This window comes from Phaseolus vulgaris, chromosome 7, assembly GCF_000499845.2.
Source record: "Phaseolus vulgaris cultivar G19833 chromosome 7, P. vulgaris v2.0, whole genome shotgun sequence".
NCBI lineage: Eukaryota > Viridiplantae > Streptophyta > Magnoliopsida > Fabales > Fabaceae > Phaseolus > Phaseolus vulgaris.
Genome location: NC_023753.2, coordinates 39,170,874 through 39,315,052, shown reverse-complemented (window position 1 = coordinate 39,315,052; position 144,179 = coordinate 39,170,874). Strand labels below are relative to the sequence as shown.

The 144,179-nt window shown below is 29.5% G+C and overlaps 14 protein-coding genes and 2 long non-coding RNA genes across 21 annotated transcripts; 7 read left to right on the top strand and 9 right to left on the bottom strand.

Annotated features, from left to right (window-relative positions):
* Positions 1–4,436: 4,436 nt before the first annotated feature.
* Positions 4,437–6,728, top strand: LOC137827486 (AT-hook motif nuclear-localized protein 20-like). The gene has a single exon (XM_068633645.1). The coding sequence runs from the start codon at positions 5,499–5,501 to the stop codon at positions 6,303–6,305; it is 807 nt and encodes a 268-aa protein (XP_068489746.1). The 5' UTR covers positions 4,437–5,498; the 3' UTR covers positions 6,306–6,728.
* A 16,460-nt stretch (positions 6,729–23,188) lies between these two features.
* LOC137827479 (ethylene receptor 2-like) lies at positions 23,189–27,886 on the bottom strand. Its single transcript, XM_068633638.1, has 3 exons — positions 27,243–27,886; positions 24,764–26,577; positions 23,189–23,926 (listed from the first exon to the last, which is right to left on the bottom strand). Exons 2-3 carry the CDS (start codon positions 26,471–26,473, stop codon positions 23,387–23,389), a joined length of 2,250 nt encoding a protein of 749 aa, XP_068489739.1. The 5' UTR covers positions 26,474–26,577; positions 27,243–27,886; the 3' UTR covers positions 23,189–23,386.
* Positions 27,887–35,885: 7,999 nt separating this feature from the next.
* On the top strand, positions 35,886–36,473 carry LOC137828602 (pectinesterase inhibitor 1-like). The gene has a single exon (XM_068635243.1). The coding sequence runs from the start codon at positions 35,890–35,892 to the stop codon at positions 36,418–36,420; it is 531 nt and encodes a 176-aa protein (XP_068491344.1). The 5' UTR covers positions 35,886–35,889; the 3' UTR covers positions 36,421–36,473.
* Positions 36,474–39,761: 3,288 nt separating this feature from the next.
* LOC137828701 (pectinesterase inhibitor 1-like) lies at positions 39,762–40,307 on the top strand. The gene has a single exon (XM_068635382.1). The coding sequence runs from the start codon at positions 39,762–39,764 to the stop codon at positions 40,290–40,292; it is 531 nt and encodes a 176-aa protein (XP_068491483.1). The 3' UTR covers positions 40,293–40,307.
* Positions 40,308–42,983: 2,676 nt separating this feature from the next.
* LOC137827485 (TNF receptor-associated factor homolog 1a-like) lies at positions 42,984–59,313 on the bottom strand. 2 transcript variants are annotated; one of them, XM_068633644.1, is made up of 13 exons: positions 59,158–59,313; positions 58,125–58,345; positions 57,937–58,048; positions 57,245–57,333; positions 57,061–57,129; positions 56,844–56,976; positions 53,908–54,066; positions 53,108–53,456; positions 50,651–50,763; positions 49,556–49,703; positions 48,475–48,947; positions 48,186–48,384; positions 42,984–44,666 (listed from the first exon to the last, which is right to left on the bottom strand). In XM_068633644.1, exons 2-13 carry the CDS (start codon positions 58,300–58,302, stop codon positions 43,260–43,262), a joined length of 3,429 nt encoding a protein of 1,142 aa, XP_068489745.1. In that variant the 5' UTR covers positions 58,303–58,345; positions 59,158–59,313; the 3' UTR covers positions 42,984–43,259. The 2 variants fall into 2 exon arrangements, 1 of the variants encoding a protein (XP_068489745.1); XR_011083757.1 differs by having other exon boundaries at positions 43,012–44,666; positions 47,482–48,384; positions 59,158–59,302.
* A 4,938-nt stretch (positions 59,314–64,251) lies between these two features.
* On the bottom strand, positions 64,252–70,253 carry LOC137827477 (protein unc-13 homolog). The gene is made up of 5 exons (XM_068633637.1): positions 69,517–70,253; positions 67,076–67,960; positions 66,536–66,985; positions 66,234–66,420; positions 64,252–65,608 (listed from the first exon to the last, which is right to left on the bottom strand). Exons 1-5 carry the CDS (start codon positions 70,075–70,077, stop codon positions 64,665–64,667), a joined length of 3,027 nt encoding a protein of 1,008 aa, XP_068489738.1. The 5' UTR covers positions 70,078–70,253; the 3' UTR covers positions 64,252–64,664.
* LOC137827478 (uncharacterized) lies at positions 65,509–68,208 on the top strand. Its single transcript, XR_011083756.1, has 2 exons — positions 65,509–65,643; positions 66,605–68,208. It is a non-coding gene; the product is annotated as an uncharacterized lncRNA (long non-coding RNA).
* Positions 70,254–74,543: 4,290 nt separating the features above from the next.
* LOC137827484 (uncharacterized) lies at positions 74,544–79,714 on the bottom strand. 2 transcript variants are annotated; one of them, XM_068633643.1, is made up of 2 exons: positions 79,009–79,594; positions 74,544–74,882 (listed from the first exon to the last, which is right to left on the bottom strand). In XM_068633643.1, the coding sequence occupies exons 1-2, from the start codon at positions 79,248–79,250 to the stop codon at positions 74,837–74,839; spliced, it is 288 nt and encodes a 95-aa protein (XP_068489744.1). In that variant the 5' UTR covers positions 79,251–79,594; the 3' UTR covers positions 74,544–74,836. The 2 variants fall into 2 exon arrangements, with proteins under 2 accessions (XP_068489744.1, XP_068489743.1); XM_068633642.1 differs by lacking the exon at positions 74,544–74,882 and adding an exon at positions 75,550–76,137 and having other exon boundaries at positions 79,009–79,714.
* Positions 79,715–81,886: 2,172 nt separating this feature from the next.
* LOC137827475 (actin-related protein 2/3 complex subunit 2B) lies at positions 81,887–88,455 on the top strand. Of its 2 annotated transcripts, XM_068633633.1 has the most exons (10): positions 81,887–82,084; positions 83,200–83,266; positions 83,386–83,590; positions 84,110–84,276; positions 84,815–84,892; positions 84,979–85,111; positions 85,287–85,378; positions 85,472–85,528; positions 85,746–85,797; positions 86,057–88,455. In XM_068633633.1, the coding sequence occupies exons 1-10, from the start codon at positions 82,020–82,022 to the stop codon at positions 86,239–86,241; spliced, it is 1,101 nt and encodes a 366-aa protein (XP_068489734.1). In that variant the 5' UTR covers positions 81,887–82,019; the 3' UTR covers positions 86,242–88,455. The 2 variants fall into 2 exon arrangements, with proteins under 2 accessions (XP_068489734.1, XP_068489736.1); XM_068633635.1 differs by lacking the exon at positions 85,746–85,797 and having other exon boundaries at positions 81,894–82,084; positions 86,057–86,575.
* LOC137827476 (uncharacterized) lies at positions 83,896–88,441 on the bottom strand. The gene is made up of 2 exons (XM_068633636.1): positions 87,419–88,441; positions 83,896–84,305 (listed from the first exon to the last, which is right to left on the bottom strand). The coding sequence occupies exon 1, from the start codon at positions 88,358–88,360 to the stop codon at positions 87,491–87,493; it is 870 nt and encodes a 289-aa protein (XP_068489737.1). The 5' UTR covers positions 88,361–88,441; the 3' UTR covers positions 83,896–84,305; positions 87,419–87,490.
* A 4,063-nt stretch (positions 88,456–92,518) lies between the features above and the next one.
* LOC137827474 (protein PROTON GRADIENT REGULATION 5, chloroplastic) lies at positions 92,519–94,693 on the top strand. The gene is made up of 2 exons (XM_068633632.1): positions 92,519–93,098; positions 94,365–94,693. The coding sequence occupies exons 1-2, from the start codon at positions 92,823–92,825 to the stop codon at positions 94,467–94,469; spliced, it is 381 nt and encodes a 126-aa protein (XP_068489733.1). The 5' UTR covers positions 92,519–92,822; the 3' UTR covers positions 94,470–94,693.
* A 2,674-nt stretch (positions 94,694–97,367) lies between these two features.
* LOC137827473 (eukaryotic translation initiation factor) lies at positions 97,368–102,516 on the bottom strand. Its single transcript, XM_068633631.1, has 5 exons — positions 102,236–102,516; positions 101,432–101,606; positions 101,208–101,333; positions 97,838–97,903; positions 97,368–97,757 (listed from the first exon to the last, which is right to left on the bottom strand). The coding sequence occupies exons 1-5, from the start codon at positions 102,418–102,420 to the stop codon at positions 97,710–97,712; spliced, it is 600 nt and encodes a 199-aa protein (XP_068489732.1). The 5' UTR covers positions 102,421–102,516; the 3' UTR covers positions 97,368–97,709.
* A 1,205-nt stretch (positions 102,517–103,721) lies between these two features.
* LOC137827472 (acid phosphatase 1-like) lies at positions 103,722–105,834 on the bottom strand. Its single transcript, XM_068633630.1, has 3 exons — positions 105,301–105,834; positions 104,770–104,979; positions 103,722–104,004 (listed from the first exon to the last, which is right to left on the bottom strand). The coding sequence occupies exons 1-3, from the start codon at positions 105,816–105,818 to the stop codon at positions 103,827–103,829; spliced, it is 906 nt and encodes a 301-aa protein (XP_068489731.1). The 5' UTR covers positions 105,819–105,834; the 3' UTR covers positions 103,722–103,826.
* A 6,427-nt stretch (positions 105,835–112,261) lies between these two features.
* On the top strand, positions 112,262–115,957 carry LOC137827471 (uncharacterized). 3 transcript variants are annotated; one of them, XR_011083755.1, is made up of 4 exons: positions 112,285–112,386; positions 114,466–114,606; positions 115,416–115,596; positions 115,819–115,957. It is a non-coding gene; the product is annotated as an uncharacterized lncRNA (long non-coding RNA). The 3 variants fall into 3 exon arrangements; XR_011083754.1 differs by lacking the exon at positions 114,466–114,606 and having other exon boundaries at positions 112,262–112,386; XR_011083753.1 differs by lacking the exon at positions 112,285–112,386 and having other exon boundaries at positions 112,393–114,606.
* A 3,206-nt stretch (positions 115,958–119,163) lies between these two features.
* Positions 119,164–123,221, bottom strand: LOC137827470 (uncharacterized). Its single transcript, XM_068633628.1, has 3 exons — positions 122,630–123,221; positions 120,155–121,918; positions 119,164–119,696 (listed from the first exon to the last, which is right to left on the bottom strand). The coding sequence occupies exons 2-3, from the start codon at positions 121,817–121,819 to the stop codon at positions 119,544–119,546; spliced, it is 1,818 nt and encodes a 605-aa protein (XP_068489729.1). The 5' UTR covers positions 121,820–121,918; positions 122,630–123,221; the 3' UTR covers positions 119,164–119,543.
* A 4,081-nt stretch (positions 123,222–127,302) lies between these two features.
* Positions 127,303–132,313, bottom strand: LOC137827469 (uncharacterized). The gene is made up of 5 exons (XM_068633627.1): positions 131,845–132,313; positions 129,373–130,173; positions 128,357–128,542; positions 128,076–128,198; positions 127,303–127,731 (listed from the first exon to the last, which is right to left on the bottom strand). The coding sequence occupies exons 1-5, from the start codon at positions 131,893–131,895 to the stop codon at positions 127,624–127,626; spliced, it is 1,269 nt and encodes a 422-aa protein (XP_068489728.1). The 5' UTR covers positions 131,896–132,313; the 3' UTR covers positions 127,303–127,623.
* Between the last annotated feature and the right edge of the window lie 11,866 nt (positions 132,314–144,179).

The window sequence follows — 144,179 nt, the reverse complement described above, 5'->3', positions numbered from 1 at the left end:
TAAAATTGACTTATAAGGTGAAATTTGCACTCACTTATACACTATGAAATATCCTAATCTTTGAACGGTGTGAGATCTTCAAACACTTTTTTCTTTTAATATATATATATGAAGCAATTCATTTTTTATAGATGTAAATATAAAATTAGTAATATTGTGACCAAAATAGAGAGCAGAAATTACGTTTCTTAACATATGAAGCGATTTATCTAACTTGCTTCCATTAGAGATTATTGTATAGTCTATTATAACTGTAATTTTATATTAACTATTTGAATTTTATCACCTTATTTATCGTTGTAATTATTTTAACATATTCAAGTTAATAACCATTTATAAAAATGAACAAGAAAAATCCTTCACGTTTTTTTACAACCATACCTAGAATCTCAATTATAATTTTTTTTTCTTTTAACAAATAATTAATATAATTAAACGATACCTCTTTAATATTTAGGATTTAGGATTTATTATTAAGCTTAATATTTAAAATATTATTAAATAATTTTATATTTCACTTGTGACCAAATCAATAAAAAAGATGCCAATAAAAAAATAAAAACAAGTTATGTATTTAACCTAATATTATATTATTTGGCAAGCTACTCTTAATTCCTCTATATTATACTCATTAATTCAACCTTACTTCTTTAGCACTACCAGAAAATCATTAAATAAAAACTAATTTTGGAGATTAAAATAATTAGTTGTTATATTGATTAAATTAGAGACTATTTTAAAGATTAAAAAATTATTGGTTTCTCAATTAGTTTCTATTATTGATAAGTAGTTTCTAATTGGTATTTAATTAACTACCAAGATTTTTCTATCAAATTTAAAATCAAAATAGTTAGTAGTTAAAATTTTAGTAGCTAATCAGATATCAATTTAGAAACTATTTATCAATATTGGAAACTATTTATCAATAATAGAAACTAATACATTTTTTAGTCTTTAAAATAGTATCTAATTTAATTTATATAGCAACTAATTATTTTTATTCTCTAAAATTAGTTTCTATTTCATAATTTTTTAGTAGTGTATATTTTATTTTTTAATTAGGAGAAGGAGTTGAGAATATTCTAATTCTAATTTAGTACATTTACAAAATAGACATAAATTTTAATTAATCAAAATATTCCTTACAAGATGCATGCATGCACCTGTCTGAGAACATAAAAGCTTCTGTTTTATAGATTAATACTAATGTCACTCGAATAATATTTTTTAATGTTCTGTTTATGATTGAATGAAAGTTAATTGAAAATCACTAATTTTAGCTGATATAACTTCTTATTTAGCATCATCTTTCCTAATTTGGACCACCAAATTTAATATTTTTTAATAAATTTCATTCCATAATAAAAAAGAATATGAGAAAAAGTATCTTGTTTTTTTAGTCGAATATAGAATACTCACTACACACCACTGAGAGATCAATATTCTTCCTGTTTAAATCACTATTATCACTTATCAGAGTTATTATTAACATCTTCATTTTTTGTTACCAAATTTGTGTGTTCAACAAGATTTTTAAGTCATTTCTAATTTATTTAACTTAGAAGTTAGTTTGACAAAATTAGATTTATTAGTAAAATAAATAGTTTTTAATTTCTTTCAAGTTACTTCATTTTGATCTTAGAATTTTTAGAATACTTCTTTTATGTCATTTTAAATTTATTACCATGATTTCTACAAACACCCATTTAAAAAAAAAATACTTAATTAATATTTACAATTTCTCTCTTTTCTCTCTGTCTCTTTTTCTATCACACTGTATCTATAAATACTTATATTGTTTTACTCTCTTATTAAATGTTTAATGGCATTTTTTTTTATTGACAAAAATAATTAAATTAAATGATGGGATCCACCAACCTATATACAAATTTCTAATGACATAATTTGATATCCGAATATTATATATTTTCCTATTCTATATCTCTAATATTTTCCTAAACACTGAATTAATTAACTAATTTATTATTAATATATCTCTTATATGCTGATAAAAAAAACTTATTATTATAGCTTTCAACTCCATTCGACCTTCCATCCCACCAAAGTGTATATATATATAATATAGATATTTTAGAAATATTTCAAACTTTATACAGACAGAACAACCTAAAACATCGATCACAGACACATAAAACAGAGATTCTAAACAAAAAAACTAGCAAATTTTAACACTATATACCTAATATTTATTGATAGATTTCATACAAACTAGCGATTTCATATACTAATTAAAATAAAAAAAACTAAATAAACGAATTTTCGAGAAAACTCATGACCATATCTTCAACTGCACCAATATGGATATATCTTGTTTCTCCATCATCACCTTAGCCAACCACACCAGCTAAATTGTCATCAATTGTTGAAGCTCCTCCATATCTTCTTAGACTCAAGTATGTCATGAAATTCATCAATTTTCCTTTGAAGTTCTTAACTGCACACTCTATCCACAAGGAAATGGGAAAGTTTCTACACTTCTCATGCTTCCAAATATATAGAATGTGTAGAAGCACCTTCCCAAATTCTCTTTATCCCCCCAAAAAAATGAAACTGCTGATGGTTTCATCAAGACCAAGAGATTCATATGTGTGATTATTTCAATTCAATGATAAACTGCAAGTTTTGTAGCTCTAAAACATCACAGACATCATTTTGTTCTAGAAAGAATAAATTGAAATTGAGCATAAGGAGCTTTAGTGCATAGGCCACTAGTACTGCCACATTAACACATCTGATCTTGTTAATGCTTTGATTTTTTCTGTTAAGTATTGGCACTATTTTTCGAGTGTAAATTTGTTATCTAAGACGAGTTTTATTTTTATATTCTGTATAAGAATTAGATATTTTTAAAGTGGTTCTATTTATTTATTTTACTGATAAAAAAATTTAACACATTTGATTGTGATGATGATAGGCCATGTCGACTCAGGTTTAAGATCAGTGTTTGGTTGAATTTCTGGTCAGAGTTTGTGGCCAAAGATCTGGTAGCAGCAGAAAGCGAAAGTGTTCATAAATATATTAAAACCATTTTTTTAAAATTATATACAATTTCAAATTGACAATTTGTTTATTTAAATACTACCGCATGCTAAAGTTTTTTTTTTATATAAGTTAGTCAAATGTTAATATATTATGAGATTTTTTTTATATAGACGTATCTCTTATGAAAAAAAGTTAGAAATTAATATTTATTAACAGATATTTATTTAAAGTTTGACTTGTTTTTAGAGATGTCATATATATTAACAAACAAAATCGAGAATCAAATTTTATATATATATACACGCTAATACAAGAAAATCACTAAATAAAAACTAATTTTAAAGATAAAAAATAAATAATTACTATATTAATTAAATTAAATACTATTTTAGAAACTAAAAAAATTATTAGTATCTAAACTAATTTATATTATTCATAAAATTTATAAATGTTTCTAAATTTGTATTTGATTAACTACTAAAAAATTTAATTACTAATTACTTTAGATTCTGATAGCTAAAATCTTAATATCTAATTAGATACCAATTAAAAAACTAGTTTATAATTTTTATTAATAATAGAAACTAATTTAGATACAAATAGTTTTTTTAGTCTCTTAGTGACTAATTATTTTTTTTTCTAAAATTAGTTTTTATTTAATAATTTTCTTATAGTGATAAGAGATATAAATTAATTAAAAAAAATATATTTATCTAAATCTTTAACTTATTTTATTTTTCAACAAATAATAACTAAATATGAAATATATGAGGAGTGTTCTAATGTTATTACAAAGAAAAGTTTCAATAAAAAGAATTTCTTACTAAACTTACATCTAAGATAATTACATATTTTACAGCTCTGATAAAAAAAAAATACTCTTGTGTTACAAAATTAAGAGTATTACAAAATCAACATTATTAAGTTTCTTTAAAACCCTACTTCATTAATAACTACTTAAAAAATTAGGTGTTATATGTTTGAATCTGAGGAATTGGAGAATCAATTTTTGTTGATGTATATAATTTCTGTAAATCATACAACTTTGTGTTTAACTATTTGACTGATTCTTTATCACTTCTATCTTCCACTCTTATTATATTTATTTTATCATAACTTGACCAAACAAATAAGGAAAGTCCCTACAATTTACTAGATACTCACCTCTTTATTACTTTAAAATTTAACCTAACAAATGTGTTTAAGTGTATTTTAGATTGAGTTGATAAGAATTTCTCTTGAAATGGAACTTTGATGTGTAAAAATATTGGGGCCCTAGACAAGGACGCTCTCCCCACCTGGCCACTTGCACAAGACCCCACAAAACCCTAATTTCCAAGACCCTCCAAAAGCAGACCTAGTTGTTGCCATTCTAGTGCCACCCACAACAAAGAACAAACATTAAATTAAATAAACAAACAGTGTTAGAGTCTAACAAAAAAAATTAATTATTGTAGCTCCCCAAATCACAACATGGTTCACCCCAACAAAACAATTAATACATGTTTTTTTTACAACAAAACAGTTTTTGTTGTGTTGTTCTTCTATAGATAAATATACATATCTGCACTAAGCATTTTTACTTATGATATAATTATTACCTATATTCAAGTGTTTTTGCTTTTGTTTACTCTTTTCTCTAAGATCTCTCACAATTATCATTGTGCTTGATTCTGTGAAGCTTTCTTTATCCCTTCCATGTTATGTCTACTCCTCTTACAAATAGTCAAATAAAAAATAAAACACATTTATTAAAGAGAATAATTCTTTTTTTTTATCAATAAATAAATAAAAAAACACTTCAGAAAATCCCTTACCAGTTAGGCTTCTTAGGTCTATGGGAGAACAATTAATTTCTGATCGTCTGATGTATAGAAACAAACCCAACTCTTTTATTTAATTAAATAATCAATTGGTTGATGAATTAATTAATTAATTAATCTCTTTCATTAGACCCTTTACTTTGATTCCCTTGAGTCATTGAATCTAATTCCTCTCCTCTAACTTCTAAGCACCACACCACACCACATCTCTTTCCTTTTTCTCTCTCTCTCTTTCTCTCTTTCTCTCTCTACCCTTCCATCCATTAGAGAGTAGAAAGAGCATCCATGTATTCATACTATGTTAGGTCATGGATAAAAGAGACACCTTCTCTCTGTTAATTTCTCCTTAAGACCTAAAGGGTTTGACTTTTCTTGTCCCATGAATTCAGAAAACACAAACCAAATCAATCTCTGTTGTTGCAAGTTGGCTTTAAATTGCCCTGTGAGTCATGATGCTTAATCTTCTTGTTGCTTTATCAAAATATTCTAGGGTAACAAAATAGTGTGTCTCAAAAAACTTGTTCAGATCTTCTTCTTATATTCTTTCCTTGGAAGAACACACTCTGAACAGCAATTCTGGCTAATCCTTGGTGGAGTGGTCATCAGGTGGGGTTGGGTGCAGGGGTAGACCCTGCACCCAATTCACCATCTTCCACCCTAAACAAACGTCACATGGAACTTTCCATCAACGAAAGAAGCTTCGGCAGAGAAAGAGAGGACGAAGAGGAAGAAGACAGAGACAACGGTGATGAGCCCAAAGAGGGTGCAGTCGAGGTGGGCACTCGCAGGCCCAGAGGGAGACCACCGGGCTCCAAGAACAAGCCCAAACCGCCCATCTTTGTCACCAGGGACAGCCCAAACTCCCTCAGAAGCCATGTCATGGAGGTTGCCGGCGGCGCCGACGTGGCCGAAAGCGTCGCCCAGTTCGCGCGCCGTCGCCAGCGCGGGGTGTGCGTCCTCAGCGGGAGCGGCTCCGTGGCCAACGTCACTCTCCGGCAACCGGCAGCGCCCGGAGCGGTTGTGGCGCTGCATGGAAGGTTTGAGATTTTATCCCTGACGGGAGCGTTTCTACCTGGCCCTGCTCCGCCAGGTGCTACAGGACTCACTGTGTATCTGGCGGGTGGGCAGGGTCAGGTAGTAGGAGGAAGCGTTGTAGGCCCTCTTGTGGCAGCTGGACCGGTGATGATCATAGCTGCCACTTTTGCTAATGCTACATATGAGAGGCTGCCACTTGAAGAAGAGGATGAAGATGGTGGTGGTGGCAGTGTTCAAGGAGGAAGCACTCTGGGAGGGTCTCCTCCTGGAATTGGTGGTGGCGGTGGTGGTGATGGTGGTGGGAGCCACTTGCCCGGTGGGATTCCTGATCCTTCTTCTTTGCCTTTGTATAACCTCCCACCAAATCTTCTATCCAATGGAGGAGGCCAAGTGGGGCATGAGGCTTTTGCTTGGGCTCATGGCCATGGAAGACCACCTTACTGAGCTCATATCAAGGCTTTAGATTCACAACTTTTATGGTGTTGCTCACAGTTGATAATTGGATGTGGTAGTTTAAGAACTTCATGTACATCATATGTGTGGCTGCTTCAAGATCTAATGGAACTCTGATGAATATTAATTGAGGTATTTCAGAGAGATACATCAATCCTTATTCAAATTCAAATACATAGATGATGATGGTGTTTTCTTCTAGTTTGAGAGGTTAGGAATGGAGGAAAAGAATGGCAAAGATTTAGAAAAGTGGAGTATGTTTTACTACTTAGCTCAGTGTATATGTATAAGGAGTAAGAACTTTGATTTCTGTGTTTTTCTTTCCCTTTTGCTTTATGTGTTTGGAATAATGATGATGGGAGTATTTTTAATGGATAAATTTCTCAATAGTTTAATTGAGTACATTTTAATTCATCATCTCTCTATTATGTTTCTTTTTATCCTTGATATTTTTGTTCTTATCAGATATTATATTGATGTAAAAAATATCTATATTTTACTTAGATGATATTGCATTTTAAGTATAAAAAATAAAAGAAATGTGGTATAAAATAATAGTTGTCTTTCCTTATTTGGGTTCTTTAGATTGTTATTATTTTAGTAGCCACTTACTTCTTGGGTATTAAATAGATGATGGGATCATTGATTAGACTTGCAGATGTGAAGAAGTTTGTGCTTGTTGTTTCTGGGGAGGGAAATTCTGCTCTTCTTCTCATGCCATTGGATTTCCTTATCGTCTTTTTCTTTCATTCTTTAACTCTCCTTTTTTCTACTGCTCAGAAGAAACTCCATCACTGTTTCGAATAGTTTCATATAACATAGCCAAATGAGATAGACACATAGAAGATTCATGTATATGTATAATTCTAGTTCAAAATTACAAAATAAGAAATAATCCCTTTTAATAAAAACATATTTATAATTAAAATTAGGTTAAATATAATTTTTGTGTTTATCCTATAACACGAAATTGATATTTCTCTTTGGTCTAAACTTTAAATCTGCTTGTGGATTGTATAAAAATGATTAAAATATATTTTCTGTGGAATTAATTCAATTTAATGTTCTACTATTAATGTGCAATCAATCCAATAATAAATTTTGAAAAAACTAATAATCTTAAAAAAAAACTAATAGTGATTTTCTATAAAACAAATGACTCGTTCCAATCATTTCCAGATTACACATGCTTAAATAAAACGAAAACTAATTTTATGTTACAATACATATATTTAATCCTTAAAAATTTAAATAAATACACACAAATAATTTAATATTTTTAGACAAAAGTTTTCCTTTTCAAATATTCAACAAAAGGATTATTAGTCATATAATTTTTATGAAAAAAATTAAATACTCTTATAATACAAAACTAATTAAGAAACTTATAAAGTTATGGTGAAAACATTTATACAGTCACTTGATAACCAATATTTCTTAAAAATAATACCTTACAAATTTGTTTTTTAATTTAATTTTCAAGGCATACCATACTGATTCTTAATTACTATTTTTATATTAATGAGAGAACACTTTGGATATGCACTTTCCCTGTTAAATGCACATATGGATATCTTTTAAGGTGAAAACACCCAACTTATATTAACTCATTGTAAATTTTTATTTATGGAAACAAAAATAGAAAAAAAAATATTTTCTCTCGATTTTTCAATGAAGAAAAGGTTATAAAAATTATATATAAAAAGAGAAGTTGGAGTAGATGTAATATAAAAGATTTAAAATAATAGAAGATGGCTTGCCTTTTTCTGTCTTCTCAATTATTGTTTGGGTAACATTATTCATATACTTCATTTTAATTAATGCATGTTTAGTAAAGTCTATCTACAACTACTTTAATTTTGCTTACATATTAAAATATTTCTCTTAATAAATTTTAGGTCAATATTTTTTTTTTATCTTGTCTCCAATTAAATGAATCGAAGTTTATGTTGTATTTTGTTTAGATGATAAATATTTTTCATAATTTAAAATCAGCAAAAGGATGTTTTCCAAGTATATCCAGAAGTTAAACATCTTTTATATGAGTTCTTGATATATAAATTATAACAAATTTAACTAAGAATTAAATATATACTGGGCAAGAGGAAGTGAATCGTGTCTGAATATTTTATTGTCAAAGAATAAAAATATATATTTATATAGAAGGATTGTAATCCAAATACTATTTTAATTAAAAAATTGTTTTATGATAAAAAAAATAAAATTGTGAGCCTTGATCAAGTTAATGTGTATGCCAATCCTTTGAGTTGGATAATTATAAAGTTTATAGATAACAAAATGACTTATATAATTAGTAGTTTAGCAATCTTTGTTAACTAACTTTTTTATTGAGCAATAAATAAATGAATTAAATCTTTAAAAATTAGTAAATGAGATAATATTAGTTAATCAAGGCTTAATCAAAACATGTACATAGTAATCAACATTTGAGGAAGAATATTCTTGCGTATACGCATTTGTTTCAGATTGTTATAAACATTTTTAGACTCTCAAATGAGTTAAATTCTAAGTTTAACTGTACTTATACAACAATATATATCTTTGAAGAAGATGCCTTTGGATAATTTTTTTTAGACATTTTAGGAGAAGACAATAAAAACATGAAACAGGTTGTTTTATTAACTAAAATTAATTAAGTTATAAAAATACTATATTAGTTTATTAAAAATTATTTTATATACAAGTTAATTTAATTCGTGAAAAAAATATATTTTATTTCTAATGTTTAATCTGAATTTGGAAAAGAAGAGGTTTGATTGATTGATTTCAATTTGTCGCATGTGCAACAGTAGTGCACAAATTAAGTGTTGAACTGTGTGTATAATGGGTTAATTAAACATTAATTAATTAAACATCCTTTGCAATTTGTTCAAAGTAGAAGCTGCTACTGTTTTGAGCATGCTTCTCTTCTTTGTTTGCACATCGATTAGATCAAATTGCAGAAACTTTTGCCATCACAAAAAGAAGTAGTCAAAATTATGGAGTCCCAAGAAACTTCATGTAAAGTTCATTTGGGCAGAATGGAGGATTTCAGTTCATGCCAATATAATTTAAAAAAAATGCTTAAATATATTCTTCTTATAGTATGAAATTTATTTTTGTTTTTATTCTAAATTTTAAATTTATTGGATATTTATAGTTCAAATAAATTTATATTGTTTTTAACATGAATTATATCTTCTTTGTTTCTAATAATATGAGATTTGAGAAGTCAACCAATTATAGTTAGGATAAAATATATTAAGAAATAGATTTTAAATTTAACTCAGTGGGAGATCTCACCTCAACTAGAATGAAAACATTCATTGTATATAAGTGGGTGTAAACCTCAATCTCATAAGTCGATGTCTAAAATTTCGATTAGACACAAAAATTAATGTTAAGTGAAAATGCTAATTGTGTAAAAAATATATAATTAGCTTAGATTAATGGAAACATTGGTTGTTCCAAAAAGAAAATAGGCAGAGAGAGATAAGTGTTTGGCTGTATGTGGGTTGTGCAAAGTCCCTAGTTGTGGCATTAAAATAAGGTTGCAATTATTTTGGTAGATGATTTTAATAGTATTATTGTGATTGCTGCTTTTGTCCTTCTTATCTGTTGGAGCACATTAAGGGTCATTACAAACTAATACAACTATTAATAATAATAAAAAGGGTGGACATGGCAGATCGATGTACTTTGGTGTGACATACAAACCTTCAATACATTGACCCTTGTTTTCCTTTTCTTCACATTGGGTTTTCAGATTAAAAAAATGCAAATTCATCACATTTTTCTACTTTTTTTAATATGTTATTTAGAATTTTTTTTTGGAATATAGACTAATATTTTGTTTGTGTTGTATTGTTTTTTTTTAAATATTAGATTTGCAGGTTGTATTAAGGGTAGTAGTAGTTTTTTTCGATTTATGACGTGTTGTATAAAAATTGAAATATTTCTGAAATACTTTCTATTATTTTTTTTTACGGATAAAAAAATAAAATTATTTATTAATCATATTACAATTTATAAAATGACTAAATTTTATTAATATAATATTTGGATATTCAATTAGCACGTGAAAGATTTATTATATTGTGAAGAATCTAATTGACACAAGTGTGATTTAAGAGATTAAAATTAAACAATTTAGGTATCTAGAAGATTAAAATATATTTAATTCTTAGTTTTCATGGTTAAACACTTGCTATAAAAGAGAAGTTAAAGTCTATATATTAAATAATTGTTGTTACAATATATAGTATTATAAACACTACATTCGATCCACTTTCTGCAAGTCATCGAAGATTAAACCTTTAAACAATTATTTTATAAGGATGATAACCTAATTTGCTTTAAAATAAGTTAAAGCAAATAGCAAGTGCTGTTCATGCTCCATATAAAAAAATAATTGTAAATTACAAGTATTATAAACTCTAAATTTGATTTAGTATTTGGAAGTGATGGAAGGTGTTTATGGTGTGAGATCTTATACCTTACAATGGTGTTTGAAAAGGTTTGGAAGGCACATGGAAATGGAGGACAAGTATTCTATAGTGTTCTATAAGATGTGTTTGAAGGAAGGAAAGAGCAAGTTTACATGTTGAAGAAAGTGGTGTATGGATTCAATCAACTAAAAGTGTGGTAAAAAAAGATATCTTATGCAATACGGTTTTCAAAATTTCACTTTTCACCATGTTTTATATATTTTTTTATAAACATTAATTTGTACTATTTGATGATAGTTAGAGTTAAATACCAATTTAAAAACTAGTTTACAAATTTTGATTAATAATATAAATCATTTTAGATACCAATCATTTTTAGTTTGTAAAATAATATCTAACTTATTTTGTTTTGATTTCTAAACTTAATTGTTATTTAATTATCTTCTTGAGTGTAACAATATTAGTATAAGTATTATTATAAATGATAGAGAGGTCTCTTATATATTAAATTAATTTTAATTGATGTAATTAATTAAAGTGTTGAGTTAGATGAGGGATTGAAGTTGGTAGTACTTCCTCTTGTATGTGTGGGGAAGAAGAGGAGACAACAAGACATCTATTTTTTGAATGTAGAATTGTTTGGTTAGTTTGGAACCAGTGTTATGAATGGCTTGAGGTGACGTCAATTGATCATAGTTATTCTATTTCACATTTTCTGCATTTTAAATTGTGCCATTTGTAAATGTTGTTTGTGGAAGTGTTTGGATTAATTGGAGGCATATGAATAAACACATATTTAAAGGAGGAGTAATTGACCATTATGAGATCTTTTCCTTGGCTCAACTAAATATTTGATATTGGTTAACATCTAAATGTGTTTATGCTTGTTTGTTTTTTTTCTGATTGGTGTTTTGATCCGTGGACTTGTTTGTTTTTTATCCATAGCCTTTGATTGTTTTGAGTAAGTGGTTTTTGTGGTGTTTTCTTTAGCTGTCCATGTTGATTTTGAATTGACAGCTTTTGGTGAGTTTTAGGGTCTCTCTTTTGAAATGAGTTGTTTTGTAAAAAGGTTGGATCATCCCTGAAGTGATTCATATTTATTTATTTTTTCATCCTGATAAAAAAAAAAAACTTAAAGTGTTGAGTATGTTTTTCTTCTACGTCACGCACGAAATTAGTGTTTTGGTCTCTAGTCCAAACTTTAGACATACTAGATACTTGTAGTAATAAACTATTGAAATGACATTTTCATTTTACCTAGCAAACAGATTTCCCGTATGAATTATGATGTTAAATATTTTATGATGACTAATAACTGACATAAATGTTATAATATTATAATATAATTCATATTAAAAATTTGTTTGTTAAGTAAAAAAAATCTTATTCTAATAATTTCTTTTTTATATAAGTATACAAAATATCTAAAATTTATGCTTGAGACAATAATTAATTTTACGTTATATTATAAAAAAAAATATTTAACCTTAAATTAAATAATCATCTAATTGATTAGTTTTATTTTAAAAATTTATGAGAAACTCATATGAATGAATATGTAATTTTCTTTTTATGTAATAGGTTGACTCTGTTGTAACTGGTTACGGTTACAGCATATAAAATGCAGTTTGTAATTCATTGCAATTCTATTGTAATTGGTTTGAATATACACTTTGTTTTTTAAAAAACGACAAAAGATTGAAGTGACATGGGAAAACTAAATTATGATGAATTATTGAATTCACCCCATCCACAACTTTAACCTTTCACAATCTTTCAAGACAAAAGAAACTTGAAAAAGGATCTTGTCTTTTTCCTCATTCTAGTTTTTGTCCCACAAAGAACCCTAGATTAAGATACCAAGACCTTACTAAACACACACAATTTTTTCCTACACACCTTTTCATACACGACAACATAAATATCTATAAAAAATTCTTCTGATCTTCTGTTTTTAAAATCATTTTATATATGCAGAGACTGTGATTGCATGCTTTAAGAAATAAAATTATATTTGTCATTTATATCATGTTATCATAATTAAAAACTTGTTTATTTACTACAATACAACTTTATGAATTCCATATATGTATATATAACAACATTTGTGAATACCCGAATGAGGGATACTTAATTAAAATAAAATAAACTATCTTCTTCCATTCTAGTTCTAGATGTTAGTTATGGATTTTGATTGATTATACAAATATGCTACCTTAACTTACTTATTCTCAACATTTAAATAAAGTTGAACAATATTTAATAGGTTATATATTTAATATTCTTATTATATACTGGTGATATTTGAAAGTTTATATAATAAGTAAGTGTTCAATATTCAACTATTGTATCAATGATGTAACTTTGTTTTGTCTTATGTATTTAATTATACGGTTTGTGATAGATTATATTATCATGAGTTATATTTAGTGTATATAATCATAAAAATAAAAATACCTAATTTATTATATTTTTTTTTATCTTGAAATTTTTATCCTTAATTAGTTAGACAGTTTTCGATACTCAATGTTACAAGTCTGGTCCGACCAATACAAATATAGATAGTCTTCTTTCAACATTTTTCATATTAAAAGTGATATGTTATTATTTGAATTATGATTCACTTTATTAAAATATAAACATGCATAATGTTTTACTACTTTAATTACATATATATATATATATATTGACTAACACACATGTTTCAAACAATAAATTTGCATTATTTTTGGCTGCTTAAAGATAGATTTAATAATACCTTACATATATGACCTTTTAACTTGTGCCTATAATGTTAGTTTCTGAGTATTTTAATTATGTGATTTTAATATTTCAATTTCTTAGAATGAATTTAAATATAAATATTTTAGTTATATGATTTTAGCCATTGTCAATTTTTAATAAAATATTAAATATATTTGGTCATGGTAAAACATGTGGCATAGTCAAACACACATAGTTAACATGTCACTAAAGTACTCATGTAATATTAATGTGACACGCTAAACCTAGAAAATAAATCATTCCTTCGTTTAGTCAACACTACTAACCTTGTTTAATATTTAATTGCATGATTATAAAAATCTAAAGTTATATAATTATTATTTTTAAAAGTCCGAGTATTTAAAATAGAACACTTTTAACTACAAAGAATGTATACAGACAAAAAATCAAATCTTTAATTTTGAAACATATTGTAAAAGTTTAAGACCACTCATAAAAGAATGAAAAAGAAAATCTTCATTTTTGTAATTAAATCAACATTACTAACTTAACTTTATAAGATCTATCACACTGTACTTTTTCATTTTTTTTATAAAAATTTTTATGTTATGACTATGAAACTTGACATCTCAACTAAGCTGACACCCCAAGTAACAATAATCATATATCACTACATGAAAAAAATAGTATTAAAAAAAAGAAAGAAAATACAATTCTAAGAAAAGACTAGATGAAAGCCTATTATACCAATGAAAATGTTCTCTATGAATAAAGCATAAATTAACAAATTTATCAGCACATGCATTCCATTTACAAAAAATGTGAGAAACGTTAAACCTGATTTTTCTACAGTAATTAAGGCATGTGTTCCATCTATTACAAAATATTCAAGAAACATTAGTCATAGCGGTAAATACAATACAAACCAAGACAAAATCACTTTCAAATTATAAACTAGTAATATTCATCTTTTGAACTTGTTTAATAACATGTATAACTCACCGTACAAATTATCCTTTTTTTTCTTCTTTTCGAATAAAGCATAACAATAATGCACAAAACGAAGACTATTTAGGTAATAAATTAAAAGTGGAGCTAAAGTTATAACTTTCTACTTATGACCATTCATAGTTATCCTCATAGCAAAATCACCACTGATCAAACTATTATTTTCCTTAACTTTTATTTTCTTTATGAAATCATCACCCATAGATGGATGCAATATAAACAGCACTCATCAATCACCTTACAAATAGGATCACAAATGAACCCAGTTATCAAATTAATTAATTTTAATAAAGAATCATTGTATTTATCAGATATAGGTACAATATTTATTCAATAATATTTTAAACATGAACGTAGAAATGGAAAATAATTATATATTATTAAGAGGTGTGACTAGGTGGTACCATATGTCTCCATTGGTGGGTAACTCATCTACTTATGCCTTTGAAGAAAAAAAAAAAAACTTTAAAAAAAGCATAAGCATTCTTATGATGAAACTTGGAAAAAAAAGGAAGAAGAAAACGAGATTGGAGCATCCAATATTTAATATTTTTAATTGAATAAAAAATTTAGCAAATACCACGTTGATTTTAGTAGCTCAATTTTTTAATAAGCCTAATAGATACTCAACCATTCAAAATTTCCTAAAATTGTAATAAAAAACTACACGAGTCATGTGTTGTTATTTTATATATCATGCTGGGAAAATGAACTATTTTAAGCAAGTTTTTCCATTTGAAATATCATAAAAAATATAGAGCAATTGATGGTCAATGATGACCTTTTCTCTTTATCACGTTAATTAATAGAAAGATTGTCATATTTATGAAACTCATTAAGTACTTATCCAAAAGTTCATGTGATTTGCAGAACTAACTTTTCTTTTAACTACAAAACAAAACATTGAACATGTCAAACTTTTCTTTATCCTAGTCAAAACTAAAACAATTTTTTATAACTAAGTTATTGATATGGATTTTTAATCACTAATATATGTTAAAGATTATATTGATTGGGTGAAATATCTTATAATACTCAGTATCGCTATTCTAAACATTAAGATAAAAAAAAATACATAATTTTATTTTTATGATTATATACATGTTCATTAACACTAAAAAAAAAAAATCGTAAAATAAAAATCAATTTTATAAAAAAAATAATTAGTTGGTATAGTGACTAAATTAGAAACCATTTTAGAGATTAAAATTTTTTTTGATTTCTAAATTAGTTTCTATTATTGTTAAATGATTTCTAAATTGGTATCTAATTAGCAACCAAGGTTTTTGCCACCAAATTTAGAATATAAAACCTTGGTAGCTAATTAGGTACTAATTCAGAAACCATTTAACAATAATAGAAACTAATTTAGAAACCAATTTTTTTTTTTAGTTTCTAAAATGGTCTCTAATTTAGTTATAATTATTTTTTGTCTCTAAAATTTGTTTTATTTCATGTTTTTTTTTTTTGTAGTGTAATGATAGAGTCTGTTAGCATTTTAGACAAAACAAATGTGCGTTTTTATAACAACAATAATAACACCAAAATATTGAATAGTCACTTGGACGTCAAAAGTTATGCACTTCGGACTAAGAGTTGAAGTAGCTTGAAAACGGAAAAAGATAAAAAAGAAAGCACGACCAAGAGAGAGGAATCAATAGTTTAACAAAAAATAGATACTATCTTAGTCCTTTACCACTCTGATGACCATTTTTATCGAGTCTAATATTTCATTTATATACTTTAAACTAAAAAATATCATTAATAAACTTAAAAATTGACTTATTAAAGTTTAGCAAAAGTTTAGCAAGTTGTTTAATTGATGAGTCCCATTAAAAAGAAGTTGAAGTATAGTGGTGAAAGCATCCTAGAGGCATAGCAATGGAGGACCCATATTTCACATGGAATCACGTGTCTTAGTTCCTAATCCACAATTATTAAATTCCAATATTGTTAGCAACTTGAATGCAACATTCCAAAGCAAAAGTTGGAAATTTGATGGACCCCATTATTTGTTAATCCAATAATTACGAGCTCTTGAATATTATAATCACCCCCATGAATGCCCATTATTAAACAAATATATTCTCTCCATCTAACCCAATCAACTAATTATATTGAAAGGAACCCACTAACCTTGCATTAATGAAATTTCGACCGCCCATTAATCTTTTTTTATTTCTAAAAGTGATAGTGAGAATTAATCAACTAAATAACTTGCTATGGTGGGGTAGATTCAAACATCATCAAGAAAAATCATGGAAAATCTTGGCTTTACTCTCTAAGTCCTTCTCCTTTTCTTTATTCTTCTCATGGAGTACACATCATCTTTTACCCAATGCATAGAGTTTAACCTAATTTTTAAAAGTGTGGAATAGTGTATTTGTGTGTTGAAAGGCAAATATTGGTGTGGATGTATTGGGCTTTGTTAGATCTTTAGTGGTGTCAACAAAAACATGTCTTAAATGTCTTTGCCATGCTTCTTCTTTATTATGTTGGAGACTTGGAGACTTTTCACATGCCAATAATGGAAACTCTCCATGCTCATAAATCGGTTTAATATATATCAAAGCAAGACAGCAAGGGAGTTTTTTTATAATTTAAATTTAGAATTTAACTCAATCTATAATAACCCTAATAAATTTTTAATCACTTAATGATGTATTCGAATAGACTTTAATATCATTTTAAAATTTGAGTTTAGATTCAATACAATTCTATACAAATTTGATTTCAAAATCAGAATCTCAAGCTTTGGCATAGGTGTGTTATAGGTCAACTTTTGTTGACAATACTAATTCTTTGGAAAGAAGTTAAAAAACCATAGGAGAAGATCTCATGACACTTGTTAAAAAAAAAACTTTCTAAAAGGTATAATCATGATTTAAGATGACATGGTTATGATTTTTTTGGATTGTTTCAATTACCAAAAGTTTCAAATATGTGAATTTATAAATTTATGTGGTAAATATAATATTGATTGATTGATGTAAAATAAATGTAAAAATAAATATAATAATATTGTAAATATTAGGTCCTAATTTAATATTGGTTATGAAGTCAACTAATTACAAAGAGAATGAAGGAGCGAGACAAAGTTTTTTGAAAGAAGCTAGGAAGAGGACAATATTTTATGGGATAGTTGTTGTGGTGGAGTTGACGCCATGTACTGAACAATAAGTCTAAAGATTTTCTTTTCGCTCATCTCGTGTTTATAGTACATGGTGTTTTAATATGGTTTACAAAATATCTTGATCGTCATGATGTTATTTATGTGGTTCAGCTTTATTTTGTATTATAGCTTAATTGATATATTTTGAACCTTTTTGATGTATTTAGTTTGTTTATGTCTTTTTTGGCTCATAAATATAGTATGTGGAGGAGTCCGTACTTGATACCGGTGGTAGAATTTTGTTAGGTTTTTGTAAAAGGGTTGAAGTACCTGAAGTACTCTCATTTATTCTACTCTTTTTGCTGATAAAAAAAACAAAGAGAATCGATGTAGAATGTCCTTTGACTAGATTGATTATGAAGTCAATTTATTACAAAAAGAATCATTGTAGAATGTCCTTTGTTTATGGTGCTAACTCACCCTCTCACTATAAATTTTGTCATGAACTTTCTTTCTCTTTTCTATCGCTCTCATTTCCTTTATGCATTTTCAAACTTTCACACACCCTCTTTTTCCTCAACCGACATACTCTTTAATTATCATCTTCACATTTTCTATGTTTTTACATACTACTCCATTTTTTTACTTTAAGCAACACTAAACTAAGTAGGGATGGCAAAACGGGTCAACCCAACCTATTTTGACTTAACCCGTCAAGGCTATTACGGGCTGAAAATAATGATTCATCTCGTCACAAGGTGGGTTAGCAAACTGACCCACTATTTTTTTTTTATCTATTTACTTGATTGTAGTTATTGATATCCCTTTTTGGATAATAAAAATGCAAGGAATAAAAAAAAATTGAATCAAACTTTAATATTCTAATAAAAAATATTTAATGCCTAACAAAATAAAGTAAATATCAACAATACTTCAATGAATCAAATTTTGTATAAAAAAATTAATGTAAATTAAGTTTTATATAAAATATTGACCATCAACAATTTTAATTTCAAAAGCACGAGATTTCTCTTTAAATTTTTTTTAAAAAAAAAATAGGTTAGCAGGTTAGGCGGGTTAAGCGTAGTTCAAAAAATTGACTTGTCCTGCCTAACGACGACGGACTGACAGACATACCCATTTTGCTATCCTATATTAAATACTAGAAACCATAGCAATTTGAAAAGATGAAGGGATTTGACTCAAGAGTTTAGAATAAACAATAAAAAGAAAATTAAAAAAAAAAATAGTAAACTCTTTATTCTTTTATCATTTCATTTAAAATTATTTTTTGTTTTTATTACAAGAATATATAAGAACTATCAATATATACTCACATGGACATTTAAATCGACCCAATTAGAACAAGGTTGGTTTGATTCAATAACTGTTTTCATGATTGAATTCTTCCACTATTACAATCTTTTATATTTTGTGAGACTTCTCTATAAACATACTCATAAAAAAATTCAAATTTTTATAAAAGTAGTTTAGAAATTTTTTCACAAAATGTTAACAAACGCAGGAACGAATCTTTTTACTTGTCTGAGAAGAAAGAAGAAAAGAAGTCCCCACAAATTGGCACCTTAACGATGTTGAAAATGTAGTGTTTTGGAACAGTTTTCAACATTTGAACATACCACTTGATGTAATCAATATTTCTTGCAAGCTTAGTTTGCTTAATATTCTTTATCTGTTTAATTATTTTATATATATTCATAACTGCTACCATGTTTGGGCATAATGTATGAATAAATTATTGCAATTTGTGTGCATATGAGATTAGAAACCCAGTTTGGCACTTACTTGACATTGTACGCAATTAATTTAAAACATAGACCAAGAACATGTTTTGTCTATTGCGTGATGTGTACAATGGTATCACTTTATCACTTCATTATTGTATAAATTCTTTGACTCTACAATTATTATATATTATAATTTTTACTGCTCAATAACCTTACTATCAATACTAATACTAAAATTGTACTATTATATTTTTTTAAGAGGAATATTAAAATTGAACTATTATATTTTTAAGTTTAATTCAATATCATAAAATTTATTATATTTTTTAAGAAGTGAACTTTAAGTTTAACGCAATATCATAAAATTTGTTATATTTCTTAATAAATGAACTTTAAGTTTAACTCAATATCATAAAATTGGTTTATAAAGTAAGGTTTATAATTATTTATATACTATGAAAAGGTTCTAATCTTAATCGATATGAGATCTTCAGCACATCTCTCGTGCGTGAGAGTATGTATTATGAGTGGTCCGATAACGGATAGTCTAATAAACCCAACAAACAATCACTAGGATAAACCTGAAATGACTCTGATACCATATTAAAAAATGAACTTTAAATCTAATTCATCCTCAAAACCAACTTATAAAGTGAGATTTTTGTAAGAAATTCCAAATTAAGATTACATAGTTTGTTAGAAGTTGGTTCTTATGTGATATTTTATTATATAACGTATGGTATGGTGTAATAATTCTTAGAAATAAGAATAATTTCTCATTACCAGGCAGAAATATGCTTTCTAAAAGTATATATAGAAGAAAATGTCAATAAATAAGATATAGAACTCTTTAAATTTTATAATTTTTAGTAAATTTGAAATCATAAGAAAGCGTGTTACAAAAAATATTCAGAAAATATGTGCCTTTGACATTTTTCATTACATAAATACTTAGTGACCTGCTTACTTGATTCAAAATCGTCATAGTTGTTGTTCAGTACTAATCAGTCAGAAAATTATCACATTATCTTACAAATATTTTTTTTAATTGAAAAAAGGTACTTTTATGCTTGTGTAAATATGGTGAGGACATCAATGGCACTCTATGGGATAACTGCTTCCCCAAATTACAATTAATTATCCAGTAAAATAAACTAGATAAACGTGAAATAAAGATTTTAAAATGAGTTTTGTAAAATAAAGATGTTAAAATGAGTTTCATTGCGAATAATTAACTTAGAATTTAAAGAGACTCATTTCTTTAGTATACTAAGTTTCTATATAGTTTATACTAAGTTTCTATATAGTTTATTCTTAGTTTATTTCATTAGTATAATAAGTTTTTATGTAGTTTATCTTTAGAGTTCTTTATAAATAAGTATAAATTATTTATATATTGTTTTTGTCAACATATGAGTTTTGATCTAATTTTTTCATATTTTTTTTATTTTTTTCTTTTATTAATATTTTTTTTTCATGTAATAGCAGATGATTGTTATTACTTGTGAGTATCAACTGAGATTTCAAATTGTATAATAATTCCTAACATTAACCTTTATAAAAGAAATGTTAAAATGAATTAACTTTTGAATTGAGTTTTATGGGTAAGACATAAATTTTGTAACTTAATTGAAATTAATGATTAGGACAGTTGACTAAATTAAACTATTTTTGTTTTTTCTACTTATTTTATATATTTATTTTAATATAATTAAATTTATTGTAGTATAATTAATTATTTTATTGAATATTTAGATGTTATTTGTCATGTATTATTAGAGAAGGAGGAATTATAGAAATAGTGAAAAATGAAAGAAAAAAGTCTCCAATATTTGGAGTAAGTTATTTTATCTACTTTTATTTTCTAGACTATAGACAACATATTATTCATTGAGGGCATGTGATTCACATATTACCATTTGAAGTATAAGTATAATGTAAATAATTACTCAACAATTTCAATAACAAATAGATAAGTCCTCTTAATTTTCTAACCTTAAACATGAAATATTGGTAAAATTTTAAAGATGTATTACATCTTTGTGCCTCTTTACCATATATTAATATTAATTAGCTTTTTAAAAATTTAGAAACATTCATGTAAAATCATAGATTTATCCCATAGTGTGTTTCAAATTTCAACTTTACCTAATTTTTTTTTCCATGACTAAGAATGTGATGCACTTTATTTATTATCTCAATATTTTTCTCAAACTATTGGGTAATTGCAACAAAAGGGCTCTAATAAGAACTGGGCCATGCTGAAAACCATGGGCCATGAGAAAAATATGGGCCATGAATGAAAACATGGGCCATGTAGTCATGCCATTGTTCCTACATATGCACCCATATATTTTATAAAAAAAAGGGGTTAACAACTATCTTTAAAAAAATTAAAAATATAAATGTCTAATAAAGATATATTTTTTTTCGAAACATACTTTAATTAATTATTATTTTAATATTCTGAAGATTATTTTCAATATTGACGTTTCAATTCAACTCTGGTTGGATTAATAGAAAATTTGTTATAGTTTTTATTAAAATTGAATATATTTAGAATAGAATAGAATAATGAAACGAAAAAAATAATAATATTAAGAGCATTTAATTATCGTCATAATACTCTGAATAGAGAAATAATTCCCAAAGTATATGTCATATTGAAAGACAATAATTAAAAAAAATGATATATAGCTATAACATCATAAACTTCAGGGGAATATTATATCCAGGTTCCAACAAATAAATAAGAATAACACATTTTTCCTTTATGGAATGATAAAACAAATGTGCATTGAATTAATATGAGATTATGAATATGGTTTGTTTCCTTTTTATATTTAAATTTTTGTTATTTTGTGAGTGCAGGGTCAATATTTGACAATGAAAGAAACAATAAATGAAGAAACAGAACTACCAAATAGACAAAGATTGAGCAACCAAAAGGTTAAGAGGTGATTCTTCTTTTTCTTTTTGGTTTAGAATCCAGTACAATTGTTAATAATAAGTGATATTGAAATTAATTATTCCATCTAAGATGAACATTTGATCACAAAATATGAATCTTCCAAACAATAATATTTTATATATCTTTATTGATGTAGGGAAATTTATAGCTCGACATATATCTTTATTTCATAAAAGATAATAGATTGAATAACACATTATTATAAAGAATTTCACTTTTTATTGTTTCATTTTTTATGCTTGAAAAAACATAATAAAATTCACTCCAATATAATATGCACATTTCAAAAGGGTTAATGTACTTATAGAGTCTTAGAAATCATTAATATTCTTCTTCTCTTTTCGGTATCTTGAGCTTTCACTGTTATCTTAGATTTTCAATTGCAAGGTCCACTGATTTGGGCTTAGGTTGGTTCTCGAATATAGGTTCTCACTCGTCTTGTTTGGTTAGGTTCAACTTTCGACTTCTGAACTTAGGATCAACTCTCGGGTAAGTGTATTGTAAGGGACTCCGATGATAAAATCAGAATCAATCTGCTTAATTATCAGATAAAATTCACTTTACTTACCTATGAAGCAGATCACCTAATTATGGCATTCACTTATTAGCCTTTTAACTTAATTAGACTTTTACTCTTTACAACCTTGCCATTACTAAATATAATGTAGATGTTTTGGACCTATCTTTTAGACTTTGGTATAGTATTTCCTGATTTTATTATTTATTTATTTTAATTTAACTTTTCATTGTACTAATGACTTCTAGATCTTTCGGCCATTACAGTTAATGTTTGGAATGGATTGCAAAATATTATGCATGCATCCGAATTGGAACATCATACATAACACTAAAAATGAAACAGATTGAGAGAAATAAAGAAACTAATTTGTATACCATATAAATTTGTAATGAAACTTGAGTATAGTAACTCATCATCTCTAAAAGATGAAACATTGCTGCAAAAAGGTAGCCAAAAACCTGCCAAGAATATGACTAAAAATATTATATGAATTAGTTTTTTACATGTTGAAAGGGCTTACACTTGCAGCATGAATGAATCCTCACATGACAGTATTTCCCTGCAACAGGATTCTTCTGAGTTCAGTGGCAATTCCATGCAACAAAACTGGCTTTCTTATGACTCCATTTATGCCTACTTGCATGCATTTTTCCCACAAATCTTCTGTGCTTGCAGTCAATGCAACAATCACTGGCCAGTTTCGGCTTCCGAACTTGCGAATCCTTGAAGCAACTTCAAATCCATCAAGCTCAGGCATGTGAAGATCCAACACAATGACTTGAAAGGAGCATCCACCAGTGCCAATCACACTGAGGCATTCAAATCCTGAAGACACAGAGGTCACAGAGCAGCCTAGTTTCTGAAGCAACTTCTGACTCACTGCTCTATTTACATCATCGTTGTCCACCAACAACACTTGCAGACCTCTGAAAAAAGAGTTGGAACTTGATGGCTCAGAACTTTCCCCAGTTTCAGAGATGGATACAGCAATAGATCGCTGCAGTTGAAACCGTAGAGAAATGGCCATGACCTGAGGATGACCTTGAGAGTTTGGTACATACCATATGTTCCCTTGCATCAACTGTAATAATAATAGTAATAGAAACAAAGCAGAAAATCATTAGAGAGAACATAGAAACTAGTGTTATAACAATATAACAGTTTCAACTATACATATAACATTGCTTAGTATTAAGAAGTGAACTTTAAGCCTAACTCAACCTCATAAAACCGGTTTATGAGATTGAGTTAGGCTTAAAGTTCACTTCTTAATATGATATCAGAGTCATTTTCAAGTTTATCCTAACGATTTTTTGTTAGACTAATCAGGTCACCCGCTATCAAACTGTTATCGGACCACTTATAATATATAGTCTCACGCACGAGTTGGTATTCTCGACGTGAATGTCGACTAGATATTAAGACATTTTATAGTATATAAGTGAGTGCAAACCTCACCTTATAAGCCGGTTTTATAAGGTTGAGTTAGGTCTAAAGCTCACTTCTTAATACTTAGTACTGTAAATATACATGGAACTAGTGCTATAACAGTATTCCTTGCAGATTGATACATTACAAAATGATTAACCAAATAAGCTAATAAAAACTATGAAGAGAACCTATCTAGATTCAACACTATTATGTCTAACAATGGTAATCCACAAGTTATGTATAGAAGTTCACACCATGTGCTAGTGGAGGTAAGAAAACATACTCCAAGGTCAAGTCCTAAACAAAGGATCAACTAAGCCCCCTAAGAATTCAAAGATTTTTCTTATACATGCATCAAATAACAGATGCAAATGTCTATTTAAGTGAATCATTTGGTGCTAGCTTTGGTGTATTACGTATAATGTGTTAATGCCAATTAAAAACAGTATCATAATGAACTTGGTACAAACCAAATCAATAAACACACCTGGATTATTCTCTTGCAAATGCTGAAGCTCAATCTTTCCTCAACCCTATCACTAAAACGCATTGGAAGCTGCCCTGAAGGAACTGAATTTTCCATTTCAGAATCACCAATATTGATCCCTATCTCAAATCTGATATTTACATCCCCACTTGAAGAGCTTGGTCTCCAATTTGTCCATCCCTGCTCATTCCTCCCTTGACTACCAGTTTCTGCATAAACTCGGAACACAAGAACCCCTCCTCCTTGGTTACCATTTATTGCACTCCCAACTATATGCAAAAGCACTTGGAACACCCTCTTTTCATCACCTATAACATTCTCTGGCAAAGACTTATCAGCATCAACAACAAAGGCAAGGCCCCTATAAACACACATGAACCTGGCAAAGCAAGCTGCATCCTTCACCATAGCATGCAGTCCAAAAGGCTTCATCTCCAAAGGGAATCTTCCATCATCATTTAGCAGGTTTGACATCACAGTGCTGGTTCTGAACATACAATCCACAATGAGTTTCTGTTCACGCTTTAACTTCTCTTCTTGCATCACTGAAAGCAGCCCCAGAATTGAGTGCATAGGCTTTCCCATTCCACTACTCATCACCTTCTGAAATGCTGCTCTAGCCTGGTTGGCCCTCATAGCATTGATCTTTTCCACTTGCAATGCTCGATTCTGTTCCTCCAACTTCTCCCTCATCAGATGAGACTCCTCAAGAATTGCAGCATGAGACAAGGCCACAGCCACCTGATCAGCAACCACCTTAATGATCTCAAGCTCTTGAGTGCTCCATGATTTAGGCTCCGTGACAGGAAGAATCAAAACCAATACAGCATAACATGTCTGCCTCAGCTCTGGAGTTCCCCCTTTGAAATTGCTAACCCGAAGCATCGGCATTCGAATTGCAGCAACTGGTCCTGCCACACCAGAATCTCCTCTGCTCGCAGTGGCAAGTGCTGAATCAGAATCAATCACGTTTACTTCATCACTCTCCTTGATTCTCGCCACATCTGGATCGGTTATGACAATAGAACAGTTGGCATTCCTCCCATTCAATTCATGAGTAAGGTTCATCTCAGTTTTCTCATCATTTGGCATCCAAATTGCACAGTTTTGCAAACCAAGTGTCTTAGAGAGCTCAACCAAGGTGGTGTAGAGAATCTTGTGCCTGTCCAAGGACTTTCGAATCTCTTGAGTAAGCATTCTTACATGCACTGAAGCCTCCTTCTGTTTCATTATGAACCCAACCTCCCTCCCAAGATCCCAGGTCTTTTTCTTCAACATGAATTCCCTGACCTTCACTTTCAACAGCAGAGGGATCAGAGTGAGGAGAGTAAGAGCAGTGGCACATGACACCAAGGCAGTGAGAGTCTTAAATACAGTGATTGCCACCATGAGTTGAAAAGTGTGGGGACCATAAGTCCACCCATTCAGCAAATGTGTCATTCCACAAAGTACAATGAAAGCAATGAACTGAAAGAGGACCCATTTGAATGGGAAGTTTGAGCAACTAACGAAGTAAAGAAGCTCAACAGGGATAGAGAAGTAGGCCACAGCAATCAGAAAATCACCAACCCTTTGGCACTCCAGAATGGTCTCAATAGTCCAGAAGCTCGACTCATCATCACAGTTACATCTTTGAATATCTGTTGCAAACACACACGTGAGCACCAGAAACCAAGTTAACAACACTCCAAATGACACTGACTTTAACATTATCCCAATGTGTAGCTTCTTCAATCCATTCAGTGAATAAGAAACTCAAAAAACATGAAAAAGCCTCCAACTCCCAGTGTTGCTTCTTCAACTATCGTCTCCTCCTGCCACAACACAGTTAAATAAAAACAATTACAATCTTGGTAAGATCCAAATCACAAAAAACACTACAATATTCAAAAGGGAAAAAAGTAAATAGAGAAAGAAAAAGGTCTAGGAAACTATAAATTCTTTTTGTTTTAACCTTTTCATCCACACCCCTTTGGGTGGAATGGCATGAACCAGTAAATAACACAGTACAAACGGTAAAGATAACATTTTTATTAACCAAATCATAATACATATATATATATATATACACACATACATATATATATATGTATATATATAGTATATATCCACATAGGGAATAAACAAATGCAAAAAAAGCAAGGCCAAGACAAAAGCTCCCTCCCTAAACACCCACACAAAAATCATTAAAAAAATAAAACTACTCCAACAACGTTCACTGCTTAAAAATGAATAAACAAAAGACCCAGTTATGCAGACCAAATTTTTTTTTTAAGAAAATAAAGTGTCTGCAAAACACAACCCAGTAGTTATTTAAAATAAACAAAACTCAGATTGCAATCATACATATAATCCAATCCTGATTAGATCGTAATTAACAATTATCTTAGCCCTACCCATGAGACACCAAAACCAGATTAAGAACACACAACACATTACCAGCAATCACAGCTTGTTTGAAAATCCTTTGAGAACAAACCTGAAGGGAGATAAGACGCTTCTCACATTAGACACAAGAAACGTGCCACGCCCCATTTCTCTCTACGCATTGATTGAACAAGTGCCACCCTTTTGATCATTGGGAAGAAGTAACAGAAAGAAACCGACTTTATAGCATGCAACAAATCCCACCACTGAAAAAAAAAACTTGTTTACTGTGGTCAAATCCAGCTACCTCGTGCCTTGTAATCCGGTGAGTGGGGTATGTTGTGGTGTGTGACAAGCAAAGGGTAGTAGTAGGACTTGGAAAAGAGCAGAAGTAAGAGACACACAGATGGAGAAAAGTAATGCAAGTGGTGTTCCTGTACTTGTTGTGGAAGTTAAGGTACTGCTACTGGTGCTACTTATAACCTCAATAAAAACAAAAACAATAGCAGTAGTTGTTCTGTGTTGGAGTATATGGAGAAAACGGAGAGAGGAGAAAAGATGTGCGATGATGATAGGTATGAGAATTGTGAGAAGTGCAAAGAAGAGTGTGGTTTTGTTTGAAGGAATGAGAGGGAAACCACAAACCATAAAAGGAAAGAGTATAGCGCCGTTGTTTCGTGAGGGAAGAGAGAGAGAGAGAGAGAGAGAGGGTCCACGGTTCTTACATGAAGAGAACTTAGACGCTCTTTTTGAACTGAGATGTCTTTGTCAGTCCCAAAAAGATTTGAATGTTTTGTATTCTGTTTCACTCTCTCTCTCTCTCTAGAACACAAAAATACCATTTTTTTTATTAGGTGTGTTCTCTTCTCTTTGGTGGATAAATAATATATAGAGAAAATAGGAAAATATTTTCCATGCTGTATCTTGTCCCTTTCCTTATAAGATAATCACCATCTTAAAACATTCATTTTTTCAATTAACTAATATTGAAATTATATTATAATTGTTATTACAATGAGAAATGTGAGAGTGAATATTTTCTATTAATTGTCTTATTAATTGTTTTCTGGCTTTTTCTTCTTTTATTCATTGTTAAGTATGTTTGATAGATATGATACCTGCAAAAATACTTCAACATTTAAGTTAGTTTGTTTGAATACAATAGTGTTTAGTGAGTTTAGAACTAAAAAAATCATTACCATGTATTATTTATAACCTTCTGACTTAATTACATTAGTTGCTGTCCAATATAATAATGTTTATAAATAGATATTTTGAACATATAAAATATATTATAAATTCATAATAACTAATATGTTTCCAATTTATGATAACATAGGTGAAAGTCAATAGAATTGAATTCATGCATATATATATATATATATATATATATATGTCTGAATCTATTTACTAAACATGATGAATGTAGATTATAAATAAAGTAGAGTATCTTAGTATATGCAATATACATAACAAATATTTATTTTATACACTTAAAAGTTGCAATAAATATTTTAAAAATATAAGATATGTTCTAAATTTATAATAAAAAATTTGTATATAATTTAATAACATGGGTGAAAAAGCTAATGTAGTTAAATTTATGGTATATCCGAATCTATTTATTTGACATATGTAGATTCTGAATGCATTAATGATATTTTCTTATAATGAATGATTTTAATATTGTATATATAAAGAAGTATGTTATATGTAATATACACACACAAATATATTTTATATAATTAAAAGTTGCAATAAAAAATATTATTTAAATTTATAAAATTATATTATAATTAATGTTTGTGATAAATAAATATTTTTTTATAAAAACTCTCATTAGACATCATTATAAAACTTGACATATAAACTATTTTTTAGTGACAAAAAATAATTAATTGCTATAGTGACTAAATTAGAGACCATTTTAGAAACTAAAAATTTTTTGGTTTCTAAATTAGTTTCTATTATTGTTAAATGGTTTCTAAATTGGTATGTAATTAGCAACCAAGACTTTTGCTACCAAATTTAGAAACTAAATAATTTGTAGTTAAAACCTTAGTTGCTAATTAGAGATCAATTTAGAAACCATTTAACAGTAATAGAAACTAATTTAGAAACCAATTTTTGTTTAGTTTCTAAAATGATATTTAATTTAGTTACTATAGCAACTAATTATTTTTTGTCTCTAAAATTGGTTTTTATTTCATGTTTAAGTTGATACCTCAAGTAACAACAATTATCTATCACTACATAAAAAAATATTATTAAAATAAAAAAAGAAAATATAAAAAAATACGGGAAGAAATAGACCAAAACTCATATATATTAACACAAATGGTATATATGTAATCTATACATATTAATAAAAAACGATTAGATAGAAACCTATTATATCAATAAAAATATTCTCTATGAATAAATTATAAGTTAACAAGTTTATCTACACATGCATTTTCTCCGTAAAAAATATGAAAAACCTTAAACCTGCTTCACGAAAAATATGAAAAATCTTAAACCTGATAAATAGGATGTAGCTAGCTCCATTTGGGAGGAAGAGGTGACAGATGGATTTTAGCACCGACAGATATATCTGTGTTTGGCTTGGATGCATTAACGTAACTCTTAGACACCACAAATTCTACATTTGTGCTCTCATGAATCATACTAGAAAAGACACCATTCTCTCATTTCCCATTCTTCGTTCCTTTAAATAAATATCATCAAATATAATAATAATAATAATCTCCATTTTATTTTATCTCTATCCAATTAAATAATCCATATTATTATATTCTTTTCTTTCTATTTTCATCCCATCAATAAAAAGTTAATTAATTGCTTTTTATTTCGACCATCAACATTTCTTATTGTTACACTTAAGTTTGACTAGGAATCAAAGATGAAGAGAAGTAACTAATTTTAGGGATCTAAACAAAATCTTGAAATATTCAAAGACTAATTGTTTGTATTTTATACTAATTAATGTAAAAATTTCATAGCCACCACACTAATAATAAATAAACTCAGTGTGTCTTATATGATCTTAACAATTACAAAAGCAGACTCCATTATAGAAAATTAGGGCAATTTAAAAGTTATTGATTTATGAGTCATTGTAGTGCAATAGTAAAGTAGTATGGTTTTAGCATGAGAGAAAGGGATAAAAAAAGTCAAATGTTAAATAGTTGTTAATGGTGTAATAATAAGAAACATAAAGTTGATTTTGCCATTGCTTCTCCACGAAGGAGACATGTGTGAAAGGAATGAAAAAGGGATAAAGAGATTGTTTTGTGAGTCAAAGCAAAAATTATGATACAATGAACTTGGAATAGATATTATACAATAACTATTACTCATTCTATTCATGTATTGGAATATACCTAGTTGCCCACTTCCCTTTATAAACTTCCCAATCAATGTTTTCAGAACAATTCCTAATTTTTTTTAGGTCTTAAACATTTTTTTTAATATTTTTATTAAACATATTATTTAGTTTATTTAGTAAATTCAATAGGATGAAATTATATTTTACAGTAATCTAATATAGTCTCACTTAAGTGTCGAGATTATTTCGGTCGATATTAACAAATCATGTTATAAGATATATATTTTTTTTTATTTAATTATATTAAATTTTTTATATTATTATATATTTTATAATTTCATTATTTTATCAATTAATTCATTTAGATTATGAATTTCTAACAATTGCAGACAATTTATTTGTTGAGTTATAATGACATTTTTATAATTTAGATTTAGATGATGATAATGAATTTCTAGATTTATTTAACTACCTTTGATATTAAAATATGATGATTTCAATATTATTATCAATGATATAATCATAAAAGGTTATATATTAAAGAAAACCTAGGAGTTTACATAGAGATATGGACTGAGGTTTGACTTAATTTGATTTGTTAAAAAAAATCTAAATAAAGAAATTTGGTTCAGTTTGAATGTAATGATAAATTAAATCAAATCAATATTTTGCATATTGAATATATTGAATTGGATGGATTTTTTAATGAATCTCACCATTCTATCTCTACGTTGTTTTATTTGACTAATTATAATATTTTTGTTATTAATTGAGTTTACTATGATTTTTCAATTACATAATAATAAAGTAGTTTGATGAAAAAAATCTAAAAATATAAAATTCATACATAATTTTATGGGTTATAATAGTACATATATTACTTATATAAATCTTTAGTTACAGATATTAACTACGAATTAAAATCCGTAAATAATTATCCATTTTCCCAGTTAATATTCTTATCCTAACTTGAGTGGAATCATGGAGTACTTGACCTAAATGGTTTTCATCAGAATTAAACCATCATTAAATAGTTTGAAGATTCCATTCATTCTTGTATTTACATACCTAATATGTTAGAACTTTTAAATTATAATTAATGTTGTTTTTTTTTAAAAAGTTTGATTTTTTTTAATTTATTTTGATGCATTCAATTATTATTTTTATGTTATATTCATTGAACGTGCTAGGTATGGGTTCCATTAGATCAAAATAATATATATATATATATATATATATATTTTTTTTTTTTTGAAGAAAACTAAAATTGAATTGAAACCTTCTTAACTAATTAGATGTTAATTTAACATTTTATTAATTTAAAAATAATATCTAACTTAATTAATTTGATAATTTTTTATTTTTTAAAATTATTTTCTATTTAATATTTTTTTTTAATTAACATTTATATCCTTAATTACAAAAGTTGAAGATATTGTTTAGCAATATTAATGGCAGTGGTTTTGAGATTGTGTAGTCTATTTCCATTGATATTCCCTCACTAAAGATCTTATTGCATAATTTTGCAACAGCAATGATGAGGAAAAGAAAAGTCTTAGGTCAAACAAACCATAGAGTTGGGTATTTATTCTGAGGGTCCCCTACCTCACACATCTCATATCAATGTAATTAACTTAATTAAAGGCTATATATTGTACACTAGTTATAGGAATATATACCCTTTAATTTTATAATAAAGTTTTAAAAAATTAATTACACACTTTACTATCATATTATATGAATTTTCACATTTCATCAATATTTTTAATGCATAAAAGTTTCTTAAAAAAAATTGACATCAAAACATTACTTGTTTTTTTTATCAAAATGACATTTTATCAATACTTTTAATGTATAAAAGTTTCTTAAAAAAAATTGACATCAAAACATTACTTGTTTTTTTTTTATCAAAATTACGTGTTATTTTTCTTGGCATGTCATGCATATTCATTATTATTTTTACTAATAAAATAGAATAAATAAATATTAAGTAGAATAAATGTTAAGTGTTTTAGAAATGATGTAATTCTATTACATAAAATAGGTTGTGTTTTTGTATAAATTTTTAAAAAAATAAAAAATTAGAACCATACATCTTCCCAACTAGCACCTAATTAATGATAAGTGAACCAACCAAACACCTAAACTCTATGTAATTGCGTATTTATTTAAACAATATAATAGGTGAACATTGATAAAATATAATAGTAAAAAAAATGTGAATAAAGAACTTTGGTAATAAAATTTACAAAATGATAATAATTAAGTGATAAAAGGTGCCATTAAACCAAAGAAAGGTTTATTTTGTTACTAATTTTTACATAACCAAGTTATTTTGCCGTGGTTTCATTTTGTTAGCTTCCATTTTATCATATATTAATATAAAGTTAAAAATTTAACTGATCATTAAATGCATAAAAATTAAAATATAATAGTAAAAATGTGTGAAAAGAGCTTTAATGATAAAATTTATGAAATAATAATAATTTATGAATATGGTCTTATATGTGTATTTAAAGTAAATATTAAGTAGAATAAATGTTAAGTGTTTTAGAAATGATGTAATTCTATTACATAAAATAGGTTGTGTTTTTGTATAAATGTGATTTTATTATTTTAAATATTAAGTATACATATGATATAATTGAGATACATATCTTAAAAAAATATTTATTTATACGGATTATCTACACTAAAAGCAGGATTTAATCTTCCATATCAATAAAATATCTGATAAATATCATATAGTTTTCACCCTACTTAAAACCCACTACATTAATAAAAAAAAATTCACTACTTTTTAATAAAATATTATATGACGTAAATCACATACACATGCTTAGTAGAAAAATATGAAAAAATTGAGTGGGTCTTTAATCCCTCCCAAACGCGACTTTACATTTTTTATTTGTTTCGTTTATGTATTAAATTCATTCATAACAAATCATTTTACACAACAACAAACACCAACGTAAGCCACTACAACAAAGATATTGTAATACCATAATGTATAATAATTTATTTAAAGAAAAGATAATAACTAAATTAGAGATATATTAGAAACTTAAAAAATTGATTTTTAAATTAGTTTCTATTATTGTTAAATATTTTTTAAATTGGTATCTAACTAATATTTTAACTACCAATTATTTAATTTCTAAATTTGGTAGCAAAAATTTTGGTTGCTAATTAGATACCAAGAAACTATTTAATAATAATATAAACTAATTTAGAAACTAATTTTTTTTTAGTTTCTAAAATATCTCTAATTTAGTTACTATTACAACTAATTATTTTAGTCTCTAAATATTAGTTTCTATTTCATGATTTTCTTGTAGGTATATATTAATTGTATTGAAATAATTTTAATTTAAAATAATATATATATATATATTTACATTACCATTTAAAATTATGTTGGTGTTGAAAAATATTGGTGTGAAGTGAAGGGTTGGTATTATAATGCACATGCCTCCATCCATGTTCACATGGTGATGCAACATAGCATGTGTAGCAAATAAAAGTGCTTGCATTGCACCCCAGCACTCTTCTTTCTCTCTTTCTTTTCTTCTTCCCTTTCTCTCTTCACAATCTAATTCTTTTTTTTCTCTCTCTCACCCCATTGAAACCTTCAAAAGCTTCAAATAATTTTTTTAATGTTTCAGCGTCAAAAAAATAAATGGTGTTAAAAAATTTACAAACTAAAGTTGTTTTTTATGTCCTATTTTTTTTTTATAAACTTCAAAAAAGTTCTGAAATGTCAACACGGCATATTTAACAAATTCATAAATATATAAAAATAAAAATATAATAAAAAAGTAAAAAATGATGACAAAAAATTGAGAAATAATAATATTTTGTATTGCAAAATATGTAATTAAAATTGGAAATTTACGAGCATATATTGGAGAAGGCTAGTAACTTTCATAATTTGTTTTAGAGGAAAGACCTGAAATCTTCTTTATTATACTTTAAAATAGAGTAATGTCAAAGGCTTAATTCATTACATGGAAAATAATTTTGATTATTGTGAATGTATTAAAAATAAAAAAAACAATAAATTTAACTAAATCGTAAAAAAAAAATTGTATATATACTATGTGGTACCAAAATTAGAAAATAAAAATATCCCACGTGTTTGGAATTGTGACATAATTTAAATTGGGCCTATCAGTTTTGTTGGGCTACTACAGATTTACCATACCCAAGTAGCCAAGATGAGCCTTTAATTCAGGCTGCTTCTTCCTGCACCCCGTAGATTACTGTGGCACTCCCTTATTAATTAATTGTGCAATTATATTTTTGTCTTTCAGTTAACAAAATAAGTAAACTCTAAAATCCGACTTAGGTTTTTCCTATCCCGTTTTCTTATTTTTCTAAACATGTATATACTTAAACATGTATAATAAGTTATCCAAATATAAGAAAAATTCAGTGTATGATAGAAAAGTTGAGAGAATCACATTTTTCATCTAACTCCTCAAAAATTTCTAAAAAATTGATGACCAAATAAAGAAAATATAGAGAATAAAAAATCTTTAGAATAAATATAAACTTATTTTTTTTTTAAATCTCAGAGTAGAACTGATCTTTGACTTATCACCTATGTAGACATAAAAATAGAGAGATGCTGTCATTAAAAATCCACATTTTTTTTCTATACATAATAATAAATGTGCATTTAAACTTTTATTAAATGTTCTAGTAATTTTTTTTTCTAGTATGTCAAGAATAAAAATAAAAATATAATTTTTTTTATTATAATCATCTCTATCTTTTAATAAATGTGTAATTTTTAATTACTTCTATCTTTATTTAAATTACTTTTTAAGTGTTGTTCAAGGTGTTTTCTAAAAATAAAAATATAATAATTTTTTATTTTAGTAAAATACTTATAATATTTTTTATTTATACATAAAAATAAATAAATGTGTAAACTGTTTAATTATTCAGTAAAGATTAAAAGGTCAACGTTAAAAATGTATTTAATGTTTTTTTTTAAACTTTAGAAATGAAACTTGAGTTGAATTAAAAATCTTTAAAACATAGAAGACTTAAAACGCAATGAATATTATTAATGAGAAAACAATTTATTAGTTTCAATAATCTTTAAATGAATATGCATAAACACTGTTGACTTCATTGATTAGTTTAGCAACATTCTGAAAATAACCTACATTTTCTCTATGCAAAGAAGAAAAATATTAAAAATATAATAAAAACAATTAATATATTCTTTATTATGGTCAAAACTGAAAGATATTCACTGTTTTTTTTATGCATATGTGAAGGTGTTACATTCATATATAGATATTAAATTCAATAATTCTTTTATTAATGTTTAAATGAGGTTAACTTCATTAATTGTTATTCTGAAATGAGAAATATAAAGAAGTGCATTGCATTGAATAGAAAGAAAGAAGACAAGAAAATGATTAGCAGATTTTGTTTCCTTGTGTTTGTGTTGTTCTTGTTTGGTTCAAGCTCGAATGCAATCCCAGAAAGTGAAGTGAAGAGCATCTGCATCAAAACACAAAACCCTCCATTCTGTGTCACTCTTCTTAGCTCAAACCCTAATGCAACCATTGCTGAGCTCACTCAGAACACCATTGACATAGCAAGAACAAATGTGAGCAACGCAATCACATTGATCAAAAAACTGATTGATGAAAGTGAGAAAAACCCTAAGGCAAAAGGGCACTACAAAGCATGCTTGGATCATTTTGGTGAAGATGGTGCTCTTGGTGATGTTGATTACACTCAAGAGTTGCTTAAGAAAGGAGATTTCCAAGGTGTGAATGTGGCTGCTGCATCAATAACAGATGATGTTGAAGACTGCATTTCAGGAGAATCACCAACTGATCCTGCTTTCGATGATCATTCTTCTCTTCCATCATATGCTATAGTTATTGAGTCTGTTGTTAGTGTTCTTCTTGTTCTGTCCAAACATTTAGGGCACTGATTGATTCATCTTATTCAAAACAATAATACAAAAATTGCTTCATCTTATTGCTACCTTATATCCATTGCCTTCCTTCATGATTCTTTTTTCATTCAATTTAAATATGAAATTTTTATTTTTATATCATTTTTAATTAAATAATTATATCTTTTAATAAATAAAATATTTTTTTAATAAAAATTATTATTTTATAATTATTTTAATGTTATCTTTTAATATTAATATTATTATTTATAATATTATTAATATTAATAAATAATAATAATAATAATAATAGTATTAGTATTAGTAAATAATAATATTTACTAATACTAATACTATTATTATTATTATTATTTATTAATATTAATAATATTAATAATATTAATAACATTAATAATATTAATAATATAATAATATTAATAACATTCACATTATTAATAATATTCATAAATTTAATGATATAGATAATATTAAAAATATTAATAATATTAAATTATTATTACAATATTAATATTTATAAATAATTATAAATAATAATTTAAAAAATTTATATGAATGATCACGAATTAGAGTTAGTACCTTTAAATTTAAATTTGAATTAAAGATATTACTTATGGATAATACTTAGATTATAATTAAGGAGTAGGTAAGAAATAGAGTTTGTGAGTATTAACTATGAGTTAAAGTTAATAAATATTAGTTACGAACTAAAATTATGGATAATTAGTGGGTAAATTTTATATGTAAAATTGTAGTACTTTAACGGAATTAGAAATGCACAGACAAATATGTTTCCACTTGTTCATAAGAATTGAGATCAAATTAAATTAGATTGAATTTTGACTGAATAAAATTATTAAAAACAATACAATAAAATATGAAAAGACTAAACTAAAACTCATATTGTTAATATATTTAATTTTCTATTTTAAATTATTGGGCTTTGTTTGTTTGATCCAACTTTCCTTTTCTGTTTCAGTTAGGTCTTAATCTTTTTCTTATATATACACAATGTATTTTACTCTCTAATATACAAGTGAATAAAAGTTTCTTTTTTCTCTACAATTAGGTTCATCAAAATCCCTCTTTCTTCATTACGATTACGTGCGATTACGTACGCTACATTAAAGCATCAGACAAGGAATATTCATCTTCATTTACTGTAATACATATATTAACAAAAATGATACATAGATAATTTATATTTATTAATAAAAAACTCTAAAAAAAATATTAGACGGAAGTCTATTATATCAATGAAAATACTCTAAAAATAAATTTTAAGTTAATAAACTTATCAACACATATATTTTCTTCGCAAACCAAATATATTATTGTTAAATATAATTAGAGAAAGCATGATTTAATTTTGCTAAACTGAAATTTTAAATATCAATTCTAAAATGAGGAATAAGGATTTTACTGTGGTCATGGGTTTAATACAGAAGGGTGAGAAGAGAATGATAACTTTTTTTATAGGCTAAATCAGTTAAAAAAAACATTTTAAAAATGTTATTTGTCATTATTCACTCAATAAAAAATCATGTAAAATATTTTTATCAATCTTTTCATGGTTAAATATTCACAATTAATCCACAAAATCAGTACTACCTCAAGTATTCTATGTATAAGAATTAAATATGTTATTGTGAGGACCAAAAAGTAGTTAAATTGATATTGGTTTGTAATTAGGACAAAACTTACCTACAATACCATAGCTATTTTCAGTGTGTTTTTTTCAGTCATATTTAGATGAGTAATATGATTGATGAACAACATAATACTAAATGCAAAATTTCTCCTTTTAATTAATAATATTATAATTTTTTTTCAAATATATCCATAAAATTAAATAGTGGCAGTTATGTAACACTCATAAAATATATCTAACTAGTACGATACAAGTTTTTACATACCGATTTCTATACAAACTTTGAGTTTTTCAAAATATTTTTATTACAAGATTATGACTTATAGAAATACAAATATTAACAATATAAGATTCAAAACTACATCATAAAGCCCTCCATACCCTCCAACATCATAAATTGGCTATCCGACTCTATTCAAACAGAGATAATTTTCCCTACCTGAAATTTTGTATTCCAGTAAAAATTATAACTCAAGCCGGGGAACTGTTCCAAACTCTAGGGACCTAGAGAAAGTTATCCAAATATAAAAAAATTTCAGTTTATGATAGAATAAGTTGAGAGAATCAAATTTTTCAACTCACCCCTAAAAAATTGATGATCAAATAAAAAAACGATAGAGAATAATAAATATTTAGAATAAATATGAACTTACACTATTTGAAAATTCTATCAGATATAATTGATCTTTGACTCCTCACCTTTGGAGACATAAAAGTAGAGAGAAGAGAGAGTGAAAATTTGAAAAAGAAGACTAGATAAGACATCGAGAATTTTGGTGTTATTCATCAATAATGTCCTTAAAAATCCATATTTTTCTCGATACATAATAATAAATGTGCATTTAAAATTTTATTAAATGTTCTAGTATTTTTTTTTCTAGTATATCAAGAACAACAATAGATATATAATTTTAAAAATAAATGTATTATAATCATCTCAATCTTTTAATAAATGTGTGATTTTTAATTACTTCTTTCTTTATTTAAATTACTTTTTTTACTATTTTTGAGTGTTGTTTAAGGTGTTTTAAAAAAATAAAAATATAATAATTTTTTATTTTTTAATAAAATATTTATAATATTTTTTATTTATACATAAAAATAAATAAATATGTAAACTATTTAATTATTTAGTAAAGATTAAAAGGTCAATGTTAAAAATGTATTTAATGTTTTTTTAAACTTTAGAAACAAAAATGAGTTGAATTAGAAAACTTTAAAACACAGAAGACTTAAAATGCAATGAATATTATTAATGAGAAAACAGATTTTAAACAATTTATTAGTTTCAATAATCTATAAATGAATTTGCATAAATACTGTTGACAGCATTGACTAGTTTAGCAACATTCTAAAAATAACCTACAATCCAAATAAGAACAATATTAAAAATATAATAAAAACTGAATCAAACATTTTAATAAACACTTTATTACGTTTAAAGTTGAAAGATATTCACTGTTTTTTCATGTATATATATATATTTTTTTTTATTTTTTATTTTTTTTATTATAAAAATAAATAAATATGATTCAATTTGGTTGAAATAACCCTGATAAACATGCATATATGTTACATTCATAGATATTAAAATCAATAATTATTTCATTAATTTTGAAATGAGGTTGCATTAGTTGTTATTTTGAAATGAGAAGTATAAATAGGTGCATTGCATTGAAGTGAAAGAAACAAGAGATAAAGAAGAACAATGATTTGCAAAGTTAGTTTCGTTGTGTTTGTGTTGTTCTTGCTTGGTTCAAGCTCCAATGGAATCCCAGACAGTGAAGTGAAGAGCATCTGCAGCAAAACTCAGAACCCTGCATTTTGTTTATCTCTTCTTGGCTCAAACCCTAGTGCTACCATTGTTGACCTAACTCAACACGTGATTGACATAGCAAGAGGAAATGTGAGCAACACAATCAAATTGATCAGTAATCTGATTGCTCAGAGTGGGAAAAACCCTAAGGCCAAAGAACACTACAAAGCATGCTTGGAACATTTTGGTGAAGATGGTGCTCTTGGTGATGTTGATTACACTCAAGAGTTGCTTCACAAAGGAGATTACCAAGGTGTGAATCTTGCTGCTGCTTCAATAGCAGATGATGTTGATGATTGCATTTCAGGGGAATCACCAACTGATCCTTCTTTCAATGATCTTTCTCCTCTTCCGTCACATGCTAAAGTTATTGAATCTGTTGTTGCTGTTCTTCTTGTTCTGTCCAAATCTTTAGGGCACTGATTGATTCATCTTATCCAAAACAATAATTACAGATTTTGTTTTCTTATATTGATATACCTCATTTTCTTGGTTTGTTGATGATTATTTTTCTGGGAAAATCTGCGATTGTGTTGTGTTTTTGGTTCAAAATATTTGAGTATAAGTTTTACTTAAAATGACCTAATTGAATACCACTTGAACCAAAACCTACTTGTCAACCAAAATGTTCATTGGATTCTTTATATAATTTGATCAACAATTGAAAACTATTCATGCGATTGATAACTAATTTTTATGTCATTTTTAATTAAACAATTTTATCTTTTAATAAATAAAATATAATATTTTAGTTCATAAAATAAGTGTTGGATTTATTTTTTTGATAATTATTTTAATGTCATCTTTTAATTAGAAAATTTATAAAAAAAAATAAGATTTATCCATAAATTATTACTCGTGATTCTGAATCTGTATTTTAAGGATTATTTTACCCATAAATCTAAATTATAGGTAAATTTAGTATTATTTTTGGATTATTATTCACAATTTTTTATCCGTAAGTTAAATTTAGATAAATTTGTATAAGTAAATTCAATATTATTATTAATATTTTTATTTTTATTAATATTTATATTTATATTATTATAATTAATAATATTAAAAATAATAAAAGTATTAATATTATTATAATAATTAATAATATTAAAATATTAGTGATATTAATAATAATAAAATATTAATGATATTAACAATATTATTAATATTAATTAATATCACTAATATTATTATAATATTAATTAATAACATGAATACTAATTGATATTAATAATATTATTAATAACATTCATATTATTCATAAAACTAATAAAATTAATAGCATTAACAATATTAATAACATTCACAACATTAATAACATTCAAAATATTAATAATATAGATAATATTAATATTATACATAATATTAAAAGTATTATTATAATATTAATACTAATTATAAATAATAACAATAAATAATAATCTAAATAATAATATTGAAAAAAAATTAAAATAATATACATAATTATCTATGAATTTACTCATAAACTAAGGTTGGTAGGGATTATTTACCCATCAAGTAGTAGTCAATAATCAAACTTTTCATATTTTGAGTTTTTATTATTTTTGCCATAAATTCGAATTTGACAGAAGGGGAAGAAATTGCAAAAGCAAAGTTTTCTGGAATTGGGGTTTTGATGCATTTCTTGTTTAACCAATTAATTCTTGTTAACTATAATAAGAGAAAGCATGATTTAATTTTGCAAATTTAGACACTGAAATTTAAAAATCAATTATAAAATGAGGAATAAGGGATTTTACGGTGGTTATTGGCAGAAGGATGAGAAGAGAATTACTTTTTTTTTATAGGATAAATCAGATACATTTTAATTTATATTGTATGGGACGAGATATAAAATTCATTAATCTATTTTAATCAGTTAAAAAAATTTAAAAATGTTATTTGCCATTATTCATTTAATAAAAATTCATGTAATATATTTTTATCAATCATTTCATGATTAAATATTCACAATTAATCCACAAAATCAATACTACCTCAAGTATTCTATATATAAGAATTAAATATGTAATTGTGAAGACTAAAAAGTAGTTAAATTGATACTGGCTTTTAATTAGGACAAAACTTACCTACAATACCTTAGCTATTTTCAGTGTTTTTTTTTTCAGTCATGTTTAGAATTTCATCTGAGTAATTTGATTGATGAACAAATATTTATTTTTTATTTACAAGAAGGTAATTTTAAGAAGAGTATATATATATATATATATATATATATATATATATATATATATATCAGTAAATTTAATATAATTAATATTCTCAATAAATTGATGATAAAAAATAAATTAATAATGAATGCAATTGCAAGTGGTTGTATGTTTCTTTTGTGTAAGAAATCTTGAAAATATAATCTGTCAAATCCAAGACTCATAACTTATCATATTAACATATTTAAAGATCAAATTAGCAAATAATTAAATTTAAACACTTTCATAATAGTCTATTGTAGTAGCTTTCTACACATGGAGAAACTACAATGGCACTTTATCCTTCATACAATTGGACAGTGACAAAATTATGAATAGATGTTGGACTGATTCTTCCGACACCTCCATATATTCTTCTCACACTACCACAAATTTTTGGTATTTCAAAAATATTTTTCTAGATTCTGGATTAATCTGAAAGTTTTTTTCTAAATTTATAATTAACTTTCAGATTATATAATTTTTCCAAATTATATAATTTATAAAAAAAATTTTCTGATTAGTTTTCAAAAGTTTTTTTTCATATGCAAGAAGTCCTTTTTTAATATAATATTAGTTTTTAGACTACTCTTAAATTCAAACTTTCAGATTATATAATCCAAAATACATTCTTTTCAAATATATTCCAGATTATTCAGATTATATAATCCAAAATACCATTCTTTTCAAGTTTTCAAGGATTACATAATCCGTAAGTTATTTCCAAATTCAAAATCATATAATTCATGGGATAACACAAAAATGATAAAAATATATTTTCATATTTTGTATGGGATGACAGAAGAATATGGAGGTGTAGGAAGAAACAGTGTAGATGTTGAAATTCCAGTCAAGAGTTCATATTTTCAATGATCTTATGAGCGTCTTAGGCGAATGAAAGAGTATGTACAAAAAACTCAACTTTTAAGATTACATTGACAACACGCATGAAAGAGTATCTATAATCCCAGAAGGCCCAAATCCCAACACTGTTAGAAGGTAGGACATGTATAAATTTATGAAAAACTGGAACCAAATTAATCGGAAACACTCTTTACAAAATGTTTTCCTATCAAGGGGATACAACCTCACTCCAATCTAAAGAGACCCAACAATTTCCTGAAATACATTATTACACTTGTGGATGACCACTAATTTGTGGCCACCCTGTCATCTTTTCCCTCTAAGGACCATTTGAAGGCCTGAATACAGTGTAACCATTGACACCATTCACACTGCTTCCCATGTTTGGGTAATCTTGATAGTATGAGTAACTATTCTCTGTGTTTCTCATGCCTAGATAAGATAGATCAGAACCAGCAACCTGCCACCGGTTTGGAGTCAGCCCATCTACCTTGCCATTTCCATATGATGACTGTGTACTTGCCTGTGGAAGATATTCCGGCCGAACATCGAAATGCTGCCGCCCGGATGAGCTATACCCTTGTTGAAACCTGGCATCCTGATAACTTCGTGATCTCTCAAACCTACAAGAACTGGCGGATGATCCCAAATCATCATTTGTACCCAAGTCTCCAGGAAAAGTGAACTGACGATTTAGCAACTGTGGTCCATCATTGAGGGAGGGGAAAACTGAACTTGCCCTGGCTGCCTTCCCCATACCATGCTCCTCATCAAGAAGATCATTTATGATATCAAGGTGTGGGAACTCATCCACCAAACCACCTTGGTTCTGGCGTCGGGATGTGCTAGCAGGGAACTCACTCGATACATTGCCCAATGATCTACTGTCTATTGGCTTGTACAAGTCTAGGTTTTGAACATCACTAAGTCGGGAAGGTGGTTCATAGTGTAAGTTTCTGCTGGCTTCCCTATGAGAACTATCAATCCAATTTGGTCCGTTTTGTAAAACATCCCGACTAATCATACCAAAGGGTCCAGATTGGGAAGCATTGGAATCCAATTTGTCAGAGATCCGCGATAAAAATAGTGGTGATGAAACCAATGGTGGTTGTGAATAGCCAGGAGATGGGTTTACTCCTGAACTAGAGTTGGAGTGAGGGAGACTGGCAGCAGTTGAGACTGCAGGATTCCCCATCATTGCATTTCTGTAGGACTGAGGAACATAGCTATGAGTAGCAGGCGAGGGATCAGGACCCAATCTACCAGTTGCACTCACAGAGCGTGCAAGTAATGGAGCAGTTTGAACCACTGAGACAACGGTGGCAGTGGGCCTGGGACCTCCAGGAACTAGTGGAGCACTGGAAGGCCTTGACATCATAGCGACTTGTGCCATGGACCTTTCGGTTAATCTTGGCGGTGAAGTTTTCTGGATCTCTGCTTTTGGACCAGTTGTTACTTGCGATACAGAAGCTAAAGATGAAGACACCTCTTTATCAGTCGGCTGTGAGGCACTAAAAGATGTTTTCCTGACATGGACGGGATCTCCCATAACTCTAGTTTGGTTTTCCAACTTCATTTGAACAGGTAAGTTTCGTGGAGGACTACTAGATGAGGATGGCACTGCTAATTTCTTCTCTTTTTGTAGGCTTTCATTGTTAACAGTTCTTTCTATGATAGCTTGGTCTTTGATGATTTGTTTATTTTGTAGCGAAGGTGTATCCTCTTCCTATCAAACAGAACAGCAAAATATATAAAAATCAAATCAATCATCAGTTTTACTACCATTTCAAATCTAATATCTCGTACACTTCAAGAAAATAAAGTCCAGATTTGTCATATATATACAATGAGGTCCATTTTAGGACGAGGTTAAAGCAGCACATGTCAAATAGTGAAAGGTGCGGAAAGCCTAGAAAGTGCAAAAGTATAAGATTACAGGTTCAGAGTACAACACTTCCCATGTACTGAAAATGCATGATATTGAAGCTCTCAGCATATCTATATTTGTATATATTCAAGTCTGAATCAGAAGTACAAAAGATAGGATAGAGAGGCGTACTCCTAGGACCCTATCGATCTGACAGGTACAGCAAAAACCGCTTTTATAAAAATTAAACATAAGACAACAATAAACTTTCTAACAATTACAAAGCCGATAATCTTGACATCTACATAGCTAAGAGGTATGACAGCAGAATGGAAGGATTTAAAAAAAATGTTGTAGTTCAGATATGCAGATCAACCTTTTAAACAAGATATATAATAAAGCATCACCTACTGGTTTTCGGCCTAACAAATTTTTAGAGTATTATTATTATAAAGCATATCTTGCTTCATGCATACATATTTTTCTTTCTCATTTCTGTTAGTGGATTGGGGCCAGTCAATTTGCTAGCCCACTGATATTATCTGCACCTAGAAGTAAGGCAATGCTTACAGTAATCATCATTTTAACAAACAATAATACAGTTACAACTAAGTAACGGAAATTTTGAGTTTTCTAATAAGGTATAGAGAGCAAGATTCAATCCTAAATGCCATTTTCGGGAACCCTATCTTTGTGATTCTACTTCAATCTTTTCCCACCTCTGTTGACTCTTCAAAAGCGGCTCCATCAAATGCTTGAGCCACGTTTGCATACTCAATTTCTCCAAACCTTTGCAACTCAAACTAATGCCATGTTGTCAACAAGTAGAATCATCACTAAAGCCCATCGGTTACAACATCTTCTGGTAAACCTAGATATTCCACCAAGGTTTGTTATAGTAGAAGATCGTAATGTTGATTGTGTTTTAAAGTGTTCCAATCATGGGAGAAATAGAACCGATTACTACTGTCCTAGCTCCAATTTTCTATCTCCTATGAGATGTTACCTCATGTTATCAGTTGCATGTTAGACACAAGTTAGTGTTTGATGATGTCTAAAGTATTGGACCCAGACTACCCTTGGATGATGTTTAAGAAACCTTGGACAAAACTCTGGTAATGAGTTTTGACAATAACAATACATAAGCAAGTTTTGGAGGAAAAACATTTTTACTGGAGTCCAAAGTGAACATTGAAAAACACAAAAAGATCTTATCACGTAGTAAATTTAACATAGTAATATAAAAGATTTCTCATGTAAATATATTTAACCATTCTGATTTCGAACACTGCATATTGCTATATTTGTTGTTACTTATTTTATCTACAATCAAAGCAAGGTAGCATATCATTCCAAAGTCAGACTATCATAAGAACATATCCTACAAGAGCTCTGGACATCCTCGTAGTAGAAAAGAGAAGCATGAAAGAGCAAAGAGTCATTCGTAAAAGGAGCAAAGTAAACAAAGCTAGAAAAGATGGCTTGCGCTGACAAAAAGCATCTCAAAGCAAGAGAAAGCTTGTCTCATCAAGAACAGACTTTAAATGCGTCATGACAACTACAACTACCAACATAATAACACTCTGATTCAGCAGCTGGATTCAGAAATTTTTCTTAAGGAGTTAGGTGATTTGAATTATTTTCTAGAGACTGATGTTTGTTGTCTATCTGATGGCTCTATTTATCTTTACCAAATCCAAGTACATTCTGGACATTCTTCAAGACTAATATCTTAGGCCAAGCCTAATTCCTCAGCAATGGTAGGTGGTTGCAAGCTTACCAAAGATGCTTCTGATGCTTCTTACTGCATGTCCGATATAGGCTCACTTCAGTAAGCTACCATTTCATGCTCAAAATTTAACATTATAAATTGTCAGTCATATCTTCCCCGTCCCCAAGATAATTGGGCTGCAGTAAAGCACAAATTGTGCCATTTGAAAGGCACCATAACATTAGCGTGCACCTTCTAACTGGGTTGTGGACCCCAATTGTCACAGCAGATCGAGGTCTAGAGCCCATGTGTTTTCTCCCCCAAGATTGTCTCTTGATGATCTAAAGAGCAATCGGTTGTAGCCTTTCAAGCCAGTTTTGTAAGATTGAATTAGGTCTACACTCACTTCCTTCCTAATATCAACTTTGGATCCAATCCTTGTTAACTAAACTTCATGTTTTTCAAATATTATCCACTGGATAAGCTGTTCATCCAGTTTATCCAATAACTAGATCTATAGCTAGTCAGGTCACCTCCTCTAATCAGTTATGCACTTGACTAGGTGTTGTCACCAAACTCAGTTATAACCAAATAAAATCAATGACTGGGTGACCTGCTCGAAGTTGAAATCCAACAGGTGACATGTCATACTTCATAAGCTAGTCTGAGACACCACAAGGAAGTTGGCACCCATGCACATGTGTGAGTCACCATGTAAGGAAGTAGCAACAGCTTACTGTAGGAGTTTAGAGAGTTTGAAATTTGAGAAAAAAGTGAACACTTGCACCTATTGGGTTTTTTATCTTGGACCATGGGGGTAAGCTTAAAAGAAATTAACAACTACACCACAACCTACTTTTTGAATTATGTGATAAATTAAATTTATATATAATAACATTAGTATAAAGTTACACATATACATATTTAATAAATATTCGTGTGGTTCAACTATTGGCCCAATACCTTGATCTAGTCTGTCGATTCTGACAACATGAGTTATGTTATACCAACCCCTCGTGCCCTGGCTCACAATCCAGTACTCCAAGCTCAAACCAAGCATCTTCAGTTAGAATTTTTTTGTTAGAGAAAAGGTTCTGGCTTAAGCACCTTTCCATGTTCCAAGTTCCTTCTTTAGAGCAGCGTGTTGATATTCTTACAAAACCTCTTGCTACCTCTAGGTTCTGTTTACTTCTGTCCAAACTCAACTTGGGTGACTGTTCTGCTTTTCACCCAACCTAAGCTTGCGGGGTTATTAGAGTACAAGTAATAGAGAACATCACTTGCTTCTTTGTTAGTGGATTCTGTTTGCTGGCCCACTGTTAGTACCTTCCACCTATAAGTAAGTGATGCTTACCTATTGTAACCATCCTTTTAAAAATCAATAGCGCAGTTACAATTCTGTTACAGAAAATTTCAGTTTCTATTACAATACAAATGAATTTTATTTTCATTTCCAGAACACAGAGAAATAAGATAAAACAAGGTATTCGAAATTCTCATTTTCAAAACTAATATGTCTTGTAAAATCATTATCAATTAGCAAAACACTCCAGGTTGACCATTATGGTAAAAAAGAAACATGAACAAGTTATAGGCAATCTATAAAGGGGATGTATAAAGTAACCACAGTAACTTATGAAAGGATAAGCTTATGGTAATAATACCACCTTTCTGACAACATGTTGATCAAGCCACTTTAATCGATCCTGCAAAGAGATAACCGCACCCTCAGACTCAGATTCACCTAACTTACGACTTCCAGGTTCATTAACTTCAACAGCATCCCCAGTAGAACCAGACGGCTGACTGTCTACTTCATTTGACCAACTGCCCACATTACATGATGTTTTTACTTGGTTCTTGCCTCTACAGATAAGCAGTGCCAAATCAAATTAACACACAACTCAAATCACTAATATTCATCTACCTGAAAGAAACACTACACTATATACTTACCTGCTAGGAAACTTTTGGACTTCGTAATTTGAACAAGAGTTCCCCTTGTAGTGGTCATTCATCACCACTGATGGTAATGAATCAGTAGAACATGTTGAAGAACTGTCATCCATTACTGAACTGCTTCTTTTCTCAGCCATTCCATTTTGTACAGATGAAATACTACCTATACCATTGCTACTAGCCTCAGTTGGAGGATGGACTTCCGATGCATCAGTATCCCAATTTACAGGACTCACATCTCTGTCTTCAGAATCAGGCTGAAGCACTTCACCAACCCCATCCACAGAATCAGACACATCAGAAACAATTTCCAGGGTATCAAGCTTTTCATCAAGAGTTTCTACTTCCTCCATGTTAGAATGCTTTTTTTCATCAGCAGCATTGTTTTGCTGCTCGTCATGTAGTGCCACAGCCGGTCTATCCTCTCTAACTTTGTCCTTTCCTTTTCGATTGTTCCGTTTCTGTTTAGCCTGCAGCGACCACAAAGGATTTTGTCAACAGTTAAAAAGAAAATACAACTATTCACCAGTCACATACATATAACATCCTTTTAATCCCACAAATAACAGCCATGCCAAAGTAAAAGGAACATCAAGGGAGAATTATAGTTTATAAATTCCTGGCAAAATATTTTCAAATTATATTTAAGTAGCCTAAAGAATGCTTTAGCTTGCTGTTACGAAGCAATTTAGGCAAATATGGAAGGATGGAAAAGAAAATAAAGGGTCTTACATGTACATGAAACATAAATATAGGCAAACAATGTATTCATGATCTCATTATAAATAAAAAGGACAAAAGCTTGCGGTTTTTATATACAAATGTTCTAGCCATAGCAGTTATATGAGAAATTAAATGGTTTCTCCAATATAAGATAAAATAGTCATACTACCTTATTTTTTTCATGCATGTTCTGCAGTAACTAATAAGAAAGGTTTAATCTTGAATCTAAAGTTTTAACACCTAAATATCGAAAATTGAATATCAAGACAACCACAGAATCAATAGCATCTGTGTAATCAACTTTAGGACATGAAAAATCCATTGATAATGCAGATTAGATGAGTAATACACAGACCTGTTTTTTCTTTGACTTCTTTTCCCTCTCATTTCCACGTTTTGCTTTCTGCTCACTTTCAGCTAGCCAGGCTGCCTCTTCTTCACGAATAAGTTCTTCTTGTCTCTTTAGAGCAATAGCTTCTTGGTAGGAAACCTCAATTTTATTGCTGCACCCATAAAATAAATAATCAGGATAACCTAATCCATTTGAATCCTACAAATAATCAATGAATACATACAAAAAACCACATAAAATCCAGGTCACTAGTGGATAAATAACAAGCTCCGACTCACTTCTTCATAGAAAATGATATTGCACTACATTGGCATGGATAAACTTCCATGGACCACAAAGTTAACTGCAAAGTGCCGGAGACTGCTGGCTATCAAGCCAGCCATCCATCATTCCCTATTGTTTCACATGATACTATTATTAAGTCAAATTCTATCTGTCCCATGGTTGCAGACTTATATATCACAGATTCTGAACCATGTATAGCAGAGAAGGAATAGTATAAAATTCAAAGATAACCTCCAGAATGTGATGCCATGCACTGGAAGCAAGGTGAGTAGACAAGTACAAAATTCCTTATTGCTCATCCACTGTTAAATAACCCATTTAACAGAACTTTTGCAAAGAAAACCTTCTTCGTGCTACTGTAGATTGCACATTTTGAAATTTGAATACACAACGAATCCATAATTGTGTATAAGCATTGAGAAATACTCTGAAAGAGAAGTTTGTGGAATTCTGAAATAAAGGCTAAAAAAAGAAGTTCACGAAGTCCATAGGATTGCCTAGGTAACTTCATGGTGTGGTGTCTAAAAGCAAACATGAGCCATACCAACTTGCCAAGTTAGAACAGAAAATTCCCCGAAACTGTCATCATATTAAACCCTCATCCCTCTAAAATATAAAAAACCAACACTGAATTTTTTAAATAGTAAAAGAAAGTACAACCTTCAAACATGAAATATAACATATTGGTGTGAATTAAAAGAAATCTTATTCCTAAATATCATTGCTAACAAACAACCAGAAATTCAGAAGATAATCTGCAAATGACAAGTTAACCTAAGAAAACTAAAAGAATTCAGAAATAACATATACTACCTGAATATATGGGCAAGGACAAATATTTCCAAAGTCCTGCGACCTAATTCAGTGAGACGCCTTTCATCACGCTCAATAGAATCTTTATTGAAATCCTCCCCAGAGTTTCCATCCTGCCCAAAAACAGTGAACCAGGTTTCTTAGCAACCAAAAGAATTTTGAAACTTTCAAGATAATGTGTTATATATATAACGATTCTCAGGTTAGTCAAAATACCACTTTATGCGTGTAATATATATCCAAAACTATAACTAGGCTAAAACTTGTTTTATTTTTAATTTTTAACTATAATTTGAAAGAAAAGAAAATCTAGCAAAATATAGAACACTAGTCCATCCCAATATGATATAAATTACAAAAAGTGGTTTCCTAAGAAAATAGCAACACAACAACCCAAGATGTTTACCACTTGGTGGCGCCAACTAAATGGAACTCTTAGAAAGTGGGTTTAGGCCAAACTTACCCCAACAAAACTGACTTATAAGATGATGTTTGCATCAACTTATACTATAATTAGGTTGTGTCTCTAATTGATGTGGGATTTGCAACACCCCTCATGCCAAGAACTGGATATCTTGAGTGTGAGACTATATGTTTGTGGATAACTCGATAGTGGCAGAATATGCTCAACTAATCTCGTTAGGTTATGATACTATTTAATGAAGTGAACTTAGACCTAACTCAATCCTACAAAATTGGCTTATAAGATGAGGTTTGCAACCACTTACATATAATAATTTGGTTATATCTATAGTCAATGTGAATCTCCAACAAGAACAAATGACAAATATCTCCAAATATTTAGTTCTCTTTGTTTTATGTGTACCGAATGAAAGAAGTCGGATGACAAGGGAGAGCCAAGAGTGTTTCTTCGATACCATTCAAAAGGAACATACATATTGTACAACCTTATCAGCAAAAGGATAATGTTGAGCAAAGATGTTGTCAATGACAGTAAAGGTTACTATAATTATGCACTTCTCTATGTGATTAAATAGTCTTGAAGTTTGAGTTGAAGAAAAAAAAATTATTATAATTAGAATTTCACTTTGAAGTAATATACTGAAAAAACAACTTTATAAAATCCATTTATTTGAATGCAAAAGTCGTATTAATATACTTTGTTAAGTAACTTTTTATAGTTAAACATGGTGTACTAAGAAGTTTTCCTGTGCATTTCACAGTCATTACTATATATATGTTTGTGTGCACTCATATATATACATATTAATTTAATTAAAATGTATTACTTATATAAACAATTATATTATACAATTTAAAGTTAAGAATGATATGTATACAATGAGGATAACAAATATGAGAATATACTCAGCCAGTATGAGAATATAGATTAAAGTTGTTACCCACGTGCTATACCGATGATATAGTAAATATAGGGAATCATGCTTCTAAAATTTACAAAGAAAAATCTCACTTATTCAATCACTTTCAAACTTTATGCACTGGATATTCTAATGGAAACAGGTATGACTACTAATAGTCTTGTGGATATAAATCTCAAGTTGATGGCTACTCGATGAGAACCATAATCAAATACAAAGTGATACAGAAGGCTAGTTGGGAAACTCGTTTCCCTCAAAATTACAAAATCTGATGGTTTTTTTGTGGTCATGGTTGTTGGTCAGTCTGTACAGATCCACATAATGATCATTGGAATCCAATAATTTGTATCCTTAGATGTATCAAAAAAGTCCTACAAGGATTGTTGCATGAGGATAAGGGGGATGCCTAGATTTTTTGGTATTATAAGATTGATTGAGCAAGATCCCTATAGACAGTGTTATGCTACAGAATATTGTGTATCAATTGGCGAAAAAAATTATTCACTTTTTGGAAGAACAAGAAAAGAAGTGGAGTTGCTCAATCAAGTGTAGATGCAGAATAGAGTTCTCATCTGTTTATGAATTAGTGAGGATTAAACAAATTTTCACGTAGTGAAAATCTGTAAATGAGGGTTTATTGTGATAATCAAACAACTCTTCACATTGCCTCTACTACAGTGTTCCATGGAAGAACCAAACATATAGAGAATGACTGTCATTTTGTTTACGGGGAAGTTGTTGTCTATAGAAATTACTACAAACTTTCTCAAATTGAATGATCAAATTGTAGATATACTGACCAAATCTTATGAGCAAACTGTGAATTCAATATGTTCCAAGCTTGGTGCTTACAACTTATATGCTGTGGCTTGAAGAGAAGTGTTAGATTATATTAAATTTTCTGTTGCATTTAGTTGACTTAGTCCATGCTCTGAAGTTGTTTTGTTGTATCTGACATAGACTTTTAAGTTTCTCCTCTATAAAAATCCACTCTCTCTCTGTAATCACACACACACACACACACACACACACACACACATATAAACCTGAGTAGTAAACAACCTTTCCTAAATAATCAAAAACCTCAAGTTTACCAACCCATTATATTACTCACCTTTGTTCGATTTTGAGGACCCTTTTCATCTTTTGGAGGCAAAGGTTCTATAGCTGCTCTTTCAAGTAGCAGTAGAACATCATCCACCAGTACAAACATATCTTTCTCGGCCCGGACAATTGGTGCTGGCATTTCTTCAGCATCCAACAATTTTACCCTACCTTTCTTGCACTTAGTCTGACCTTCAAGAGCCCTCAACCCACTATACAAGGAGTCCATTACTAAAGTAGATGTTACTTCTTTTTCTATAAAGAAGTGTTTCACAACTACTTTCAAAATTACATTTGTCTTCTCCCTAGACATGCGGCGCCTAGAAGTTTGATCAATTTCCCGCCAAAAAGTACAGAAGCTGCGGATAAGCAAAGTACCAATTAGATCTACCAATAAAATCATACACCATAAATAGAAGTGGTAATGAATATAGATACAGCATACTACATATATATGTCCCAATTAAATATGTATGATGATAGATTAAACTTGTTATAGGTTACACTATGCACGACAAACTTCATATTTCATGTGCATTAAAACTACACAGATGTCTACAATACAGCATATACCATTATCACATCAACCAGAATAAACTAAGTATAGATCGTCATTTCTTTTCTTCCCAATATGCCTAACATTTTCTACACTCAGGATTAAAGGAAAACTAAATTAAGAATTGATACTTAAACAACATGAACTTTCTATACTACACTTAGAAGCAAGATAAAAATTACAGCATATATAATCAACCATTTAGAGTATACATACAAGTCAAAAGGGTGATGTTATTGATGAGTACGAAATACCTTGACCACCTAGCTTTATCCTCTATCAACTTCCCAAGCTTGCTTCTTCTTTCCTCCACAAAACGCCGGCAAATTTGTTCTACATTTGTCAAATATACCCTAACAAGTTCTCTCCTATACTGACAATCAAGGCAACGAAAAGGCCTGTCAGCTTTCTCCCTGCACATAATAATAGAACTGGTTACATACATCTCAAACAAAAGCTCCAAGACAAAATGGATTATTTAAAAACTCAAAATAACAGTACCAATCTTGCAGCAGTACAAATTTGAAAAGGGTAAAAGCAAACTAAAACTAAATTTGTTTTAAAACCAGAAGACAGGGCAGCCTCACAGCATGACTCAACCAAAAAACTCAATTAGCCAATGTAGTTTGTACTTCTCTTGCCTTTTACCTTGTGCAGAATAATTCATAGGCATAGTGTCACATATTATTCTTTATTGGCCCATTTGGATAATACATTATCAGAGACCTTTTTGCCCAATTTTTTAAGCTTATTTTCTCCTTTTAACAAGAAATATATTCCATAGACTGCGATATACACACAGTACACCCTGTACAATTTAGGAATGGGATTTAATCATTTAACACTCGTCATTATTACAAAGCCAAAAATAAGATGTCAATTTAACTACTTTCTAACTGCTGTAAATAGCAGATTATTAGGATAAAAAAATATTGCCAATATCTCCTCTCCATAGTAATTAGAAAAAATATCTTCAGAATCTTCCTATTTATTTCAGCGTATTTCGGTTTCCTCTTTTTAAAGGTTTTTGTTATAACATATAGAGATGATGAGAATGTAATTGGTGTGATCCATATCAATAAAATAATTCTTTAGTTTCCAAGTCTAACCATAAGAATAAAATAATTATTTTTTATGTCTATTGATGCTTCAAACATATGTAAGAAAAAATCTTCAAGATGATAGACGATGTTGTCGAGGAAGTTGGGGAAGAGAAGAATGTGATCTAAACTGTAACTAATAATGCCACAAATTACAAGGCAATTAGAGAATTGTTAATGCAAAAGAGACCAAATTTATATTCCACACCTTGTGCAGCCCATTGCATTAAATTAATGTTGAGAGATTTTGGGAAGAAAAAATCACAACCTACATCTATTCAAGAACTAGTCCTATTTCCTTGTTACATAAATTTACTAAAGGGAGATATTTGATAAGACCAATTAATACTTGTTTTGCCACTTCTTATTTGACTTTGGGATGCTTAATGAAAATAAAGAAGATGTTCACATCCAAGGAGTGGCAATCTAGTCAATTTGTAAAGAGTAGAAATGGAGGACTTGTAGAAAATTTGATATTGGATAAGGATTTTGGAAAAAATATTTTGAATTGCATGAGGATTGCTATTCCCCTAATTAAGGTGTTGTGCAAGGTGTATTCAAATGAGAAACCAGCAATGGATTTATTTATGAAGAAATGGATATTGCTAAAGCGAAGATACAAAGTCTCTAATTGCATAGGTCATTGCATGTTGCATGCCACTACCTTAATCCTATGTTGCACTATAATACTGAATCTAAAGTCTATTATGAAGTGAAGCATGGAATGTATGATTGTTTAGATAGGTTGGTGGGAAACATTGATGAGATCAATAAGATTTATGCTCAAATTGAGAGTTTCAAAAGCAAATCTGGATTTTCTGGCAATCTAATAGTTAAATTTGCACTCAACCAAAACTCTGGCACAATGGTGGAAATCGTGTGGTGGTGAACATTCAGAATTACAAAGGTTTGCTATTAGAATATTAGTTCATCTGGTTGTAAGTAATTGGAGTGCTTTTGAGAGGGGTAAGAATTTAAATTTATGAAATTGATTTTATAATTATTTACCTATACAGGCTAGTATGATGCGTTGAATAATTTTATAATTATTTCGGTCCACAGCAAGAAAAGAAATCCATGAACAATGTTGTGTTTGTGATGGCTAATTCAAGATTGAACAAAGAAGGATGTTAGAACAAATAAATGACAGTAACACTTATGATCTTGATTCTGATGATGAATGAACTGCGGAGGGGAATGAAGCAAATTCAACTTTGGATGCTTCAAATGAAGATGTATGAGTTAAAATGGTGTTGCTACTAACCTATGGATGACTAGAGGTTCTAGAAATTGCTGATAATGATGAAGGTCGTGGAGGAGATGGCATTAATGAAAATGAAGATCATGTGGAGGAGGATGACTCTCCTGCTTTTAATATGAAAGATCTCCTTGGATAGTTTGTTTGTATTAAGTATCTATTAATATAATCTATTTCTTGTGTAATTTTATGAATTGTGAACCTATTTTTAGTTGTGTTATGCATTGAATCTTATATTATGAGTTATTTATATTGTCTGTATTATTTTTAATGCATGAACAGGCTATGAATATATTTTTCCGTATATTCATAACTCTTATGAGTCGAGTTACAACATTTACCCCACTTTTGATCCATGAGTTTGACAACATTGTCTTAGGATCATTTTAGCAAAAGGAAACTGCCATATAAGATTCAAAAACAAACATTCTTGAAGTATAATATCAGCCACAACGTCAAAAAAAGCGGCTGCCTGCAACAAACTCAGCAAACATTTGCTGCTGCACAATTCAGCAACATATACTGCCAAGAAAAAAAAGTGGTTTGCTTCATAAAACAGCAGGAGCACACACCACAAATCAGTAGCACAAACAGGGGACCACCACCCCCAAACTGATAAAGCAAGAAAGCAGATCGCTGGATGACCACTACCGCATTTAGCTGCTAAAGCAGCTATTAACAACTGAGAATTACATTACAGAACATTCATATATTCTCCCAAGTAACAAAGTGAATATGCATAAAATCATATTAACAACCACTTAAACAGCATACAAAATGGTAGAGCATATCAGTAAGATTAAAAACAGAAAAAAATTACTAAATAAAATACCTAATAACTTGAACTTGAGCTTTTATTATCAGATTGTCAGATGCATCAACAAAGCCATCATACACTTTTGAGAGCTCCATAAACTTTTTCCATCCCCAGTCATGCTCCTTCTTCCAAAATCGGTGTAATGTATCTAGAATACTCAAGTAAAAATAACTCAAACACTACTAAAGAAATTGTAAAGTCCAATAATGAAGCCAATTATTTACCAACAGACCAGAATATTTTGATTTCTTTGGATCTTTATTGACCACAGCTATTGTAAATTGCGCAAAATGACTCCATCCTGTATTACCCAAAAAGAGGAGGGGAGAACCAAAGACAGGTCATGTACTATGGAACCAAGAGTAGATAGTGAGACTAACTATAATTAATGCATCTGAAAATTTCAGGAATCAAACCTGGAAGAAGTTTGTCATGATTAGCAACACAAAGAAACAGAGAGAGATGATTGCAGACATCACAACCTTGTGGATAAATTAAAATATACCTGCAACATACCACATCATGATTAGACAAAACCTCAACTAATATGTACTGCATATTTCAAGTCATAAGGACTGTCTCGGCAAACCATATGCACCTGTTCTATGATAATGTTCTACTCCTGATATACTTCACAACTTTCAAAAATAAAAAAATATATATTTTTCCTTGTTTGAGAAGTCAAACTCTCGTACAGTCATATTTTTTTGGTACATGTCTTAAAATTGCAGAGTACCTGAAAGAAACGTAACCCCAAAACCAATATTTATTTCCCCCTTAATAGTGAATTTTAGAGATAAATTCAAAAAATAAATTTTTCAAGACTCAGAGTTCATAATAAACTTGACACTATGATTGAATGAAGTCATAATGGTCAATTAGGCTGCAATAACTGTGTGAGAAAATGTTATTAACCAAAATACAGTTAAATGAGGGATGGAGAGAGAAACATCATCTTGGACCACACCTTTGTCATGAAATAACGAGCTTCAGAATAAACAAAGACATAAAGATGCAAATTAAAATTATACAGAAAAACAGAGAAAGTTAAACACTAAAGCACACCAAAATCAAGGCAAGGCAGGAAAGTTTATCCCAAGTCACATACCACTTGTAGCTGCCAACCTCGAAAGGACTACTGCGAAGTTCCCTTCTGGTAATCTGAGAAAACTTTTCAATCTTCCATGTATATCTTCCAAACAATTCTGAAGGTTTTGGTCCTGATAAAGAGTAAAACAAATTAGATTTTGAACAACTGTTAGTGGAAATTTTGTATTTAAATGATTACAAGTCCACCTTCATCGTCCTCATCAGTGTCCCAATAAGGAGGTGAAGTCGATGGGGTTCCATTCTCCACCTGCTCGGAAGATCGCCATTCAGCCACTGCTTCCCCAGCAGATTGACCATGCTGCCCACTAAAAGTTCCCTCTGCAGACTTTGCCACTCCAGATTCCTCACTCGTAACCCCAGCCATTCCCTGATCAACTACTGCTTCGCTAACACTACTCTTACAACACCTGCCATGCCATATATGAAATCACACGGACAAAGTGCCAAAATGAGCCCCCTTAAACCCGACATTACATTATAACATTGAAAACCGTTCACACAATTTTAGACACAACTAAACTACTGAAACATTCAGTACTCCTTATTAACTACATCACAGGAAATTCTATAATATATACAATTATAATGATTGAAAAAAAGGGCAAATTTTCGGGAAACAAATTATTATTTCCACACACAGAAAAAGAAGATTGAGAAGCGGCAATGCATTGTCATGGAAAATTGAAGATAATACAGAACGAATTCAAACAGCAAGTAGTTCAACAATTAAAACACATCTAACCAACTACATAACAAAGGGTTGATTCCTTACCCCCATTTCTCAAAATCCAACATACAAGATAACCCCGAAAAAAACCCTCCAATGTCATTAAAACCCAAAAACCCACCTCAGAAAAAAACTAATAAAAGAAATAAACCATGGATAAAACCCTAATATAAAGATTTAATAATAACAGAAATTAAACCCCGTGACAATCAAATAAACTGGAACAAGAAGGGAATCAAAACTAGCAGGCAGCAAGTTTAGAAAAATGGAGTTGGTTGACCCAAATTGCATGAAACCCACAACGGAAAATTTGTGACAAAATCAACGCCGAAAAAAGACCGAGATCTTGGGCAACGATTCCCGTACAAAACATGTACTGAAATCGAAGAAAATGACGAAGATGAACAGGGAAAAAACAGCGCAATAAAAAAAAATCAACAGGAAGTAGGGAAATTGAAAAACGACGTCGGATCCCAATTAGGGCACACGCACCTGGAATCGAAGGAGCAGACAAGACCAATAACTGAGATTTTAGAGAGAGAAGGGCGAAGAGAGAGAAAGAGCGTGAAAGAAAGAAGAGCAAGAACACACAGAAGGCAAAGGCATAACCCAAAATCGAAAATTAGTACCTTTTGTTGTCTTTATTTTGTTCTTATTATTATTAATTTTATTTTTTATATAGTTATCATATTCTTGTTATCTATACTATCATGTAATAAGAATATACAATTTCATGGAAAAAAAACATTTTTTAATTAGATAACTGTATCATTTAATTAATACAACATAATTTATTTATTGACTAGAAAAAAACATATATTTCTGTAGGTGTAAATTTTATATACAATTTCATTCTTTTACAAATAATTAATTAAAATAACATTACTTCATAATAATATATATGTATATAATTTTATAAAAATATTATTAAAAACATACAGTTATCTTTTAAAATAAATATTATTTTATTATTTTATTATAAAGAAATTTTATTCTATTAAATAAATTCTTTTTTATTCATCAAAGAATAAAATTGTCTATATTTTTAATAGAAAAAAATGTGAATACACACTAAGTGCATGTATTTTGTTGTCTGTTTGATCTGGATGTGTGTTTACATTTTCATTATATTATTATTATATTAAAATATATATGAATATTTAATTACAAAATAATAATACAATTTAAATATGTATATACATATATATTAATTAATTCTGAAAAAATAGTATTACAAATTTATATAGTCATTATTTTTTATAAGTGGAGTTATTTAAATATTTTAAAATAACAAATTATTTTTTTTAAAAAAAGGAAGTTATGAAATGATATATAATATTTATATAATATAATATTATATATGTACTAGTATGGGACGACCGAGACCCTGCGGACTGCCTGGCTGATCGACACAATTAACCATTAACGCTCAAACCAAGGTTAGTGAAGTTAAACCACCGTTAAGAATTAGGTAATGCAACCATAGGTGTGATCAATTTCATTAATCAGACCCAAACGAGATAAGCACATTAAAATAATATAAATAACACACATTCTAAGGAACAAGTTACGTCATTATTACGGTACACACGTCCGAGTGTCGAACACACTCTTTACTGACTTAAGCGTCGGAGTGCCTTCTATAGGTACCTCCCCATTTGGCATTCACCCGAGACTAAGAGCTGAAGGAGTAGCGTGAAGACCGGAAGGATCACGGTGAAACCCTAGCGACCTGCCCGAATAAAGAAGACAAAGACTTCAATAGTTTTATGAGTCTCATCTCCTTAGCATGAACAATATAAAATACTAATAAAAATGCATACTCCCACACATGTATATGCTCACATGTCTTTATCTTTTTCTTATGATAACATAAAGTAAAAAATAAAATAAATTATTTTCATACTTATCAAACTAAAGAATATTATTAAATTTATAAAAAAAATCATAAAAAGTTAAAAAATAAATCATTTTTATAATTTTATTACACTGGTTTTATTTTATTGTAGATAGTTAAGTAAACATATAGAAAACATAAAAGGTAAAATAAAATTTTCATGTATGGTTTCCCATGTCTTGGATCACTTGAGTAAGTTATCTTATATGATTGAAATTGTTCTTTAAACGATTGAATTGAATGATGTACATGATTTTAAAACCGTTCTTTAGACTTATATGTCAACCTACGATCATCATCGTTCCATGGTATTATGAGTCACTCTAAAATGGATGATGGATAAATTAAGTGAAACAGTTTTTTTAAAAATGTGATAAATAATGTGAATCGACTTCTTAAAGACTTCATTCAATATCAATTATATTTAAAAAAAAAATAACAACTCACTAGTACTAAAATTTGAGGATTCATAACGTATCTCTTAAATTTATATTTTTGTTTTTACTTTTATACAACAACAAAAATATTCACTCCAACATTATCTATAAAAGATGCAAATGTTGAAAGGAAAAGAAGAAAAAGGTTGAAGAACTAACTTATTTACCCATAATTGATAAAAGTAAGATTATTAACAAATTGTGTACATAATCATAAAGAGAATTATTATTTTATTAATAGTTATAGATTATCAATTTTTTATTTTCTGGTTTCTTCTTATTATTGATAATTTTGTTTTTATGTATGTTTTAGGAATCTTTGTATTCTAAGAAATTGGAAAGCCACTAAGGAAAGTTCTTAATGAGAATTTTTTTACCGAAGTTTAAATTAGCTTTATATGATTAATTATGTTGAGTTTATTTTATTACAATGTTAGTTAAAAGTTAAAAATGACTCTTAATTAATTAATTTATTCATTTTATACAGTAAATAAATAAATAAAATGATAATATAAATAATAAAATTAAAAAAAATTATTATTTTTCCTACTTTGTTGTCTTATTTTTCCTTCACACTGTCCTGACAGTTCATGAAGGAGATTTTTGTGATAATTGGTAAGGAAAAACACAAAGATTGTGTTGGTTTTAAAAAATTCTAACTGTATTTTGTTTGAATTGTTGTTTATACAAAAACAAGTTGGAAATCTTGGTTAATTTTATTATTATTTTTTATTTATATATTTTTAAATACATTTATTTGTAAAAATATTCGTTAATTGATTAATTAATATTTTTAATTGAATAAAATAAAATAAATATGATCTTTTACGTATTAAAATATTTTATTATAATTAATTAATAATAAAACTTAATTTATAAATGTTAATGATTTAAGTTACTTCAAATGATATAATATAAATAAAATAATTTGTTAAACTAATTCTTATTTTGATTGTTTTTTTAAATGATTTTGTCTTTAACCCACTTTTTTGAGATTAAGTGAGATAGAATAATGTGGACCATCAACTTAAAAATATTAACTTAATCCTCCAAAATTTTGACAAGTCTAAATAACTAACAACATTAAAAGTTATTATAAGAACTATAACAAAAATTAATTTAAATATTTTTTAAAATTATATAATTTCAAATTCTATTAAAAAAAATAAGATTTTGAAAATTTTCATGATCTCAAATTTATTTATTTATTTATATTTTTTTTCAACTCCATTTTAATTAAGATATTATCAGTTTAGTTAAGATTAAGACAATGTTGAATTAATCAAGGTTTATCACAATCTTAATATTTTTTTATAAATGTGGAAATGATTTTAGTATTAATGTTAGGCAAAAATTATTTTGTGACAAATACTATTTAGAGTTTCCTTAGTCACTATTTATAGTGGTTTTTATTAATAACAAACACGTTATTTATAAATTTATGTGGAAGTTTATTTTCATATTATGCGTTGGTGATTTCAACCTATATTAATTAGAGTTACTTTTCTAAAAAAAATGTAAGTTGAGTTATTTATAATCAATGTTAATTAGAATTTTTTTAATATTTTTAACTTTTTAAATTTGTACGGGATTGTACGGGTTTATACGAATTTTTAGTGGTAGATTTTTTTTGTTTCTCTCATTTTGTTGGTTTGGGAGACCTGAGAAATTGATTCATATTATATAGGTATGTATAAGGTCGAACCACCTTAAGTGATTCCCGTTATTCAATCTTTATTGCTGATATTTTTTATTTTTTTTTAACTTTTTAGTTGATGTTTATATGAGTTTTTATTTACATATTGGTAGGGATTTTTTTATAAATAATTCTTATTTTTTTATATTAACCTGAGTTTTCTCACATAATTGAAGAGATTTTTTTTGGATGTAAAGAAAAAAAAAATGACTATGTATCATGATTATTTGTTTTATTACTGTAATTATTAGTTTCTTTAACAACTACATTAATATTATTCTTTGTCAATATTCTTTTTTCTAATTTTTTATTAAAAAAAACTTCTATCAACATTAATTAGGGTTGTTTTTTATTAATGGTAGGTGAAAGATTTTTTCAGCACCTACATTATAAATAGAAGTCACAAAATAAAAAAAATCAAACCAATAATGTAATAATAACTATGATCAATGCATGTTTAAATAATTGTTATTTACATTAATGAAAAAGAATAAAAAGTTTTGTCAATATTCATTAAAAAAATATCCTAATAACTTTGATTGAATAATAACATAACAAAAAAATCACTAGTATTAATATTTTTTAATTATTAACGATTATTTAATATTTAAATTCAATAAATTTAAATTATTTTATCTGTATACTTTAAAAAAAATTATAGTTTAAAATAAAATCAACTCAAATATAATGTCCTAAAACTTATTTTAAACAGTTATGAAAAAGGTTTAAGTTCTACCTAAATGAATTTAAGGTGCATAACTTTTTAATCACTTATCAATGCTTTACACTTTATAAACAACTAATTTGATAGCTTTCTCCTTAATAAAATATTATTTCACATTATAACTTTAGAATATATACAAGAAAGAAAAATAAAATAAACAAAGAAAGTGAGAGAAAGAAAGTAATACATTCTTTTAATTCTTACAATTTTAAAATGTTGCTATATTAATTAGTGTCTCAAACTATAAAATATTAAAAAAAAGTATCTAGAAATTAAATATGTATTTAAACTTAACTATATGTCATAGTCTTTGTGAACTTTTTTAATTTTATAAATTAAAGTAACAGATAAAAATCGTTATTTATATCACTTTTAGGTAACTTTTTTTCTCGTATTAACATGTGACCTAAAGTGAAAAGTGATATACTGAATATCGTATTAAGCTACAAATAAAAATTTAGAGGTCATGTAAACAAACTTTTATAAATTAATTTATATATAAACTAATTTTCACTTATAAAAGATATTTTATTTTTTTGTTTGATTTTTCTTTTCTAGAAATGCTTATTGAGAATTTTGTTTAACAGAATTGAGTCAAATTTTACTAAATAATTTGAGAGTGATTGTTACATAAATAAACATGCATAGCTAAAAATTGTGTAACAGAATGCACTCATGCATCAGCTTCATTAATGATGTGAACCATTTTGGTTTTAAGAAAAAGTTGTTGTATGATGTTTGGAAAACACTGTTACTGTTCTTTTGTTATGCACATTATTAAGTTGAAGAACAGCATTTTAATTAGTGTCCTTTTTGAAAGAAGCCATTTTAGTTAGCACTAAAGTTAGAAAAGAAAATACATTTTTTTCCTTTCAGCTAATTGATTAATTACAAACACAAATTCTGAGAGCAGTATGTGTAGGCCTACTTAATATATGCAACATCAAAAACTAAGCTAAGAAACTGCCATTTTTTTCCTTCTCTCTTTATCTCCCAAAAAAAACAATAAAAGAATATTTTGTTGTACTTATAATACAATTCATCAAATATTCTGCATTAGTGTCTTTGTGTGTTTCAATGCCTAATGATGAAAGCAAAGCATTGCTTTCTTCACCCTTGTGTGCTTCCAAATATGCAATCCTTCTCTCTTTTCTTGTCACAAGCAAGAATTATAGAGCAAGAGATGCATCATTGTCAATGCTATCTTTGTGCTAAACTTCAGCAAGAGATACAACAGTTTTGGCTTCACCTTCTCTTTGCTAACTGAAATGTCCTCTTCAAGAAAAGATTTGCAGATCTGTCATTTCTATGGCACAACACCCTCAATATTGTGTTTGGATCTGATCTATTCCACCTTCCTGTGGTAGGTGGCATAGGCAATTTGTGTCCATTTCCCATGACTCCAATCCCACTTGTTTCACATGTAGCAATGCTGAAATCGTCCATCAGTTGTTCGGTGTATTGCCCCATCAGTGCAATGACACCTTTCACAACTGCAGCCTCTTTCTCCACCAAGTTTTCTGCTATTAGTCCCTCCCCACTAGTGCAGAAAACCCTGTTCAAGCTCTCAAAGTCGTCTTGGATCATCACATGTTCAGACCTGTTGAACACCCTTGAGCTTCCACCTGCAAGCAAAACCATGAGGAATGCATCAAAGGAGGCCTTCATCACTTCTCTCATTGCAAGTGCTTGAGCTCTGTCTGTCACAAGTGTAGTCATCAATGTGATGTTTTGCTTGAGAATCCTCAATGCTGGCTGAATGCGTGAATTGGCTACATCACCAAGATAGAGGCCACCATAGAAGGCTGAATTAGAATCTAGGAATATGAGGCGATATGCTGCAACTTCTGAGACATGTTGACATGCTGCTGGGATGGAGGAATTGATTATTTCAAAATAGGGACCACTGTGTTTGCGGTTTGGGGAAGGGATCACACCAGGAGTATGAGAGAGTGATTTCTCAATGACATTGATGTGAGAGAGGAGGTAGTGTAAGGTATTGAGACGAACATAGAGGCGTTGTGTGCCACGGCTGGTTGATGGTCTAGGATGATGACCTTCACTTATGTGATCTATATCTGAGGAATTAGCACCACAAGGACTAGCTTTCCTCCACAACTTGATGAACTTTGAGTCTCTGTTGCATCTTGTCAAAGGGGGAAGTGAAGGAATATAGCTCTGCTTTGTACCTGAAACATATTGGATTGCTCACCATTTTGCATAGGTAAATTGCAATTTTTGCATCAACATAGTGATTATTAATCAAAAGTTAAAAATGCATTAAATTTATAGTAAAGTTCTTATTGATGCTTGTGTTTGTGCTATCTTAACTATTTTGATTGGTTAGGCCTATAAGTGATAAGTATCGCAGTCTTGCAAGAATTGTTTACTTCCATGTGCAAATAAACAATCCCAGTTGCACCAAGTAAAATAGAAATCTCCAGTTTAATAGTTTTCATGTGTATTATTTATTCTCTAGAGAGAACGACTTTGATTGTTTTTGCATTGGCACAATACTTACCACATGGTTCACTTAAAAGTTTGGTATTGGGTTATGTTCAAGGTGACTTCAACTGTTTTCTCTTATTCTGACTGATGTTTTAACCTTTTGGTTTGTATGAGGATGGTTAAATGATGTGTTAGGCCGTTTGTTGGTTTCTTTGGTGAGTTTTGGGTGTTTGCAAGTATTTTGTTTTTAGTAGAGGTAGGGTGAGACTAAGTGTTTTTTTTTCCGGTTTGTATAAGGGTTGAATCACCTGTGAAGTGGTTCACATTTATTTATTCTTTTTTGTTGATAAAAAAAACAATACTTACCACATGTTGTGACAAACATCATGTAGTCCTGGAATAGGCTTTCTAATCCATCTGCAAGTTCTTGAACTATATCTTCTGTTATTCCTATTGGAATTTTAAAGAATTGTTCCACAGCTGTCTTAGCACATTTCAACAGTTCTACGACTGATGGTGCATGGGGCTCTGATTTGGATTTTGGATTCCATGTCTGCAGTGAAAGAGAGAGGAAATTAAAAATTCATTCTCAGTTCTACTATAAATAACAAATGTTCTTAATTGTATCCTTCCTTTTAATCTTTGATGGAAAGAAACCCAAAACTTACTTCAGTTTCTTTTGCTCTTTGCAAACAATCTCTTGCACTGCTCAACGCTTCATTTATCCATTTTCTCAGGAGGTTCAATATGATTGAATCAACTTCATACGGAACCATCTCTCTCATAACTGTTTTAGCATTATCCTCACCACAGTCCTCAACCACCAGTTGGAGCAGAACCTTTTCTACCTTCTCAGCCCTTTGCAACACCTCCACGGTCTCACGAGTCAGAGAGGTCACATCACCTAAATATTGTCTCAGCACATGCCCGTAGCAGCTATGCAACATCATTCCTGCAACTGCTCCTGCTGCTGGGTGCCATTTTTGTAGCATTGGAGTAAAATTCTCTCTTTCTTTCATTGCCAAATCTTCAATCTCCTGAGCTAGATGAAGTAGAATATCACCGAACTCTCCCTTTATTTCCATTTCAATAGCCTTGGCATTCACCTCCTCAATTACCTGCATTCATAAAAATGACTAAATGTACACACCCATGCACTATAATCTAACATACCAAGGTGTAATGAGAAGATAAGTTTAGAAACAAACCTTTTCAAATGAACTTTTTATGGTAGATCTAATGTAATAGTCAACCCTATCCCCAGATGAGTCCACTATGGTTATATCTCCTTTCTTTCCCCCTCCCACATCATCAGATAATGTGAGATCTTCACCTAGAATCTGTGAGACTAACAACACCACAGGAAGAACATTTTCTAATTGGCAAATATTTCCTCTCTGGAAATACTCATGATAATTAACCAATCTCTTCTCAGCCCAGCCCAAGATTGAACTCAACACTGATGTCAATAACTTCACATAGAATGATTCCTTTTCCCTTTTAGCATCAACGGCTACCTCAGACAACATGGCATGTGTGGCACAGAGAAGGTCAGGTTCTATCTGCCCAGTTACCACATACTGTTGAAACAACACCCAAGTGAAGCACACATTGTGAACAGCCCTAGTGATTCCCAAGATGGACCATGTCTTCTTCATCAACTCAAGGAGCTCATCAACCTCATCAAGGACTAATGTGTCATCCCTATTGTCAAAAATGGCTTGAAGAAGAGAAGTGTACAAGTGAATGTTGAAAGGGAATCCATCAGCCCAGTGACAAATATCAGTGGGGGTACCATTGGAACTTCTCCATGCCAAGGAAACTACTGAGTTGGAAAGGGTTCTCAAAGTGTCAGAGTTCTTACCAGTGTCTATAGGTTTTGACTCACCACTTCGAATGACGTCCCTAAGGCGCAGGGCAAAGGTGGTGGCCTTTTCTATAGGGATTGATGGGTGTAGGAGAAGTCCTGCTTCAAGGACTCTGAGCTGTCTCTTTTGCCACATGTGATACTCAATGGAATCACTAAATTCAGAGGGTTTTAGGTGCCTCAGAAGTTCCAAGGGAAGAATGATAGTTTCTGCTCTTCTTCCTGCCTGCAATGTTGCAACATTTTGAGAAAGTTAGACCAAACCAGTGCTCTAAATATGTTTATGGTTATAGTTAGTAATAATCTATCCAACAAAAAAGTTCAATGTATCAAAAGTTTTTTTTTTTTCATACTCTACTCATTATTATAAGCTATGTCTTCATTTTGTTCCTCACTAAACCTCAGGATCTGAATGAAAAATTTCAAGCAGATAAACTTGAGAGCAAGTTTGAAACTAAGAGTAACTTTTAGTTAGCCTGTTCTGTTTCAAATTATTGGTTGTTATTATCAATTCAATGAAATGAAATGAAATCACCCTAATTAAGTCCAAAATGTGCAAAATGGAAGCAACAAAACCAATGTAGCTAGACATGTAATCCTTTTCCTTTTTTTTTCTTTTTGTTTGAGGATAATAACAAATGAGAAAAGTTTTGTTAAGAACATTGTAAATGACTAACATTTAACAAACACTTATAATAATATAATAATATTTTAAATTAAAAAAGAAAATAAAAATAAATAAAATATTAATTTATTGAAGTGTGAATTACATGTTTTTACGATTTTTCAACATATCAACATCCATAACAAATTAACTTGAATGTCTAAACACTATACATTCTCAATATATTTTTAAAAGTAATTCGGCTTCACAAGTCTAGTTCATTTTTTTATATGAACTATGCCATTCTGACCAATAATTTGTTTGATTGTCACACACACAGACAAACATATAGATATAAATATAACCTTGTCCTCTTTTCTAACAAAATTGCATGTGTTAGTAATACATCAAATGTAAAATTACCCTCTTTTGAGATGTTCTACACCCTGTATATTGCATGTTAATAATGAACCCGAAAATATACAATATAACCAAAACAAAATATGGTCACAAAATTACAACAAATCACAGAAATCATAATAATGAAGTTGAATCAAAAGGTAAGCAAAAATCATGTCCAAAAAGAGAAAACAAGTTAATTCATATATCTAACCTTCTTCTTTCTTCTCACCTTTCAAAGTCACCATATAATAATTTCAACACAAAACATAAAAGCACAACCAAAACGATTTCAAATAATAATTACTAAACTAGCAACATATTACGTGCACGCATGCAATCATGCATATGCTTTGTAATGTAATGCATCTGAATTGTTAATTTAGTTTTCAAAAACATCACAATATTAAGGGAGGTTTGCTGTCATAGAAATAAAATTATTTTTAAAGGTGGTGTGATAAATCACTCTAAAGTTTTTTCTTTTAGCTCAACTAAAAACTTGGCTGTGTCTTAATCCATTGGTATATATTCTTTCGATCTGGTTGTTATTTTTGTGTGTTGTTGGTTTTGATCTGGATTTACCCTTTCTTTGGTGTTTGCTTTAGATTTTTCGGTTTAAGTAGCTTTTCGTGATGTTCTGAAATTAGTTGTTAGTTTCTTTATGTGTTTTGGTTTTTTCGACATGTCTGTCGAAGTGTTTTGTATAAAAGTTGGAATTGATCCCTATTTATCGATTTTTTCTGCTGATAAAAAAACCTATGCATATGCTTATTACATACTTGGCCAACAAGGGTCCTGCTCATGGTTTTCCTTAACCGATTATCGTTGTGCTCAGTCACTTTCATCTGTTGCCTCATGATCTCTGCAGAAGTCATCGGCCGCCGCGGCCTAAACGGTGGCGTGGTGTTATGAAAAGGGCTGCCTCCCCCTTTCGGCGACGACGACCCGCCACTGCCACCAGACACCATTCTCCTTGATGGTGACCTCTTCAACATCTTCAACCCCAGGGCCCGCTTCACCTTGCTCGTCGGCGACATCACCACATTCGGTGACTTCGCCTCGTTTTCCTGGTTATTCAGGTAAAAGGAGTGCACTTGCCGGCTCCCAAATCCCGGCGAGGACCGGCAAGCGGTGAAAAAGATTTCATAAGCACATTCCCTGATATCATCTTGGCTCAGTCTTTCGAGTTTTTCCAACGGTGAGATCAGATTGTTCTCACCGTCGTAAAGAATCGGAAGACTGTTGTGACATCGGTGATGAGAATAACTGGAATCTTTCCGATGTTGTGTAGCAAAAGGCAAAGGGCCTGAATATGATTCTCGGCGGGTTTGCAGACCCATGAGGAGAAGATGGGAGGTGGGTCGCAAACCTAACGGTGAATGGTGGCGGCGACCAGAAGAATGACTATATATATATTTGTTCTGTCAAAAATGGGTGGAGAGAAGGAATTGGTTTTATTTGTGTTAAATGAGGTGATGAGAGAGAGAGTGCATGAATATTAATGCTATGGTGTTGGTTTCGGTTACGTTGATGACAACACTTTTGTGCATGGATGGTGCATGGGAGAGAGAGAAAGAGATGAGTGATTCTGGTTTTGCCCACGTTGTCATCTGCGAAGAATACGAGAAACAAACGAAAGGTTGTCTACTACCCAAAATAGAAAAAGACTCATGCATGCATGCATTTTTCTCGGAAGCATTCTCTTTTTTCACTTTTTTCTGCAATGTTTTGTTGCCACATGCAAGTGTTGATTAGCATAACTAAATTACAGGGTGGTTTTTACCAATTTTTTATTTTTGAAAACAACTTACGGACAACTCTATTTCTTTATCTAAAATTTTAGTTTTTATATAAAACGACCAAAATATATTTTCTTCATATTATCAATCAAGAATCACAGGTTGTTAAAGTATCGTTCATGTTCTGTGTTCTTCTGTCTATAAGTGCTGTCACATGAGCCATCACCTTCTGGTTTTTGTTCAGAGAGATGTAGTTAGTTAGTTTTGAGATAATAGGTGGACTTTCAATTTGATTTTGTTTAATGTTTAACAGATTCATCATGTTACCCTGTCATTGTGATGAATAATGGATATACATGGTTCTTCTTTTTACTATATTTTACATAAGTAAAATTATTTTCGAATGGGATTGGATATAGAAAATTATTGAGACTACTACACTCTTTTCTATGTCAGTAGTATATATAACACTTCATTTTCTCTTCAAACAAGTTCATTTCCTTCCGTCTACTCGTTATACCTCTCGGTGTTATCGTAACCAATACTCGGACGACGGTACTCGCAGAAAACATTATTAACGCTAAAATCAGTTTTAATATTCAACACTCGATTATGATTACGTACTTGATTCTTGAAATATGTGTTATTTATATTATTTTAGTGGACATTTCTTATTGAGCCAAATTAGAAAACTTGGATCATGTTTAGAAATTCATTACCTATCTCTTAATCATTAATTAATTTCACTAATTCTGCTTTAACGTAACTGGATTAACCCACTTATATGCCTTAAAAATTATTTTTTTATTATATTTTATTATTTTAACTTAAAATACAATATAAGTTATTACATTATTAAAACCGTGTATATTTTATTTTAAGGGCCTCCAACTATCCTTTTTCATCATATGATCATATATACATATAAATATAATTAGTCTTTTTTAAAATAAATTACTTGACACTATAATTAAAATTATCAATTCAACATTAATTACAAACTAAATATTGTAGCATAGAGATGGATCACAACAATAATAAAGAATCATAATATTAGTATACAAGTTTTTATAACTGATGTCATAATATTTAAGAAAATAATAAATGTTATGATAATCTTTTCATATATATATATATATAATATCCTTTGAGTTTGACCTTTTTCTTTAATCTTTCTCATGAATTTTTGGGAGAGACATATCAATATCTTGTTCAATCAACTTAATCGACCAATTATTAATTACTGTTTATGATGGAGAATTTCTATTTCAACATACTAAATATCTTCAATGAATGTTTCATTGGTGAACGATGACAAACAAATTTTGTGGGCTCTTTGGAGGTGGTATCTCACACCTTGATATGTTATAATAATTTGTCCTTTTAACATAAATTTGAAATTCTAAGTTAATATTTTCCTTCACATAGTGAAGTTATCTTAATTACAATTAGATTGTGATAAGTATGTCATAAGCCACAACTTATACTCCAACCAAATTAAGTAACCTTCATGTATAATTAGTAGATTTGGTGGATTAAATAAGTATTATTTATATACGAAAATAGATGATGAAAAACCTAGAGTACAAAATAGTGGGTTGTCATTCAATTTTGCTAGTTCTAAAGATAAAAGTCTCACTATAACATCCATGATTTATTTCAAATAGAAAATAGATTATGTGATATTTAGAGTGTCAATGTTATGTGGATGTGTGAATGAATGCTTTAGGATTTACTTTGTTGGATCTAAAGGTGTGTTATAAGGATAAATATTTTATTATAGCATATCACAAATATTTTATATATGTAATGACAAATTGTCTGTGGTCTTTGATAAGAACAAATTTCTTAAGTAAAAGTGTGAAAATTTAAGAAAAAAAGTTGAGGTTGTTTGCATTTGAGTATGTTAAAGTGGATATGTTGGAATTTTTTTTGAAATAAGTGAGTGATGTGATAATTATAAGAGTATTTTAAATTAGTTTTAACGGTGTAAATTGTAAGATTACAAATTTATCTTTATATATAAAAAAATGGATAAATAATTATTAATTTTGTGCATATTTTAGTTAATTTTTTTTTTATCAGCAATAAAAAATCAATAAATCAGAAACACTTCAGGGTGGTCCAACCCTTTTACAAACACACATACAATTTAACTCCTAACTCGACATCCAAAACCGCCGGTCAAAAGACCAACCAAACCAAACACTAACTAGCTTTACCGAATCAGCCCGCCAAAGGATCCAGAACCCAACAGGGATAGGAAAAATAAATTTCGCGGGACTTTGCAGCAATCCAAGACCACACCTTTACTTGTGCTGAGGCATATTTTAGTTAATTAAAATAATTTAAAGTTTCATTTATAAATAAAAGAAAAAATAAGGTCAAATTCAAAAAAATAATTAAATATAATTTTAATTTTAAGTATAATTTTATTATTTATCATTTTATTAATTTAAATTAATTTTGTTACTTAAATTAATTTATTTAAATAATTTTAATATTATTTCTGATTCTTTAAATTATGTTATATATATATATATATTTATTTATTTTATATACAGTGGCATGTGCATAGCAGTGGTTGGTCGATGCATAGAAGACAACCTCGTGAAGAATCAAATGAAGAAAAGGAAGGCTAGGATGATAACTTCACATGTGTGACATGGTTTTCCCTTTCTCACTCTATCCTTTCTCTTCATTCTTGAGATGATCCTCCAACCCCTCCACTTTTTTTCCATTAACCCCCTCACCCGCATGTAACTCTTGAAGCAAACGGGAGTGACATCCATACATCATTCGGCGACAACAGTGCTACCCCCTAAAGCAAACACACGGTTAATTATTGGATGTTTCTTCCTACACCTTCATAGCTTCTTCAGGCATCGTCATAAATTTTATAATTCCAAAAATACCCTTATTGCAGAAAGTTAAAATGTTTGAAGGTTTGGTTATGAAGGTGTTTTTTTTAATCTATAATGTAAATTTATATTCCAAATTATATAATTCAAAACGTGGTTTTTAAAAAAAGACATCATGGATTTCTTAAATCGAAAGTCAATTTATGTTAAATCCTAAAGTCTTTCCTAAATGTGGAACATACCTGTATAAAACTCACATCCGAGTTACATAATTTAAAAATCTTTTTTAAATTCAAAATGTATTTAAGAAAAAGACCACGGTGAAATCATTGACAAACCTGTGCAAAAATCAACAATTTTCACCAATGCAGTATCACTATACCGCAAACAGCCTAAAGAACCACCAAAAAAAACCTTGAAAGAGCACAAATGGGGTGATGGGGTGCTTGGGGTTGCCGCAGGGAAAAAGAAGAAAAGAAGGAAGCAGGTGAAATGTGTAGGACTTAGGGATTTTTTAATTTTTTTACTGAAGAGCCAAAACGTATTTTCACATAAAGAATGGGGTGCCAAAAAACGTATGTTGGTGCAGAAAGAAGCAACCTTAATTACTTTAGCCAATATGAAACATTAGTTAACGTTGTTCGATATAATATAGTCAAATTCCTCGGCTTCAATGTGCTCTTTTCATTAGGGTGCTCTACAATGGGATGTTTTAAGACTTGTTTTGGTTTATCCAAGAAAACAAAGCGTCCAAAGAGAATCTACAGAGTTATAGCTGAAGACCAAGTAAACCCGAAACCCCTTCTTGAAGATTTTCATTGGATCATGTGTCTTCCATGTTTTGTGATCTTATTTCGTGTCATTCAAGAATAATGAAGCTTATATTCCAGTTTGTTTATCAATTTAAGCAATTGGGATTCCCTTTCATCTTGCAGAAATATGGATTTCATGAAACTCTAACTCTAAACTCTTCTCTCACTGTGAATCATGCCATCACAGAGAATCCATTGTCCCATTTAATGAGTATATGGTAATAAATTAATTGTTTTTGAGTTTTGACAGAGATGGGGAAAAGTGTAATGAGCATACTAGTGGCAAAAATAGGAAGAAAGTAAGGTTTAACTTGAATGTAAAGATATATCGGCCAAACCTCACTGAATATCAAAATTTTGGATAATGAGAGATAAAAAAGTGGCACACTTACGGTGAAGCAGAAGGGTCTGCAGCTTTGACAGTGACATATCCTTCTAATTATAGATATTACAACTACAAAGAAGACTGTGATCACAAGGATGATATAACATATGATGAGTCTGACACAATGACAACAAGAACAACAATGAATTTGATGATGATGGTAGTGAAGGGAATAAAGAGTTTGAAGCATGTGTTAGAACACAAGACAGAAAGAGTTGCTTAAGCTGTATTCCTTGGTGGCAGAAGAAAGAATAAAGAGTCAGTTGCCACTTGCTCCCACTGAAGCTTACTTGAAATCATATTTATGTGGACAAAACAGAAACAAGTGCATGTCTTCTGTAATGTGCCCTGTAGAGAAGCTGACTCAGTGGAAAGCAATCAAAGCAAAAGTTACATTAGGTAATAAGCAAAGGAGAAAGGACATCGAGTGACTAATTTATGATTTATTCATTAAGAAACATTTTATTGATATAATAAGTTTCCATCTAGTCTGTTCTTAGAATTATTTATAAATAGATATAGTTTACCTATGTATCGGTTTTGTTAACACAAGGGTTTCGATTTAGTCCCCTCATATTTTTTTTTGTATTTTTTTTAATAATATTTTTTTCATGTGATGACAAATGATTGTTGTTACTTAATGTGTCCACCTAGCTCAGATGTCAAGTTGCACAATAATGTCTAACATAAAAGTTTTTACAAAGAAAAAAAAGGAGGAAGGACGTTGTTCCACCAGAGCCAAAGAAAACTATACCCTTAGCCTCAGAAACAAGCTTCGATTTCTCACCCTTCAGTTTATTCCTTCAACAAGTTGGTAAGAGCCAATTGGGATGACTGAGTAGTGTTTGTATGTCTAATTCTTATCCTGTGTTTTGCTGTCAATAGTTATGTATAAATAAAATGGAGAAGGTTCTGTCTATGTTTATGTATTCATGTTGGACCTAACATAAAAGAAAGTAAATCTAATAAAAGATCAATTAATTTTTCAGTTTTACAAAAAATTTAAGACTTGATCTTCCCCATGATAACTTCCGATTGATAAAATTCAACTTCCATAGAAGATATATTGTCAAAGTCAAACACGTGTAAGAGTTGATTCACATAAATAGAACTGAATATAAGCTATTCTAATTTCTACAGCCAAATCATGAAAATTTGTTCCATACATTGAGGAACAAAAACAAAAAACAGAAGGAAATACTTAATAAAGGTGCCTCCTCTTCAACTAAAAAATGGTGATTAAAGAAATTTAGTGCAGAGCTATCACCACTGCCCAAATCACATTTCTATCATGTGTACTTGATCTACATCCGAGAACTCACCCCAAAGTCCATCTATGAAATCATCTCAAAACCCAGTGAAGGTGAAGTGGATACACTAGGTAGAAATGTGAAGCTGCTTGTGTAGGTTTATTGGACTGTTGGTCCCACCTTAAAACACAGATCAAACATGCTCAGTTGTCAAGTTTTGGTCAAAGTAAGGGCTGGCAAGCCACAGTAATGCCCCCTGATCCAGCAGAGTTTGAGACAATTATCAAGATGGTTTCTACATTATTGTACAGATGCAAGAATCCGAATCCTCATCTTCTGAATCACTGACATCACTGCATACAGAATGGGAGACCAAATGGGAAAGAATTCTTGTATTATCTAAATAAATGATCCACATAAGTCTGATTGTCATACTCAGTTACATTTTGTTAAATTGTAGTTGTTTTGCATGTGCATTGAACTTTTATCCCAAATAGAGAGAAAATATGGAAACATCTTTACTTTTTTTCTTCTTACTGTTTTCCTCCTTTGCCTTTCTTTTGGTGAAATTAAACTAGGGAGTTTAAAGAAAGTTTTAGTACACTTTAACACATCCTTAACTCCACCAGCACAGGAACCACTCCTACAAATCTAAATGAGTTTCAGCAGATCAAGAAAACAGACAATATGAGACAAGTATAATTTTTCTAAAATGGAGAACAGTTGCTCACTTCCAGCAATATGGCTTCTATATGATATAATTCTGTTCGCATGTAGCAATACAAATCCTTAAAACTATCTATTTCCAATATTAATTTTTTCTATTTTTCACAGGGTTTCTATGTCACAAGCTCTATCCCTGCAATTTATATTTTCTGTAGGTGTCACTATAAGTTTACCCTCGTCAACAGATGCAGTCATGTTTGTAACCTATCCTATATAAATAGGAACATAATAACAAATGATATGGATACAAGACTTATACTTCAATATTAATTTTGTCTTTTCTTTCTTATTCTGGTCTTTATTGACTTTTATTTTACATTATGTCTCTTTAATTAAACCTAGAATAAGTGTGCTGCTTGTATATATTCAGACTCTTTGCTTTGCTTTGATCTAAGTAAGGAAAAGAAAATAGAAGAAATATTCCTTCTCATATCCTTTGATTTATCTCAGTTCTTTATTTATAATACTTAAGATAAGTGTTCCCCCCTAAAATTGTTTCTTGAGTCTCACTAAGAAAATACAATAACCAATAAATCCCCCGTCAATACAGCATAGGCTATTCTTAAGAATCCTTTTCAACTTCTTCATGAGTGAGAGAAAAATGAAATTCCACCTAAGAACTCACATAAATCTGTATTTCTCTTCATTTTTTCCAGTCTGTGTAAAAAATAAAACACCTTCATCACCAAAACTAGCCTGCATGTTTGCTACTTTTTCTCCCTCTTTTTAGCCCATCATTTCCATTCCTATCTGGAACAAAAGGTTTCTAAATTAACCTAATTATTGGCAGCAACTTACATTGACAGTTTCCATGTAGTACAATTAAAAGCATCGCCAATTATCAAAGATTAAAAATTTAGCAAACTGGAGTTTAGGTCCTTGAAAGATTGTGCACCCATTGATTTATCCGTCCAAAGATCATCTATATCAGTTAACAACAATGTTTTTGCACGCGTTAATGCTCAGGTGATAAACAAGATTAAAAGGCCCCTGCATGTATTTCTATTGGTAAGATCAAACACTTGTAGGGATCAGGAATGTGATAAGACGGGCTATGGCATATCAAATTCCATGCAAATCCTAAAAGCTGTGGGTTTAATTAAAACTCAAACATCACTTAGCTTGTATTTTACAAGTCTGCACACAAAGTTGTAAGTCTAAGAAAATAAATCCTTCATAGTTTAAACTATAATTTAATGTTCTTTAATCCTTTTCACTTTGCTATATCTGCTATGTAAGTGGTACATTTTTCCAGTACTGTCATGAGATAAGAGACTTGTAAGTCAATAGGAGAGGGTAGCCCTAAAGGGAGGACAAAATATAATGCACTTTAATGAATAATAGTTAGTCAATGAGGGTGACACAGAGTGAAACAACTGAAGTGCCCTCCAAATTTCAATCCTCTTGGGTATATGTCAAACAAAACACTACCTAAAAGTACCATTTACAGATTCTCACAAACATACTTATAAAATAAACTGCCCCACAGTAAGTCCTAAGAAAACTCAGCAGCAGAAAGTAGGAGGATTTCAAATTTATTACGTTAAATCAGACTAAGATCTGATGTCAAATGTACACATGCCAACCTATAAGAGAGTAACCAATAGTTCTAAAGATCCAAAGACAACATAAACACATGAATCAAGTTGAAATTGATTTTTCTTCTTTTAACAAAAAAAGCAGTAAAGATCAAGAGTCAAGACTAAAAATTGTTTTCTATAAAACAAGGTAAACCCAATAATTAAGTTGAAATTGACTTGTTCTTTTCGTTTATGGTGATAGAAGACAAAACAAAAAGATCTCAAGTTCCAAATTCATATCTTGAAAGTTTCAGCCGTGACAGAAGGTCCAAAAGTCCAACACCAAAACAGCGAAATGAGAAGAAAAAGGGGACCAGAAATGTCTAAATTAGAGGAATGTACTGGTTCAAAGAACCTCTAACGAAGCAACAAAACCAAGCAGCCATTAATTATCACCACTACACAAATATTCTGCTAGTATTATAAACATAAAATATAATCAGTTTCACATTTCTACTCCAACTTGACCTTCTGACAGAGACTTCCAAGTTTAATTACCTTATGCTGATCCAAATACTCCTAAAATAATCATCATAATGAATGAAGTAATATAATCATCATAAACTCCTCCGTACGACCAAATCAAGAGTAATGAACAAGAAAATGACAGACACCAAGTTTCCACAGCTACCCTAAACAACGATAATTTAGCAAAAACTCACCAAATGCCCCAAATTTAGAAAAACAGAAAAAAACCCATGTTAACAACTTCTTTCCTCTTCTCACAGCAACACAAAACTGAACCAGTCAATTAGTGCGCAATAAATGTTCCAGTTATGAACAATAGAACATCCAAATCATAAAATTGGAAACAGGTTACTACAAGAAAACAAATCTAGCACAACATAACAATTCCTGAATTCAGAGCAAGCAACCTAAATTCACCAAGATTTATCGAATTGATAAAAAAAAATGTACCTGGGCTCATATTCCAACACCTCAGCAAGTTTGTTTCCATTCCTATCATTCCATTGCACTTTCCGGCGAGTCTTGTCACTGTTTCTGGACATGCCACCTCTCCGAGGAGGCAACAAAGAATTGGAATCACTCTCATCATCTCCGTTGACATGATCTTCAACCTTTTCACTCCCCAAAGTAGAAGCCACCACCACAGGTTTGTGTTTATCCATGATGCAACCATTAACATCCTTGGAATCCATATCCACCAACAACCACACACACAACACAAACAAAAAAGCAAAATTTCAACCCAGAAAAAATTTAGAACAATGTGAAGACTTGGAAGAGACCCATTTGACTAAAAAATATGTTCCAACATCGAAATCTGAAAAAGATAAAAACTTTGAATTGCAGGAACAAGTCTAAGAGAGGTCAACGCGTTCTCCACAAGGGGGATGCAGAGAGATCAATGGAAAAAACAGAGAAGAGTAAGAGTGAATTGTTAGAAGAGAATCTGAGTGTCAGGAATAAATATTTATTTCTCGAGAAATTGAGGGGAAAAAATTCTCGTTGCAAAGTACAACCCATCATCGGATTTATTTTTATATATTTATTTATAAAATGGGAGAAAAATTCCAACACGTAAGAACTAGAGAAAATAATAAAAATTAAAGAAATTGTCAAGTAATAATAGCTTCTTCTTTCTCCGGATCTATGTAAGCACACAAGGACACTTCTTTATCAAAAATATATATAATTTCTAAAATATAGAATATGAATATATTATATAATTATAAATTATATAAATTAATAATAAAAATTTATATGTATTAAATATGTTTTTAGTTTTTTTGAAAAAAAATGTTTTTCTGTTTATTAATGATTCAAAAAGAATTTGTTTTTTTTATAATCCTAATAAAAATTTATATAATAAATTTAAGTTTTTAAAAAATTAATATATTTTTTATTTTTAAAATTGTGTTAGACTCGTACTATAATTGTTAAGTCCAATAAATATTTTTTAAATTTAATATTTCAACGATATATGTCTTACGATTATCGGTATCTGATACGTGTGTCCGACACGAACACATTACTTAAGAAAAGTGTTCGATTTTCATAGCTTTCAATTTTTTCACAAACAAAACCTATTTTCCAGAAAAATTGCAAAAACCAAACCCTTTACTAAATATTTATACAAAGTGATTTTTTTTTATGAATTCTAAAGATATATAAAATTAATAATTTTAAACTTATTATTATTAAAAAAAGTATAGTATTTAAAATGTTTTTTGTTTAATCTTTATTAAAGTAACTGATTAAAAAGAGTCTTTTTGAACCTATATTCTTTGTTATGTAGAGTTTAGTTTTTTTATTTCATCTTGTAATACTCGTCTCAATAAATGTAGTAGAATCATTTTGTAATTTGTGTCTAGTTAAGTTGGTCATTACTAATTAGCTTTTTTCTATGTTTTAAGATAATATATTTTTTGCACTTTGATTTGTTTCATGTAATATTTGTGTCACTAAATATAATGTTATTATTTATGTACAATGAAGAAGCTTTATGACTAGAGAATTGAATACCAAGTTTATTTTAATTTTTTAAATAATATTTAATGAATCAAAATATAATTTTATTTATATTAAAAATCATCTATATTTTAGATATTCTTTTTTTAAGAAGAAAACAATTTAAAAGTTAAAAATTAAAACATTTTTATAGATATATTTTTATAGTTTGTTTCATATTAATTTTAAAATGGTTATTATTTACATAAATAAATAGAATAAAATAAATTTTGAATTTCTAATATATAGTCCATTTTTTTTTTAGTAATCACTAAATTTTTTATTTAAATTGGATATTTAATAAATTACAATTTTTTTATTAAGTTCCTTAAACAAATATTTTTTTATATTTTGTTCTTACTGTAAGACCCTACATTAGTTCAATAGAGATGTTTTTAAAAATAAAGTTAAAATTCTAATTTATATTGAGTATGTAAATTAAAATTTTAGCTATTTCGTTATTTATTTATAAATTTCACAATCTTTTAAAAATATTTTCTTATAAATTCTCTCTAACTGTTTTTAAATTTTTTGGTGTTGATTTTTTTTTTCTTTTCAAAATGTGATTAAAATGGTGTTATGATGCTGTGCCTCTCACATCAATGGTCATTTTCAAGTACCCCAATCACATGAACCTTAATAATAAAACCAATCCATTGAACATGGACTCAAAGATCCTTATAGCATTAAAACAGAAATTTTTTGTCACATTTTTTTTTTCCACCCTCAAGAAGAAGCTAGAATAATCATCTCCACCTTTCATTATAATGTAACTTTTACATTAAATGATAAATAAATAATGTTGGGATATCCACATTTATTTGGATTTAGTAAATATATAAATATTAATAATATTTATTTGAAATAAATCTTGAAGTAATAAATGAATTTTCAGCATTATAATTATAATATCTATGTTATAATACAATCCAGACTGAAAATGTAAAGATAAAAGCCAACAAGAACTCGTAGATATAATACAATTCAGACTGAAAATGTAAAGATAAAAGTCGACAAAAACGCATTTCAATAGTTTTTTAGTTAGAAGTATATAAGAAATCTCAAATTTAAACTTATTAAGGAGTACTTTAAGTAAATATATATTCAATCATAAACATATGAGTAGGAGTAGAACTTTTTAGATCAAAACATTGACATGAGTTAATTAATTTGTTCATGAATCATGAAAGATAAAATTCCAATAGGTGGGAAGGAGTGAAGCAGAAGGGAAAGTTACAGAAAGAAAGGATGAGAAAAGGAAGCAACCAATGTTGAGTGGAAGAGAGTGTGTGACTATATATGTGAATTTGCTTCAAAGCTTACCAAACATGATTGCAACACTCAACTTACATTTTACTCAAACCTCATCACATCCAAAAACTCTTGAGCCTCTCAAATTCTATATCACTTCAACACAAGTCAAGAGAATAGAATAGAAGAGAAGAGAAGAGAGTTATATGAGAATGGCATGCATAGATAGAACATCTCCAGCACTGAACCAAATACTGCTCAAACTTTACTGGTAAGAACAGCTTTTGTAAATTTCCTAGGCCTTATCTTATATTCTTCAAATCTTTCATAGTATATGCAGAACATGGTTTAGTTGTCTGTGTGTGTATGTGTCTGTTTTTTTGTTATTTTCTTTTCTTTGGTTAGTTTTTCTTGAGGAGAAAGTTACAAAAAGATAAAAGTATGAGGTAAATTCATCACAAAAATGGTTATATAATGAATTAATTCATTAATGTTTATGCATTTACATTAAGATTTGTTATCATATAACATGGAAGATTAGTGTAAAAGATTGAACTAAATGTGAGTTAAAATCTCATGTTAAATAAAATTTGACAAAAACAGTAAAATATATATATAAAAAACTCACCAACTTTTTTTCTTAAAATTTTAAGTTGAATGTGTAAACTTATCAAAGACTAAGGAATTTATATACATTAACTTTCTTTGTCTTTACTTCAACTTCTTTTATATTTATAATTTCTTGATATCACATTTTTAGAGCAATTTTTTTGTCTTTCTGAAATGTGTTTTTGTCTTTCCAAATAATTCCATTAAACATATTTGTTGTTACAAGTAGGTAGATAGGTGTGAGATATATAATTTGTTGTTTAGGGTTTATTAATATAGATGTTTCTGCAAAAAGAATGAAAAACAGGTCTCATCATACTCCGTAGAAAAGAAGAAAAAAAATCTTTGTTTAAACATCACGTGTTACAAAAAATTTGATGTGATTTTGGCAGACATAAAATGCATATTCCTGGTAAGAAAAGCTTGGTGGTGTCTGCTGAAAATCTCATTGATTTGAAGAGGTTTAAAAAATCATCACCTTTGCTTTTGAAGTTTTGTATACATTTGGTTGGAGTTTACTTTCAAAACCAATTATTACTTTTCATCAAATATTCAATTTGTTCCTAAAAGTATCAAAATTTTCCCATTTAATGTCTTATGGCGCAAAGAGAAATAGTTCTTGATTCCATATAACTCTTTCATGAAAAAGTCCTTGTGTAAATGCATAAACATAAATTGAAGTAAATGTGCACAAATAATGATAATCTAGTTGCTTAAGTATGTGATAACCCTCATTAAGAAAAATAGTATTTTAAGTGCTTCTCAATGACATGGCAGTGCTGAGAAGCCCTTGGAGATTGATCATCACTTGTATGAATTTGGGTCAGTGGAGTACCATATTCAGGTAAAACTCTTACCTCAACAAGGTGCATTGTGCACAAATCTTTAGATTTTTTAAGGATTTTAGATTTAAGTTTAAACAAACTTTATAGGTAACATTGATTATTTGTGTTATGCTTACAGTCTCAAGCCTCTAATCCCCAACTAGCCTACTTGTCAGTATCAATGCCACCTCTTTGCCATGGAGTCCTGCCAAATGAACTTTCTTCTAAGACCATTGAAATGGTTAAGGGTCTATGTCCTAATGTTGTGGAGATTATAGAGCCTGCCAAAGAAGGATACCAGCTTACTCTGAAGCTTGACCTTAATCAGATTCCAAGAAACAAAGGTTTGTTTCCCTTACCAACTTGCAACATGGTTACCACATTCAACTTATAACAACCAGAGTGATTACAAACATTTTATTAGTGTAATCAGTGTGAGCAATGAAAATAATGGTATTGCATGGTAGAAAAGAAAAGTAGATGAATTAATGGCTACCTAGTTTTCCTTCAATTCAAGAATAAAGTTGTGAATTGAAAGTTAATGTTCCTCACAATTTTTCAGGAAAGACTAAAGAGGAGAAAGGAAACTTCAGAATATCATATCAGCATTTGCTATGCAAACTAAATGCACACCTTGTGACATTATGAATACTCAAGCAAAATATATTTATTAAATTCAAAAAAAGAATTGTAGCAGTCCAAGCAAATCTAATGAAAAAATAAGTACAAATATGTTCAGAAAATTAAATATCTATATAAAAAAGAAACACATATGAACATTGTAGGCAGTTTTTCAGTAAATAGACTCGGATAATCTAACTTAAGATTTCAAGCTGTGTGATGATACCAAATTCTTGTTCCAGACTATGATAAGATCATTAGGGAAATATCATCAGTACATTCAGTAATTCTGAGTTCACAGCTGAAAGAAATGTTATGGAACGTGAATTCTGATGATGCACTTCAGGGGATGTACAAACCCATCAAACTAGTCTACCATCCAAGAGAACCTTTCTTTCTTATAAGACAGGTAATTCTTCAGTAACTTAATTTTTTAACCTGTCAAGTCAAATGCAACAAAAAAACAAGAAAACAAAGTATAAAAAGACCTTCCAAATAAAATGAACAAGATTACTATAATATATGGAATGATATTCAAAGGATTATGAGAACCATGGTTACAATAAACTAGGTGAGGTATGTCAAGAAGTTGAGAATAAATCTAACATATTATCATTACTTGCTTATTCTCACCAATTTACCATTCAAATATCAACACTATAATAGAACACATGAAACCTCTCTGCATAAGGGTTGAGACACCGCTGAAGTGTCTCATTTTATTTTATTTATTCTTTGTTGATAAAAAAAACACATGAAACCTCTCTTCCTCCATATTTTTCTCAGATTATAAAATAACTACCTTCCAAATTTAGTTATATTCCAGAAGAAACAGAAATTCACAACCAAGTAGCAAAAGACAACTCATTACCAACTTCATGGTCTGTAAAAGATATTTGTATGCTAAAGCTTTTCCAAATTGATCAACTAATACTTGCTACATGCAGCCACAAAGAATCATAGCAGTATTCCCAATTCGTTTCAAGGAAAAGTCAGATGTGACTATTGCCACAGCTTTCTTTCAGGTTTGTAGCTGATAAAGTGAAACCAAGTAATTTATTTTCAACAACTCAATGTGCTCCGAACGTATTTATTTACTATGCAATGACAGGAGCTTGTGGACGTGGGAAGTTCAGATAAATGGGCCAAGGCACCACCCTGCAACTGGTCAGCCATTCCTCCACCAGAGTTAAGAGGAGAAGCTTTTGAGGATTTGAGTACCAATGGAGGGTTTTTCACTTTTGGTATAATTTTATCATTCAGTAACTATGACATTAACTACTTTCTTACAAACCGCAAACTGATAACACAGTTTTGAAAATTTTAAACTCTAATTTCAAGCAAGATATCAACAAAAGAATTGTTGAGTAAGTCGGATCCGAGGCATGTGAGACTGAAAACCTTTTTTATGTTTAATAGATATCTCTTCTCGTCACGTTGAAGGCAATAGGCTAGACAAAACTGTCTGGAGTCTATTAAATTTCAGTGCCTATGTTAGATATCATGTAAAGGTAACATCAACATGACAACATTATTATTTCTTCTTGAAGTCTACTTAGTAAATCCCTTGATATTCCAAGTTTTGAAGGTCTTGTGTACTGCAGAGCACCAAAGGTTTTATTCAAAGAAGGATGAGGAAGCGTTTGGAAAGTTTAGTTGAGGTACAGAAACACTTAATTTGAAGCATTAAGTTCATTGTCTGAACAAAGATATTCTATTGACAGCATTAAGACTCAAGACATATAATAAGACCCAAATGGGACCCATTATATGCTTAAAGTACCTACCTAAAGGCACTTCCTGCATAAAAAAATACACATTCACCATAAATAACTAAATCTAGTTACAGAAATGTTGATAGTTTTGTCTTTCATGCAGGTACTGCACCAAACAAACTCAGAAGAAAATGAACAAACCAAACAACATAAAGGTCTACCTTCTGCTAACACATTTCAATATTGACAATATAACTCACAAATTAAGCAGACAAACTAAACCATAAACTTGTTTTAGAATTAAAAGTATTGCTTAATGGCTATACTGGTGATTTTTTGTTAATGCCAGACAACATAACACACACATGTTCATAGATATGAATGAAAACAATATAAAGTAAAAAATTTAAGAAAGTTGACTGATAGCATCCCAGCATGCCAATTGTTCATTCACAATTGATTTTCAATGTGCAGTACATAGGTACACAAAGAAACTAGTGAGATCAACAAAATATGTCATCCTCAAACAAAGATGGCAAACCTTTGGAAGAAAAATAAAGAGGATTGGGTTCCGACTTAAAATTCACGGATTTACACGATTTCGTCAACGATGGTTGAGGTTCCCAAAATTTTCAACAGGATATACAAAAATAGATTAGAACTTGGTGTATTTTACGTTATATATGGAGTTCATAACGATGGTCCAAGAAAATAAATACTTCACTGCCTATTTTATCACGCCTAACTATAAAATTTATATGGATTTCAACTACTTGATTGTAAACAAAAAGAAGCATATTCATTGGTGTAGACATCTACCAAATTTGTAATGTTGCAAGTGTAATGTCTATGCATAGCAATCAAAATGAAGTTTTATACTGAAATGTTTTGCACAACGAGTATAATCCCTTCAAGAGGAGTTCCATTCCTTCTAATGTTTGTTTCATTTAAGTATTCAAATAGAGAAGTGTAAGATTGAAAAGTGAATGATAACAACAGGTCTCGTATCTCAATTTAATTACTTCACAGTGTTGTTAAATAACTGTTATAGAGCTGCCATAAGGCTATAACCTAGTGTTTTTCAAACCCTCCACCGTAAGCAACTTGTAAAGGGAGACCCGCTATGGCACTGTAATGGCATGTTTATATGGCATAATTTTGCCCCTATGCCATTTGCTATTGATAACCTTGCATTGAATCCATTAATTCTGACCACGATCATTTTTTCTACATCCATTGCCTGATGTAATATAATTATTAATTATTACTACAAGAACACAAGAACTAAACACTTGGTCTTGGGTAACTTTCAAGATACTCTCGCTTTACTTATTCTGACTGGTGTCTTTATCTTCTGGTTTATTCTTTCTTGCTAATAGAAAAAAAAAAAAAAACAACTCACTGACAAAAGTTTTAATCTAAAGTCGTTGACAATCAGGAGTCATGTGGTTAAAAAAAATGTTTCTAAACAATTGAACACGATTATCTCTGCACGTTTAAAAGAAACCTACCTTCACATAATAAACTAATAAGTGCAATCACACGCATCAAACTACGAACGCTCAAACTATTAATATGGTTCCCTATTGCATACTTTTAGCTTTGCAAGTGGGATTCAGGTCACAACAAGCAGGATTTAAATGCATTCTCTTCAACAGAAGAGAAAACCAATACAAATCAATAAAACTTTAACTTCAATCCAAATGTCATTACTTTCATATACTGTAACAGTAATTTGTAAACATTTATAGTTCAAAATACCATGACAGGAAACGTTGCTATGAATCAATTGAGCACAAAAAACAAATCAAAGGTAGGCAATCACAACCTATCTACCTGGTAGGTGAAAAACCAATGATTCACAATGCAAACTTTCCTTTCTGTTATTCTACCAAAGCCATTAACATTTCACTCCATCTCCAGATCCGGAAGAGCCCGCGTCCGAAAGCTCGCGGATTCAATCTCAGACAGCAAAGGGCCCCTTGCCTCCCCACTCAAACTCCTGTTACCTGCAACCACCCCAAATGCCCCAACAGCCAAAACCACCACCCCAATAGCATGCACAGTGAACAAAAAATTCATCAAAGCCACACCCCTCAAACTATCCTCATCAAGATCACAATGCACATCAACAGTATCCTTTAGGGGCTCTGAAAAGTTCATCTTTCCGCACCCCTTCAGCCCAAAAAAATCAGTGTACAAAGAAAACCCCACCTGCAACAACCAAGTGCCCTTAAACACCAATCCACAAGACAACAAAAACTCGGCAAAAAAGGCCGAAGGCTTAGCCGCCAAGCAAATACAAGCACCAGCACACACCAGTGTCAACCCTCCCAGAAAACCATACACAGAACCAGCAAGACCTGACACCCCTTTTCCCATCACAAAATACTCCAGCAAGAAAACAATCCCACCAGACAAAAAAACAAAACTTTCATCCACCAACGACGTTCCCCCCACGTGTTCACGTACTATGATCAAAATGGTCAAGAGCCAGAAGGCCAAAATGGCGAGGGATTGTTGGAAGAGGGAGAATTTGTAAGTGGGGTGGCCGGAAAACGAGAAGAAGAGGAAAAACTCGGAGAAAGAGAAGATGGGAAGGGCGATGAGGAGAGCGTAGAGATCAAAGGTCTTCCATTTTGGGTCAGAGAAGTACCAGAGCTTGGAGCGGAAGTGAGAAGGGTTGTGAAGGTAAAGGGAAGTAGAAGAGAGTAACCGGCAAAAGCCAACCGGGAAGAAGAGCACGAAACCGCACAGATGAGTCGCCAACGATGCCATCTGTACTGTAGTTATGTTTTTGTTAAGGTTGTTGTTTCCTGTGTTCTTTCTCTTTGGTTTTCACTGAATCAAAACACACAAAATTATTGCAAATTCACCTTCAAGAATCACAATTTGGTCCTTCTGACACTGTTTGCAATCCAAAACATTTAATTAAACAAATTTTATTTATGGATTTAATAGCTTATTTGCATCTCTGTTGTTTCTATTAATTTGTGTTTTATTTAATGATTTAAATCCATTGTTCTTATGTAAATATACATTAAAAGAATTCAATATATCTTAGCGGTGTATAGATATATGTAACCCATACATTAATATAACACGGAGAGGAAATCTGTATAATTTTTAAAATATAATATAAAAATACGGATATATATTATATAATTAAGAATTATATAAATTAATAATAAAAATTTATATAAATATGTAAGAGAAAGATGTTACTTATACATAATTCAAAAGGATTTGATAGGATAATCATAATAAAAATTTATACAATAAATTTAAATTTTTAAAAAATTAATATAATTTTTTAAATTGTGTTAATATTGTACTAAAATTGTAAAAAATTTAACGATATGTGTTTTATGAATGTAATTTGAGTGTCTATATCCATTACATATTACATATATCCAGACACACCATTAAAAAACGTGTTTGAATCTAATTTGCAACACACTTTAAAAAGTAAGTTATGAAAATTATTTTATAAGACGTATTTATACATGTAGATATTTAAAACAGAGCATCATATCAGTATATTCAACTTTAATACAATCATATTCTATAATTATGTTTTAAAGAAACAGATAGTAGATAGTTAACTTATAATAACTAATGGTTAATTTAAAACACATTAATTTATCATTAAGTTATATATTATATAATATTTAACAATTTACACTCTTATGTATCTTAAAAGCATAAAGTAACTTTCTTCAATGTGATTTATTTAATAGCAAAGTAACATAAGGATTTATAATTATACATATATTGTTTATATATGGTGTCCCCAATTTTAGAAATTCTGAACTCTTTGCTCTCATGTGTTTCCATAGTTATTAATTTTTGTATTTACTACCTAATTTTCTTTTCTTTTTTTCAATTCATTTGATATTTTTTATGTTTTATTCAGACGAACTACATATGATTTTATTTAGAATATATATTTGTATGCATATAGTCGTTGTTATTAGTATTAATTATTCATTTTTATTCGTTAAAATATTTTTCTAGACCTGTCATTGAATTTATTAAACTTTTCTCTTCATGAGGGTCAATATATGAGATTAAATAATAGCCAAGTCTATCATTAAAATAGAAACATGTATTTAAGACATTGAAAAGTAATGTAATTCAACAAAACAATCTTTTTGAATAAATTTAAAACAAACTTCTAATCTTTATTTACAATTTTATTTTCTATTTATTTTAAAATTTATATTAAAATATTTTGGGTCTTACAATAAGCTTCTCTACATATATCTAATTTTTTATTATAAATTTATGTTCTTTCTTTTGTTTTTAGAAACTATTTTAAACTATACCCAGTTATGTACCCAAAGCAACAACAGGTACCAAAAACTCTAACCCCTTAAATTAAAGTATGATTTTTTTTTAGATTTCTATTTTATATAATGGACAGATGCCTTAAAAATATTTAGAAATTGAAGAAAAATAGTGAAAATGTCTATATTTTAGCAGATAACTTCCTAAAATACAATATCGTAACCACTATAGAATAAATATATACCATCAATTAAGAATTCATTTGCTATAAATTAAAAAAAAAATGTAATGATATGAATGATTTTTAATATTATAAATATGATAATTAACCTTAATAATCTAATCTCAACGAATTTGGTAGGAGAACATTAATATTATATATAAAAATAAAGAGTGATTTTAAAGACAAACTATCTACCTTAATTATTGACTATGAATGAAAAAAAAGAGTAGTTTTAAAGATGAATATGTGTTTATTTCGATATGTTTTTAATAATTTCACATAATTAAAGACTCGAGATGTTAAGTTAAATGCATGTTCGTCTTTTAATTTTCAAAAATATCTTATAAAAACAAAAACAGTAATAAAATTGTTAATTTTAAAATAGAGAATATTTCTAACACATTAAATAATCCGTATTCAAAATCTATATAACAGAGACACTGACACGGACACGAAGATATGTATAATCTCTAAAATGTAGGACCCAGGAACAAGGGGACACCGATCTATATATTATATAATTATGAATTATATAAATTGACAACAAATATTTAGCTGTACAACTATGTTACAGATTATTTTTTGGAGTAGAATGTTGTTCATGACTAGTTCAAAATGATTTGTTTCTTATTTTTATAATCATAATAAAAATTTATATAATAAGTTTGGGTTTTTAAAAAATTAATATATTTTTCTTTTTTAAAATTATGTTAGAATCGTATTAGAATTTTAAGAAATCCAACAAATACTTTTTGAATTTGACATTTCATGAATACGTATTATACAAATGTCATACGAGTGTTAGTATCCAATACAAGTATCCCCAATATTTAAGAAAAGTATCTGAGTTTCATAGCTCAAAATTATAACATAAATTAAACATATTTTTTTTTTCTGTAATCTCATTTATAAAATTTGACATAAATAAATCGCTTTACTGCATAAATAGATATAATTTGGACGGTTAGTGTAAAATAGTTGAATCCTTGTGTGATGAAGAGAAGGCCTCAAAATTCTTGAGGTTGAAAACGATGACATGTTTCATCGCTGCCATTTCGCCACCTAATTAGGGTTGGTAACCAATCCACCATCAATGACTCATCTATTTTTCTTTCATTTATTTTTTATTTCATCAATAAAAATAAATTCAAATAATTTTCAATATATTTTGAATTTTTACTTTATTTGATTTTTTAAATGTTTCCCAGACTAATTTGTTAGCAAATTAATAACAAAATCATTGTAATTATTTATTCTGTCAAATCACTACAAGAAAATCATAAAATAGAAATTAATTTTAAAGATAAAAAATAATTAATTGATATAGTGATTAAATTAAAGACTATTTTAATTTTTTTTTAATTTTTAAATTAATTTTTATTATTGTTAGATAAATTTTAAATTGGTATCTAATTAGCTATTAAGATTTTAACTATCAATTATTTATTTAAATAAGTATATAATTATAATACATAATACATCTACTAAAAATAGTTATTTAGTATTATTATATATTTTACCACATATATCTACTTGTCAAACTCGCATAATTCTGCCGGCATTATAATTAGACTATGCTGAAAAATATGAACAAAATGCAATTTTACTAGGTTTAGTCAATTTTTTGAAGTTCTAGAATCTCTACACTTTTTCTTCTGCTCACACGTTTTCCAAACCATATATCAAGAATATTTTGTAACAAAAATAATATTGGAATATTTTTATCAATTATTAATATAAAATTATTAAATAAAAAATAATTTTAGATAAAAAAAATTATTAATTTGTATAGTGGATAAATTAGATACTATTTTAGAGACAAAAAAATTATTGATATTTAAATTAGTTTATATTATAATAAATAATTTATAAATTGATATCTAATTAACTATCTAAATTTTAGCAACCAATTATTTATATTTTAAAGTTAGTAAGTAAAATCTTGATATCTAATTAAATACCAATTTAAAAATTATTTATTATTAATAGAAACTAATCCAGATATCAATATTTTTTTATTTTTATAATAGTATTTAATTTTGTCAATATAACAACTAATTATTTTTTGTCTTTAAAATTAATTTTTATTAAATGATTTTTTTTAATGAATATGCTTTTGATAGGAAAATTTATATGCCAATAACTTTATAGAAAACCTGTTCTACACATTTTGCTAATAATTTTCCATACAATTTAAACAACGTTTTACATTTTCTTGTTCTTATCTAACAAAAAATGTAAACTTTTGTAATAATTTTGAATCTTTAATCATATAACAATTTGTATAAAAATTAGATTCTATAAGCACCATTTTGTTAATGAAGAACATGTTGAGATCCGAAGCATTTGTTTTTGTTCACTTAAAAAATTGTGATTGATGAAGAGATGACCCTAGAAAATACGTGTTATCCAGTAGAATTTGAGATGTAGATCTTCTCCAAGTAGCTTGGTACCATGAAGTTGAGTCATATTTGAGTTGTGGAATTTCATAATTAAGCACAAAAAAACTAAAAAGCAAAACCACCAATATGTGTGGCTCCAAATGCTTGGATGTTGTGAATCACACTACACTCCAATTTCAAACCACTGGTTCTCCAATTTACACACACATATCCCTTCCTTTACAAGCACAATATAAGCCATGAGAACCATCTATCTCAAGCTCCAACAAGAGGCTAAAAAGAAACCACAAAAACCACAGTGAGAGAGGGAAGAAAGCATAAACAAATGGCTACTTCACTTTCTGCAACTGGGTGTGTTGGTTCTTCCTTCTATGGAAGTTGGGGCACTTCGATTGTTGGTGAGGACTACACCATGTTGGCCAAGTCAGTGACATCACAGGTTCGCATGGGGAGGGGAAAGCCAGTGAGATTGCAGCCAATGATGAAGAATGTGAATGAAGGGAAAGGTATCTTTGCACCTCTTGTGGTCATCACTCGAAACATAGTTGGCAAGAAGCGTTTCAACCAGCTTAGAGGCAAAGCAATTGCTCTACACTCCCAGGTCAAATTCAATGTTCCTGTCAAGAGTTGGTGTTTTCTGTGATCACCCTTTTGCTTAATTTCATGATTTTGTTTGTGGGGTGGGTGAAATTTGAACCTAGTACCATGTTTCATATTGTGAAATTCAATGTTCCTGTCAAGAGTTGGTGTTTTCTGTGATCACCCTTTTGCTTAACTTGATGATTTTGTTTGTGGGGTGGGGCAAATTTGAACCTTGGACCATGTTTCATGTTGTGTCTTGAATTCTTGTTCATCGGGTTTGGTGTGCTGTTTGTGTGCTTTGTCTTTGTTTCCAAGCATTAGAACAAGTAGAATCTGTAAAAGGGTGATCGATTTGAAGCAAAAAAACTTAGATGCAGTATACTATTATAGTGTTGTTTTCAGTCGTAGTTCAGAGTTTTGTTCTGATAATCAAATATCATCTCTTTTTATTGAAGTAAAACTTTGAATCTGATTGGAAAACAAGAAGAGATGAATTTGGATCCATCACACACACTCACACCTTAACTGTCCTTTTTGTTCATCTGGTTTGAAATTTGTTGAAAAAAGAAATGAGTTCATGGAAAATGGCTATACTTTTTATCTTGTATTCTAGTCCACACATCAAACACTGATATGTTGATATGTTAAGGGGCTCTAACTTCTAAGACAAAAGGTGGAGCAATTAGAAAACCATAATTTTGTTAATCATAATTGCCATTTGTCCTACAAATTACCCCACAAAGAAAGGCATTCAAGATTTGATTCGTGGGAAAAGAAAAAGATATTGAGAATTTTGGTGCAGCATGTTGTTGGCTATTATTTTTGTACTAGTAATATATTTTTTTAATGGGCAATCAAAAAATTGAATAAAAGGGTGTTATAATCCTTTTACGAGAAAGATACCAAATAATTTCTCTAAGAATCCTATAACGAATGTCACTCTGCTTAGACAAGTGTTTGGGACAGATGTTCAACCTCTCAAACCATATAAAAAAATCAACGATTTGCTACTATGTTAATACAAGTAGTTGGTCATTGAGTCCAATATGAGAAAGAGAAAGACATCTTTGGAACCTTGTTTTTTAACCATAAAAAATTTCGCTACTTACCACTTTTGCTTGATTAAACATTATTCCATTTCTATGTTTCCAAATGCACCAAATGATAGAAAATCCACACTTATTTCCACAACTTATTACCTTCTCTAAGTACAATGAAACATTGATGAAAGCATGAAACATGTTCTTTCTTTCTTTTGCTGAACTTTTACATTTTGAAATGTTAGGTAATCACGGAATTTTGCAAATCAATAGGAGCAGATGGAAAACAGAGACAAGGGTTGATCAGGTTGGCGAAGAAGAATGGAGAATGGCTTGGGTTTCTTGCATGATAGATTAGAGAAATGTTCATCATATTTTGTAATTACCATGTGAGAAAGTAACAAGTTTGAACTTGATGGTTTTCAATTGACAGAAGAATGTAAACTAGGAACAAATCTCTCTCTAGTTGTTACTTTTCATTCTCAAGTACTGTTCTCTTACTTTGTCCTCTAGATACATCAAATATTATAAAATCAGAGGTCATCTACATATCAACGGTGATACAATGAACAAACCAATGTTCTTATACAGCATATTTTTCACAATTTTTCTGCTGCTTTTTTTGTGAACCAATTAGTAAAAAGTTTGTTCAGTTTCAACTTTGATTATCCTAAATGCTCATATCATTTTCCCAAACTATGTGCTTAGATGCTGCTGGATATGTTGTTGATCAGATTCTACTACACCTTTTCTTTCCAACTATTATTATATACCTTGATTCAGATGTATTGCATTTTAAACCAGATTGAGATGTTAATGATTAATGGGCTTATATCATGATGAATAGTTTTTCTATTTATCATGGTTTGATATTAGCCTACATTATTTAAAAATTATTAAATAAAAAGTAATTTTAAATATTAAAAATGATAAATTGTTATTAAGAAATAGATTTTAAGTCTAATTCAATCTTATAAAATCGATTTATAAGATGAGATTTGCATTAATTTATGTATTATAAAAAATTCTAATATATAGATTCTTGTAGAGCTTTAAGAGTAATGTAACAACCAAAATAAACTTTATTATCAAAATGGTTCTAATATATAGATTCTTGTAATGCTTTAAGAGTAATGTAACAACCAAAATAAACTTTATTATCAAAATGGTTATTTAAACAAAGTGCTAAATTAGGAAACAATGCTTCTTCTAAAGACAACTTACAGTGTAAGAAAATTATCAAATTATAATTAATTTTAGAGACCAAAATAATTAATTATTAATATTTAATTAAATTAAAAACAATTTAAAAAATTAAAAAATTATTAATATTTAAAATAGTTATTATTATTAATAAAAAATTATAAAATAAATTTTAAATTGATACCGAGATTTTAACTACTAATATTTTAATCTAAAATATTAATAGTTAAGATATTGGTAACTAATATCAATTAAAAAATTATTTCATAAATTTTTATTAATAATAAAAATCATTTTAGATACAAATAATTTTTTAATCTTTAAAATAGTATTTAATTTAGTCAATATAATAAATAACTATTTTTTATCTCTAAATTTGATTACTCTTTAATAAATTTAATTTTTTTTAGTGTCATATGTAACTCCTTAAATGTTTTTTTTTAAGTTGTTCTTTCGCTATAATTGAGGTTTCAATTTTACCTTTTTAACCAGTACTAATTTTTATTGTAAAAGTATTAGATAAATTAAATTAAAGAGGTAAAACTTCACTTTTAATCGAAAATATCACAAAAACACGTAAAGAATTACATTTAAGTTTTGTCTATTACGTAATTAGTGCATGGTTTCTTACATAACACTAGTGCCTTGAGAATTTCTTACTTGACCTAATACTTTGAGCATTTTTAGCAAAAGTATAAATAAATATTCTTCAAAAGTATTAAGAGTTATCTTTCTAATTAAAAAAAACATAAATATTCTCAGTAAATATCAAGATATATTAATTTATTAAATTAAAAGCATAAATAATCTGAGTTATAAAAAAAAATACAAATGCTCTCATAAAGTTTTGAGTTATCCATCTAGTATTAAAATTAAAAAGTATAAATATTTTAGGTATGCATTTAAAGTTATGCATGAAGTTAAATGAAAAAACATAGATACTCTTAATAGTTGTGCATTAAGTTATAGAGAAAATGTAAAAACTCTTAGAAAACATTAAAAATTATGCATGAGTTATAGAAAAAATAAAGATGCTACTGAAAAACATTAAGAATTACGTGTGAAGTTATAAAAAAAAAACTGAAATGTTCTTAAAAAGCATTAAGAATTACGTGTAGAGTTACAGATATACATAAATCAGAAATTAAATGTTCAAGGTTGTGATAATAAGTTCTCACATTAAAATTGAAAACTCGATTTTTAATGATGAAACTCGTTAAAAGAGTTACATTAATGCAAAACTTTTATTATTTTATTCGATAAATTCTCAGTGTTATCTTATCTTTTAGTTTCTAAAATTAACCAAAATTTAGTTAATATTAATATATCTTTTAATTATTTACAAGAAATGTTACTAAACTTGCTTAATTTTAAAAAACTAGAAAACCCAATCCAAGATTAAAATTACACGTTCACAACACTACAAGGATAAAAAAATGAATTTAAGCTTCTCAATTGTTGTTACTATTATTACTCCTATTGTATAAAGAAAATCCTCATAATTAAAATTTGTTATAATCAATTTGAGACCAACTATGTCGAATGACTGTGATCTAATGAGTTATTATCGAGATATTAAAATAGTTAAACATTATTCAACTATATTATAATATAAATCAAATGAAAATTTGCCGTGACATTTCAAAAAACTTTTTAAATTACTAACTCACGGAAAATCTATTTACAAATTCCAAAGCATACTGCAAGAGAAAAATTAGAGTAATCTATAAATTTAATTTCTTTCAATCTAAATTCCAATCACAAAACTAATAGGAAAATATTTAACATTGCTACTTTAGTCGTTTAATATTTAAACATTAAATAGAGTAATTTAGTGACCAAAATATATGAAAAATCAAGCTACAACTTTGGAATACAATTTTTTTTTTCTTCATAGTTAAAGAAAAGAAGAAGACTCCCAATTTCTCCCTGTTGTGTTTATAAAGTTATCTCCCTTAACTTCTCCCTGTCTCATCATCATTCCATAATGTTTCAAATATTTCAACTTCCACAGCAAACAGTACTCAACTTGTTCAAGCTTTGAGTTCATCTTAATTTTAGCCAGGGTTATACATTCAACAGAAAAATAAAGGTTTACTTCATTATAATTGTACAAGCAACACATCAAACCCATCCTAAACTGGACTCCACATATTCAGAATGTGACAAAAAAAAATTACAAATGAATTCTGCAGAAAAATTTTGATAGACCATTTCAAAAATGAGAGTATAATAGTATCAGCACCCAAAAGTGGGGTGAGTGAACAAAAGTAAAACTAACCCCTTCACCAAAGAAATAGCATGGTCTAGTACACATGACACAGGATGAAGGTATCAGTACTACAGCCTTCCGGCATAAGTGCAAGAAGATGCTCCTCCAGCACTGTTTATACGGTGTATCGACCCTTTGTTGCTCCTTTGGTTCTAGAATCATCCTGTAACAACTAGAGATGTAAGAATCATAGATATTTATGAATTGCAATAGGCAGTCAAAATTTATGAGCACAGGTTTTACATGAAAGTTGTATGTTATCTTGTCGTTAACATCAATGATTTCCTTCCATTTCCTTCCAATGCTCATCTGCAAAAATAAAGTCAACGACAAAATGGATCACTTCAAATGTCATGCTGAGCATTGAATGAGTCAAAAAAATATACATGACTTTTTTGGTAAGGAATGCTGCACTTGCTTAGAATAGCACAATTACAGTTCTGGATCTTAGACTGAAAGATTTACACAATCCAGATTTTTTCATTCAAACCTAACTAAACCTAAAAAAACCAACTCATAATGTGAGGTTAGCACCTACATATCTTATACTTTGACCATATATCTAGAGACGTGGGATCTCCAACCATCACCACATGGAAAACACTGAAAAAAGCTATTATCAACATCTAAAATCTACTTCATCATTACCTTGTAAAATCTTCCTAAAGTATTCCAAAAATTTCCAAAAACATAATCAAAGGAATGTGAATAGATACATGTGATATCCCACAACATATTCCATATCAACATTAAAAACAAACCAAAACATTCAACCAAAAATGGATATCTTCATACAACACAAAAAGAAACATCCTTCGCTTCTGTCACTTGAATCTTGAAAATCACCCAAACAACCAAAAAAAGAGCAAAACACAATTTGAGTTAAGAATAAAGGAGGCTCAGATTCGCCTTTTCTCAGACAGGAGAGGGAATGGCATGTGCACAGGCTGCGTCAACAGCATCTGTGCAAGAACCAGAAGGTAAATTTCACACAGATACCAAGTCACCTAGCCAGGACACAGCTCTTCACTCATATCTGGTCTAACTGCTAAAAACATCATCATTGCCTCATTATAGCCAGAAGAGAAGAAGAAGAAGAGGAACCTGAATCCAAAAAGAAACAGAAAGAAAGATGGTTGCATGTGTGTATGCGGAAAGCTGTTTGGTAAATTCAATTATAATGATCATTGGCTTACACAACAACTTAGAGAGGGCAACAGCTATCCAGACAACCTTCTCTCAAAGCGCGGAAGCCTCATACTTAAACTAATGACTAATGAGCGCAACCCTAGTAGCAGGGTTTCAGAAAAAAGGCTCAGATTCATCATTACACAGGAAAGAGACAGAAGAGAGGAGCCTCACCCTGGCTGCATCATCAGCATTTGTATAAAAAGGCCACGCTTGTCTTGTCAAACAGACACTGAATTACCTTGCCAGGACTCGAGCTCTTACTAATGTCCATTTTCTGATCTAAATGACGAAAACAACATCACTGCCTCCCTTCTGACCATTATCAACAGAGAGTGAGTCAAACATAATCTTGCACTGGGTTCTATAACTGATGAAGCAACTTCACATGAAATAACTGGGACAAAAAACTGGTATGCAATCAAGGCTCACAAAATGCCCAAAAAGCAGACGTATGAAATGGATAACTGTATTAAGAGAATTGATGAAGTCGTGAAAAGCTCCAGACATACAAGGATGGAATTCTGAATGGAGGGCTGGAGGCATTGGGGAGGGTGGTGAAAAATCGAAGTCAGTTCCAAGAGGGACTACATGAAGATCGGAAGCAAGATTCTGCCAATCAGATTCATGCATGGATAGGCCTGCTATGGGTGGAAAGACGTTGGTGTCTGGAATGCCTATAAAAAGGTTCAATGACAGGAGACCCTAAGCGGGGCTGACACGAGGGAAGATGATGGAGGGAAGTCCAAGGCAAATATGCAAGTATGCAACCTGAACCTGGGAAAGGGAGCAAATGCAGGAAGCTTGAAATACTCATCTTCGAAGGATAAGATGTTTTTTTGTGCATAAGGAAATTTGAGAGTTATTTTCGATTTAGAGGAACAGGAAAAGACAGGCATTGGTGGAGACTTTCAAAGGAGATGCATTGCCATGGTCTCAATGGTGAGAAACTTGCCATTCAAATCAAAGTTGGGAAGAATTCAAGACTACCCCAATTGAGAATGTTCAACTAGTGTTGATGGGGTGATCATTTAGAATCTCTTTTAACCCTGAAACAAGCAGAGAGTGCGTGAATTAATCACCCCATTCAAAAGGCTAACAGGAGTGATGAAGGGGGTTGATGAGCAGTATTTTTTGGAATATATTCCAACCAAAGGGTTGTGAGAGAAGATTATAGCATGCATCTTTGAGAAGAAAAACATAGCAGTGGCCAAAAAGCTCGTAGTTATAGAGGGAAAGGACATAAAACTAAAAGGGGATGAAAATGGAAATTCAACTTCCCAAACCTCATAGTTATAAGTCAACAAAGGGGGCAGCACTGCATTTAACATGATGTAAGAAAGAAACCAGATTGACTGGCGCTAAAGTGCAAGAAAAAGTCAAAAGACGGAGTATCTTTTATGTAACAAGAAATACGGTCCTGGCCATGTTTGTATTTTGTTAAAACAAGCAATTAAATGTTTTGATATCGGAATGGTGAAGGGGAAGAAAACCAGTAGAGAAAAGGTATGGCAACAAACAGAGAATCAGATAAAAATCCAGTTATGGATTGATACAATTGTAGGGTTGACAGCATGAAAGTCTCTAAAGTTCTGTGCAGCATGGTAGTATTGATCAATTGCAGGGAAATTTACAATTTCATCTCTACTGAATTGGGGTCAGGGCAAAAGTTGCAGTTAAAATTCCGGTAATTGCTGGATACAATTGTAGGGTTGACAGCTTGAAAGTCTCTAAAGTTCTATACAGCATGGTAGTATTGATCTATTCCAGGGAAATTTACAATGTCATATCTACTGAATTGGTGCCAAGGCTCAAGTTACAGTTGACAGAAACTCCTCCATAATCGGTTGTGGTAGGAAGTGATACAAAATAAGTTACAGCACATTGTAATTCAGCAGAGCCTGTTATCTTGTACAAGGGCAGAAAACATAGTCCTCGGGTAAAAAATGGTTGATTGGGATGGGAGCGATGAAAGCTAATTTTGATGATTTGGCATTGAAGTTGAAGGTGGATGGAGAGACCACGGTGCTTAAGGCAGAACATGATTTAATAAAAACCTACGCATCCATGAAACTCATTAAGGGAGCATGACAGAATCAAGGACAGAAATTCCTTTTATAGCTAAATCAAATTATTGATCGAGCTCTGAGAGAGATTGAAGTGGCAGCATCTTGAACCTTTATCCCAAAAAAGATGACCTGTTCTAAGACAGTGAAAGCTTTGTAGATAGGACCAAATTGATTGATAACTTGAACATAAGAAGAGAAAGTATAAAATCCAATCATAACTTCTATTGATGTTTCAAGGCCTTTGTTATCCTGATTCTACAAGAGGAAATCACAAGTAGAAAAGATAACAGAACATAAACATAAGTTGCAATTGCAACTTGCAAGTATCGTACAAAAGATAAAAGATAATAACAAACCTGGGCAGCCTCGTTCGCAGCTGTCTTTGTCCACAATGAAAGTTTGTCCTGCCACTGGCGCACACTAGCAACCACACCGCATATGTCCTCAGCATCCTCAAATTGCTCCCCAATCAACGCCATCAGCTATTCAGAAGAACAATCACAAATAAACACCAGATTTCCCCATATTACTTAAACCCAAAAACAAAACCAATTGGCGAAAAAATAAAATAAAAATTTACAGTTTCAAGCCACATGTTATCAAGGTTAGCCTTCCTGCCGATGTTGCTAGTGACAGTCCACTTTCCTCCATTGGCACACTCAGGATCTTCCCACTTAGGTTCAACCCCAGTCTTGAACAAGTGAAAATCAGCGTTGTTTTGCAACTTGCTAGGCTTAAATATCTGATCATACAAACTACACCAACATTTTCCACATCAAAGTCATTTCTCCCAATAGCTTACCACAAACCATAAATCACCAACATTCAACTCATTCTTCAAATGATAATAATACCAATGATTAAATATGTTTTTAGTACTTGTAAATTTTCTTCGTTTTTCATTTCTCCAAAATTTTAAATCACCATATAGATAAATGACATATATTGCAGGCATTTTAAGAAAATTAAAGCTGTTACATAATACTAAAGATCAAATGCAGTGATTTTCAAGTTTAGAGGAATGAAAAAACAAAGAAAATATTTTAAAGTGACTAAAATCAAAACTTACTCATTTGATGGGAACTAGAAACATAACTAAGCTTAATAACAATCACAGATATAAAAGCCACAAATCTTCATGTTAGCAACAAAAATCAGAACCTTTACGGGTTTCTCTCCTAAGATCCGTAAAAATCATTTTTTTATTAATCAAATGCCTTAATCAATCCCACAATAAGAATCCATGAAACATAAGACTGCAGATTGCATGCTCAGATTCCATTCTTCTAAAATAAAATAAAAACATAAGATTCCATGAAAAAAAATTAAAAAAAAAATGAAAATTAGGGAAAAGCAAAACGGAGAAGGAAGAGAAAAAATATACCACCAGAACTCTTCAACAGTGTCGAAAGTGTACACCTTGCGAAGAGAGGTTCCCCAAGCAGCGCCCTGTTTAGGTTTGGATTGATTGTCGCACCAAAACGTCCATTTACGCTCCAGCTTGTGTTTCAGCCCTGCCTCCACCACCGGCGCCGGCGCCGCCGCAACAACTTCTTCGTCTGTTGCCATTTTTCTCTCTCTTTCTCTCTCGGCGACGCTAAAAGGAGTGATGTTGTGCTTTAGGGCTTTCTATGTGTTTGCACCGACCTAATAAATTATATTAGGTTTTTTTTTTAAATTATGATTATAAAATTGATAAGAGAAAAAAAATATATATTAAAATGAAATTATTGTATTTATTATTAAATGGGAGGCTCTGAGTTATAAACACAAATATAAATTAAAAGATATAACTCAAACAACCTAAATATAAATGTAATTTAAATGATAAAACTCAAATATCTCAAAAGTCACTTTGTATTTGAGATTATTAAACATAGAAGATAGAAAGTAAATATTTTATTATAATACTTATAAAGAAGTTTGATTAAGTTTTAAATACATTATACGTATAGATATAGATATTTTAATTAACTCTTTGTTACAAATTATTAGGTATTTAAAAAAAAATAATTGAATATTATGTTGTTTGATTTTTCACATCAATTTTGATACGATAGTTATTTTGAAAAAAAAGTATTAAGATTAAAAAACAGAATTAACAGTTACATCATTCTATTAACAAAAACATTAAATAACATGATACTTATACCATTTTAAACATTTTATAAAAACAAAAATATTTAATAAAAAATTAATTAAAAGTACTCAAATTAACAATAATTTAAAACTTAATTAAATCTGAAGTTAAGAATGCGTTTCATTAGAATGTTGCTATATGGGGTTTACATTCTGTTTTTTTTTAATTAAAAATATGTTTAGACAAATAAAATTCATATTTAAAAATGATAATTCGCTGAATGAAACTAATAAAAAATTGTCTTCGTAAGAGCCACAGCTATGTAATTGGTGAGGAAAAAAAGATAATAGTTTTGTGATTTAGTTGATAACTATTAGGTTTAAAGCAAATTTCAATCATTAAAATGAGTTATATGTAATTTGATCATATTTAAATATAATATTATATCTTATTTGAATTTTTCCAAATTTATTGTATGGTTATTTTACTTTTATTGTATTTTAATATTTTTAAGTGTGATATTTATTAAATTTAATACATCATAATTTTGGATTATTTATTAAAGTAAAATTATTAGAAATATAATTTAATATTATAAAATCAATAAAAAAAGTTTTGCATCTGTATTTAGTGTAGGATCTAATACTTTAATAATAATAAATAATTATTCTATAAGTGAAGTGTTGCATATTTATTTATTATTAATAATAAAAAAAACAAGTATTTTTTGAAATAAAATATTATATTATAATAAAACAATAGGTTTTTTAAGTATGAAGTGGACATGAAATATGTAAATTGACTTTTATTCATTGTGGATCTCTTAGGATCATTGTTTGCAACATATTACTGTTTGAGTAAAAGTTGAAAATTATGAAGAAAGAATGGAAAAATATTAGGCAACATAGTACATTGGATTTGGGAGTTTAAATGTCCTTTTAGGGCTTGGAATCCCTTCAATGCTGCTGTATTGGTTCCCAACAATGCCCCAAATGCGATAACCATCATTTACTATTTGCTTCCTCACATCAGATTTATACTTTTTCACTGATACCAATTCACTTGCAGGATCTCTGCACACAAACAACAATGAAACAAAAACACAAACATTTAGCCTAAATATGAGGAATCTTAGAAAGAAAACTAATGGTAGGATTAATGTTATTTCCATATTTTGTAATAGATAGAATATTGTTACTTCAGCTTGATGTAAAAGACTTTGTTTAGTTGTTGGATGTATGTCCTTGATTGAGGGTGTGACTTCTTTGGTAGAGTGATGTAACTGTATTTGTTGGGTTTTTATATCTTGTCTGAAATTTTATCTTGATATGTAGTGCAATGTTTGTCGGATTCTTAGTTGGTAGGGTGTTAGGAAACTTGTTTTTGAGGTTTTGTATAAGAGTTGGGACACCCCTCAAGTGTCTCATTTTATTTTATTTATTTTTTGTTGATAAAAAAAAAGATAGAATATTTATTTTAAGTACAGTGGAAAAAATAGATTTAAGATTTTTTATATTTTTTTGAATGGAATGGATGTGCTTGTAAACTTTTATAACTTATGTTTTATTCGTATAGAGTATTTTCATTAGTATAATAAGTTAGGTATTGATTTTTCATTTAATTTTTTCTTAAACCTTTTTATTAATAGATATAAATTAGGTATTGATTTTGTTAATATATGTGTTTTATCAAGTTTTTCATATTACTTTGTATTTCTTTTTTTAATAATAATTTCTTCATAAGAGATAATTATTATTATTTAAATTGTCAATCTAATTGATATGTCGACATTTTTTATAAAAATAATAAAAAAATAGTGGTATGGTAAAAGGACTCACCTGAAGATAATTTTAGTCCAACCATAATAACCAACTTTGACAAGGTTGTCTATTGTGGTTGATCTGAGATACTCCTTCCTTGAAGTAACCAAAAGAATTTGCACACCTCTGGTTTTAAGCTCATTATAAAGCTTCAATGAGTGATCAAGAGCAGGTGCATTACCCATTTTCATCCATTCCTCTAGAGATGTCACATTCACTTTCCTTCCCCTGTTGTCAAACACATCCACAATCATTCACAATGATCATGAACAAGCAATTTGAACAATTTGTTTGGATTCACAATAAATGATATCAGTTGAAAGAGCATTTCACTTGATTTTAAACAAGTGTTCACATGTTAACTCAAATAAAAATGGTTAATTTCTTTCTAAAAGTACTTTCATATATGCAGCAATAAAAGTACTTTGTCAAATATGACAGATGATTTCATGTGACAGAAGATTGTTGTTAACTTAGTTGAATTGTGTGATAATTGAGATCAGAGTTTCTGTAAAAGAAAAAGTAGATGGGAGTGAAATTTGGAGTTACCCATAAAGATTATCCTTGAAGTAAGGAACAGTTGAAAGCAAAGTATCATCAATGTCAAAAATCCAAGCATCAAGTCCATCTTTCTTGAGATTACAGCTTGTGCTGAGATAAACCAAGCACTCTTCAGTTGCTCTCTGTGAGTCCACATTGTACTGTGTGGAAGTGACATATTTCCCAATGTACTCAATGCACTCTTCAGGCACAACTTGGAACTCCCTAATGTTGTGCAGCTCCACATTCATCCTCCAACTCTCACAGTAGTTCTTCAAGCTGATCTTCAATCCATCATGTGTCTGCAGCTTCAGTATGCTCCAATCAGAAGCCCCTGCTAGAGGAACCAAAAGGCATGTCAAAACCAAACACCAACAAAGTGCTTTCCCCATTTTCTCTTCCTTAGCAGAAACTCTGACTAACCATGCCCTTATGTATGCAGATTTCAATGGTATTGTGACCAAGTCACATGGGTCTGATTCAATGTGGTTGGCACAAAAGCTGAGCTGCATCAATTCACATGCCATAGCTGGCAGAATACCAAAACTAAAGAAAATGTCAAATCTGAATAAGGAAATGTTTGTGTATTTCTTTTGAAAGTCAGAAACTTTTTTGTAAAAGACAAAAATATAGTGGAATATCTGTTGAATACAGACACTGGAAGAATAAGCCTATGACATGTATAGTTTTTTATTATTAGTACATATAAATTAGACATCTTTAATTATTTTAGAAAATAAGTGTATATAATTATTTTAGCAGTATAAAATATTAATTTTATTTTTTTTTACGTCAAAACTTTCCAACTCGTACGTTAGATTAAATATCTATGAATGATCCGATAACCGTCTAATAGTAGGTGACTTGATGATAGATATGATAAGACCAACAAATTTTTGATGGAATCAATTTTGAATGACTCTGATACTATATTAAGGTGAGGTTTAACTCAATCTTATAAGGTGAGGTTTGCACTCATATTAGATATTTTGGACATAAAACTAATATATATATATATATATATATATTACTGAAAATGTAAAAGTATTTTATATTGTGATTTAATTATGAGTTATTGTTATAAGATTTTATAAATAATTATTATAAAAATATATATATAACAGAAGAATGAAATACCAATAGATAGATTTTCCTCTCAATGTATATAATGTAAATATTAAGGTAAAACTTCATCTTTCATGCATATTTAGTCTCTTAAAACTTTGGCTGAATTATAAATTTAGTCTTTGGAATTTCTGATATATTTTTTTCAAATTTAATTTCTTAAATTTAGAAAAAATAGTTCCTAAACATAAATTTTAAGAAATAAATAACTTTAAAAAACTGTTCAAATTTCTTAAAGATGGTGTTTAGAGACTAAAATTATATATTTCTAAAATATTAAGAAACTTTTTTTTTAATTCAAGAAGCTATAACAAAATTTATCTTAGAATTACAGGAACTAAAAATGTAGTTAAATTTAAAATTTATTAATATGCATAATCAATTATGAAGTTATACAAGTCCACAAATATTTTTAATAATTATTATAAATTGACAATCGTAATTAGAAGTTCGGGAATTTAAAATAGAATTTTATCCATTTCAAAATTATAATTCTGATAATTCAGAATAATTTAATATGTTCGTTTACGACATCTTATCATGTATTAAAATAATTTAAGATATTGTTAAAATGCCACTTTTTCTGTAATTCATACACAAATCTGCTCTCGAGATAGTATAATTGTTAAACAACTCATATTTTATAACATTTTATTTACATTTATTTTTGTTTCAAATTAAAATATTTATTCGTTTTTTAATCAAAGCAATAAAATGATTATTATTTGCAACCCAACCATATCCTATAAAGCATATTTATTTTTAAAAAATCATTCATACCATGTAAATTTGCTCCAATAAACAAAATTAAGATATTATATCCTAAAATACGAAACTCAGAAAATACATTTGTGTTATAAAATTTCTTTTGCAACAGTAAATTTATTATAAATTGTTGGGTTGGTTGGTTGCTACTACTGCTTTTAGATATTATTTAATAATATAGAAATTATTATAATAAGATAGTTATAATAATAAATTAATTAGGGGATGATGCATATGAATGTTGTCTTTCATCATGCTCACACGTTTATGTTATACAATCTTACATAAAAAATCACATAATAAATATAAATTTATCATATTAAAGTTTTTAAACTTTACAAAATAATTAATGACACTCATAAATGTTATAATATCATGTTTAATGTGAAAAATAATTGAATAGTGTTATTCTTTATAATAATACACGTGCTGAGAATGAAATTATTTTATTTTTGTTTTCATCGTGATAATTCCTTTTCCTCCTACTACATTATAAAAATATTTTTTTTAATTATTATTGTACTTTCTAAAACTTATTCTCCGAATAAACAAATATTTTAGGTTATGCGGTGTGTAACGGTATTTGAAAAAATAATATTTTAAAATGATAAATGATTGAGTGCATTCATCTTGTTCTAAAGTGTAAAATATATTATTTGATATTAATTTTTAATTATTTTGTTTATAAATTGCCCTAATAAAACTTATGATTACGATGTTAGTAAAGTATGTGAAAGTATGATCTGATAATTTGATGATGATTTTTTATTAATTATCTGTTTTTTTATTAGTAAAATATGTGAAAGTATTTCATGTAATCTGTTTTTTTTTATTAATTATTTTAGTATAATCAAAATGTAAAGTGAGAAACAACTTATAAGATGATATTGAATAATTAATTGATTAGGTTCAGACATTTACTTATATGAGGTTAAAACTATTGTGTTTAAATAAGATCATAAAATAATCGATTATGATAAAGAATAATTAATTATGTGAGAAAATTTTTAGAATTATGTATATACTTTTTATATTTAATAATTGATTATTTTGTGTAAATATGATTTTGATATAAATCATATAATTAATTAAAATAAAATACAATTAATTATTTCAATTTATTTTTAAAAATACAATATTTTGTCATAATTGATTAAGTCAGGTTATAATCTATTAAAATAGTCTTTAAATGTATTTTGGATTGATGAAAAAAAATGGATTATAATTAATAATAATCTATTATTATGTTTAGTTATTTAAAATTATTTTTAGAAGGAAATTTTCCTTTTCAAATATATAATTTTTATGTTTTTCAAATTAGATTAAGAGAGTTTTACTGTGATCAATTAATCTTTTCTAATAATAATTTTATAAGATTGAATTGTTTTGGAAGAAATATTGCTAAAGATCCATTAAAAAAGGTTGATTATGTTAATTTTATTTTTTTTACAAATGTTTGAAATATAGTTTATTTGTTATTAACTTGTAATTTGAATTTGAAATTTGTGTGTATAAGATATTTCAAACATTTTTAATGGGTAATGTTTTCTCTTAATCTAGTTACATATGTATTTTTTTTAATTTAATATTTTAAGATTGTAGTGAAACATTGAAGTCAAATTGTGTAATGTAATTGAATGTAGTTTTAGGAATCGAACAATCATACAAATTAATGTGTTGCTGATTTTTTTACTTTACTTATAAATTAAATTTATCTGTTTTTGGTATTTATAAAATTGTTTTTTTTATCAGCAATAAAATAAATAAATAAATAAATAGGGACCACTTTAGGGGTGGTCCAACCCTTATACATAAATACCTGACAATAACTCCTATTAGAACGCCTGTCTACCAGATTGTCAAATAGGCTACCAGACCAAAACTACCCAACATTACATAATCAACCTCATACAGTCCAAAGCGTTTAAAACCCAACTAGAATACGGGAAATAAGAAAAACGAGATTTCGCATGAATCCAAGACCATACCTTAACTTGCATTGAAGCGAACACCTTAGACACATCTGCCACTCCACTATTAAAGATGATCGAGTTCCTAATATTCCAAATTTCGCTCACAATGCCAACCCAAATTGAACCCCAAACGTCGTTAACCGAAACAGAAGTCTGACTCATCCTGAATTGTGCAAAATTTGACTTAGGGTCCTTGTGAAAAACAAACGACACTCAAAGCCACTCAAAGCACAAACACCAGATACGCCAAGCAAACCTGCAAACAAAGAACAAGTGACACGACGACTCTTCCTCCTCCCCGCACAAACAACACAAGGAATACCTGTGTGGATGTCGGGGCCTGAGTAATGTCATACATAATTCGCTGTCGTGTTGTTCATCTTTTAGTTCTTCAAACTTCTTTCTCTCTCTCGCGCGTTCCGCTGGTCGGCGAGGTACTTGTGATTGCACTCTAATGCTCAAGTCAGTGCTAGTGAATAATCTAGTATTCCAGGATATAAAAAAACGTACAATTTCCCCCTTTCAGAAGTCCCTTATATAAGGCTTTTTCTTCTTGCATCCCCACGTTTTTCTTCCTGCACCCCACAATTTTAAATATTTCAACATTAACCTTGACCTATAATTTCAAAAGAGGCTACCAGATATCGGGATCCGGTAATATATTATGAATTCATGAATTCGAAATTGATTAAATTGTGTTTTTCCATATGAGGAGTTGTTCTGAAAGGTAAAAGATCATAAATTGTTGTTTTCCAGAGTGCTGAATCCGAAAGCCTAAATTGCATTACGGATTGGTGGATCCGGAATTGTTTTTTTGTGTTATGGATTCCTGAATCCGAAATGGTTTTTTTGAATTATGGATTGTTGGATCCGGAATAATGTTTTTGACTTATGGATTCATAGATCCAAAATGCAATGATTTTGTTTCATTTTTTTATTTATTTGTAGAAGCATTGACGTTAGTGATGAATTTGAACAAGAATTGTATGATGGGGTTGATTTGTGGGATGATGATGATATTGAGAAGTCATTATCCATGTTCTTCATGTTTTTCATCTTCATTAACATGTCTTCTTCTAACAGAGACTGTGAGATGTAGACGATCACCTTGTAAACCTCCTCCCCTAGCCTTCACCATTATTGTTCAATTACACCATTCAAGTTAAACCAAATTACAAACTAATGAATAAGATGTTGAACAAAAACAAACAAAAAACAACAAATATAAAATTCTATTCAAACCAAAAGAGAGAAAAAAGCATTGTATCATTTCAATTAAACAAATATAAATAAACTATAGACCAAAAAAATATTAAAAAAAGAAAAAAAGAAGCTCATTGCAAATCATATTTGAAGATAGATTTTTTTTTTATGAAGTTTTATATGTTGAAGAAAGGATGACCACAAAAACACAAATCCAGATCCACAAATTCGGAAGCTTACCGGATCTACAAATTCGGAACCTTCTCGGATCCACAAATTCGGAATCTTCCCAAAACCACAAATCTGAGATTTTACCAGAAGCAAAAATTCAAGATTTTACCGTATTTTGTGATCCAAAATTCTATCGGATTCTATAATCTGGAATGGAAGAAAACACTTACGGAAACAAAAATCCATAAAAAAAATAGATGTGCAGATCCGAAAGCAAAGAAATTTACTTCCCTTTGTCAAGAACACTCTAAATCACCAACAAAAAATGTGAGATTAAAGGAGAAGGATTTGGAGGTGTCACACTGTTGCTAGAACATGAAAGCGTGTTGCTGCTGGAATATGAAAGATATGGCTGCGCAAGAGAGCATCCTTGCCTGCACCTCTTTAGGGTTTTTTTAGATTAAGGATATTTTTGGAATTTTAAAAACTAATAAGGGCGATTTAATCTTTTCACAAGAGTGTGGGGGTGTAGGAAGAAAAATATGGGGATGCAGGAAGAAATTACCCTTATATAGGTTGACTTGGGCCTCTTCCTACGTGGGCTGGATAGTTGGCTGCCAAGATATGTGCCAGGGCAGTTCTTTCCTGCACCCCTACATTTTTCTTCCTGCACTCCCACAAGGTTGCGCAAAGACAAAACTGTCCCTATATAAAACTGTATATATATTTTTTTTGTATTCCAGATTATGAATTTTGGATTGGCACATCCGGTAAAATTTTGGATTGGCACATCCGATAATCTCTTGGATTTGTGCTTCCGGTAGTACATGAATGATAGTGTTAATCCAAAATAAAAAATGCAAAACATCCATAATTGAAAAAACCATTATGGATCTGCCAATCCATAATTCAAAATATGCATTCCGGATTCAGAAATCCATAATTGAAAAAAATCATTATGGATCCACCAATCCGTAATAGAAATTAGGCTTATGGATTCAGCAATCTAGAAATCAACAATTTATGCAAACTTTGCTTCTAGAACACCCCTCATCTAGAATGCAACACGATTCACTTCCGGATTGATGAATCCGTAGCACACTCTCAGATCCCGAATTCAAATAACAGGTGAAGGTCAATTTTGAAATTTACAAAATTGTGGGGGTGCAAGAAGAAAAATATAGGGGTGCAGGAAAAAATTGTCCATGGCTAATGGTCTCTAGATCGTGCATAGCGATTTCCGATATTACAGGAATGTGTTTCAACGTGTCTTTGACTTGTTCAATGCTGAATAATAACTTCTTTTGTTACATATTTATTATTTGATATTATTTGTTATTTATTGTTCAATGCTTCGGTCGTCTGGTGTTCGACCGGTACACAAATTACTGCAGTTAAAAATATTTTATTATCAACCGTTTTGAGCAGTTTTTGTTTAAACTTGTATAATTTTTTTTCTGATGATTTCGCCCCTCTTTGTTATTTATTTGTAGTCACCGGTAAATTATCCCTTTACCATATCAATTATAACATATATTCAATCTATTATTAAAAATAATAAATTTTTCTTTAAAAATAACGAAAATAAATTTAAATAAAAAATAGTGTTTTTCAGAATATTTTATTGAAAATATTTTGAATTCGAATTTTTAAACACAATTTTAAATTTATAGAATAAAAATAATTCTAAATTTTTAAAAAAAATATAAAATGCAGGTTAAAATTGATATAGTGGAGGAATTTTTTTCTGACGGAACGCAAAAACCCTAACTAAACCCCGCTCCTTATAAATATTGCCCCTAAAGAAAACCCTAATTCCATTTCTTATTACCTCAGCTCAACACAATGGCAGAGTCAGGTTTGATTTTGTTCCCTCTTCCATTCTCACACTCTCTGAATATGCAGCGCGCAATAGTTTAACAAAAAAAGTAGAGAAAATGAAACTATTTTTGCTTTTGGGGTATTCTATTCTGTGTTTTACTTGTTTCCAAAGCGTGAAATGAAGTTTTTGCTATAATGTTGTTCTCTCAACATTGTAGAGTTAGTGGTTTTGTAATAACAATTACAGTGACATTTAATAATTCTGTTTAGTTATTTTCAAAAACAGAATTAGGTATAGGTTTTGTTGCATGTTTGTGTTGGAATAATGAGAAGTTCTCAAGTCTTCTGCATGGAGATTTGATTCCGGTGCTGTTGATGATCCTATTGTTATCCTCCTTCAATGCCAAATATCACTTGTTTTTTTCTTGCTGAGATGGGAGGATTCAAATGTTGATGTTGCTGGTTGAGCAGCGCATATTCTATTATTCATGAGGATATGATAGCTTGATGTATATTTAACCAGCTAGATCAATGCATGCTATCGAATATATCGAGTTGGATCTCTCATGGTATCTTACTTTTCGCTATTCGGTACATTGTTTCTTTCTTTTCAATTTTTTTTTCTGCTTTATCATCAGGAATGATCTGTTCTGTTCATATTTATTATTGAAAGGTAACTGAACACAGTTTGGTTTTAGAAAAAAATACTGGTAATGTAGTGTGGAGATTTTATTTTTGAGGTTTCGCTGCACCTCTTAAGACCAGTTATCATTATACTATACCATACCCTTACCGAGTCCTTACTTTTGTTTATCATCCCTGTCAAGGTTTGGGCTTTTTCTACTTTTCTTCTATTTTGCGATTTTTATTATGAAATTTCTGTTCATTTGGGAAAATGGAATGTCTGAAGAGATACAATTTGTAACGGAAGGTTTTGATAATACTGATTAGTTTTGTGGTCTTCATCTCTTTTATCTTTTTAAGTTTTTAGTTCTTTTAGTAGTTTCTGTCTCCAGACATTAGTCAGGTATTCTCCTCAAAATATTATGGTTGATACAGTTACGAGTCTGGAAAATTAATGTGTCCATCATCGTTACAGATGTGATGGTTTTCTCGTGCTCACATCTGCTCCATTGGGGCTCTACACATTAGGGGCCTGAAAATTCTAAGTACTTCTGTTACTCTATATTATTATACAAAAACAAAACAAATTGTTTTCCTAGGATTTTGTTAGTTTGCATTTTCTTTACGAACTAAAATGTTTTGATTTTTCTGAAATCCTATATGCTTAGTTCATATGTTCCTATTTCCCTATGTAAGTCATACTTTACTCATTTGGATTACTGTCTCCAGACATTAGTAAGGTATACTGCTCAACAAACTATGGTTGATACAGTTACAGGTCTGGGATATTAACCGAGTCCATCGTTACGGATGTGATGATCTTTTTGTCGTACTCACATCTGCTCCATTGGGGCTCTACAAGTATAGTGTCCATATACCTCCTCACTTTTAATGCTATCCAATAATAATCTGGTTGGCTGTTATGATTCTTTTAATCTACAATTTCTATATGACTGAATGTTTTAGCTTGCTTTGATGGGGTTTTCAAAATTTATGAAAGTTCAAAATGTAAGGGGAATATAACTAATTCAATTGTTGTCTTTGTTAATTTTTTGTTTGTTTGATGTGAAGCTATAATTTTAGTTTAAAAACAAAATCAAATTTAAATAGAGCCTGTCAGAACTGGTTCTACAATTGGCAGCCATGTCGCAAGCTCCAATGGTGGAAACCCATAAGAACAACTTATTTCTAAGAACCCTGGTTAGAACCGCCATTGGTCTAATTTGGGAGAGGGATGAGGTTTTTGGACAGTCAATTTTCTGAGGAGGCATGGCTCTGGTTTGTTCTTTGCAAGCCTGGGCTCATGACATTTTCATCAATTCTCTTAATGCAGTTATCCATTTCATGCTTTTTCTTTTTGTGCATTTTTGAGCCTTGAATTGCATACCAGTTTTTGTTCCCGTTATTTTCAAGTGAAGTTGCATCCTCAGTTATAGAACCCAGTGGAAGATTATGTTTGACTCACTTTCTGTTTGTTCTGGACAATGGTCAGAAGGGAGGCAGTGATGTTGTTTTCATCATTTAGATCAGAAAATGGACATTAGTAAGAGCTTGAGTCCTGGCAAGGTAATTCAGTGTCTGTTTGAGAAGACAAGCATGACCTTTTTATACAAATGCTGATGATGCAGCCAGGGTGAGCTCCTCCCATCTGTCTCTTTCCTCTGTAAAGATGAATCTGAGCCTTTTTTCTGAAACCCTGCAATTAGGGTTGTACTCATTAGTCATTAGTTTAAGTATGAGGCTCCGCTCTTTGAGAGAAGGTTGTCTTGATAGCTGTTGCCCTCTCTAAGTTGCTGTGTAAGCCAATGATCATTATAATTGAATTTACCAAACAGCTCTCCATATACACACAACACACAAACATCTCTTTCTTTCTGCATCTTTTTGGATTCAGGTTCTTCTTCTTCTTCTTCTTCTGGCTATAACGAGGCAATGATTATGTTTTCAGCAATTAGACCAGATATGAGCGAAGAGCTGTGTCCTGGCTAGGTGACTCGGTATCTGTGTGGAATTTACCTTCTGGTTCTTGCACAGATGCTGTTGACGCAGCCTGTGCACTAGCCATTCCCTCTCCTGTCTGAGAAAAGGCGAATCTGAGCCTCCTTTATTCTTAACTCAAATTGTGTTTTGCTCTCTTTTTTGTTGTTGTTTGGGTGATTTTTAAGGGTCAAGTGGCAGAAGCAAAGCATATAAGGTTTCTCATAATAATTTTAACATTTTGACACAATTATAAATTTTTGTTTTCCTTAAACTCCGTTCCTTGTTCACCCATGTGGCCGATACTTGTATGCATGTTTCTTGGCGGTGATTTTCTGATTGCACTTAAACTAGTGACTTCCTCTGGCTTCCAATGTTTCTGCATTTGTATTGTATGAGTTGGAAGTGACATGTGGCTGGAAAGTGTCCTTTTTGAGCATTGATACTTCCACCCTTTTCTTGCAGGAGTTTTTTTAATCCTGCAGATATCCAGCTATTTGGTTCTGTAACAAAATAAAACGTAAAGAGAAAGATAATTGGTGAAGAATCAGTATGTGTCATGGCAGCTACCGGATGCAATATATTGGTCTATAACAACTGAGATGAGGTTCTAATAATGAAACAACTGATTCTTCACTAGAAACAGGTGTAATCAAAATCCTTTTTTCCATTTTCCCCCAGTAGTTGGTCTAATGTGATGCAACCCCATTTTTTCTGGGATGTTAAATATATGAAAATTAACTTGCGGTTTGGTCAAATTGGATGATTCATGAGGAAGTTCAGTGAACTTAGTTCTGTATGAACTACCTAGCTCTCTAAGTTTTTCTCCATCAATGTGTATCTAATTCAAATTGGTTCTCTTTCGCAGATAATGCAGGTGCCATTGTCAATTCGTAGGGAGAAATGAGAGGAAAGAAGGCATTTCTCAAAACGTTTTATTTTGCATAATTTGTATTTGACTTTTAATAATTATTTTATCAATGAAGTTTTTTCAGTTGCCTGCATAACTTGCTTGCTACTTTTTTGGTTTTAAACGCTTCTGCAGTCTTGAAAATGATATGTTTTGTTTTAAAAACTGAGATTGTCGTTTAATTTTTTTTCAGAAGGTACCAATTATGGAAATAAATTTGTTATATAGGTTGAAATAATAAAAACATGAAAGCAAATTTATGAAAAAACACTTAAATGAATATATATTAAGAACGATAATGTCCCAAGAACCTTAACAGGATGATGATATACATAAGTAACCACCAGGTTAAGGTAAAGTTGGGGATAGTACTGATGTAGCTGGTCATGGGAGGTATAGAGAAACCTTTGAAAACAAATTCTCTACACTACAACACCAGCAAGAGCTTCTTAGATTAAATGCTCCATAATAATTATAGCACTATGCAACAAGGTGAAGTTAATAGAAAAATAGAAAAGGAGGATGTTGGTGGCATACTGAAGCATCTTGAGAAATATCAAAACATGCATGCAATAATAATGGTAAATCATCTAAACAAAAATATGAATATAAATCTTGGTGTCAAGGAAAATCTACAAGTATAGTTAAAAGTGCTTTGAATCTTAAAACATACCATTAATGAGCTTCTAGAATCAAAATCAGCTAAACTTGTGCAGAAAAAAAATCTCAATGAAGGAAACTATGCTCCTGATGATCAAATGCAGTTTTCTTGCTCTAGATGAAAGTGTAAGCAATTAATTCATTTTATTTACTTTTTTGAGATGCATGAGTGGTGTTGACGTGGCCTCATAGTGAGAAGCCAACGCAGCAGCATGCACTGCTTGAGACAGAAGCTGTATTCCACCCAATTTGAATATTTTTTAAAAATTATATAAGATTATTTAGAAATTAAAATATAAATTCAAAGAGAATTTTATAATTATATTATAAATATTACTACAAATAATATTTTTTTAAAATTAAGTAAGTTGAATAATAAAATATAAGTTTACAAAAATTAATTTTAAAAAGTTAATTTTGTCAGTGTAAATAAAGAGCATAACTCTTTTTCTCATGAAAACGAAAAATTAAAATAATTTTATATTTCTTTTGTGCCTAGTTTCCTGGCTGCCACTGTTAAGTGCTTTTTTAATAAATTTGTTTTCATATTTTATCATTTCCATTTATATAATAATTTATCTCTATAATTAGTACCTTCTGAAAAAAATGTTATCTAATATATATAGATGGTGATATATTAACACCATCAATAATAAAAACATACACATAACATACTAATAGATTAACATTTTAATAATTTTTATTTTATTTTTTAATTTAAAATATCATTATATTATTATTATTATTATAAGGAATTGTGAAGTGTATGTTTTTTCTTATTTGTGGTGTCAAGAACAAGTTTTCCAATTAGTACTTATTGGCAAATGCATGTACTCAAAACATGCAAAGTTGTTAAAAAGAACAACACATGAGAATATAAGTCATCCCATCTTATCCTTTATTAACTGATTCACCACCTTTTTCTTTAGATTCAACAGAGCAAGGTTTGAAAAGGTTTGAAGCATGTTTTCTCTACCAAAACTTGCTATCTCATTCTAGGGAGAGGCACTAAGAACTACTACTAATTTGACCAACCTATCTCCTTCAAGCCACTAAATGGAGAGATAACAGATGAAGGAAATCTCTTATGGTATCTCCAAATGTAAAGCTTTTGTTCATATTACAAAGTATGAACAAGCAAAGCTTGATGGGAAGAGGAATAAATGCATATACCTTGGTTCACCATGAGATCAACTTGGTTTCAGACTATGAGCATCATGCAAACAAGAAAGTTGTTCGAACCATAAATTTGGTGTTCTTTGAGGATCAAACAATCCAAGATGATTATATGGTAAAGTATGATAACCAACATATCATCCATATAGTCAAGAACCCCATGTTCCATTCACGCTCAAAAACATATTGACATCATTATCATTGGATACAACAAGTTTCTTATCAGAAAAAAATTCAATTAAAGATAGAGAAAATCATATAAATGTTGATTTGTTTGATATGATGACTAAGACTATACTAAATAAGAAATCAAGGTGCTTTTCCATTCCTCCTTCAATTGATGAAACGTTTCTTGTCAGAGTCACACATTGTCATGAAGAGTCAAAAGTCACATCTCTTCATGAATGAAGGGCATTTTATCTCAACAGATAATAATCTGACAGAAGTGAAATTCTTCAAGAGACTATTTGTATTCCAACTTTCATAATAGAGATCTTTTACTTGGTGTTATTCTTCTTCTCTCCTCTTATTATTTTGCTTTCGCGTAGTGCTTATTTTGCATTCACAGAGGAGGGAATTTGTGTTTATTCCAAACACGTATCTTTTAATCAATCATCTGCACAATATTATTCTATGCTGTCTCTTTTTCTGATTGAATTCTGTAATGTGTATGATCACATTATTTTGATGTTGACGTGTATTTTTAGTCAAAGTTTCTCATCTCAAATTTCTACAGTCTGAAGCAATGTAATAATTTATGAATGACATGGTGCACATAATAAAAATGGTGATGTAATCACTGGACCGAATGGTCGAGAGGTGGTCAGTATATTAAAAACTAAAATATAATAATTAAATAATAAAATAGGAAAATACTGTGTTAAAGCTTAATAAATAGGTTAAAACATTTAAAGTATATTTAATAATTATAAAGTATAAAGAATAAAAGTTCAATAAGTGAGTGTTATGAATAAGTGATATTTAAGAGGACTTTATCGGGTCTCTTGCAAGTATATCCACTCACCTGAACTGAGAACGAGTCCAAAACTAAGTCAGTGGATCTTGTAATCGAAAGTCCAAAATAGCAGTGAGGGTCCGAGATAATGTGAGAAGAGGAGAAGAGTACTAATTGTAAGTACTGGTGAAAATAAGATTTTTTTTTACCCGTCTATGAATTTACTCATTTGGTTATTCTTTCTGCTATCGATTCTTTATTACCTTTTTTATTTTTTGTTAACATGGTTATCAGAATCAGTCTTGCTATCTCCTTTTCCCATTTGGTCAACTGAACAAGTAGAAGTTAGGTAACAATGGCAGTGTTAATCACATGCTAGAGAGATCATAATCATAGTATTCTAATGGATGCAATGTGGACCAGCTTGGTCAAACACTTTTCAGAAAATTGGAACTACCATATTTGGCTAACAGAAACTGAAAAGCACAACATCTCCAATGCGCTTTAACTGCTATCTTCAAATAATTATTCATCACATTATGGACTAATTACAATATCTTCTTGTCAACAAATATAACAAATCCAAACACAATACTAGGATTTGCCAAATTTTCTCCATCAAAAAGCTTTTACATTCCACCCTTTCAGCAAAAAGAATAGGGGAAAAAATATGGTTACAAGAATTGAGTAAAAAGGAGAACGAGAACTAGTTCTCCTAACAGGGTTACCTACTTAACTATGACAAACAAAATCATAAACAATGGAGTGAAAACCCGATTCATGTGTTCACCTAAATGTTCTCATCAACTGCTGATATGCACACCTAGTTAGAGGATCATTCTTCTAAATAACCTTAACTTTTCTTTTTTTCTGTTATCACAATTCCTGTGCATCATTTAGGCTGAAGAGTAGGACTCTGCCTGTGAATAATGGCCACCGCTACTGAGAAAGACTGTAGTGCAGACAAGGGTGATTGAAAATGAATAAAATATAAACCATCATGAATATTAACCATCCTCAAGGAGGGGCTGAAATTGCTTGAATCCTGAAATCAGAGGGTAATATGGTCATCTCATTGCATAGAAAAATAGTTGCCATTTGTTAACCAAACACAGAAAGTACATATAAGATTATAGATGAATGCAATCAACTCTTATACATGACTTTGATCTTATAAGGAAAAAAACAGCTGTAGAATTTGGCATATGGTTTTTGACCACAAAGGAATTATTACATTGTAGTTTTGGTGACCATAAATGGAGTAATGAACATGGTGATTTCCCTACCTATACATTCTCTACCAATTTTTGTTGAGAAACACAAACCAAAAAAATGAAATACATACATGGCAAAACCAAATTCTTATAGTTTCCAACTAACACTTTCAATTAGCTGAGATAGTGATACCTAACAGAACTTTTATAAAATAAAAAACAAAACTAACACTTTCACTTCAAAGAGTATGGGGAAAGCTAACCACAATAATATAGATCATTAACATACCTGAGTAACTAATTCAATAGATTTGCACTCTCCTTGCATATCTACATGAGACAGAAGATCCTCATTGCTAGATCTTCTCTGAAGTACTGTTAGTGGACATCCCTCATCCCAACCACCACAGTCACAGCACCCCCCAGATTTCCATCTGTCTATGAGACTAGATGGACCACTGTGTCTAGTTCTAGGTCCACCATGAAGGCCTGCTGGAATGATAATGCTTGTGCTAGTTAAGGAAGCCCCACAATTTCGATGACAACTTTCAGAAGGAAATGTAGTTTGATTCACACCAGATTTGTTGAGAAATTTCAAACCCCAGCCTCCCACTTTGTCCAAACTATTAGAGGGAAGATGGTCTTTGACCACAATGGCAGCCAACTCAAAATTTGGTGGAACATTGGATTCTAATAAATTGGTCTCATCTAGACCACATGATTGTTGATCCAATGCACAACTTTCTCTTACGGTTTTTGATCTGCTGAACCTTGAGAGTGTTCTGTGCATAGGTGATGGACTAGTTCTTAGCAGCCTTGATGCTTTCTTAGTGGTGCCCTTGTTCTTTATGTTAGAATGGCTTGAATTGAACATGTCTTTTTCATAAATTTTACCATCACCAAATAGTATAAACCTTGTTTCCATCACTCTAAAATTTTCAGGGCAGAGGGTGAGACAGGTTGATACATTCATCTTACCAACAAGATGCAAATCACTGTCAGGAATCTGGTGGCCCTTTTGGCTTTCCTTGTTCAAGTGAAACAGATACACATAGTCCAAATCCTCATCATGTGTTGTGTCTACCTTGATCAAGTTGGCTACATAGACCTTCTTCTGATCATCTACAGAAAAAACAAAATGAGGAACACCTTGCTTCCAAGTGCACTGGAGCATTCCTTGAGACACATTAGAAGCAGCCGAAGACATCCAATCAAAACAATCAGAGTTAGTCTTGGAAGTACTTCTTTTATGAACTGAAATGGAGCCATGCTTATGACTTTGCACCACTGGTGTTTCCATTCTTAGTCTATGAGAAGTGATACTAAAACCACTTGGAGAATCCACAGAATCATAGCATATCATACTTTTAGCATCAGTGAAGTTCATGTTGTTCAAATTGTGGTTTCTTTCTGAAGAACTAAGCTGCTGAAGTAAAGGACTATTCAATATATTGATCATACTCTTAGTCCCCATTACTGTGCCTAAAGTCCAATTCTCTGCAGCATCAGTACCATCAACTAAATTCTCCGTCATGGAAGCTACATGATGTGCTAAGACTAACTCATCAGAAACACCACTTTCTGTTCCACCAATAAATTCAACTCTACTCAAACTTTCTGGTGAAGTCCACAAGTTTTTGGTTTCTAAGGATGCGCTCACTGGTTTTTTGTTGTGTTGAGAAGCTTTCAATGCACTATTGTGCACAGATTCCAGACAGCGACGAAGATACATCTCATCTGCACTTGCCAGAAGCTTTGGAATCTTGTAGTGTCCATGAACAAGTAGAAAGAATAAATGCTTTGGGAAAACACTATTCTGTGATTGGATAGTGTTTGCAGACATGGCTTGGTGAGAAATTCCTCTTTTAGCCAACTTTTTTGACTCAGATGCTTCATATGATGAATCCCTTTTACCTTGGCCCCTTTTTTTAACCCAACTCAGTGTATTTTTCATCTTCTTCCTCTATCACACCGCAGTATCCTAGTGGCAGAATAACCCTTTTTTGCCCTAATCTTCCTTCAACTATAAACTAAGCATTATAAGAATAGCATCCTGAAAAAGGAGGAAAAGAACTAAATGAAAAGGTAGCAGAACAAAAAGAAAAGTGTGCAAAACAAAAAATTCAAAAAAGAACTGTTTTTGCTTCCATGGTTGACTATAGGACTCTAATTAAATATATCCACAAATCATGGCAGCATGGCACACCAAACTTTCTTACATTTAAAAACAAAATATAAAAGAAAAGAAACAAGGAATATACGCAGTTCATATGCATGCACATGGTCAAGACAAAGGCAAAGAATTTGCAGAGTAAGTTGCACATTCATGTTGCATAAAATATTTAAGAAAACTTGTAATGGTGCCAAACCCAGACAAATGTACTTCAACAGTTAACTCAATCGATTGTTGTTATACTAAAACAACACCAATAATCTGTCATTTTGCTCCGTTAAAGCCAGAAAAGGAAGGTCAATCAACATTATAAAACAGATATAAAATCATTTCAACCTCAACCGAGAGATAGCATCACTTGGAATAATCACTACATTCGAGTTATTGAATATTTTAGAGTTCATTACTCTTTTGTTTTTAAAAGGGCATCTCAATGAATTATAGGAGAAAAATATTTAAACTGTAACAAAAATGAAACAAAAGGAAAGTGTACAATCAGCAAACAGAGACATTCAACAATATAAAGATGAAAAAAAAAACTAGAACTACATATCAAAGACCAACTTTATATACCATACAAGAAGAACCAACCTGAATCAAAAGCACAGAAACCAGCAACAAACTGAAGAGAGGCAACTGATTTTCATACACCAACACTCAAAATGGAATGAGGAGTGCTGATGAACCAACCCAGTTGAGAAATAGTGGATGGAGGGGAGAGAGATTGTGAAGAAGACCAAGTAAACAAATGGTGGGAAAGTGGGAAACAAAAGATCAACACAGAAACAACAGATGTGATGATTATAATATAATTTATGGATTTTATGCAATAGTTTTGTAATCTTTCAAAAATATGTATATATAAACAAATGTAACTGTATTGAAAATTGACATTGGACATAATTGTAGGTGGAGTTAAGGGACAAAGAGGAAAAAAAAAAAACTAACTAAACTAAGTAACCAACCGAGTTAAGGTAGTGGCATAACATAATGGAGGTACGAACATGGGTTTGGTAAGCCACGTTTGTTGGTTGAAAAATTGTACACTTCTGAGTCTTGATTTGAGGAGGGAATGGAGGGAGAGAGTGCACACACACTCCTCAAAATCAGGGTTTTTTGGTGGGACCAATTTCTCTGTAACCATTCCCACATAGGATAAAGAAATTCAGGGAAAACCAGAGGTACTGTACGTGGTTACATTATCTTTACTTACATCTATCACTTTATGTAAATAAAATACAAGATAACACATAAAAGAATGTTATTGAAAAAATGTTTGATTAGTAAAAATATAACAGGTTTCTTATTGAGTAAGGGTGTTTCTTGCTTTTCTTCTTACTTAATGATGAATTGTTTCAGCTTTACAGGTACATACCAAGAAAACTTCAGTTCACTGAGTTTCTAGTTAACTAACAAATCATTCTAAGAATACTGTAAAATATGTTAACTTTAATAGTGATAACAAATAACTTTTAATTGATTTATCTATTAATTACTTCATAACTTATTTATTTATGACTAATTGTTTGAATGATTATGTGTGAATTTATAGTTGTTTCATGTTCCGATCTCAAATTCGATGATATAATATCACACTGGTCAATTATTATATTTGAAGTGTTGTCTGTTTTAAAATTCAGAATTCTGTTACGGTTTTATTCTTAAAAAATGTCTCTCGAAAGATTAAGGAACAAAATTATCAGGTTTAACTTCGACTCTTAAATCATATAGAACTAGCGAAAGAATTTAAAAAATTTAGTTATATAAAATATATCTTTAGAAATCAACCAAAAATTAATTAAGTTTAAAAGTTAGTCTTAGTGGGCTTGAGAATGAACAGAGTCACTAAATTTAAAGTTCTATCTTAAGACTCAACATGCATTACACATTTTCAAGGTCAAAATTTTAAATTTAATTAGAAAATAAGACCATGTTGTGAAGATGAAAGTGAAGTTTGTGAGAGTTTAGTTGAATGAATGCATGAGCTGGTGAGCATGATTGGTACATGAGTCCACTAGAGGCCAAAGCAGGTGCCACTTGCAGACTTTCAGCCTTTAAACTGATAATTGTTTTTCCCCCAATTTAATGCATGTACATCATGATATTGAACTTGTTGTTTTCATGGCATGTGAAGGGTTAGGTTAAGTTGGCCATTTTTCAGATTCTGAGGAACATATATACCTTTGGGGAACCTATTGACCCAACTTTTGACCCCAGCAACAGTCTGCATAATTCTGCAGTTCCACTTCACACATTCTTATTCTTCTTCCCTTCTTGCTACTTCATTAATTGCAGAGCTCATAAATTTCAATCACAAATAGATTATGAAATTGTAGTATAATTATCTTAATGGTTTTTATTAGGGTGACTTTTGTTGAGTTATACCTACCAACTACTTATTGAACAAAATATTATGAGTTGTAAGATTAATAAATTTAAATTGTATTTAATCTCCTTCTATTTTATTTGTATTTTTTATATATATAAAAGATTTCAGGTTAGACATTACTATATAACCTGACATTTCAGTTAGATTAATACTCCATATAACAACAATCATATGTCATCACATGATAAAAAAATATTATTAAAAAAAAATTCAAAAAAATATGTTAGATTAAACAAAAGCTCATATATTAAAAAAACGATATATAGATAGTCTATATCTATTTATAAAGAATTATAAGAATAGATTAGATGAAAACATATTATAAAATGAAATGAATAAATTCTAAATTAACTAATTCATTTTTAAATTGTAATTTTTTTTTTAAAATTTGTAATTTTGATTGAATAAAATATTTGTATATATTTTGTGAAATTTTAAATTAGTCTGACTTTACTTATTTTCTTAAAATGATATTTTCAATAAAATACATAGTTGTGACACTAATATGGACAAAGCATTTAATGTTAGTACTTGAAGTGTGTTTTTTCCCCTAAGATAAAAGAGAGGAATAGAATAGCGATTAAGAGAAGGGTAAAAAGTTGAAAGTGTTGCATGTGAATCAAACTTCTCTATCTATAACTTCAAATAACTTTGGCTCTATTTCATTATTATTACACCAAAGGGGACAAATCAAGAACATGAAGTTGACTTATGAGAGACACTCACACCTCTAAGAATTGGATCCCTCCAACTAAATTATTTAATATAGTTGTTTAGGATATTTTTCAAGTTTCTCTTCTTTTTTTTCACATGTATATCCTCTAGTTTTTCATGGTTTTTTTTAATGATACATATAGTCTAATATTAATTTTATTAAAAAATTAATTAATAAATTAAATCATTTATAAAAAGAATATAACTTTTTTAACATAATCCTTTTTAAAAATAATTTACAAGTTCTCTTATTTTCAAATTTAACTTTTCAACAAATTCTATTACTTTTTAACTTAGTTTTTCAACTAATTATTTTTTTCTATCAAATTAATTTTTATTTAATAATTTTCATGATTTTTCTTGTAATGCTTCAAAAGTCAATTTTATTTGCATTCAACTGTTCAACCTATGAGAATTAGTAAATTTATCAATCTCTTTTTAAGTTTTGCAATTTATCAATTTCTTGCAATGATTTGTTTTGTTTTGTTTCCCCTGTTACTCACAAAAACTCTGCATTTGATTTTTTTTTTCAACCTCCAACCATAGATGTTTTAGCTTAGCAACTTCTTATGTCCTCAAAGAAATTAATTAATATAACTTAATTATAGTAATTCCACTTAATTATAGTATATGAGTTGACATTGCTTATATTAGTAAAAAGTTTTATGTGAAAAATATTGTTAAAAAAAAGTATGTTTCAAATAATAAAAATAAATAGAAAAAAACGAATTATAGAACTAAGTTAGACACTCACTTAACAACTTTAATATTAAATTTATTTTTTATGTGAACACTTAAATTAATCTGATATTATAAAATTTAATAAAATTAATTTAGTAAATAACTATTATTCTATGCAACAATTGAGTAAAAGTTTTGGATTTGACAAAATTGACCCATTCAAAACAATTTCAACTCACCACACAACTGATGTGAACCCCACTTATCCTAACAGTATCATTTTCTTTTTTAATTTCTCACTTCACTTTCTCATCTATTCCATTTTATCACTTAAATCCACAAGACAGAGACGGAACCAGACAGATATTTTTTTATTTTAAATTAATTTTAAAAAAATCAAATTTTATATTATATTATTTAAATATATAAATAATATATGAAAATTGTGAATTTAATTTTTTTATGAAATCTGTTTATAAATATGATTTTTTAAATATATATAATTTTTATTTTTATTCTATGAAAATCCAGTTTATGAACATGATTTTTAATTTGTTTTAAAAACTAAAACTTATTATTTGTAATTGAAAATTATATTGTAAAGTTGTATCGTAAAACGGAAATTTTCTATTCAAGGTCGACTTAAACCTGACTTATAAATTTTTGTAATTTTTTTTCTAAATATATCCATTTTATATACAATTTCAAAAAAAAAAATCACCACCTAAAAAATTACTGTGAACATATATTACAAACATTGAACATTAATCATAGTTTGTACATTATCCATCGATATAAAATTATTTAAGAAAAGTAATATATATATATATATATATAACATTCATTTATGATTTTTTTTTTGAATAAGTTGAATTCAAGTTTAACGTTTGAATTAAATGGAATCTTATTGAAAAAAAATCGTAAGATAAAATCCTTCATTCTATACAAGAACAAGATAACTATACTTTTGAACGTATTCTAAAAGTTTGGATGAGAATTTTGAGAAATATTCTTAAAGTTTGTGAAATAGAAGTACAATTGTTTCCTTTCCATTTTCTTGAGAGTTGGCAAATGGCAAAAATTAATAAATTATAAATCACTCATCTTTGAGTTTTTTCACTAATAAAACTAACATATTAATAAATAATAAATAACATTTATTAATAAAAAATCAATCAATTTAAAGTATGACAGAAATTTATTTCATTAATTTAAGCTGTTTTTATGAAAAAATATTTATTATATAAGCTGAATGTTTGAGACATTAGTAGAAAGCTAATACAAATTTTGACTTAAATATAATTACATTTTTTTTTGTGATAAAAAAAATGTCGACCCCTTATTTTTTTTATTTGTTTCCAATTCAATAAATTGGATTAAATCGATTATTAAAAAATACAATTTCCAAATTTAAAATTAACATCATCTTTCAATTTAACCCCTCATTATAAAAAAAATAACTAGAGTGTGTAAAAAATAGTTAAGATGAGGTTCCTAAGTTAAAAATATGATAAAAGAAGCTACATTACATGATTACATGAGTGTTGGGAAGGGGAAACTGGGATTTTCCTGGTTAATTAATACAACTGTTACAACTTAAATGAAAAACACAATATCTGCAAAACTGTGTACAGTTTCTAATCTCTGTATGTTCCTACCTCACTTTATTTATTGTATACTTATTTGGACTCCAATTATTCAGTTTCCTCAAACCATCAAATGATGGAAAAGAGTCCTGCAAAATTAATCTACAGAAGCTAAATATAGATAAGCTTTCACTATTCAAACTATATTAGTTGATTCAAATCAAGGATTGGATGGAATAGTTGCATTTGAAAGAGTTCACTCCACTGATATGTGCAAAGATATCTGAGGAATCAACCATATCATCATCTTCTTTCACAGTTATCTGCAAGTACACAATGCAAGGAATATGGCATCAAGGACTTATGCTTTGAAAAGCCAAAAGTGATAGGAACTTTATTGTATTTTTCAAACTGTTTGTAAGAAGTCCTCTATGAACACTTGCAGGAAAGAAAATTGAAAACAAGTTTCTGCATAAACTAAACTTAAGCTATGAATTAGTTCATTGGTAAAAGTTGTTTTTTATTAACTTTTCTAAATACATACTTTTTAACTTATGCATAGTTTATGAAAAAATTGATTTTTGTTCCTTATGGACAAGTTTTCTCCAAACATGCCCTTAGGCTAGTTGTACAACAGAATCCAAGTAAATAAGAATGAGAATCTTGCCTCTTCCTCATCTTCTTCATGGTTGCTACTTCCTTGTCTATGGCTATCTCCAAAGTCATCATTCTTTGCAAACCTTCCTCTGACCCGGGGCCTGCTATCTGCCAAAGTTTTGCGGCAAGCATACTGTATTTTTTGAAAAGAAAAACTTGCATCATTAGTTGAATTTTGAAAATATGCACAAGACTTGGCTTGGTTTTTGACTTGATGCAATAATTGAAATTCATGTGACATGATATAAGATTTCAAATTTGTTCGTAAATGTTGGTATTAAGATATAGTACCTTGATTTTCTTGCTGAAGTTTCTTTCATTTCTCTTCTTCATGTATCTATGAATCTTTTCCTTCCTCTGCTCAACAGAAAGTTTTCCAACCTTCAAGGTAGAATCCTCCAAGTGTGAAATTTCTGGTGCCAAAGTTCCGGAGCCCCCAGCTGCAGATACCAGTTTCTGACTCTCAGTACCAAGTGCCTGATAGGAATTATAATCAAAGATCAATTTTTCTTCTTGTTTAACACAAAAAAGATGTTGGCCCACTCACTATTAAAAGATGCACATTAACTTTAAAGAGACTGTAGAAAGAGATATAACACAGTCACCCTTGAAAGGTCTTTCTATCCAATGATGCTGTTGCCTATTATCCTTTTTCTGTTTTTCTTTTGGCTGAAAGTGGTTGGTTATTCCTTCTTTCTAGGCCAAATTTATAATGTTTTTTTAATGCATGTGACTTTATAAGGGGACTCATATCTTATGCTACCTACTGTTTGATGGTCATGGAGCACCTATGAGTTTATAGTTCAGAGATTTGTGGACCATTAGCTTTCTTTCCCCAAAAGTCCATCTCTGACAAGGCCTTTTCTAGTTTGGAAAAAAAACTTCACTGCTGCAAGGTATAGTAGCCTTTGCAGCATTAACAAATTTCTTTGACCATTGTGCTTCCTTTTCCTTTTTTATGAACACATTGAACATTGGAACTGAAAATTTTCATTTAGTTTATTGACCTTTGACAGGAAGAATTGATAATATATGCACCGAGTATAAAGAGCTTTTCTATCATCATCGAATCAGAAGTTATTCCAATTTCTTGATTTTTATAATAACTATCTGAAAAGCATATCAATAATGATTTCTGATTGATTGATAATGTAAAAACTTTTATACTATGATAGAAACAGTTATAATTGATAAAATAGTTAGAACTGATAAGATAATTACAATACTGAAAATCTAAAATATTATATGAGATCATTTTTATCATCTAATACCTATTAAATTCTAATTAGCTCGCAAGTTTCAAATACCTGAAGGTCTTGGGGGTTAAACACCCTCTGAATTGAATCTGTACAATATATTCCACCGTTTTCTCCCTGGTAGTCCAGTTCTTGTGTCTGCAGTTCAGACCCCAGTAGAATGTTGGCACCAAACAATCCAGAACTCTCTGCAGACAAGGCAGTGGTAAGGGAACCAGGAGGAGGCATGTAGGCTCCTATGCCAGGACCGAGATAAGAACAAGAGGGAGATGAAGGGTTGAGAGGCAAAAAAGAAGGGATGGAAGAGATGCAATCATCATCAAAAACTGATGCTAATGGAGCCCCAATAAGGGGTGCAACCACAGGATCAGTAGGGTAATGAGCAAGGCCCTTCAAAACTGAACCTGCTGCTGATAGCTGCACCTGTGGCTGAGCTGAAGAGAAATCAAACTGATCCTGCTGAGTTGTGATTGCAAGAAGTGGTGGAACAGCAAAAGATGGAGATGATGAGAAGTCTATGGAGGCTGATATGTCATTGTCAATTTCATCTTGAGAGTCAAAGAAGATGGACAGGTTATTGCTGTTTGTTGTGTTGTTGTTGATGTTGTTGTTGGTAGTGGTGCTGGCTGTGGTAGTACTAGATGAGGTGGTGACTATGTTGCTATTGCTATTGATATTGATCTTGTTGTCTACTACATCTAAAGGTGGAGATATGGTTGTGGCATATGAGGACTTCTCTTCATGGCAACAATTGGAGCTGGAGGTAACCTCAGAATTTTGCAGTGTGTCTGGGAAAAAATCAGGGTCACAAAGTTCGAAAATTCGAGCACTGATTGGGCTTGAAATCTCATCCTGCAGAGGGTGATGACATATAAGCATTGTGAACAACATGTTTACCAAAAAAACTAACAAACACAGTCTGAAAATAGTCCTAACAAAGCCTCTTCTTTATAAAACAAACTAGAAACGTGATTCTCTATAGTGTTTTATTTTTTCATTATGATGGGTTTGAAATCTGAATCCAATTCCTCTTTTTGTTGATAGACATGAGTCTGATCTGATCACTTAGAACAGAAGAAATTCAAAAGGCTAATATTCTCTGATCAATTGAAAATTTGGCTTGTAGATGTAGTGGCCATTCAAAAGTGAAAGACATGCCAAATGATATAATAGTATCCTTCTTTATCAAGAAGAAAACGAAATAAATAAAATGTGCAAAGGCCCCAACAGGGAATTCTACCTATGACTCTGGTTGGTTGCATAGTCTAGTCAGTTTTGTCCATATTTGGTAATAGACTGAAGAGAAATTTTCCAAAAGGGTTTGCATTGTTGGGCTATTTATTGGTGAAAGTGATGTGCATCTATGCCTTCATGTGACAGGTAGGAGCCAAGGCAAGCAATGTTAGTATGAAATACAAGTTATGTGAAACACAAAGAAGGAACCTCCTGCTATGTTATTTTTGTTCATTTAGTGGAATTTTGTTCTTCAATGGGAATTGAAAGCCACTTGAAGGGAACCCCATAATGCTATATATGCTATCCATGTGAATTTTTGTCACTAAGACCCTTCTCCCTATCTAACTCTAAAGAATATCAAAATTAGCAAAGCTTACACAACAAGCCCCCAAAGAGATATATATTCCACACGAACCGAAAGCTATATGTCTAAATGACTATCACGGAAATGTAACATCTTTTTTCAACTTCTCCCCTTGGAAAGTGACATTTAACATTTTGGTGGTAGGGTCATTCCATGATAATAATATCAAAAACAGCATGCACTCACTCTCACGGACTCTTAAATTCCTTCCTATTCTTCAGTCAATCAAATTACATTATGCTCTCCAACCATATAAATACAGCAAACAAAACTTTCCATCCCACAAATTGTGAGCATGGCTTTTTGGTTTTCCTATCATAGCTAATACCACTATGCAGCTTCCACTCACCCCAAGGAATATCACCAAATCAGGGAAACATTCTTCACATTTCTCAGAGGCTAATTAGGATCAAATTAATTAACATCCCAACAGACACACTAACAAACCATGATCTTCCATTCTTCATTCATCATTCATGAATGGAAACATTTAATTAATTCCTAGAGAACTTAGCTTCACATGGCTACAACATATGAGAAAGAGCACCCCAGATGAAAAACCATCAGATTTTTCGACACCTTATGACGTATTTGATTTCACATCTCATCTCAGATGTGGTTTTTACCAAGAAACTAATAGTTATAGGTTTCAAGCATCAATCTTTCACCTTATTTTATTTTATTTTATTTTTCTGGGGCCAGTGTCTCTTCCCTCCCAAGGTGTAAACAATCTTGGAGTGTAAAATCATCCCTTTTGACAGAAAAACAAAGCCATTTCAAAGAAACTTGTGTTGTTTCACACAATCACAAAAAACCCAGAAGAAATATTGCATTACACAAAGACATATACATATCTAGCTTAGTTCCAAAAGACATGCATTAAAACTAAATATATGATTATGTAACAAGCTTGAGGTGATTACAATGGGGAGTTGCTCATCTGGTGTTGGGGGTTGGATAACATCCTGCAACATGGTGATGATGAATCCTCTTTTGCACAGAAAAAGGAGGCAATGAAGGTGAACCTCAAATATGAAAAAGAAATCTATGTACACAGAGAGTTAGAAAGAAGTGAAATTTGGTGTGGTGAGAAACAGGTGTTGAAACAAGTCTTGTTGGTGACTAAAACCAATGCATATATGCATATATTTTTCTTGTATATAAGATAAAAAAATGCAAATTAGTTAAAGAGAAGACAACAAGGGGAAGAGAAAAAAGAAGTAGTAGAGAGAAAAGTTGTGTTGTGTTAGCTAAGATGATGGGGTGTATGAGGGTGTCAAAAACAGAGAAAGTTTGTTATGTGCATATATAGAGAGATGAGGTTGTACGTATAGCCGTCAAGCCTAGCGTCAACGCGAGAGTAACGTTTGGCCATTAAATCACTACTTTGGTGGGGTGTAGTGGAACTCAATTTTTGGAACATATATTATATATGGATTGTATGACCCGAATCACATGCTTATAAATTTTGGGTTTTCTACAATTACATCTTATCCTATGTCTCACTATGTTAATGTTAGAATGTGTCAAAACAATTTACCTACTTTAAAATGACACATCTTTTAAGTTTTTTTCATATTTGAACAAACTGTTGAAAAAAATATATCTGGGTACTGATATATTAACACACATTTCACATCAATATAGTGAAAAAACACACATTTCACATCATAATAAATTAATATTTTATTCATTTTTATTTTATTTTTTAATTTAAAAATATTATTATAAACAGTGTGATGTTTTTTCTTCATGGTGTCTAACAAAACTTTTCTCTAAATCTAACTTGTCTCCTTATTTGTTTCGAAGAATGTGATGTTAGAGTTACAAGCCGATGTGCCACAATGAATGGACAAACTCACCAAAATATATATGCATATAATTTACAACTCAATTGGAAATAAATATCAAAACTTAACCTTCTTTAAAATATTGTGTATAAAATCATGTGATGACTTCTTTAGCTCACTTAAGAGGAGATCATATGTACAACCATATAAATATCAAAACTTAACCTTCTTTAAAATATTGTGTATAAAATCATGTGATGACTTCTTTAGCTCACTTAAGAGGAGATCATATGTACAACCATCACAACTCAACAATCTAGCACCACTAGATTCAACAATTTAAAACAATGAATGCATATGAGAAAAGTTTTGTTGACACCGTAAATAGTGAAAAACATATATTTGACATTGTTTATAATAATATAATAATATTTTAAATAAAAAATAAAATAAAAATGAATAAAATATTAATTTATTAAGATGTGAAGTGTATGTTTTTATTGTTGGGAGTGTTAATATATCAACACCTAATGCCATATACTTCACTCTATTGAAAAACCTAAGAAAAACAAACATCAAGGAGATATATAGCAATGGATCATGAGTCAAGTAGAGAAGAGGTCATGGCATTATTTTATATTCAAAATGTTAAACTAATAGATTTGTTGATCTTTTTCATTTATATTGTTAGGATTCAATGTGTAATTAGTTTGAGTCTCGCATTGAGTAGGAATGACCAAGATGAGTAACATGTAAAAAAGAAGACCCACTTATTGATTTTCTTTAAGATTGTGGGTTGAATGTAATATTTTAGTCTCTTATATGGTTTATTCATGAATCATTAGTGTCAACTCTCATTTATGTTTCCTCTCACAAGGACCTAACATATATGTTGGAGCATCCACACTCTTGGATCCACCACCAACCCCATCATACTCTTTGAGTCAATCACCATGAACCATCGATTTTAATACTATAGTTGTAAAATCTAAAGGTGACAAACACTATGAAGATACTAACTAATAGGTTCAAAACTAATTATAAAATTGTGACATCCATAAAGATTGCAATCAATCGAAGAAGACTTGAATATCCCTTCTTGCAACAACATGGACCACTTGAATTTGAAAGCAACAATGAGGGAGTCCATAATATTAGTACCTCCAATATTAAGTTGAGGGACCACTTTACTCCTTCAACTTATATGTCAACTATGCATTATTTGTACAAATTGACGATTCTTCATAGAGGCTGATGTTTAAAGTTAACACATTCAACATCAACTAATGTCATTAACCAATGTTGAATGTCTAATTTAAAAAAAAAAAACTTATGTTTTTAGGGGCAATACATGTGAAAAACAAAAAAATCGTATATATACATACACACACGTTGTTTTGCACAACATTCATACCAACTTCTTGTCTATTATACTAAAAAAATGAACATTTCATTATATGAAAAAAAAATATAAATAACAACCAATAAACAATCATTGTAAAGGAAGATTCACTGGATAATCTTACACTAACAAGTGTAGTAACCACCCAACATACTCCTTTAAAAAAAGGCATGATAATAAATTTGATCAAAAGAAGAAAAAAAATAAGTATTAAATAATATACCATGCAATTCTCCTTCTAACCCTATAGAAAAAAAGAGATTATGTTATTAATGGAAGCCAAACCACCATGCAAGTATTGATTAAAAAATTATATTTTTGTTAAAAAATTATATTTTTGTTAAAAAATTATATTTTTGTAAGGCTAAGGTTAACATAGTTGAAGGAGGTGATATTATTGTTGTGATCATTTCTCAAGTGAATATGGTGACTAATGTAAGCAAGAGTAGTGTATTCTAGGCTACTTAACATGTATATGCAAATAAATAGGTGTTTACCTTGTATAGTTTTAAAGGGGTGATGAAAAACATGTGTAATTTGATGATTCTAGGAATACTCTAGTTTTAGAAAGGGAAAGTTTTTTCTTAAATTCATATCTAGGAAGACATTGACTTTAAGATGTCTTGATTGGAACACACCTATTTAATTAATAAAAGAATTAAATTAAATTAAAAAGGTAAATAATTACTTAAAGTTTTTAAAAATATGAATAACCAAATTGAATTAAAATTGTAATTTAGCCTACTGTGATCTTTCTCATCTATTTAATTAATTTCCAACATTGAATATGACATGCTACTATACGTTTATTTTTATTTATTATATTTTTATTTCTTCGTACTATAATTAAGAGAGAACAATGTCTTTTTAATTTATGTTCAAAAATTCAGTTCACTTATTTATCGATGTTTTAACACTAAAAAGAATTATTAAATAAAGTTAATTTTAAAGATCAAAATTATTAGTTACTATTTAATTAAATTATAGATAATTTTATAAACTTAAAAAAATTATTAGTATCTAAATTAGTTTATATTATTAATAAAAAATTATAAAGTGGTTTTTAAATTGACATTACCAAGACTTTAATTATTTACTTACTACTTTATATTTTAAATTAATCGTTTTTAATATTTTAAAGACTAATTTAGAATTTAAAATATTAGTACTTAAAATTTAAGTAATTAATTTATATATAAATTTAAAAACTATTTTATAAATTTTTATTAATAATAGAAATCACTTTAAATATGAATAATTTTTAAATTTTTAAATTAATATCTAATTTATTTAATATTAAATTATTTACTTTTAGTGTAAAAAATTAAGAAATTTTGTAATTCAGTCGAAGAACTCCAGGTGTACACTCTTTGTTTTGGTTAAAACATTACTTAATTAGAAAAAGAGAGTGAAAATTAATATTTATGAACTGCATTATTAAAGAAAAAAAATTGGGATGGCTTTCACTTTCGTAATGCCAAAAATCCTTAAAAACAATCGTGTGACTAAAACTAAAATTCATTTGTGTTGAAGAAAAAGGAAATTTCAAAATATATAGTTTTCTTTATGTAGAGATAAAGCATTACACGATATTCGTTGGATTTAGTGGATACACATAAACTTCAAAGTATAGAATTTTTCTTCTTAGGAACATTTATAGCTTTCCGGATATACATTGCATAGATCTTAGCTTCTACTGCACATCACAATGATTTTTAGTTCCAGACAAAAAGTATCAAAAAAAATATTATTTATCTATCTAAATGTTTTTGCTAAAAATAAATTGTTTTATTTTTTTTTTCTTGAATGTTTCTTATCAAATAGTTTTATTTTCTTTTTAATTTCGTCTTGCATGTTCAAAAGAGGATATATGTAAAGATACTCTGACGTTCAAATTAGAAAAAGTCAATTTTAAAGTTATATTTACGAGTTTAAAGCATCATTACCTTTTATCGTGAGAGTTATACCGTTTTAAGGAGTCTTACCCTGTTTTAATAAGTCTTACCTGTCAGAATGATTAAGTCAAATCCAATTAACATTTAATTTATAATGTGAGGTGAATATTATATATATATATATATATAACCAAAAATTTGTTAAAACTTTTTTTTTTTTGCGCATGGCTTTGCTTTAAAAGCTATTAGAAAATGGGGAAATGTATAATATTTTTTTCCTTCTAAAATTAGAAGTTGTGTTTTAACTAATGACATCTAATTTTTTCTGCATTGTACTGAATACGTATTTAAGAAAATGAGTTTTAATATTTTTTATAAAAGATTGTGATTTTTTTCTTCTATTTTTTTTTTACTTTTGTTTTTTTTTAATTATATACATGCACTTCTATTTTTTTTATGTAATTAGTTATTTTGTCATAATATTTCTTTTGCACCAAAGATGAAGCTTTTCTAGTTCTAACCATGTCTAAATGTTATAGCTTAGTTAGAAAAGTATGTGCATATAAAAAAAAAATCTGAGAAATTTGCATGTAAACTTAGTATAAGTGGTGTGTCCAACTACACGGGAAAAAGAAGAGAGAAAGAATAAAGTGTTGAAACCTACCTTTTAAATTAAGGACCCGATATATCAAAATGAGTACCTTACAAAGAGTATTATTTTCATTAGCTAATTACTATTTGGATATTTTCTTTATTATGTTCATACGATTAATATTTTTTAAAATATTTAATAAATATAAATAAATGTTGAATATTTAACATCAACTAAAAATTATAACTTTTAGTAAAAATCTCATCTTATAAACTAATATAATAAAATTGAGTTAAACTTAAAATTCATTTTTCTAATAATCAAACAATGATAAAAATACAATATAAATATTATATCCATCATACTTCTAAATAAATTATTATTAAGTATGTAATTATAAAACATGTTTTTTTTAGTAGTAACGTTGTTTATATGCTAAAAGATAGCAATATATACGAAGAGTGTTAAATATTTCACAATAAACATCTTCAAAATAAATGTACCCAAAAAAAATAAGAGATTTCCAAAATAGAATGAAAAAATGTTATCTAAAATAAACCTGTTTAAGAGTTGATAAGCTTTTAAATTTTGGTAGATTACAATTATAAAGTACTTTAAATTATGGAAGTTAATAATTAAGATGGAGTTTTTTTATATTTAAATCTAATAAAAACTATGTTGAGAAAACAAACAAAAGTGGAAGTCAAGGATTGATACACTTAAAACTTAAAAGTCATAATTATATATGTCCAAAAAACGTCAAAATTATTCGTATGGTATAATTCATTAATAAACTAATTAACTAGAAAAATAATATAAACAATGTATTAATCTAACGATTTAGTTAATCCATTAAATATCACCAGCCTATAATCTAACGATTTAGTTTTTGTTACTAATTGAAATTAAGTCGTAACCTAACTCTTAGTATGTAATTTTTTAATAGTGTACTTCTATTTTATGACATGGTCACCATAGAAAGATATTATCCATAGCATATTTTAATGTTAACTTCATTTGGCAGGAAAATAAATGGTTTAAATATTACTTTTGAGTATCTAAGAAGTTGATTTTAATTTTAATCAAACTTCACAAAATTAGCTTATATAATAAATGTGAAATATTCAACCCACGCCCCTCACGAAACTATTTGATGGTCCGATAGTGAGTCGATAAGATCAACAAATTATCGTTATGATAGATTTTAAATGATTTTGATATCATTTTTAAGAATTGAACTTTAAGTTTAACTTAATCTTATTAAACCTTATAAACTGAGATTTGCACTAACTTATTTACTATAAAATGTTCTTACATCGATTCGATGTGAGATATCCAATAATTAATTTATTCAACATTTCTTCAAAATCCATTATTAGTAAAATAACAACAAACATAATTGTTTAAGAAAAAAATAGTACAACATAAAAAAAACCACATAATCTAAATTAAAAAAATAACATTTATGATAAATTTATTTATTTTTTACAAGAATTGTGTTAAAAAATCAAATCACAGATTAACGTTGATGATAAATTATTGATTCTTACAATAATTATCTTACGAATTATGTCTATCATCATTTACAATTAATGACACTGCTAAATCTTCCACATTAATATTGCATAATAAGTAAATATGAGTCATACAAAGGTGGTCTAACTCTTATACAAAACAAAAAAAGACGAACACATTTATCTCCAAAACAAAACAAAACAAACAAAACCTAAATATTTTGTCAAAGCTACCTATTAAAAAACAACACCAACCAAGTCATCTACCATAGAGCAATAGCTATACTAATAACATCCATATTGCATATAACTAATGTTTTATATAAATTTCATCCTTAATTCAGAAAAGATTCTCTACCCTATTATGCTAAAACATATCCTTTATCTTCTTGAGATCAAAATTCTTTAAAAGCAGCTAATTAGAATTAAAATGTGTTGTTGCACTTATTCTGCTTGCTTGATATCTTGGATGAAAATCACAGCTTGATTTAAAAGCTGTATCTGATGCACACATAAAATATCACATAAAGAGATGCTATACCAAAACCTGAGTTATTTTTTGGTAGAAAGTGTATCAATTAATATACATTTTGATTAGACTATATCAAATGTGGAATAACTTGCCATAACTCCAATTTGGCTTGTGAGAGGCTCATCAACTTAACTTTTTTCTATCATTCAAAACATTTTAATCAGAACATGGAACTCAAGACCGAATTTATCTAATCCAAATATCCCTATATCTTGATTTTTTTTAGATAAACCAAAAGATACTTTTATAGAGAAAGCACAACAAATTTCTTTGTATCCCTATTGTTGATTAATCACGTAGTAGATGAACATTGGTTAATCTGTTTAACAAAAGTTAATTAAATTCTTTAAATTTGAAAAAATAATTAAATGGGTGAAGTAATTAAAAAAATATTTTAAAAAATTGAGAAACCAAATTCTTGAAATTATTCAGAGAGTCTCGTGTGGACTTCACCAATGAAAATCTCACGCACTGCAAAGGAATGATTAAGATTCCATTTTCAAATGTTGTCCTTCTGAAATTGTTTCATGGGTGTTGCAAACCTAGAAGGAATAAACGACATGTTGTTTGACTCAAATGTGGTAAAAGTTGCTCAACAGTGTAAAGTAATAAGAATCATCAGAGATTTTTCTTGAATATATCTAAACTGATTAATTAACGTGTAGATATGTACCAAAATAACTTTTATATATGCTAAAATATATTCACATACAAAAAAATAGCTAAATAAATATTAAGGTAGAGCCAAATGATAGAAAATAATTTTTAAAATAGAAATAATGTGCCAAAAAATTGGAATGAACATGCTAAAAGAACAAAAAGAATAATGAGACTATTTTTTTTATCAAACTATTAATATGATATAAGAAAAAATATTTTTAACATGTTATATTTAAAGTTTCTGATGATTTTAACCTCTATTAATATTTACAGTGATTTTTAAAAAAAATCTTCTTAATATTATCATTAGTAATTTATTAGATTACATATATTATATGAGACGATATAAATATATAAATAAATAAAATTTAAACAATATATCAAAATTCTCGTCTTTTTTTAAGGTGATTACTTTATCCAAAGAGTTTGTGAATTAAGGGAACTTTATTCCACTATTTAAACAAAACCATTTTGCAAGGGAATTTAAACAAACGAAAAATATGTCTATTCATGTCATGTCATAACCTTAAACAAATATTACTGCACTAAAAAATTAATAGATATATAAAACTGAAATTTGACTGAATGATAATTTAGATAATCTTTTCCTATTTTGATATTCTATTTTTTTCATATTTAAAAAAATTGCAATTCTTGTTTAATTCTTAATTATATACACATATAACTTTTTATTTTGATATTTTAATGAATTAAATATTTTTTATATTAATTTAAATGAATATATATCAGATGTAGTATTGAGTTGAATAAAAATAAAAAATAAAACAAATTTAGAAATTTCTAAAATACGAAAACTAAGTTAAAAAAAAATGATGAGTTAGAAGTAGAAGAAATTAGTGATTAAAAATATACAAGTATTTGTAGTGAGTGATGGTGAAGAAATGAAGCATGGCTTTGCACATATGCTAGTGTTTGAGGATTGGTTGGTTGAGCACAAGGAGAAGTACAACATGTCTAATACCTTTTGGTTGTTTCAAAACATGGAATCTTGCAAAAATCATTCTCCAATGGAGGGAGGAATCAAAGGCAAAAAAAACTAAAACAGTAAGAGAAAAAGATGAACACAATTTGGAATTTCCACTGAGGAAGGGAAGGGCTTCACCTTTTTGCCAAAAGGGGTAATTTGGAAGGTCTCTAGAAGGGAATTTACGTGGAGAAATATGAGAGTAGATGAACACCAATGCAACTTCTTTGGTTAGACAAATGCAGCATGCAATGTTGCAGGCACTGCCACGTGTCTAAAGAAGAGTGCTTGGTGTGGTGAAGATTGATTTAAGATGTTGATGCAAAGTTACCTATGAATATGCCTATCAGATAGGTTTAATTTGGTTTTCACATGCATGCTGCTTCATTGGTTCTTCTTTCATTTACCAACCCTAAAACAACCCTCAAAACAAAACTGGTTGGACATGATCACAAACCTTTTTTCTTTCTAACCAAAATCTTTAAGTGATTTTCTTTTTCTATATCACTTCCATTGATGTTTTGTATAGTATGTTGAATTATCAGTTAGTTGATGTTTCAGAATTTTTTCCTCTTAGTTCATTTAAAGGTTTTGTCGTGGATCACATCCAAGACATTTTCATTTTTCATTTTTATTTTGATTGGTGTCTTGATCGTTTAGTGTTTGTATGAGGTTAGTTAATTGATAGTTTTATACAGAGTTGATTTTTTCCTTTCTTGTTTACCAGAGATTTGTTATTTTTCGAATGGAGCTTTGTGTTGGGTGTGTTAGAGGGAGTTAACTTTTTGTTGTATAAGAGTTTGATCATCACTAAGGTAGTTCACATTAGTTTATTTTTTCTTGCTGATGATTAAAAAAAATCAGTTGGTTTGAGTGTTAAAAAGTTTGGTCTGATATTTTTTATAAGGATTAGGACAACCCTAAATATCTCATTTTATTTTATTTATTTATGAAAAAATAATTTTCATTTATTTCTTTCAGATAATTCATTCACATTTCATTCTCACATGCATGTTACCTTGTTTCCTTTCTTTTTCCACTTTACAATTATACGACTACGTACGCTGCTTTTACTTTACCTATATTTTTAAAAATAAAATAAAAAATATTAAAGTAGCTATATATATGTTTTTCAAATATACAAAATTCTTCCAATCAAATTTGTAAATATTTAGCACATGCAATATTGATTGATGTGTAATTTTTTTCTGAACAGTGCATAAACACTTGTACATGTTCAATATGGTTAGTTTCAGAAATTTAAATAGACTGAGGGAGAAAAACGCTCATGAACTAAACTTAACTTTAATTTTTAGAGTAGGATTTAGGAATAACTTTAACAATATGAGCTTTTAAAGAATGTCATTTTGCTACAGGAGTTGGAATGTTTCTTTTAATATATATTTTTTAATAACAACTAAACTATTTGGTATGATGTTATTAATGTGTGAACTCATATAAGAAAATCTAAATAATAATTAATTTATTAATATTTAAAATAAATTTTATTATTAATAAAAATTTATAAATTAGTTTTTAAATAATATTTAATATTAACTATTAAGGTTTTAGTTACTAACTAATACCAAAATTTTAAATAAGTGTCTATTAATATTTTAAATATTCTAAATAGTTTATAGTTAAAATTTTGATAATTAATTAATATAACAACTAATTATTTTTTGTTTTTTAAAATTTATTTTTATTTAATAATTTTCTAACCATGGAATTAAATTCTATCACCATATTATTTGATATATTAATTAAAATCAGTTACTTTAAAAATTATCCGATTATATGTTTTAAGTTTGTGGTTTCAATATAGTATAGTAAATTTTGTAACATTTTGAAATTATTTATTTTGACTATTGAAAAATCTGTATTATTTTTTAATCAGATTAAAAATTCAAACGGGTCATAACTAAACAAAAATAATTGGTTATTTTTAGAAATCTTATATATCCCAAGAAAAAGTGGAATTCGATGGAGTTACTATAATTTAAATATCTTTATTATTGTGGTCTCATTTTAATTGAGATTTTTAAGGGGGAAATGTGCAAGATACTATTATGTTTCTATTTTCCTTGAAAAAAAATGAAATTATAATTTTAGGAGCATTAACTACAAAATCAGCAAAATTCCTTGAATTTATAAGCTGAAATTAATGTTGTAATTTATATACTTAATTGTAGTTGGAAATTATACACATGCGACACGTGTCATAATAATTAAAAAAAGTTATTATATATGTGTTTCATCAATTTAGTCCCATCTATATATCAAACATATTCTGCATGTTGGCATCTTTAAGATTGAACAACAAGGATTTTATTTTGGTACCTGCATGCCATGATATTATATGTAGATCGAATTTTGGAATAAAATTAAGATATGGATAGATTAATTAGGTTTGAAAGTGTGTTTTGATTTGCAATGTGCTAACTATATAAAATCAATTTTGATGCTTCAAATCCAACATATTAAATATTTAGAAGAAAAAAAATAATTTTGTATATTTATTTTTTTATCAATAATAAATAATAAATAAATATGGATAACTAAAATGGTGACTCAACTCTTATATACAACAGAAAAAAATATTAATTGTGAAATAAATAATTATTAAGAAAGATTGGAAATTATGCATTGACTAGAGATGAAGACATTTCATAGTATATATGTGAATGCAAACCTCACCTTATAAGTAAGTTTTATGAGACTGAATTAGACTTAAAATTTTCTTACTCTGATATCAAAGTCATTTCAAGCATATCCTAGCGAGTATTTGTTGGACTTATCAGGTCACTTGCTATCAGACCATTATCAGACTACTTATAATATGTAGTCTCACGCACGAGTTGGTAGCCTTAACGTAAGAAAAATGTGTTGAAAATTCTACATCGACTAGAGATTAAGTTATTTCATAGTATATATGCAATTGCAAACCTCACCTTATAAATTTACTTCTTAATAATAATAATGTCTTTCAAAGACAAAATACTCATACAAATTATCTATGTTTTAACTTTAAATTGTTCCATGATAAATCACATGTTAGATATACAAATAACCAATCTTGAACTTTCACTTAGTACCTACAAAATTTATAGCATTCAAAAGAACTCATGTAGCATAGAATATGACAGGCATGTTGGCACCAGTAATATATTTAGGAATATTTTCTGACACATGCATAATATATATGGTGATACCTTGTGTAGAAGCACATGGGAAACAAGAAATCATATCAAAGAAATTTTTCTAAAACATGCAAGTAATAATCTACACACTTTCCACGAGAATAAAGCATGAAGATGCAGTCAATAATGCTAAAGATCAAAATAATATCTAGAGTTTGATCAAAACAATTTTTGAAGATTTTTTTCTTATTTTATAAAAATTATCAATTATTTATAACAGTAGTTTAAATAATATCAAATTTGATCTCTTTAACATTTTCAAGTTGAAACATCAAATATAATTAAAATATTACTAATTCATCAAATTTTTCGACAGACGTTAGTCTTCCATTGAACCAAATAGACTGATTGATTATTCAGGTTGCATTCAAACTTACTTAAACAAACACTAAAAAGAAGGGTTATATCAATTTTACACGAACTTTGAGCTTTTTTATCCGTATAATTTCAATTCAACCTTTATCTAACATCATGGTGTACCAACTATATATATTAAAACAACATATTTTTTATAAGAAAAAGTATATCACAATAACACCAACAATATAAGGCACCCTAAAGCTATTTATTTTATTATTTGGAAGTGTTTTAGAAAAACATTAAAATAGAAACCAATTTTAAAAATAAAAAATAATTAGTTGTTGTATTAATTAAATTAAATATTATTTTATAAATTAAAAAAATTATT

What these genes read in the sequence shown, in the direction of transcription:
- LOC137827474 (XM_068633632.1), top strand. Translation starts at nt 92,823, where the DNA reads ATGGCTACTTCACTTTCTGCAACTGGGTGTGTTGGTTCTTCCTTCTAT. An exon ending in CAATTGCTCTACACTCCCAG is followed by an intron (nt 93,099 to 94,364) that starts GTCAAATTCAAT and finishes TTGAAATGTTAG; the next exon opens with GTAATCACGGAATTTTGCAA.
- LOC137828701 (XM_068635382.1), top strand. Translation starts at nt 39,762, where the DNA reads ATGATTTGCAAAGTTAGTTTCGTTGTGTTTGTGTTGTTCTTGCTTGGT.
- LOC137828602 (XM_068635243.1), top strand. Translation starts at nt 35,890, where the DNA reads ATGATTAGCAGATTTTGTTTCCTTGTGTTTGTGTTGTTCTTGTTTGGT.
- LOC137827477 (XM_068633637.1), bottom strand. Translation starts at nt 70,077, where the DNA reads ATGGGTCTGCAAACCCGCCGAGAATCATATTCAGGCCCTTTGCCTTTT. An exon ending in GCAGGACCCTTGTTGGCCAA is followed by an intron (nt 67,961 to 69,516) that starts GTATGTAATAAG and finishes GCAACATTGCAG; the next exon opens with GCAGGAAGAAGAGCAGAAAC. An exon ending in GATGTTTGTCACAACATGTG is followed by an intron (nt 65,609 to 66,233) that starts GTAAGTATTGTT and finishes AATATGTTTCAG; the next exon opens with GTACAAAGCAGAGCTATATT.
- LOC137827470 (XM_068633628.1), bottom strand. Translation starts at nt 121,819, where the DNA reads ATGAAAAATACACTGAGTTGGGTTAAAAAAAGGGGCCAAGGTAAAAGG. An exon ending in CTATTGAATTAGTTACTCAG is followed by an intron (nt 119,697 to 120,154) that starts GTATGTTAATGA and finishes CTCTGATTTCAG; the next exon opens with GATTCAAGCAATTTCAGCCC.
- LOC137827484 (XM_068633642.1), bottom strand. Translation starts at nt 79,250, where the DNA reads ATGGATTCCAAGGATGTTAATGGTTGCATCATGGATAAACACAAACCT. An exon ending in GTGTTGGAATATGAGCCCAG is followed by an intron (nt 76,138 to 79,008) that starts GTACATTTTTTT and finishes TTCTGTATGCAG; the next exon opens with TGATGTCAGTGATTCAGAAG.
- LOC137827476 (XM_068633636.1), bottom strand. Translation starts at nt 88,360, where the DNA reads ATGGCATCGTTGGCGACTCATCTGTGCGGTTTCGTGCTCTTCTTCCCG.
- LOC137827479 (XM_068633638.1), bottom strand. Translation starts at nt 26,473, where the DNA reads ATGTTAAAGTCAGTGTCATTTGGAGTGTTGTTAACTTGGTTTCTGGTG. An exon ending in TTTGCAAGAGAATAATCCAG is followed by an intron (nt 23,927 to 24,763) that starts GTGTGTTTATTG and finishes TTATTATTACAG; the next exon opens with TTGATGCAAGGGAACATATG.
- LOC137827485 (XM_068633644.1), bottom strand. Translation starts at nt 58,302, where the DNA reads ATGGCTGGGGTTACGAGTGAGGAATCTGGAGTGGCAAAGTCTGCAGAG. An exon ending in GCTCAAGTTCAAGTTATTAG is followed by an intron (nt 54,067 to 56,843) that starts GTATTTTATTTA and finishes TATTATGTGCAG; the next exon opens with GGAGAAAGCTGACAGGCCTT. An exon ending in GTCCTCAAAATCGAACAAAG is followed by an intron (nt 50,764 to 53,107) that starts GTGAGTAATATA and finishes GTTTTTGGGCAG; the next exon opens with GATGGAAACTCTGGGGAGGA.
- LOC137827473 (XM_068633631.1), bottom strand. Translation starts at nt 102,420, where the DNA reads ATGGCAACAGACGAAGAAGTTGTTGCGGCGGCGCCGGCGCCGGTGGTG. An exon ending in CTGCGAACGAGGCTGCCCAG is followed by an intron (nt 97,904 to 101,207) that starts GTTTGTTATTAT and finishes TTATTTTTGCAG; the next exon opens with ATGAGCATTGGAAGGAAATG. An exon ending in AGATAACATACAACTTTCAT is followed by an intron (nt 97,758 to 97,837) that starts GTAAAACCTGTG and finishes TAGTTGTTACAG; the next exon opens with GATGATTCTAGAACCAAAGG.
- LOC137827472 (XM_068633630.1), bottom strand. Translation starts at nt 105,818, where the DNA reads ATGGCATGTGAATTGATGCAGCTCAGCTTTTGTGCCAACCACATTGAA. An exon ending in TTCAAGGATAATCTTTATGG is followed by an intron (nt 104,980 to 105,300) that starts GTAACTCCAAAT and finishes GTTTGACAACAG; the next exon opens with GGGAAGGAAAGTGAATGTGA. An exon ending in TGGACTAAAATTATCTTCAG is followed by an intron (nt 104,005 to 104,769) that starts GTGAGTCCTTTT and finishes GTTTGTGTGCAG; the next exon opens with AGATCCTGCAAGTGAATTGG.
- LOC137827469 (XM_068633627.1), bottom strand. Translation starts at nt 131,895, where the DNA reads ATGTTGCAGGATGTTATCCAACCCCCAACACCAGATGAGCAACTCCCC. An exon ending in TTAACCCCCAAGACCTTCAG is followed by an intron (nt 128,543 to 129,372) that starts GTATTTGAAACT and finishes AATTCCTATCAG; the next exon opens with GCACTTGGTACTGAGAGTCA. An exon ending in ACTTCAGCAAGAAAATCAAG is followed by an intron (nt 128,199 to 128,356) that starts GTACTATATCTT and finishes CAAAAAATACAG; the next exon opens with TATGCTTGCCGCAAAACTTT.
- LOC137827475 (XM_068633633.1), top strand. Translation starts at nt 82,020, where the DNA reads ATGAGAATGGCATGCATAGATAGAACATCTCCAGCACTGAACCAAATA. An exon ending in ATACTGCTCAAACTTTACTG is followed by an intron (nt 82,085 to 83,199) that starts GTAAGAACAGCT and finishes ATGACATGGCAG; the next exon opens with TGCTGAGAAGCCCTTGGAGA. An exon ending in TCAGATTCCAAGAAACAAAG is followed by an intron (nt 83,591 to 84,109) that starts GTTTGTTTCCCT and finishes TTCTTGTTCCAG; the next exon opens with ACTATGATAAGATCATTAGG.
- LOC137827486 (XM_068633645.1), top strand. Translation starts at nt 5,499, where the DNA reads ATGGAACTTTCCATCAACGAAAGAAGCTTCGGCAGAGAAAGAGAGGAC.